Source organism: Diplotaxodon limnothrissa, linkage group LG16, assembly GCF_057381915.1.
Source record: "Diplotaxodon limnothrissa isolate DT_005_m linkage group LG16, D_limnothrissa_male_GT1.1, whole genome shotgun sequence".
Lineage (NCBI taxonomy): Eukaryota > Metazoa > Chordata > Actinopteri > Cichliformes > Cichlidae > Diplotaxodon > Diplotaxodon limnothrissa.
The window spans coordinates 30695810-30813128 of record NC_140611.1 but is presented as its reverse complement, the minus strand read 5'-3'; the positions used below and the strand labels follow the sequence as shown (position 1 = coordinate 30813128).

The window sequence follows — 117319 nt, the reverse complement described above, 5'->3', positions numbered from 1 at the left end:
TTATATTTATATGTGAATATCTCAGGTTTTCCTAGTATCACACTTGTATCCACTTTATGTATATCAGCTTTTTCTAGCCTATGCAAATAAAAAAGTGTAATTAAATAAAGCTATTAAAAGCAATAACTAAAAAAAAAGGAACACAGGGCACATGAATTGTTGTTTACTATGATGCAGAATTGGTAAAATGTAAAAATCAACTGAACAAGCATTAAGAGACAGAGAGCAGGGTTTTTGCCTTTGCGCTCACAATACATGAGCTAATCCACCCTTTTACAGACGGGCTGCTGCTTTGTCTATTTTACCTTTACATATTTTAGAGTTAAACAGCTCACCACGCAAGCCTGTGACACCTTTTCAAAAGTTCTGAAGCTACATTTTTGTCCCTCAGAGAGATTTAATCACACTTATGATGTCTCTCCCCCAGAAGGACAGATGTTGGATCTCTTCCCACTGTGCATCTTTAGGAACCACATTTAAATTAATAAAACCCAGCAGGAAAACATCTTCTGACTCTGGTCAATAAAATATGATGTGCAGCTGTTTACACTGAAACAAGTAGCCTACTGTTCAGGTTCAGTAGAAAGCAATAGCAATAATCAGCTGCAACTGGGCATCTGTCACAGACGTTTTAACAAAGTAAACTTTTGTTTGCAACTTGAAATCTTCTGCCCGGTTTGTGTAAATGTAGTTAGTAACATACTCAAAAAGTCAGACTTCACAGAAGTTTTAGATTTTTCCTCTATTAAACATTTTTTTATGTTTAAATTGGTTAGAATGTATCTAAATGTTAACCAGATGTTAATGTGAACGACTCAAGATGAATTAATTAAAAAGAAAAAAGAAAGAAAGCAAAGAAATCAAAGAATGTGAAGTTGGTGCGCCAAATGCTTCATTGTCCCCTATCAAGAAAACCGCCAGTATGTCACAAACTACACATACAGACAAATAAGGAAGACTGATATGGCTTCACATATGATTTAAATAGAGACCACATTAGAGAGGAAGCAAAACAAATAATGTGTCTCAATTCGCATGCTTCCGTTGGTATGCTTTCATGTTGTACAGTACATGGCTTTTGGTAGTGTTGCCTTTCATCCAACATTGTCAAGACGACCTGCTGAAGTTCAAAGCAAGCATCAGAATGGGGAATAATGGCGATTTAAGTTACTTTGAACATAGCATGGTTGTTGGAGCCAGATGGACTGGTTTGAGTATTTCAGAAACTGCTGATCTGCTGTGATTTTCCCACACAATCATTTCTACATACATACCTTCTGATGGCTGCTTCCACCAGGATAACATATTTGCTTGGTCTCCCCTGTCTTTCTGCTATGTAGTTAAGATGGCAACCACTGGGAGTGCAAAACGTGTACAGTACTACAGTGTCAGCGTTTTGAGTACACAATCTGGGTGCTTGTAGATCACTTCATGTTATCTTATTTAATAGTGTGAATGTACAGGGTGGGCCATTTATATGGATACACCGTAATAAAATGGAAATGTCTGGTGATATTAAAGTCCTGTTTGTGGCACATTAGTATATGTGAGGGGGCAAACTCCTCAAAATGGGTGGTGACCATGGTGGCCATTTAGAAGTTGGCCATCTTGGATACAACTTTTGTTTTTTCAATAGGAAGAGGGCCATGTGACACATCAAACTTATTGGTAATGTCACAAGAAAAACAATGGTGTGCTTGGTTTCAACATAACTTTATTCTTTCATGAGTTATTTACACGTTTCTGACCACTTATAAAATGTGTTCAATGTGCTGCCCATTGTGTTGGATTGTCAATGCAACCCTTTTCTCCCACTCTTCACACACTGATAGCAACACCGCAGGAGAAATGCCAGCACAGGCATCCAGTATCCGTAATTTCAGGTGCTGCACATCTCGTATCGTCACACCATAGACAATTGCCTTCAGATGACCCCAAAGATAAAAGTCTAAGGGGGTCAGATCGGGAGACCTTGGGGGCCATTCAACTGGCCCATGATGACCAATCCACTTTCCAGGAAACTGTTCATCTAGGAATGCTCGGACCTGGCACCCATAATGTGGTGGTCCACCATCTTGCTAGAAAAACTCAGGGAACGTGCCAGCTTCAGTGCATAAAGAGGGAAACACATCATCATGTAGCAATTTCAAATGTCCAGTGGCCTTGAGGTTACCATTGATGAAGAATGGACCCACTATCGTTGTACCCCATATACCACACCAAACCATCACTTTTGTTGTTCCAACAGTCTTGGAGGGATCCATCCAATGTGGGTTAGTGTCAGACCAATAGCGGTGGTTTTGTTTGTTAACTTCACCATTCACATAAAAGTTTGCCTCGTCACTGAACAAAATCTTGTGCGTGAACTGAGGGTCCTGTTCCAATTTTTGTTTTGCCCATTCTGCAAATTCTGTGCGCTGATCTGGGTCATCCTCATTGAGATGCTGCAGTAGCTGGAGTTTGTAAGGGTGCCATTTGTGAGTAGCTAATATCCGCCGAAGGGATGTTCGACTAATGCCACTCTCCAGTGACATGCGGCGAGTGCTACACTGTGGGCTCTTGCTACGCTGTGGGCTCTTGCTACGCTGTGGGCTCTTGCTGAATGAAGCTGGGACAGCCACTGATGTTTCTTCATTAGTGACAGTTTTCTTGTGTCCACATTTTGGCAAATCCAACACTGAACCAGTTTCACGAAACTTAGCAAGCAGTTTGCTAACTGTAGTATGGGAGATGGGTGGTCTCGTAGAGTGTCTTGCATTGAAATCTGCTGCAATGACCCGGTTACTGCATTCACCAGATATCAACACAATTTCGATCCGCTCCTCACGTGTTAATCTCTTCGATATGTCAATGGCTGTGAACAAAGAGAAACTTGTAAATAACTCATGAAAGAATAAAGTTACGTTGAAACCAAGCACACCATTGTTTTTCTTGTGACATTACCAATAAGTTTGATGTGTCACATGGCCCTCTTCCTATTGAAAAAACAAAAGTTGTATCCAAGATGGCCAACTTCTAAATGGCCACCATGGTCACCACCCATCTTGAGGAGTTTGCCCCCTCACATATACTAATGTGCCACAAACAGGACTTTAATATCACCAGCCATTCCCATTTTATTACGGTGTATCCATATAAATGGCCCACCCTGTATTTATGCTTTCAAATAAGCAAGTATGCAAACTGAGACACAGGAGATGGTTAGCTAGCGAGCTAGCAGCTTTGCTGGATGGCCAGCAACTGGTCTGCATTAAGGATGAGTACCGGTATCGGTTCTGACATAAACGGTAGTAACCAGACCGAAAAGCAGCACACATTTTGGTGCTTTATTTCTGTGCTTTTTTTTTCTTGAGACGTCATACACTTTGGATTCTAGCCAATCATTTTACCTTTCCAAGGATAGTAGGCAGGCCCAGGTACGTACGTTCTTTTAGAGCAGAGCTAAAGATTAAAAATGCCCAAGGCGAAGCAGTCAAAAGTCTGGCTGTACTTCACAGCAAAAGATGTAAACTCAGCAGCCTGCAACAAGTGCTTAAATGTGATACTGTGCAAAGGAGGTAACACCTCAAATTTGATTAAACACCTGGCGACGCATAGTGTTTTTTTAAAAGCCGAGGAATGCACTGTATTTGATAGCTTGCTGCAAGAGCTCATACCGAGCACATCTACTGCAGGTGTGGTGCCTGTTATCGGACCCGGAGTTAGCAACATACCCCAAGAACCCGAAGAGGAGAGTCTTGGCCCCTAGCCCTGCCAGTGTAGCAGAAATGATGACGGATAATGATGGCAGCAGCAGCCATTCTTCTCGGTGTGAATGGCTTAATGTTGTTCGTGTGTAATTTACATTGAGTAGGCTAACCACATTATTAAATTAAAGAATATTTTTTAATCACAGCCCGAGTGATTTTTTTATTAACCTGAGGACGACAAACTCAATTTTATCTAGTCTGGGCAAACATTAGGTTGACCGATGTTGCAAGTGTAAAACTAGTGTTAAGATTAGCATTCAGGGACCTTTGTTTGGTTTGGGGATCTTATACGAGGTACCACAATTTCATCCTAACCTCTAAACTCTAATTAAATCCGAACCTCTATGAGACAACGAGAAAATAGACACTTATAAAGTTATAGTGTGTGTGTGTGTGTGTGTGTGTGTGCATGAGTGCATGTGACCATCCATAAATGTAGTTATATGTGTTTGTACATAATAAAAGTGTGCATGGACTCTCCGTGTGACTGTGTGTGAAAGCTTACACCTGCTGGTCCTCAGGGGGGTAATAAACACTACCATGACACATGAGGAGTTACTGTGTATTGAAATCTGAAATATGTGTCACATCATAACCAAAACACAGAACAATGCCTTTATAATTCACATGTTATGGATACTACAGGGACACAAAGGAACAAGAAGCCAAATAATCACAATATAGGCGATATAAGCTGAGTTCCATTTCACAGCAAGGACCTCTCTGGCCTCTCACACGATTGGAACAAAGAGACAGAATGTATTAAATGAAAAGCACTGTACTCCAAAAAAGGCTGAAAAAATAAGGCCTACATTCATGTTGGATGACATACGTATTTTATTTTTATCAGAGGTGTCACTGACTGTGGAAAGATTAAGAAATTACTGTATAATCTGTAACTACAACAAGTGAGTTTTTCCATGACACCACTGATACCGGGAGGGCCCCCACTCTAATTTTCAACTAAACATCCCAAGGTCCAACACAGTGAAACCAGCCCCAGGCAAAAATGACTGTAGGAGAAACTATTTTCTGTTGCCCTGGTATCACCAGCACAGAGCTAATAGATAGCAGGTGAAGGATGAGAATGAGCAATGTCAACACTGCAATCGGAGCTCCCCTTTGGCATGCCTCCAGACCTGCTTAGCTCTTTAAATCAAGTGGTACTTTAGGGCTCAGCAATGCCAACATGTGCACGTGGGGAGGGACCACTGCAAGATATCCAACTCCATCATTTAGTTTTCATTTAAGCCTCCTCATGTGGAACAGATTGTCGTGTGTACGCGGAATATCTAGAGAAACTCCCTGCAAAGATACAGTGGGGCAAAAAAGTATTTAGTCAGCCACCGATTGTGCAAGTTCCCCCACCTAAAATGATGACAGAGGTCAGTAATTTGCACCAGAGGTACACTTCAACTGTGAGAGACAGAATGTGAAAAAAAAATCCATGAATCCACATGGTAGGATTTGTAAAGAATTTATTCGTAAATCAGGGTGGAAAATAAGTATTTGGTCAATAACAAAAATACAACTCAATACTTTGTAACATAACCTTTGTTGGCAATAACAGAGGTCAAACGTTTACTATAGGTCTTTACCAGGTTTGCACACACAGCAGCTGGTATTTTGGCCCATTCCTCCATGCAGATCTTCTCGAGAGCAGTGATGTTTTGGGGCTGTCGCCGAGCAACACGGACTTTCAACTCCCGCCACAGATTTTCTATGGGGTTGAGGTCTGGAGACTGGCTAGGCCACTCCAGGACTTTCAAATGCTTCTTACGGAGCCACTCCTTTGTTGCCCGGGCGGTGTGTTTTGGATCATTGTCATGTTGGAAGACCAAGCCTCGTTTCATCTTCAAAGTTCTCACTGATGGAAGGAGGTTTTGGCTCAAAATCTCACGATACATGGCCCCATTCATTCTGTCCTTAACACGGATCAGTCGTCCTGTCCCCTTGGCAGAAAAACAGCCCCATAGCATGATGTTTCCACCCCCATGCTTCACAGTAGGTATGGTGTTCTTGGGATGCAACTCAGTATTCTTCGTCCTCCAAACACGACGAGTTGAGTTTATACCAAAAAGTTCTACTTTGGTTTCATCTGACCACATGACATTCTCCCAATCCTCTGCTGTATCATCCATGTGCTCTCTGGCAAACTTCAGACGGGCCTGGACATGCACTGGCTTCAGCAGCGGAACACGTCTGGCACTGCGGGATTTGATTCCCTGCCGTTGTAGTGTGTTACTGATGGTGACCTTTGTTACTTTGGTCCCAGCTCTCTGCAGGTCATTCACCAGGTCCCCCCGTGTGGTTCTGGGATCTTTGCTCACCGTTCTCATGATCATTTTGACCCCACGGGATGAGATCTTGCGTGGAGCCCCAGATCGAGGGAGATTATCAGTGGTCTTGTATGTCTTCCATTTTCTGATGATTGCTCCCACAGTTGATTTTTTCACACCAAGCTGCTTGCCTATTGTAGATTCACTCTTCCCAGTCTGGTGCAGGTCTACAATACTTTTCCTGGTGTCCTTCGAAAGCTCTTTGGTCTTGGCCATGGCGGAGTTTGGAGTCTGACTGTTTGAGGCTGTGGACAGGTGTCTTTTATACAGATGATGAGTTCAAACAGGTGCCATTCATACAGGTAACGAGTGGGGGACAGAAAAGCTTCTTACAGAAGACGTTACAGGTCTGTGAGAGCCAGAGATTTTCCTTGTTTGAGGTGACCAAATACTTATTTTCCACCCTGATTTACGAATAAATTCTTTACAAATCCTACCATGTGAATTCATGGATTCTTTTTTCACATTCTGTCTCTCACAGTTGAAGTGTACCTCTGGTGCAAATTACTGACCTCTGTCATCATTTTAAGTGGGGGAACTTGCACAATCGGTGGCTGACTAAATACTTTTTTGCCCCACTGTACACCAAACTCAGCTCAGCAAAGATTGAAGAGTGCGGACCATACTGGATTAGCTGGATGCTGGGACGCTGCTGGAGGTTAAACAGCAGAAACAGAGCACAAGTGATTATGAGAGAATTTATGCATTAGTGAATGTTACACTGCAGGCATGCTTGAAAATGACCCATGTCTTTTCCTAATCACTTTTTCCCTATCTCAGTTGAAAACAAAGTGAAGAAAAAGTAGGAAGGAGAATCGGACTTCATTTCATTCAGCTATTTAATGACGCAGGAGCAGATGTATTTGACGTGAGTCTGTCGTGACTAAATTACAATGCTCCAAAGACTGACTACATTTGGGCTAATGCATGAAGAGTCTAGCTCCATGTTTGAAGAGTCTTTCAGATACATACAAAGGCAAGCCAGTGATAAAGTCACTGGGAGCATGGTGAATGGTAACATTAATTACCACACTGTATGTCCTAGAGTATTTAAAAATAGAATAGGAGGGAGAGCCTTCAGTTTTCAGGCCCCTCTTCTGTGGAACCAGCTTCCAGTTTGGATTCGGGAGACAGACACTATCTCTACTTTTAAGATTAGGCTTAAAACTTTCCTTTTTAGTTAGGGCTGGATCAGGTGACCCTGAATCCTCACTTAGTTATGCTGCAATAGACGTAGGCTGCCGGGGGATTCCCATGATGCATTGAGTTTTTCCTTTGCAGTCACCTTCCTCACTCACTATGTGTTAATAGACCTCTCTGCATTGAATCGTACCTGTTATTAACTTCTGTCTGTCTTCCACAGCATGTCTTTGTCCTGTTTTCCTTCTCTCACCCCAACCGGTTGCAGCAGATGGCCCCACCCCTCCCTGAGCCTGGTTCTGCCGGAGGTTTCTTACTGTCAAAAGGGAGTTTTTCCTTCCCACTGTCGCCAAAGTGCTTGCTCATAGAGGGTCATATGATTGTTGGGTTTTTCTCTGTATCTATTATTATAGGATATACGGTACAATATAAAGCGCCTTGAGGCGACTGTTGTTGTGATTTGGCGCTATATAAATAAAATTGAATTCAAGTCAATTCAATTGAAATTGAATATCTACATTTGGACAACTGGCCTGTTTATAAACAAAACACACCATGACATGAAATCTAATTATTTGCAGATATTAAATATTTCACAGTTAAGTAGCTAAGGTGCTGCTTCATGCTGCCTGAAGGCTATTTACATGTGGAAACATAGCCTGCTGCAGAGTCTGCACTTAGTAAAAAAAAAAAAACATTCCACTTCATTATCAGTGCTGGAATAAAAAAAACAATACAGCAGTTATGCTCCAACCTTCACTTAACTTTGGTGATTTTATTATAGGTTATTATCTTTTTTGTAGTATTTCTGAATCCAAGTTAAAAGCATGTATAAGGTATAAAAGACAGTCATTTTTTCATGATCTGAGAAGTGAAGGCGACGTGGAAGTGCCCAAAGCTTGTATTCTTTTTAACAGCCACCAGGGGGTGACTCCAGGCGTACAGAAGTCCAGGGTTACTTGTACAGAAGTCTATTTTGTAAACTATCCTCAGCTCACTTGCTCTGTGACCACACTCAATACTTTACTGATGAATTTACAGCCTCAGCTGCTAGTTTCAGTTCATAATGATTAAAAGATGAAGTTGATTTTCTAAATTATTATCCAGAAGATGCACATGAGCATGCACATTGTGGTGGTTTTTGTGGAGCCATTTCCCACTGTGCTGCGTTTTGCAGATTTGAATTTTGTGAAGGAGACACTCTCATGACTCATCAATTGACGCCAATGACTAGTCAACTGAAACATTTTCGGATCGACTCAGATCGCTTGAAACCCCGGTCAAGTAGGTCTTATAAAAGTACCTGGAATCAGGTCCTCCCACCTACTGGCAAACCCTAAAAACTGAGTCGAGCCAAGCCAAACCAAACCAAGTAGATACTAAAGGAAAAGGGCTAAAAGATGGTCTCCATGCTCACACTGAAGTTTCATAACAGGACTTCAATAATTCATTAGCCAATGGGTGATGTCACAGTGGCCACATCCACCCCCTACTCTGTCAGCAGCAAAAAAAAAAAAGTAGTTATGAGAAGAAAGTGTTACAAAGTAATGCTTGTGAACTTTACAAACTATTTAACATTCAGATCAGGATGTTCTAGTGCAGCGGTCCCCAACCTTTTTTGCACCACGGACCGGTTTATGCCCGACAATATTTTCATGGACCGGCCTTTAAGGTGTCGCGGATAAATACAACAAAATAAAACTAGTACCGGTACCAAAAAAAAGAAAATTTATTCATAACACATGTGAAAAGACCCAGGAAAACCGAGTAAACGATACAAACGATAACAAAATAACGCTGAAAAACAATAAAAACCCTGAAATCTATACATTTCACACCTGAGCCTCAACTCTCGCGGCCCGGTACCAAACGACTCACGGACCGGTACCGGTCCAAGGCCCGGGGGTTGGGGACCGCTGTTCTAGTGTATCCCAGATTTAAGGAGTTAATAAGGGCACCACTGAAGCACTTTCATGTAGTGTAACAGATTTCAACCAGCTCCAGCTATGGCTGCAGATACCTATGGGTCACTCCATTCAGTTTTCAGTCAACTGTAACCCTAGTGTTTGTTAAAGGACTTTCAAAAATACAAAGGATGCCAAGAAGTATCATTATGCGGCATTCAGGGAAACATTCAAAAGATCTTGGCATATGACACGAATCCAAATAGTTTAGACTTTAAAAAGCTCTCAAATTTCTTAGAGTTGAAGCTAGTGTAATCTGAAAACATGCCAAGGAGACTAGAATGAATAAGAATCACTAAGGAAAGATTTTATATAATAAAAGGCCCTCTAGCAGAGGCATAAATATTCATGCTGGCTCAAACAGATGATTTAGAGGAACAAAAAGCCTCTTCTGCAGAAGGCTCATGACTGACCTTTAACATCCAGCTTTAGCAAAAAGCAGCTTTGTAGAAAGACTGCAGTTATGACAAGGTGTTTGTTCTGAGTAATATATCACTGTAGCGTGTGATATAAGCTGGATCTTCTCCAATATGTCAAAACTGATAACTGATACTTCAGTTTGAATTTCATTTTAGGGAAAAAAGAAGGGAAGCACAGGCAGCCCAGTGTGGAGGGTTGAACAGGTGATGAACAACAAACGTGCTTGTGTGTTCTGTAAACTACTAATTAATCATTAATATTCATATAATATCCAGTATTCACTAATTAGAGGTATGTCTTGTGGATTTTTTTTTTAAATAGTAGCAGCTACACAGATTGTCTTGCAAAGTTTTTGCAAAGATGCAAGTTTGGTCTTGTTTATTTGAATTAAGGTGCAGAGATGACAATGTTTCAGTTAAGCAGCAATTTGTTTTATCCAATAACTGAAGAAAGACAAAGCAACAGACACGAACTCCTGGAATTAGTCATAAGGTGATATAAGAAACAAAACAAAACATCCATTTAATTATACTTAATTGGTAGTGTGAGCTTGTTGTTAGTCCAGTGTTTCTGGTACAGCTGGCATGATGAACATGACAGGATCGCCAGTGGCGACAAGCAGACAAAGAGAGAGACACACACGTTAAGACTAAGCAAGCTTGCATGTAGAAAGAAACGTAGAAGTGAAACTGAGACGTGAGTTTATTTTGGATGATGAGTGATTGGGGTTTTTTTCGTTTTTTTTAATATAACATCAGAAGTGATAGCAGTCAGGAGATCACCTGATCAAATTTCATGGAGCCGGGCCACACTGTGCAGGCAGGCTCATGTGTTTCCTACATCTTCCATTCATTTCTGTCCAAGACCTCCCTCATAATAAGCGGTCCATAATCACCGGGCATAAAGTCACACTGTGAGACAATAAGACTGTGCTATACGTGCTTGCTACACTACACTACACTGCTGCCTGTATTTAGCAAGGGATTATTAATTTTCTTTAAATTCCTCAAGCTTCAGACTGCTCTAAGTGCTGGGTTGGGGGGGGGTTTTTTGTTTGTTTGTTTGTTTTACTCTGGCTTAACATGATGTCAAAGAGATGGGATGACCCAAGTTTGGTGATCTCAGGCACAGAAACTCCACCCACTGCTTTGACAATGAAGGGCAGCTAGCCAGGAGAAAGTTGCCTAAAAGTGGAAGGAGGTTCCTTCAAACAGGATGAACAGGATAATAGATGGCATCAAGATCTAAAATAAATTATCATTATTTTTGAGCTGTGAATCATACAAAGTTAGAGTTCTAGAATAAAAATATGGAAAGAATAGTGAGCAGTAAAAGTCTGTTTCAAATGTTGTGTTTAACAGTGTCCACTAAGCTTATCTTAGATTTGTTCCAGATGAACACCTGATGAATTTCACTCACCAAATTAAAATACAGATTTCAATAAAAAATTGTAATCTTCAAAAATAGAAACTGGCTGCTACATTTAGCTAGAATCACAAACCTTGGTGTTCTTTTCCATCCACTATCAGGGCTTCACATCTAAATTTTCATTTCCATCTTAAAATATGGCTGCTGCACTGCCATTCCTCTCTCTGAGCACAGTTAGACCCAAGTATGTGATACACTGAACATTCCAAGATGAAACAATTTGCTTTAGTGCGTTACATGATGCATATTAAGGACTGGAATAGTTAACACTTGTTTCTCATGGAGTTTCGAATGTGGGAGAAGTGGTTTAAAGACCTGAACTACCTGAAGCAAAACCCGGCAAACAAGACTGCTGACTCAGAGCCTTTCTGATCTGGACTGGTGCAGCATCTGCAGTGATGTGGGTGCTGTACTGATCTGTGGAAGCTGTGGATTATGGTCCATCTATTGCCCTGCTGTATGTCTTTTCCTATGACCACGAGCTAGTGGCTGAAAGAATACATTTGTGTATCTAAGTAGTTGAAATCAGCTTCTCCGGATCCAGACAAGAGGCAAAAAAATTGATGGATGTGTGGATAACTGGAATGGTTAAATCTGAATGGGAGTGTGACTAGGCCAAAGTGTTTGCCGGATGCATTTTTTGACCTTATGACATCACCTGAATTACTATGGATTAGGGATCAACACAGACATTCAATCTGCAGTATTACAGCAGCATTATAAAAGAGTAGCTGAGTCCTGAAATGGACTTAGTCAGATCACATATTTGAACTTCCTTCTGAGGACATTCAACACTCATCATCGTCAGGGTGGTGATGCCCTCAATATAAGAACAGCATCACCGTCATCATCATCATCATCATTAGTGAAAACAGAAGGCCGTGTTCATGAGGACAGTTAACTTCAGCTCGGCGGAGGAAATCCAAAACAACATTTCCATCTGCCTGTGCTCGGGTTACAATGTGTCCTTGTGCTCTCTAATCCACGTGTTTGTCTGGAACATGTCCCGCCTCATAAATCAGACTGTTCAGGCACAATCATTCTACTTTGCTGAAAAAAACAGAAAGCAAAGTGAGAGAAGATGGAAGGTGAAAAGCTGAAGAAAGAAAACAGAGTTGGCAAAATGAAGGCAAAGCATGATCACAGACAAAAGTATAATACAGCTTAGTGCGATGGATTCCCCTCATTCAGCTCAATATTTTTAGAAAGACTAAATCCTCTGTCCCTTCTGAATGATATCAGGCAGGGTTACTCTGCAGTTTGATTTAGGTGGATTACTGGACTGGGAGTTGGCGGTGGGTGCTGATGGAGGGCCGTCTGTTTGGAAGTGTGTGAGAGATGGTACAGTATTCACTGATGCCATTATGACTGCAGAGTTTAGGACACTGCAGAGATCATGCTGTCTAGACTGGTAGTGCTATAATGGGATTCAGGCAGATTACTGTGATTACACTTGTAGTTGTAAAGCAGGGCAGCTTTCTGGGTAGCCAGAAGGTTCCAGTTTCATTCACTGATGAGCCAGGTTGAATTCCTCAATGGCGAAGGCACATGCTACAAGGAGGACTTCCCTTAAACAATGAAAAAGGTGTTTCTTCAGATAATCAGACTTGTTAGAAAACATTTGATGCATCTTGGCATCTGGTGCCAATGTTTACAGCCTGCTACATAAAACTGTTGTAGCCCCTATAGCTAATCTGCCCCTTCATAATAATTGTACAGTGGGAGAGTATTTTTATTACTCACCTGTATAAACTGTGTTAACACTTAAAGTTTGCATTATTAGGGCTGTAACCTCTTTGAATGGTTCATGGCTGTAGCTGCTAGCTATCTGTTAGGCTTCACCTCAGATAATTAGGACCATGTTTATGCTGTTGGAGCCTTTTGGTGGTGGTTAATTGTTCTAACAGGCCATCAGAATTCTGAGTTCCAGTTTTGCTTAATGAAATTCAAAGATTTTATTTGTATGTTACTTACCAAGTATCTTTGTCTACATGATGCTCTCATACAGTGAATGGATGCACCTTGAAAAATTCATCCAGTTTGCAATTCTAAAATTGTCTATCTTTGATATCATTTATGGTTGCTCCACTTGTGAAAAAATATCAGAATGTCTTCTAAATTGAACTTCTTTAAGCTTCAAATTGTGCTTGTTAAACTTTAATCTTTTTCCTGCATCCTCTATTAGCTGCACATGAATTTTAAGTTCCATGATTGGATCCATAACCACGCCTCCAATATGTTTGAATGTAGATGTTCATTTTTAATACTGCGGTGACCCCTCCCACTCTGTCTACCTTTAATCTTACACCACTGTTTGTTTTCCAGGCACTAGAACTTGAGTTGGAGCTGTGAGCGTCCTCTGCTCACACATCTGAGCAGGGTTCCATAAAGGCATGAAGGACTAAATCTCTGTCTCTGTCTCTCTCAGCCAGGCCTCCTGGATTCCCCTCATTTTATTTTCCATGGTTTGGTTTCCTGCCACAGTCAACGAGCAGCTTGAGGTGGCTCGTGTTTAGATGAATATTCCTACGCAACTAATATTAAGTCAATGTGTTGACATTTTGACTTGCCTCTACGTGTTCTACTGTAACACAATATTCAGTTCCAGCCGGAAAACACAGTGGAAAATATGAGCTCTGGTGAAATATGCTAAGTGTCAATCCAGTCTTCTAAAGCTGTAGGGAAAAAAGTGTCATATAGTTACTTAGGAAACATTTAACAAAGCAATGCAAAAACTTCTTCAGATTATCCACAAAACTTGCTATCAATACCCATTTCATTTGAAATTGTTTCAAAGAGCACCACAGAGGTCCAGTTCCTCAGCGACCCTGAGTCGTTGAGAGGAAGCCTAGCAAACAGCTAGACGCTATAGCTGCCTCTGCCATCATCCAGCTGTTAGCTAAACTTTAAGCTTTAGCAATATCCACAAATAAACTGAGCTGTTATGTCCATAAGCACTAGGTCACTTCTGGACACTGGAGTAATGTCACTGAATTTTCCAGCCCTGGAGGTTGCTGCTTGGATACCATAAGAGGTAAGTGAAATACCCTCTGACCCTTTAAGGCTAAAGTAAACGCAACAGCTAAAGCTAGCGTGAAGCCACTTTCTCACAAACACACACAGACACATGACACTCAGGTGAGCGACTTACAGTGACTCTTGCCAAGCAACGGTCTTAAGATTCCTAAATGAGGTCGTCCAGCTTCCCGTGGCCCTCGTGCATGCTGATTGGACAGCCTGTCGGCAACTACGGCGATGAGGTAAATAGGGTTAGGACAGTGGAAACGGTTAAGTCAGAAATTACATGAAGTTCCAGACGATGCCCCAGACAATGCTCCTGGTCTTAAAGATGTCTGCGGCCCACATGTCAAGTTGTTTGAGGATTTCAAAACTGCCCCTTCACTCTGGCTTCTTGCTTTAAGGGGAATAACTTGCTTGCTTCAAAGCAACTAATTTCTCACTATAAAAGATCTTTTGTTAAAAGAAATACCTGGTAACACACAAAATGCCACATGTAGGTAATGTGATCAGGGGCTTGTGTTTGCTTTGTGTATTCGTATCAGACACCAATACCGCGTGCTTAAGTCACTGCAGGCTGATCTCTCTGCCATCACTCAAAATAATCCCTCAAGATATTTTTTCACCTACATACTTCAAATGGAAATGTTCCCCAAACATCATTAGTTGAATGGCTGTCTGCACAGGTGTACATAAGACTCAAAGCATGGTCATTTGGGCTTTGACTCAGGAGGTTTTAAGTGCGCTCTTGAAGCAAATCCCATTTGTTACTCCATCAGATGCTAAAGGGTGTTTTTACAGTAGACCTGCAACTGTTGACAATACAAGGCCTGTTGTCTGTCATCATCACTCGCCCGTCTGAGAATGATACCAGTCACCCAATACTCTGTCACTTTTAAGCTCATCTAATGGTACTTCAAAGCACCTTTACTTAATCACCAAACCTAAAGCGAGAGCCCACAACAAAAGCAGGAAACAGTGGGGAAACTCCCCAACCTCTGACCTTTTCCCTTATGAGACTCCATATGAGGAATTAAAGCTCTCAGATGTGGCACACATGAACCCCTTATTTCTGTCCCCATCCCCCAAACCCAAGCCTGTGAGCTTTTCTTGAATTTAACTGTAACCTCCCTATATGACAAGGGCTGCAGATGGAACCAAGGAGGGGGCAGTCATGGCAACTGGATCATATCTGAGAGAGAACAAGTGGACCTCTGGAGACCACAAGGCACAGATTTCAGAGAGAAGTCAAAGGCATTAAGTCCAAGTCCAATTTCCTTGTCTGTCTGGACACTCGAGGTTCCCAGACGGTTTGGTCATATGGAAAAAACACACGGGTCTTTGATTTGAGAGGAAGCACCAAGCTAGCTACTCATAGAGGTTTACTATGTAATATATCACAAGCTGGTTATAATAAAGGGGGAAAGACATGTCAAAAAGAATAGCCTTGATCATACGTCTGCAGAGTGTTTAGGTACCGCCATTCGGACAGGTGTCTGAGAGCTCTTGCATGAAGTTCAGATTGGAAAAGTAGAAAACTAACAGCACAACTACAGTTTAATGTCAAAGGCTAGCAGTCCCTGTAACAGGAAGATTTTTCTGTAATATGCACAACTCACAAAACAAATTGAAAATATTATCATGAATGTTGTGTAAAGATACTGTTTAACATTTTCTAATATAAATATAATTGATTACAGAGGCCTTTCCAGCAGTGTGTGATGCTTCTATTGCATCAGAAGTGGCTAGTGTCACAGAGATACAGACAAGGTGTGTGTAGGTATCAGTGCTTCGAAATACTGGGCACAATAATTTTCAGTGCCTAGGTCCTGCCTAGGTTCCACTAGAAGTTGCCTAATTCAACAGACATATGGACATGAATCACCACAGTACTCTCACTTATGGTGAACCTTTGTTATAACAGATTATAACAGATTCTTCACCATTTAAGGACGCCAAGAGCAATTTGAAGTGCTTGGCATCTCCTCAGCCAACAGAATGAATTGGATGACTAAAAAAACAATCTATTTTTAAGTAGTCAAAATATGAAATATCTGGGACAAATCATAAAGATGGGCAGAAGAAGAAAAGTCACGAGGCAACCAGAGAACTGAAAGAGTTACAAAAAGGAAGTCAAAAAGCGGCCGATATGGGAGAGCGATGTAGAGATGAGGGAGAGTTTATTCCTCTCCCCTCCTCTGCTGTCCTTTTATTCTCTGATGCTCAGACCACAGATGTGTATCTGGATCTGATCTGCATCTTTTTGGACTGATCCCTCGCCGGAGTTCCTCAAACCAACCCTCTGTGTTTGGGCAAGCTTGAAAGAGCGCTGATAGTATTCAAAGTGTCATGACAAGAGAGTGACGCACACAGCCACAGAGCGTTATCTCGTCATCGGCAGCTGCAAGTGGAGTCCCAACGCATGCCCGCCGTCTCACATTTCTTCAGCAGCGATCCCAAATGCAAGACAGACCATGAAAGGCCCTTCATAGGTCAATGGCTAGGTGATTTATGAGACAGTGAAGTACTGCACAATGACAACACAGTGTGCCATGTCAGCTGAACAGATGCCTTAGAGGTCCTGAAATATTATCAGTTGCATCTCAGTCATACCCCTGAGCCATGGATACATAGAGAGATAAAATCCCCAAGTCTTGCAGAAAGCCTTAAGAAGCAACCAGCTGATAAATTCATTATGCTAATGTGCCCGTGTGGTTGGTCTAATTTCAAGCAGACTGCTCTAGTCGGAGAACAACAGGATGCAAGTTTAGACCAACCAGGACGTTTTCCTGCTTTATTGTTAGCACAACTATCACCACACAGAATGGAAAAACTCAGCGGATATCTCTGAAAAAAAGGCCTCTGGTAAAGATGTGCCTCACTCATATCAGCACCACAGATCAGTAAGAACTGCAGGGAGGTCTTTCACATACAAGGCAGATGATTGTTCCTTTTACTGCAGTTTTTCTAAGCAGTGTTTGCGCTGGTTAGATACGCACAGAAGTGATTCAGCAATATTATCATTTATTTTGTAATGTTCTATATGTTACTTCTACTTGTTTCTACTTGTATTCTTGGTCATTGTGTATTTTTTAATTCGTTTTGATTCCCTTTTTAATCATTTTTAATTTATCACATTTTAATCACTTTGAATCACTTGGACACTGTTTGTTTTTGGCTTTTTTTGTTTGGTTGGGTTTTTTTGTTATTTCATGTATTTTTAGTCACTCGATGTGATCATTTTCCATCTCTGCACTTGTTTATTGTCTCTTTGAGCTTATTTTCATCCCCTTTGGGCTGAAAGTGAAGCTGAGCGATCGTGTAAGCATTTAGAAATCCATCCATATTAACTTGGGTGCACTCAAAACTAACTTGTTCATACATGTGTAGTCTGACCGTCCCTTAAGGGGGTCAGTGCTGATACCTGTTATGAACAGATGAACAGCCACACTTGACCTCTGTGAGATCAAAGCCATCATTGGTAATAGCTCTTACCCAAACCTAACACTGAAAAAAGACAAGGATCTTTTTGGAAAAACTGTAAAAAGTCATTCAGGGATGTCAGTTACAATTATCATTATGATTAATGCAATCTATCCATCTTTTTTGGCTTATCCAATTCCAGCTGTCCTAAGTCAAGAGGCAGGGTGCATCCTGGACAGGTCACCAGTCAGATGAAGAGAGACATGCTATCCTTCACTGTCATATTCACACCTATACCCACTTTAAACCTAACATGCATGTCTTTAGACTGTGGGAGGAAGTTCAAGTGCCTGCGGAGAACCTACACAGGCACAGGGAGAACATACAAACTCCACAAAGAAAGACCCCAGGGGACACTTGGACTCAAACCCAAGATCTTCTTGTTGTGAGGCACCAATATTATTATATTTTTTTGTCCCTGGGATAGCATGTCTTAGGGGAACAATTTCTAAAGATGAAAAAATACATATTTTTTTATTTAGACAATTTTTATTTTCATTTTTTATAGCTAATTTATTATTTTTGTAATTTTAATACATTTGTCTGACACAGATTTCTCTTGTAAACTAGACATTGAGTCTCAATGGGAGTAGCTGTATAAGTAAAAGTTAAATAAATAAAAAAATATTCTGTATAACACAGGGTTAGGGTTAGATCTCACAGAGGTAAAATCAACCAGGTTATTGATGCCCATCTGAGTTAGGGTTGGGTTTAGTTTTAGCTATCTAATGAATGGGCCAATTTTTCAAAACTAGGACATTTTAAATGAAATCTAATAAAGTTTGGCATTACAGTTATGCTGATAAAAGCTTTTTAATTTACAAAGTATGGAAAAATTCTATAAAAAGGGGGAAAAGTTCAAACTACAGAGGCATGCTGGTCTGGTTGTGGATCTTGGAGAGTTGCAGCAGTGCGTCTCAAACTTTCCATGTACGCCCCACTTCAGAACCTAAAAGATGTCAACCGCCCACACCTCATTAATAACAAAAAAGGAGCAAATACCTTCCAAAAATAAAAATTGTTCATATTTCTCTCCCGATTGTCTACAGCCAAAATTTTGGCAATGACTGAGAATAAAAACACTTATGTGTGTGCATAGAGCAGCAACACAGTTCCAAGATTGGAAAAACAGAAAGTTTTCACACATTCAGAGATGGTGTATAAAAATACTTTTTTAGTAGTTTTATAATTATCTGTTAAAAACCAATAGCATGTTTTTTATGGCCTACAACCATCAAAACATAAAAATCAACTGGCAGATAATTTTCTGAATCAGTGACTGAAACAGCTATTGCAAAAACTGATCACCGATGCCTCCTTGTGTTGACCGCTCATAGTGCAGCTCACACTTGAACACAACCCTTAAGTGAGAACCTAAACCAAGCTACAGCAGTAAAATGACGTTTATTACTTCTATAAAAAACTCTGGCTCCAGCTGTAAACCCTCCTCTAATGTGTGATTTTCCTCTTTACCGTAACAGCAGTGGGACTTTTTACTGGATCATTTGGCGACATCACAGAACTCCCTCACCGATTCCTCCCATGAGAGTGACTGTTCATGTGTGATTAGTGGTCAGCGTGTATGTTGGTGCTCTTTCACAGGCTCTGCACTGCACGCTACCGTGACTCGGGTGGCCAGACCGGGTCGTGATTCACAGAATTAGCTCCACTTACAGTTACAGCTACTGTATCAGCGGCAATCTGTGGTTACCGGTCTGGACCTCAAGTGGCCAGAACTACTTTCTCATGGTGCTCAAAGGGGATGTGAAGGAAAGTCCCAGACAGAGTCATATCCGAAAGTGATTGTTCCTGTGGCAGCTCGCTTAGCATTTGAAGTCTTAAAACATAAAGATGACTTGTCTCCACCTGCTGAACTTGCATGGCCTCAAACAATGACATCTTCTTCACCACTTCTCCCAGTTGAGCCAACAAAATGCCTGGGCCGGATGTTAGAGACCGGGTCCTTTGAGGTTGACCGTGACTCACTGAAATGGGGCAACACCCTCCCTCCCCCGTCTCTCGCTCCCCTCCCACAGCTTTGAAGTGGTGGCAGATTGTGCACAAACAACATAAACCTCCCTGCGACAAACCCTGCGATTTACCACCCAAGGCAAGGAAATGGCCACTAAGACAGATCCATTCAGTTTATAGGGTTGTTTTGTAGCTTTCGTACCTCCGGACGGACTCTCCTTTGTCACAGCCACTTTGAGATCTGTGGTAATGAGGATTCCCAAAGAGGGACTGCGAGAAATGACCTCTCCAGGTGCCTCAATGTAGCTTTGGGACAGTTTTGTCACAGATAAATACACACACTCTCACTGCTGTGCTTGACACCTCCAAAATACTGCAGTTAACTGCTGCTTCTTCAGGTTCAAGGTTCACCCACATGTGAAATCCAGAGCTGATTTACTAACAGTCCCGATAAAGGCTGCAAAGAACTAGATATATTTTCACACCACAATTTTCACTTAAAATTGAGTCAGAAGTATAAACAATTGTGTACCTCTATCAGAAGTATAAGGTGTACTTTGTACTCCACAACAGTTAGTTAACTAACTAAACACTATGGAGTACACCCAAAATAACAAGGACAACATAAACGCTCTAAACTTTACTTCAGCGAAGGAACTGAGTACAGGTAGCGCGTTCCGTCGATCATGCTGTGGCACTGGAAGATTACCAGGTCCGATCCAGCTGTACCTGCGGGTGGGCAATCATTAAGCTCCTGTCTATGCATTCAGGTTTGTGCTTATTGGTTTTTTAAAACAAAAGGAAGAAACACTGACTCGCAAAACTGAAAACATCAGATTTACTTCAAATTTTACAGTGATGATGTATCTCCTGTGCTGGATGACGCACTTGTCTTTTCAGTGTGTTACAGTTCTTTGTTTCTTGTATCTTGCCATGATTCTCAGACCCACTTTTTAACTGCTCTGTTCATGTGCAGCAAGTCTTCAAGCTCAGGTTTTAGAAACCCTCAGTTTAACTACAGCCCATGGGCTCACAAAATATATCAACAATTAGGAAAAGACTATTTTCAGTCTGAATCAGTTGAGACATAGGTTTTGTTTCCAATCTGATGTCAGATTCTACTGATTTTTAACCGAAAACATTGCAACACTTTGGAGGACCACTAGAGGGAAGCACTTTCCTAATTATTCAAGGCACAGTTTCCCTACATATATTGTGACTCACTGAATGCATTACACATTGTGTGTGTGTGTGTGTGTGTGTGTGTGTGTGTGTGTGTGTGTGTGTGTGTGTGTGTGTGTGTGTGTGTGTGTGTGTGTGTGTGTGTGTGTAATACTGGCCAGCTCTTTTTGCTTCTAAAAACCCATCATCAAATGTTCCAGTAAAAGAAAGAAAACTAAACATCCACATTAAGGGCTGAATATTTAAACATAGGTCAAAAGGTCAAGGTCATGTGATACTGTGTTATATGGTTTTAAAACAGTATTATTTTAATTTAGTCCTACTAATCTAATCTAATTTCTTCTATCATAAGCAAAATGATCAGAGTAAGAAACTATTTTAAAATACATGTTAAATATGTGTTATTTTTAATTTCTTTTTCTCAGCTTATTTGCATCATTAGTGTGTTTATAATAACCTGAATCTTCCGACTGTGCACAGATGACGCTGGAGGAGGTCCAGTGACTGAAGGAGGAGCTCAGCGATGGCAGATAAGAGGACAAAGCAGCCCCTGTACTCCAGCAGAGGGCTGCCTCACTTAAAGCCAGTACCTCATGAAGTCCACCTTGTTTTATGGAGCTGGGAGGATTGAACATGTCACATGTTGCACAGATTTTAATGCCCTCTCTGTTAGTGAAGGCAATAAACTGATTTTAAATGCAACATTAAACTCTGTTCAAAGCAAACCTTTCTATTTGCTTTCATTTTCGTGAACTATGCTGAATATTCTGTACAGATGTGTCTGTTGAAAATGGGCTTCAGTGATAGCAGAAAAGAGAGGAGACCACACTTTAAATATCTGAACAATTACACTTTTTCTGTTCTTCAGATTGCATGTAACACACTTAGTTTGGATGAGACAAATAAGAGACACTTTTGTTATCCCGAAATTTGATAAATTCATTGTTAAAGGAGACAAAACCCCATGTGAAACAGGATAAAGTAGAAGAGTTAAATAAATTAAAACACAATATGACAAAACAAAAGAGCTCATTAACGTAAAATGACTCATTTTATTCTAAAATAAAAGGTGAACAACAAATAAATGCAATAAAATGATTCAGAATAATGTAATATAAAACAATATAGTCTAGCCCTATAGGGATTAGATTTTTTAGTATTTTGCCCATGAACTAAAACCAGTTTAGCTCATTGGTTCAGCTACCAGTTTTATCAACTATCAATAAGAAGAGACAACACGTATGATGTTATGTAAAGGTAAGATTTGTGCATTTGGGCTGAATTCAGCCCACAAAACAAGAAACAGACATAAAAAGTGAGTCTATTTGTTCATGTTCAGTGACACAAATTGTCCGTGGACAGATACTTTCTAACTGATGCATTTCAACAACGTATAATGTGCTGTCCAGAGAAAGCACCATGGTTCACGTAACCACGGTAGCCAAGAAAACAGACCTTTAAAAGGAGTGGCAACTGTGATGAATCTCTAAACCTAACCACATTGTTACAGCGCGTAATCCGAACCAAGTAATTTTTAAAGGCTACACCAAGCAACATATGTTTACCATTAAAAAAGTTATTCATCTTTCAAAATTAATAACATATTAAAAAAAATAATAATAAAGGATGAATGAAAATCGGTCAAATGTGTGACTCAACCCCCTACGAACTTTTGGCCATTAAAAAGTGAAAAATATTTTGGGCACATAAACACAAAATAGTTCATATGTGACTGAATAGATGAGAAGTCATGTTCAGGGAGATGAAAAAATGTATGTTCAGAGATACAAATCAATAGATTTAACTATAACTATTTGAAAACTGCTGTGAGACTGCGCTGGTTTGTTGTGTTGCAGAGATGTACTCCCTGTGTAATACCACTTGGAACCACAGGGTGGTGCAGTGAGTCATGGCAGTGTTAGTCAAGCATCCTTTAACTCAGCACTGGGACAGAATTTATGCTGCTTTAATACTGAGCTGACGGGTAACCATTAGAAACCTTCTTTCAAATAATAATTTTAAAACAATTATTATTATTCTTTAATAATGAAATTTTAACTTTGATACGACATAGATTTCTAAATATTTGTATATTTATCAGACAATGTGTTTTAGCCACAACCTTTACTGTGTATTTAAAAAACATTAACTTGACTTGTTTCACAGATCTTAGGCTTATTACTTCATTATGTAAAACAATGCAGAAAAGTTGACGTAATGATGAATAATCTTAAATATATAATGCTGCAAAACATCTCGGAGTGATTTTTTTCTAACAGTGAAATCAAAATAGCAGCATGATTGAGCAATGGATCACCGACCTGCCAAGTTATCAGTAAGAAGTATGCTATAAAGACAAACGCTGAGTTTCTATTACGCAGACACTGACCTTCAGATCAAACTGAAATCCACCAGATTGGCCAACAATTTCATTTAAAGCAACATGTGACCTATAAACACGGGCAAATAATAAGCTGCACCATCACGGGCTGCAGGGGTCATCACTAAAGAATGCATGAGCTAATACGATCAAACTATGATCTTGTGGTCAGACTTTGAATCCTTTGCATGTCTTCACCTCACCTCCTTCCTTTTATACTTGTTCCCTCTTTGATTCTCTGTCCAAAAGCTTTGGTGTTCGATCTCTGCCGTTACATTCTTCTGCTGTAATCAGGGGAAAAAAACACTCATTAAAATTCCTGCCTGTGAGAGTGTAGTAGCACAGGAGAGAGGCCTGACACTGGCATTCACCCTCTTTTGAGGACACATACAGGCACAGAGGACGCTCATGTGCACAGGCTGGTTTTCACAGTGGCCACTCAGGCATGATGCAGGCGCAAAGAGAGAATGCCACAAAAGGTGGCACCTTGAGCCCCAAAACTAGCTAGGCCTGACAGCCCTCCTGTGACTCCGTCTCTCCTGGTTCTCTTTGCTCTGGAGCTGAACATGGGATGTCCATTGTTAGTGCTTGTTTCTCCCACACATGAATGGCAGGGCAGGATCACGAAAACATGCTAAAAGGCCTCTTTTATGGACTGTGTGTGTGTGTGTGTGTGTGTGTGTGTGTGTGTGTGTGTGTGTGTGTGTGTGTGTGTGTGTGTGTGTGTGTGTGTGTGTGTGAGTGTGAGGGGGCTCTGTGATTGACAGGTCCTCAAAAAACAAGAAATCCTCGCAGGGATGAAAAGCCGATGAAGAATGAATGCATCTGTGAGTCGGTGTCTAACATCACCAGTCATTCAGCTTTGAGTCTCTGTTTACTCAACTGCTATATAGTTATAAAACTGAGTTTGTGGCTTATTGTTGGGCAGCACTGCAAGTTTCAGTCATTATGCAGCTGTACTGTTTATAAGGCTGCAGAAACCTGCAGTCAGCTCACAGTCAAGAAGTCACCACGATGAGTGATTGCATCCTGGTATTTAGTTGTTTTTTAATACACAGCAATGGCGGCTCAAAAATCTTGCAATGGCTCCCAGAAGTTAGCACCATATGCAACCCATGCCATAGAGATAGTGACACAGAAGTTTAAAATGCACTTTTAAAAAATGTTTAATGTTAATGTTTAATTAATGAAATCAAATTCACTTGTAGATTTTGGGCATGATAGTTGATGCCAGATTAGGTTAGCAAACATAATAATAACCAGGAGCATATAATTAATTGTGAATTAATTTATGTTAATATTATTTCATCTAACATTTTGGAATCAGTAAAAAAAAAGCTTCAAAATCTGACCTTGTTTTGTTGACCAAGTTAAATATTCGCTTGTAGACACACTTATCATCATGTTAGTTATCACGGGATTACTTAAACCACCATGAAAAAAACTGGCAGCTAGGTAATAAATCATTTTTAAATATTTATTCTGTTATATTAATGAAAGCAGCCGGATTTCTCACTGTAATGATCAGCTCAACTATGTCAAAACTGCAGTTAAAGGTTTGTTAACACTTGCAGTTAATGTTAGAGCTTTAATATTTTATTAATTTATATACAGAGATCTAACTACATGCACTTCACTTTGGCATTACCAACTATTGTATTGCAATGTTTTTATTCACGACTAATTCCTGAAAGAAGAGCTCTGCCTCCCTATATTCACATATTCCAAATCCCTGCACAGCACTTCCGGGAACTATCTGAAATCTATATGAACCACATGACAATCCCGCATTCTGGACCCCACTGAAGCAACTCTTCTCATTTGAGGGTCTCTGTGTGGAACCATTTTGACAGAAAACAGAATAAAAGATAGTCAACAGTGAGATAAAATCGCTTTAGATTTTCTTCGAGAAAACTAGACAACCATTCCTGAAGACCACTTACAGAAATTGCAAGAAAGCTACCTAAGAGAGTTCAGGCTGTGTTGTAAAGGCGGTCATACTAAATATTGACTTTCAGGCTCATTAGGATTGTACACACTCTGTTTTTGCCTCGTATGCTGTGTTTGCACACGTTTCAAAGTGGAAACATATACAAACATATAAGCATGCGATAAACTGCTGGACTTATTTTCCATTTTCTGAGTGAAATATGAAGAAATGAGTGACAGCTCAAGACATTTGTGCAGTGTTGTATGTGACTGTGTCATGAGTGGGGACAGCTCATTGGTAAACTGGTATTTATGTAACACTTTTCTACTCTTACTATCCACTCAGACTTCACACACGCGCTGCACTTCAAGTACTTTTTAACTGCCACTCACATTCTGATGCAAAGCATGCATCAGGAGCTTTGGGGTTCAGTATCTTGCTTGGGGACATTTCCAAATGCAGACTGGTAGAGACAGGGAACAACTCACTTGATGGTCTGCACAGACTGCAGAGAGGACATGAAAACTCAGTTATTATTATATTTTATTTGAAAGGGGAAACTGATGAGTTTATATATATAATTTCTGTTTTCTGTTTTCACACATTCACTGCAACACCCAGCTTTTTAAAAACAGGACTTTTAGTAATGTTGACAAGGCCGATGCTGATGGATCGAGTGTTCTTCAGACTTTAACCTGCAAGATACCTGGTATAAAGTCTGTGCACTGATGTGTGAATAAAGCAGCTAATAACCTGTTTCATTAAGCGCTCCATCAGGCAGCTTCACCTAAACCACACAGGCACTTACTGTAGTAAGACTATGTCCTGCCTGTGAAAAAGGACTACTGATTCTCCTGAAATTTTCCATGCTCCATGTGTGAAAGAGTCAGAATGCACAGAGCTCTGCAGCTTCTGGTAAGCCTGTGTTAAACGCAAATTCACTTAAGACCGGAAGGTGAGGAGGCGAGCTGGAGCACGGTTCTCATTTTCTTTTGCATTATGTTGATGGTCAGGTGCTGCATGGTGTGAACTTGGGGAAAGGATGCCACGTTGGCATCCTTTCCCCAAGTTCCCACTGGGAAGTTCCACTGGGAAGCACTAGGTCCTGCATTCATGTTTCTGTAAATCTAAAATTTTTAGAGACCTTGTGACACCTGCATGGGAGCCATGTTCCTCTTTTTTTAACAAATAAGATGCTGCCTTGGCATTTTGTGGCTGATAAAGTCAGTAAATCAGCTTCACCATGAGGCACTTCAGCATTAAAGTGGTGCTCACATGGAAAAACATCTGCTGGGGTATATATTCTAAGATTGAGGCCTTCAACTTTGGTTACTATGGGTATTTTTTATTTATTTATTTTATCATGAATCTGTACTTAAGCAGGATTTAGAGTTCAGTCTTTTTACTCTTCAGCTAAATTCAGATTTGATTAAAAGTAAACTTCGCGCACTTGTGCAGAGTGGACCTGGCTTCCCTCAGTTTCTGTCTCCTCTTTCCACATCGTCACTTTCCTTAAAAAAGAACATCTAATATTTTGAAAAAAGAACCACAAAATGAGCCTTTGAACTCTGCCACTGCCTGGGTTATGTGAGGTGAAATCTACTGTACATGCATCACATCATAAATGCCGTTTGTCCGCACCGTGCTGCCCCCGCTGCACCGCTCAATAAAAGGTTCCAACCAAGATGAAAAAGCCTACATGGAAGTAAACAAAGCATGAATTATGAAGATTGCCTGTTGTCTACTTTTTAAATCAACAAGCTGTGACTGGAACTACAGGCTGTGGATGTATCTGTTGCTGAATGCGCGTTTGGTTTGTTCATGATAAAAGAGCGCTTTGATAATGTGTCCACCCACTCAAAGAAATCACTGCTCCCAAAAGGGAAAATTACCAGGCGCTTATTTCTTTTCCAACATCAGCGCTTCAGCTGATGCAGATTTGCGCATTTTAAGCGTGAAGTCTAAACCCGGCTCAGATAGACACGCTTAAAGATGAAGCCTGTGAAAAACCGGGCAATAACTGAAACTTAAGCTAACTTTTCCCCCCTGCTTTCTGCAACTGCTGGATTGAGTTAGCCCGGCCCATCTGGTGCAGCAAATGGCCCAACTCACCAGGGAGCACGGGGAGTGAGAGGAGGGATGGTGAGGGGGGGAAGAGAGACAGAGAGAGAGAGAAGGAGGGGGGTCGGATTGAAAACAGATCAGCAGTCTGAAGATCTCAACAGCACCGCATGTCTCTGCAACAACTGCCGTGAGACGCACACAAACCGCGTTTGCTTCCAAACTTTTACGCGCATCAAGGAAGAAACTTAAGCATGAGGTTAGTTAGCTGAGAGCGCGCACAGCACAGCACGCACGCACAAGCGCACCTCTTCAGGAAGATGGATTGTAAGAAAAAGTTAGACACTGCGCTCTGAATCGGGAGACGAAAGAGAGAGAGCGATCGAGAGAGAGAGAGGAGTGTAATGTCGCGCAAACTTTGCGGCTTTCCAAACTTTTCTTAACTCGGTTCATGGAGTTTTGCGTCCAGCCTGGAGAGCGTCGCTCAGTGCTGGTGCCAGCTCGGTTCTAGTTTACGGGAATCTCGACTCCTGGCACAGTCCTCAACCCCCCACCCCCGGCAAAAACACGGAGCTGGAAGAGCTTCGAGGAGAAAAAGAGACGTCAGTGAAGGTAGGAGAAGTTCGTGCAGATGCTAACTGGAGTCGCTTTAATGTTGCTGGGTTTTTTTTTCCCTCTCTTGTGTTAGAAAGTGTTTCACTGCTGTTCCTCCTCCTCCTCCTCTTCTTCCTCTGTTTCGGCTGCCTTGCGTGTCAGCGGCAGATGAAGCTTTTAGGGCAGCTTCACATCTCATTTGCACTTTGAACTTATCTGACACAGGAATCCAAAAAATTTTTGCTCCTGCAACTTGATCCATATGGGAAGAGATGTGATCAGAATACCCGGCGCCAATCCTCCTGCTTCACTTTTCACAGTTTAGCACTAACGTACCCAAAGTCGACTGTATTTTTATCTTCTTTTCATTTGTTTCATTTCAAGCAAAAATAACCTTTGATATATATTTTTTTCCTGCTTCATTGTAGTTATTCTGATGTCAGCCACACGCTCCACTTTTTTAATCCTGTAATGGTACAAAGGAGAAAAAATCAAACAGTGAGCTGAGGAATGGTGGACACATCAGTGCCTTGGACTGTGGGAGATGTGTACTTATTGTTGAAAGATTCAAAGTTTACTGTTTGCTCTGCAGCCTGAGCAGTCAACAAACACTTCACGCCTTTGTGGGGCCCTTTAGCAGCTATATTTGCTGTTGGCTTTCCCTCCTATCTAACAGGCGCTGCTAATGATCTCCAAAGTCATGGGTGGACTTTTATGAGTCCCCCTTTTTTCTTACTTGCTTTGGCCTAAATGTTAGTGGGAAAGAAGCCCCGTCTTTGGTGGGAATTTTTCTAAGTCACATTTGAAAATCTGCTTTATTATTATTATTTATTTATTTGTATGTTAATGAGACACAGATTTAGGAAAATTGGGATTTTTTTGGACTTTAAGGCCAAAATGAAGCTTTTTCTAAAGAATTTTTTGATTTTTTTAAAGGTTCAGATGATGGCAGCATTTGTGATCCTTTTTTAAAAACTGAGAAGGTTCATGTGTGTTTTTTTGCTGCACATGATGACACTGGCGGTCAGGGCTGAGGTGATTTGCATGAGAAGAAAAAAGAAAAAGTTTTAGTGCGTTTGGCCATTGTGAGGAATGAAGAGTTCCAACAGTTCAGGCCTATGGAGAGTGAAAGGAGGGAAGAATGGATGAGCCTATTCAGCTCATTCAGCCTCAGTTTGGGGGCTCCGCTCTGTGCCGTTCATAGACCCTATAGTGGCCATGTCACTTTCATCTCTGCAGCCCCCGTGTGCTGCTGAAGCCCCCCATTTCACACAGGCCCTATTTTATTGATCTGCTTCTTGTTTTTTGTTTTGTTTTGTTTTGTTTTGTTTTGTTTTGTGTGTGTGTGTGTGTGTGTGTGTGTGTGTGTGTGTGTGTGTGTGTGTGATATCTCCCCCACAGCACATCTATCTAAACACGTGTGTGTGTGTGTGTGTGTGTGTGTGTGTGTGTGTGTGTGTGTGTGTCTTTTTTGGAAGTCTGCAGAAAATTTAATGAACCACATACTGGTAAAGGAGTCAATGTGTGTGTGTGTGTGTGTGTGTGTGTGTGTGTGCATAGGTGTGTGTGTTGGAAGAAGAAGAAGAGGAGGAGGGGGTACTTTTCTTTTTTCTTTTTTCTTTTTTTTAAAGCAAATACCGATGAAGTCTAGCGTACAGGGGCAGAAAGGAGGGTTTGGAGGGTGAAGTGACTCTGAGGAGGGGGAGGAGCACCCCTATACCACCACCACCCTCCTCCTCCTCCTTCTCCAACACCACAACCGCTCACTCCTGCTGAGTAAACTCAAAAGTTGAAAGACAGAGAGAGAATGCCTCTCACAGTCTGCACTGTACCAATGAAGCCATTCAGCGGCCTGTCACCTCGTGATGGCACAAAGTGCAGCCAGCGTCGGGATGCAGTAGCTGTGGGGGGGGGGGGGGGGGGGGGGGCTTCTGAGGCCTCTGTGGTTGAGCGGAAAAATGTTTGCACTGGAATTTAGCTGCTGTGGATGAAGGATAGCTGCTGCTTGCTCCCTTAAGTGCCGTGTAAACCCCTGAACTGCTGCAGGGAGCGTCAGACAACACTTTGCAGACATACTGATGAGCACTTGGCCATCAAATCTTTGAATATGTGCCTTCAATCACTTCAGTTAGTTGATTGTAATCCAGATTATAATCCAGAAAGTGTACAGAACCTCCAGAAGATGAATGCGTGGATGCTTGGCTGTTGGTGGTAGATCGGCAGAAGAAAAATAAATAATGAAAAAGCAATTTAGGCTGACAATCTGACTCCATTTAGGCTACAATTTTTAGAATAGCCATGGGAATTGGGACATGGAAAAAAAAATAGGTGTCCAATTCATCTTTATGTTTATTATGCCTTTTGTCCCCCCCGATCTGCACTGAAAAAAAAACAAGTGCAGGGAGTTCCAGGGAAAGGCTGTATTGTGAGTGTTAATAAATCAATACTTCAATACATGTCACATTTTCTAAAATGACAATATTTCAAAAATGTTGTTTTTCGCTGTTACAGCATATGATATGTAATAACAGTATGCTGATCAAACAGGCACTAGACACCTCTTTTGGAAAGTTATGTGGATTAGAAAACTCAATTCCAAGGCTGTGGAGGCACCAATAAAAAGAGTCAAGAGGAATCTGGCGATATTAGCTAATCGACACAAAACAATTACTTGATTTTATTTTATTTTTAAAAGCAGATGAAAATACAAAAGTGAGCTAAATGATTATATTAAAGGATTATGAAAAATAGTTGAGAACGACACCCATATATTCAGAGTGTGTGTGTGTTTTTGCTCCTGTTTTCACTGAGCTGGCCTCAGACTGTCATTTCAGTCTGTAACTGCATCTTTGGGCCTTTTTCATCTTCTTCTTCTTCTTTCCTCTCTCTCCTCCTCCTCCCTTCATTTTCTTTTGAAAAACTTAAACATTACTGGCAGAGGAGCAGAAGCATGTGCACGCCTGAGCGTCGTGGACATGGTAGTGAGAGAGTCTGTGTGCGAGAGTGGGAGTCGATCTTGATGAGTCGGTCGTGAAAGGCCTGTTAACTCCTGCCTGCCTGTTGCTTTATTACCGTTCGAGTTTGTAGCGAGCCAAAATGAGCCTCGGGCTACCGGGAAATGTCCTCCAGGCTCCTGACAGGCAGTCCGTCACCAGCTGCAGCTCTTTTCCCTGACTGATGAACTAAATGTAAATAGAAAACCGTGAGTCATGTTGTCCCTGCTCAGCTTTGCAAAGTTGTTTTTCAGACATTAATTTTGGACCGAGTCAGGGTGAGATAGTTTCAGTTCAAGTTCAAATTTTTAAATTGAACTTTAGGCCCAAGAACCTAAAATTTAAGAGCTGAAGCTAAAACCTAATCTGCTGCAGACAACATCCTTCCTTCTAAAACTTTTATTTCTTGTTGATCTCATTGACCAAAGGGTGTTTTAAACCATCTTGGCTTGAGCTGAACTAAACAGTGATTAGATTTAAGCTTTTAGGGAGAGGTGAAAGCACACTACTGTAGGTGCGCTAAGGTGCACAAAAAAGATTGAATCTTTAAAGAGAAAATTGATTTGATTGATTGATTTTCATTATGATTGGAAGACAAATCTAAGTGAAATTTTAATATTTGAATAATCGACCAGTCTGAGCGTAAAGCAGGAAATACTCAGCTTCAGATGCATTCACACTCCATGTGCTTTAGGTGAGTGATCTGCCTGAACAGAGCGTGGAGGAGGCAGCACGCATGATGCTCTGTAAGGTTCTGGAGAAGCTCGGTTTGAAACCAGCTTTTAGTTATCCTGCTAAAATCTTCTCTGAGCACGCCTTAAAACCTGAAGCGACCGTCTCTGTGAGAGTCCCATAACTGACAACTTAAGATTACTTTCTGTTTTAATTTGTTTTCACTTCAGGCTGTGGTGTCTCAGGATTTTTGTCCATTCTGAGTCTTTAATGGTTTTTTTTTATGCCATTTCTACTTATATATTTTCTTTGAGTTCTTCTGCTTATCATATCGACGTGGCTGTTATGGTTTTATTTCTCCCTCTTTTTCACGCTGTGTGGTGTGCTTTTTAAAAAAAGGGTTTTGACTTGAAATTTGAGGGGTCAAAAAGATCAGGAAACTCACAATTCTGTCTTCACGTCTGTCACGGCCATTGTGCTTTTTTAAAAATATAGAAAACGTGATATCATCAGTTTCATTATCAGTTTCTCTTTCTCTTTTAAAAGACAAAAAAACATAATTGTTAAATATTCACATTATTGAGGGGATGATAAGTGCGATCACACACCCCTTACAGAGCAAGATGTGTGTTTGTGTGTTAGTATAGGTTTGTATGCAGGGATTAAATATATAACGACTGATTTTCACCATCACAAAAAAATGCTGTAAAATAATTAATTTGGTTTGTTTTAATTCAATTTGCTGAACCCGAAGTTAATGATTATGATTTAGAAAATAAAACATAATGAAATGTGTAGCTCAAAGCTGACATGTGGACCAAGTGAGAAATATCTGATATTGTATTAATGAAATCTGTTAGACACTCTGATTTGGTGATGATGAGACTCACTGTGAGACCCGCAGCACACAGACAGACGGGGTGGGGAGGTGTGCTGAGGACTAAAATGTGCAGGGATGAATTGATGAGACTTTAATGGGCGTTTAGAGCGGCAGTAAAAGGCGGCGTGCAACCGCCATCTTTCACAGTCAGCCTGCACTTCAGACGGAGGGGAAAGTGTGCGAGCGAAAGAGAGAGATGGCCGCTTACATTCATGTGTAGAGCCCTTCACTCAATCCCGTCTCCTTTGCTTCTGGCATGGCGGGCGGCGCAGGACAATCCCCGCTTGTTTTAACACTTGTTGTTTCTCTCCCCTCGAGGCGTCCCGTTCAATTCTGACTCAAGTGCGTGAGGTTAAAGAGGCTCACATCATATCCGGGCTGGGCTTCGTCCTCTTTACACTAGAGCGGGTACGAGTGGCCACTCGAATCCCGGCACAGAAACAGAGGTCACGCCACATTCAAAAGGAGCACACATGGCCTGTGAGAACACATGTGAAAATGCAGGATAATGTAGTTTTAACAAGCCGTTTTAAGGGCTGTGCAGTAAAATAACTGACAAGCTCATTACAGGCCGATTGACCTCGTCAGTCACTGCAGCCTTTCTCCTTCATCTTCAACACGATTGCGGCGGAAATAAGTTGTTTCAGGGAAACTGAGCCAAACTGAGGGTCTAACGATCGCCTTCCTCTGTCATGTAATTCTACCTCAGCCAGCTCGAGACTCTCCAAAGAGGGAGGAAAACTTAAACACATCCACTCTTGTATACACTGTACTTGGTGTGATGCACGATGTGTCATCAGCAGCAGCGGTGGACAAACACACAGCCCGGTCAAACTCTTCACAGACGCTTCTCCACTGACTCATCTCAAGCCTGGTTTCCCAAAAGTGTTTCAGGTCTAACATCATCATTGTCTATCAGCTTACAAAGGAACAATGGTGGTCACAGAGCGGGGGTCTTGCGGGGAAACCCTACCCAGGTCACCACAGGTCAGTTCATTTGCAGGAAGGGAGGGAGGGGGGGTGGGGTGGTGAAACTTATTCTATTATCTCACCGCAAGATAAACTCTGTGGACAAAGGAAAGTGACAGGTTGGATGTTTTTTTTAAGCCGAACACTGAATATTTTTAATTTAGTCCTGTGACTAAGTGATGAAGTGTTTGTCTCTGGCTTGGACCGTTAGAAAAATGGTAGATTACCAGACATTATTAGCCTGTATCAGCTACAAGCAGTAACCTCAAGAGCTGAAAAATAAAACCAACATGGAAACAGCAACAGGTGCAGTTCCTTTAACATCCACTTGAGGCTCCAGCAGTCTGTTAGTGCCCATAGACGTCCATGTGATGTCCAACTTCACATGAGAGCAACAAATTATTTTCCGTCTCTATAGCTAATTTTCCCCTTCGCAACAGCTTTAATTGTGTGATATTTTTAACTCACCTGTTTAAATTGTTTTGCATATTTTGCATCATTAGGGGGCGTGGTCTCTTTGACTGACAGATGGCTGTAGTTGATAGCTGTCTGCTAGGCTTCACCTCGTCCCTGACCTGGACCTCTGGATTGTGTTTATGCTGCCTGAGCCTTTTGACGCATTTTTAATGAAATTATCGGACCAATAATATGGCTGCTGTGCGGTTATTTGTACTAACTGATATCAAAGAAGTCCAAGCTCCAGTGAAATTCTAGAATTTTATTAAACTGTGTCTGTATGCTCCCATACAGTCTACAGAGGCAGACTGCAAAGCATTTCAGCGATGATCAGGTGAAAACTTACCACTTCATTCAGATATGGTCACTTCCTGTTGTAGCTAGCATTTATAGATGTAAACAGAAAGTTGGCACCTAAACTGCACTGCACTCTTCTGCACATGTAGCCCTTACAGAGAATCAGCTTCAGATATTGTCCACAGTTGCTTTTTATTAAATGTAGCACACAGCACAGAGAAATAGTCGACCTTTGACCTGTTCACACTTTAGGAAATAGTTTTTTTTACACGGGCACAATCAAATGTTGTCAAGGTGTTTAATATCCAGACTAAAATTGGACATTTGCATTCTCATATTGTGCGTATTGTAAATAAAAAAAGGTTAAAGATTCAACTTCACATCTTTAGACTAAGTCGAACTGTCTTCCCAAAATATTTGAGTCTGTAGAAAGTGATGATGGTGTCCTGTTTATTGTGAACAAATGGAAACCACATGGGAAGGCAGAGTAATGTTTCCAAGCTCATGCATGCTTTCTTCAGTCCATGTTGCCCCCCTGACTGGCTGTGGAATCAGCTGTTAGTGCCATTGATGAGGAGGATTTCTGATTTCCCTTCACTGTATCATTGTCACTTCCTCATTAAACACCCAGCAGGCTTTTTTCTGTGTGGTGGAGAGCTGTGAGATAGACTGACACAGGCTAACAGACAATGCAGTATTGTCTGTGTTGTTTGCCGTTGGCCCTAATCTGATGCAGAGGCAGAGATCGGGGTTTGCGCAGAGGCCACTCGCAGCAAAATGCAGCCATCGTGCTCAAAGAGAGAGAGGAGGGGGATCTGTTTGTGCTCCTAACTCTGGGGTTTGTGTTGGGAAGGGGAGAGGGCAGGGAGTTTGTAAGTTGTGATTTACACCAGGCCCTCCCATAGCTACAAAGTCAACGCAGCCTTAAGGGCAGGGCAGCTGGGCTCCTTTTCTTACATTTCCATATGATGGGAAATATTAGATTCCACATCATGCTGACTCAGTGCCAGGCCACAGTCTCCTCTCAGATAGAAGCCGGAGACAAGAGTCGGAGCTCAGAGTTGAGCTAGGATATAGAGACATGTGGTTGTCTTCAGCAAGTTCCTCCAAACCTTTCCCCTCCTCCCTCATGGCGTTTCTGTTGCTGCCATCCTCTCCTCTCTCTCTGTGGCTTGGGTCCAAAAAGAGGTCTGCTTGTGTTTTGTAATCAGCTCATTAGAGAGAAAGTAGGATGAAAACCTCGCCGTGTTAACTCAGAAACTATTGATAGAATTGTATCATGTCTCTATAAGGGTCTAATGGATTTGAAACCACATTCGACTTCATATATTAGAACAAAATGGGAGAAGGAAGGAGGGATAAAAATATTAGAGGAAGAATGGACGGCAATATGGAGATATCAGTGGATGTGTACCAGCTCACAAAAGTGGAGGGAATTTGGCTGGAAGTGCCTAATTAGATACTTTATAACACCTTCTCAGAAGTCTCATTATGATGATAACCCCCCTGCTTGTTGGAGGAACTGTGGAAATCAAAGTGCAAATCATTACCATATTTTCTGGGACTGCTCAATCTTGAGGGATTATTGGAGAGAAATACATAATGCCTTACAGGATATCTTTAAACGTGAAATACCTCTCGAGAGTAAGACTATGTTCTTTGGATATATACCTCAGGAATGGCCTAAATATGATAAACATTTAATAAATATTTTATTGGTGGCCTGTAAAAAGAATATCACCAGAAAATGGTTATCCCCAGAGAGCCCAAACATAAGTACATGGATGGAAATCACAATGGAAATTTATAACATGGAAAAGATAACAGCTTCTGTTAACCACAAGCTGGAGAAATTTACATCATATTGGGAAAACTGGGTTAAATATATCACGCCTCATAGGCCAGATTTTACTATTACAAACCAATAATTATGATGTATGTATATATATTTATAGGATCACCCCATACCAACATATCCGTGTTTTTTTTTTTTTGTTTTTTTTGTTTTTTGTTTTGTTTTTTGTTTTGTTTTTTTTTGTTTTTTTTCTCTTTTCTTAGGTTTGTTAGTTTTGTTTTTTGTTTTTTGATTTTCGGATTATGTGATGGTTTCAATTACTTCTATCGTTGTAAGTATTCTTCCCTTATGACTTGGATGTAAATTAAAATACTATTTCAGTATTTAAGGCAGATAACCTAAGTATGAAGAATGCTTACATGATGTACATACTGTGAATGCCTGCTTTTGAAACCTTAATAAAAATATGAATTAAAAAAAAAAAAAGAAAACCTCGCCGTGTTATCTTCAGGGCCCATTTTTGTTCTAATTTGTTTCACATGCAAAACTTCTGTAATGTCAGGCTGCTCTGAGCGTGAACTCGGTAATGCCAAAACATGGTCGCAGGGCAGCAGTGGATTCCAGGGTGAAAAAATTCAGGTGAAGACGGCAGAAAAAGGTTGTTTAACAGCAAAGCGCATGTTACCTTTCATATGGGCCTGACATAAGAAGGTCACGCTCTAGGTTAAAGAATGCAGCTTCATTAAAGTGGTTTTTCTAACACTAAATCTAATCCTTGCATTTAGAGGACAGTGCCATTTGGCTCACCTTGAGCTACACATTTAGTACTTTTAGAGTTTGTAGCAGCCACATAAAAGCACACGGGAAAAGGGACGGTCTACCATTTCTACACATAAGGATCAATCGAGAACCACAGCTCAGCTTCTCAGCTTCTTGGAAAGTTTTGAGGCTCTTTCTGGAGCAGAAGAGATGTCTGAGTAACTAACTGAAAGTCTGCAATACAAACTGGGAGTGTGGAAATTAGCAGCTAATGGTGTAATTATTAGTTTTAGTGAAAAATTTAAAATAAAAAATTAAAATGCACTTTAGGTCCTGATAACTGTTACTGGTCAACTAGGATCTCATCTGAAGATGCGCTTTGACAGCTGCTTTGGATGCCTGCATAAACACACATGCACAGCAAACTTCAATGGGAGTCCCTCTGCTGTGACTAAAGCTTTGACTGTGAATTGGCAGCAGCTGGCATGAGTGGCCGATGCAGACACATGCAGACTGTCAGCTATCAGACACTTCTACTAAACTCACCACAACGACGTGGAAGCTGCACCACAGTGAAACCTGAGTGTAGCAAATGCCAACATTGGCTCGTTGGAGCGTCCGAACACAGACGTGCAGAGTGGCAGTTTAGCTGATGTCGTGGTCGAGGTCAGTGACAGCTGGAGTGGTCGAGAGTGAGTGCTAACAGCACGTTTAGGATGAATGGCCCCCGGCCAAATGCTTCAGAGAGGGAGGCACGACTCAGCAGTGTGCATGGTGGCACCAGTGACAGCTGGGACTTAAAACACACATTACATGGATACAGACTCAGCTCAGCTTCATTCAGCTGAGATATGCAAGCAATGAGAACTTTCTAACTCGTCAGCTTATCAGTTAATGGTTTGATTAATGATTTGCATGCTTGTTGTAGACCAGCGTGGTGGGGCCACACTGGCTAAAATAACTTGAAAATGTTAAAAAAAAAAAAACTTGCTGTGAAGTTTGGCGCGGGCATAGTTGTTCCGTGAATTGTGATAAATTCGGCAGTCCTGTGACATTTCTTCTTGCAAAAAAGTGAATACTTGCAAAAATAAAAGCATTCCCACTTTGCAGCTAAGGTGTAAGGTTACACAGCAGAAGAATGCGTGGCAAATATTTTTTTTGTCCCTTTTTCATGTAATCATTCAATAGAGATCAAAACAATTCAATTCAGTTTTTTAATATAGCGCCAAATCACAACAGCAGTCACCTCAAGGTGTTTTACATACTATATATTTTATAAAATAATATGGTGAAAACCCCAGCGATCAAAGGCTGACTTTGAGAATGCATTTGGTGACAGTGGGAAAGAAAAACTCTCTTTTAACAGGAAGAAAATGTAAGAATGTGAGTGACACCTAAATTTGCGCCAAACTCTTTTTTTTTTTTTTGTGCCTTTGACAGTGTTAGGACCATTACAAAAAAAAATAATAATAATAATCACATTCATATATCTTCCCCTCCAGCTGGTGACCGTGTACTATATAGGCCACGAGCTCCACATCTGTTTTCTGTTGGTTGAGAGAGACAAAGAGATCAACCACAGGATATTGCCTTTACTAGAAGGAAAGGTCAGGTTCAGGGGTGGAGCAAGAACTCATCCACAGGGCTTTTTTCTCTCTGCTGTTTTAGATGCCTTTTATATTACATCAGTTGTTAGCTTCTCATTACTCTGTATGATCTGCAATCCACTGGATACTTGGTCTTTGGTGAGGGATTTGGTTCCCCCAGTGTGTTGTGCACATTGTAAACATTTGGAATGGATAGTAGATTCATACAAACATGGAATGCAATGGAGAAAATAGTTCAGTAATCCCCGATTTACATGCCTGTGATTGAAAACAGGGCTCACACATATGAGCCATAGTGGTTTTAATTGATATAAGAAATTATTTGCAGGCTTCCTTTGATTCACTGCACGTTAAATTGCTCTTAAAGCAAAGATCTTAAAGTAGCTCAGCCAAGTTAAGTGCTTAACCCTTAAAACAACCTTCACCCTGGCAATGAGAAAGCATATTGTGGCAATCGTCTCCTTTCTGCTTGGCTGACCTGAAGCTATACATGTGAGGCAGCCTGTGGTAATTTCGACCTCTGAATCAAACTAATGGATAACGTGCTACTGTCAGGCCTCTCACGTCTCAACTGCTTTCATGATCCTTCAGACCTGAGCTTCAAATCCTCAAAGGGAGACATTTCTCCGCACAGAAGTGATTCACCCATGGAGAATGTGTCCTGTCCTAGTCTAAACTTGTCTTTTCCCAAAGGTCTTTGTAGTCGCCGTCCATTTTGGCATATCATCTGTCAACAAAAACATTCCTAGTCTGATACAGACTGTTTTGCACTGATGGGGTACAGATTTTGCCACAACAACATCAACCACATTAAGTAGTTTTATGGTGTTATGAAAGGAGTTGAGGGTTTGTTTAAAGGTGCCAAGGTCACATCTTCCGTTTTACAAGACATCTGCATTTTGCATGATGTCAAATATTTGTAATATTGTATCCTAAGAGTTTTTTTTTTCATTTGTAACAGATTTGTAGCTACATAGGGGAAGAATAAAGAAAAAAACAACTCTGACATGTTTTCATATTTTTAATTTTATATGGTGGACTACAGTTGAGCCACGTTACCATTCAGTGGTCATCCCAAAGTTCAGTCTTATCCTGTTTACCTTTGATCTTCGGTCTCCACCAACTCTTAAGGGAAATGTTGGATTTTTAGTTCTTAAATGATGAACTGTTGTTGGGTTTTTAGAGATTTATCACTGAAAACAGCATGCTGCCATGGCTGCAAACCCAGCCAAAACTATAAATTCAAGTGAAATAAACTCTTGGGAGAAAGAGGGCCAACGCAGTTGAGTGACCCGTTTTATTGGTATTGGTTATTATGACTATAAAGGTATAATACCTGGTCAAAAAACTCTAAGTTTTCCACATAATCTCAAGATTTAGTACCTAACAAGCATATCTACGGTGGGTCATTACCCCATGACTTTACTTTCACATGACCATGACCTATGTTCTTTACTCTGGCACCGAAAACAACATGCAGAAATCAAAAAGTTAAAACAATTAAGTAATGGACATTTGCCTGAATACAGTCTCAAATGTGGTGAACCAAAGGTGAAAGTTTTAGAGTGTGGTTTAAAAAGTACTGCCATTTTACTGTTAGGTAGTGTTGCAGCCAAGACCAAAAATGAGCTGAATAGTCTCAGGAAGGAAGCATTTGGTAAGTGAAAAATGCTCTCATGGAGAGAACATCTGGGAAGTTAAATTAAAGGTTACTTATGAAACTGTCACAGAGTCAAGGAGAAAGTCCAGCCAAGGTGGTTAGAGCTGGCCATGAGAGGGGGAAACCATATGTTTTTATGTCCACATTTTGCCGTGAGCTCTCTGAATACGCAGGGGATGCAACAAAAGCACAGTAAAAAAAAAAAGAAACTTGCGGTGAACCTGTCACCAGCACTTCCCCTCCGTGCACCGTACACCTGTCTACCTGTAAATTAGATCTGACAGCTGAAGAATTCCTACGTAACCTAAAAATAACATGAAACTTATTCTGTTCCTACGGAGAGTAAATAAGTAAAAATATAAATTATACAATTATCAAGGCATCAGTTAGATGGTTTAGTGGTCATTGTGTGTCACTGCATTTTAAAAGATTGTGAGTTCGATCCAAGCTAGCCAGCCTTATTGAAGCATGCTAGCATACGGTGTGTGTGGTGATCAGATTCCAACAAACCAAATGTGGGTGGGACAATGTGAAACACCCTAATATGGTAAGAGGTTATATGTAATGTAATTAACAAACTATGCAGAATATAGATTGGTCAAAAAGGTAATAACTAAAAAACAAATGGATTCTTTTTTTCCCCCCAGATTGACTATTAAGTAAATACAGTAAGCATACGTGAAAGATTCTTATAAAATAGCCTTCCTTCACCCATGTTTTCCCATTTTGTGTCTCAGTAGTTGTTCAGCCGTTATTTGAGCTGCTGTTCTGTCTGGTAACCATCTTTAGGTTTCAATAGGAATGCATCCGTACATCTGCAGGTCTCTTTTTGAGCGGCATGTTTCTTGTTAGAGCCAAGTATTCTGACTTCTATAAAGTAGAGCAAATACAAATGTGGGACACCGTCCCTGTAACAAGAAATAAAAGTGTTATCCACCGCTGGTCACGCTATAGAGCTGACTTTTAGTTAAGCAAACTTAATGGTTTAGCAGTTTTTTCAGCTTATGTGAATTATCCCTGTCATAGGACAACTTTAATCTAATAGGCTTAGTCACCTAAATGTAACCAAATCTGAACCAAAAAGATGGCAGATCAGGAGGTACTCATAAGGGTTAAAGATGTTAAAGGTGACAAATAAGAAAATATGAAGAGTAGTATACAATCCAAAGTCTACAATACCTCAAAAAAAAGATCAAAAGTCTTTCATCTTAATCATGGCTCCAAAACAAAATGTGTGATGAAGATCCAAAAATATGTAAAACAAAACCATATTTTGGCTCATTTTAGTTGTTTTGTTAACCTGCATGAGTGTCACCGTCAGAAACCCGAGCAGAGAGGTCTGCAGGTGGCATAGGGGCTGGAGACCTCAGTTATCCGTCTGTCCCTTGTTTGCCAAGTGAGCAGAGTGTGGGACAGCAGTTGGTGTGAGAAACTGACTGTGTGTGTGTGCGCGCTGCCAGGAAAGAGAGCCTACCAGCATACGGATCGCATTCACTGAAAGATAGGAAGGAAGAAAGTAAGAAGAGCAAAGCCTGGAAATCTTCAGAATGAGAGGGCCTCTTTTGATGTGTGTTTGCATTCCTTTCAGTGTTGGTGAAAGGGGAGCTGTTGAACGGTAGTGGAGGAGAGGAACACTTGAAACTGAACGAGGCGCTAAGAAAAACACACACCGGGTCTCATAACAAAAGTCCTGCACGTCTGAGACGAAGGGGGCAGAAGGTAAATTAACAGAGAGCGGAAGAGGAGTTCAGACAAAAGCAGGCGAGACCAGGGGAAAATCAATCCTGACGTGAAGAGCAAATTCATTAAGCAGGCGATTTTTCTCACTACTGCTTTCATCGTTGCTCCCACAACAAATGATTTTGCTCAGAAATAAATGGAATGATATGGCTCTCCTATGATCTTAGGTCACTGGCAGCTCATCTAGGGCTTGGTTTGGTTTTAGCCACATGCTGAATAGCCTTTTTTTTAAAAATATATAAAGTAGAAGATGATACATTTCAAATGAGGTGTTAGACATTTTGGGGTTAGTTTTTTTGTGTTAAAGTTTTCCATTTGATCTTCCAAACAGGCAAAACGTCAATGAAAATGGGGGGACATCAACTGAACACTAATCCTAGGTGACCTGATGGATCTTAAGAGGTTAAGCCTCGAAGCAGAAAACATATCAGTGACAACTCCCCATTACCTCAGTCTTTTTCCGGTGCCTTGTGCGGTTACTGGCACGCCTGGACCGTCCATCGTAGCAAAGTCCTGGGGAAGGAAAATCAAGATGTGCAATCTCTCCTATAAACTACTCCTTTTCTATGAATCATCAAATACAATAATTTATTATAAATCTAGAATATGTTCAGCAGACTGCATGTGACAGGAAAGGAAGGATTTGGGTAATTAAATAAATATAAGATGTTTCTTTGTGTCTGTGCTCACTTCTAAATAGCAGTTTTGAATGTTTGCAAGATAATTCACTAAAGTGGGGAAAATCATCCAGTTTTTTGTGGCAGGAAGGAGCAAGAACAAAGATGAAAGTGAAGCTTAAGGTTTCGGATATGGTTAGTCTGGCCTTAACCACAGGCAAAGAAAAGCAGCTTTGCATTCAGATGAACAAAATAAATCATTTAGAACTGCAATCTGCGTAAGTCTTGTTTTGGGATTTTGTTGTTAGACTGACATTGCTGTGGTGTTTTTAGCTCTGCACTTCCAGGAAATCATTCGATCATCAGAATTTTGAGGCCGTCTGTAGAGCATCGCCTCCAGTGACCGTCCTGTAAGAGACCAGATAAATTTAAAAGCCTGGGTTCTGCTCAGGTGTAACATAAAAAAAGAAGACTCAATCAGATGCCTGCTCTGCCCTCTGAAGTCTCTGAGCCTGTGGTCACATGACACCAGAGGGTGGATGGGGGGGGGGGGACGCTGCTCGTCCTGCGACAGGCTGCCCAGCCAACCAGAAGATGAGTAAAGAAGTGCACCCTTGTTGTTTGTTCGCCTTTGGCCCCTGCCATCTGTCCGCTTAGTTCCTGACACCTGTACCAGCCCGTCAGAACTGGGCTCCCCTGTCATTGGGGGCAACAGGGTCTTGCCTGTAGGGAGAGATTGGTTAAGGGGGGTGGAGGGTGTAATGTAACAGCTCCAAGGTATTAAGGAAGGATGAGTGAGGGTGAAGTTGGGGCCACTTTTTCAAAAATGTGCTCAAATTTTCCAGTTATTGACAGTTTTTGCACCTGTTTTTTTATTTATTCGTTTCTTGCTAAACGACCTTTAAAGGTGTTTGCACCCCCAAACCCCTCTTAATCTAAGTATTGGCTCGAGGTTCAGAGGCAACTGGAAACCAAATAGTTGGCTTGCTGTAAAAGCATGGAAACGGCCATTAATGCGATGCCAGATGTTCATCAGGCGGCAATGTTAAGGGGAGGATTCTCAGTCAGGCTGCTTGAAAGGCGAACACGGTTGCTCCGAGCTCTGGTCTGTTCATGGGCACATCTTATCCGAGCCAACAGGGATCACCACCAAAAACTAGTCGGCTTTTTGGCCAACTCTAAATACGATAAAGGCCCATGAAAGAGCAAATTAGATTCTATCACTAAGGTGATGTCAGAGTGACGGACTTCTCAGAGACGAGATGGCTCGCTGGCGAGCTCAGCGACATTTTTGGCAGCAGAAAAAAAGAAACAGATGTAGCCTAAACCTGTTAGTCGCCCACCTCTAATCGGCTTACATTGGCTCACTGACAGGCGACTGGCACCTCCGAAGGGTAACAGACATGGCTGCTAGTACGCACACCTCACAATAAAGCATGACATGTTGGAAATCCACATGAAACCGAAAACAACGCTTCACACGTTTGCCTGGTAGGAACCAGATCACTGAGCAATTAGGTTTCCATTTGAATGACAGTATCATTCTCCACATTCCTAATTGTGTATTTACCTGGTGTCACACCATCCCGTGTTTTAATATGTTACAACATAGGCTCCACTAATGTAATTTATTATCATCAGGCTGCTCTGAAAGCTCCCTGAAAAGCCTTCAGTCGATCCAAAATACACAATGAGACAACTAACTGGGACTAGAAAGAGAGATCCGTGTTCTTCTATATTAACGTCTCTTTTTTGGCGCAATTTAAAATCCAGAATTGAATTTTAAAATACTTCTCCTCTTGATTAGGCCCCATCTTATCTTGAAGACCTCACAGTATCATATAATCCCAACAGAGCACTGGCTTAGTTGTGGTTCCTTGAGATTCTAAAAGTAGAATGGGAGTTAGAGACTTCAGCTATCAGGCCTCTCTTCTGTTGAACCAGCTCCCAGTTTGGATTCAGGAGACAGACACCCTCTCTGCTTTTAAGATTAGACTTCAAACTTTAAGATATAAGCTTTCTAAAAAAGCTTATAGTTTGGGATGGATCAGGTGACCCTCCCTAACACAAAGTGAGCCGGGTGTTGTTGTGGATAGGTGCTGTATAACTGAATTATTTTGTGGTTTCTTTGCAGCCAAAAATCACATTTGTTTCTCGTATATAAGCAACAATTAATATCCTCTGGATGTTGTTTGTGTTCTTTGGGCACATATTAGGTCATAAACACATTTGGTTTATAAGATCTGAGGTTGTTTTAATCAGCTAGCTGCAAACAGGTGTGAGGAGAGGACAGAAACCTGCAGACCCAACACCCCCCTGTGATTACATGCAGTTGTTCATTCTCTTGTCTTTCCAGCATTGTGACAAACGTTTTCTCACCAGTGTCTGAAAGCATGTGGAAGAGCAACGACCACAAGCTAGCCAGAATGACTTTTCCCTTCTAGGCCAGCCCGGTGGTGGGGGGCTGGTGGGGGAGGTGGATGGAGAGACTGGGTCTTATTTGCTCTCAGCAGAGGATGATCTTGTAGGTCCCACCAAGTCAAACAAGTGGCAGGTTGCCAAGTCATCGAGCCTTTCACACAGACATGAGGAGGTATTGACACAGTGCGTGAGGCTAAAACCTCAGCGCTGAGGGCCACTCACATTTACAATTGGAACAGAAGGGGCTCCATGAACTCATTACATCAAACTGAGAAACCTGAGGGTGTGTGTGTGTGTGTTCAAGGCTTTTCGGTTACACTGGCCCAATAAACACATATGCACACCTATGGAGATATGCTACAAACACACTATAGCAAGACAGTTTTTGTTAGTTCAGTATGAAAAAAAATTCACCTCTCTTGCTTCCTGTGCCGTCTGTTATGTCAGCAGTAATTGCTGAGAGTAATTTACTTATTTAATGTTTGGCTTCCTGAAAGCCCAACTGTGCAATTCTACAATCTCCAGATTTTAATGTTGGGTCTTTTTCCAACTTAAATTCTATTTTGTAGCTTAAAGATTGTTGAAATTTGTTTGGCTTGTGAATGGAAACATTTGTGCTCTGTTAAACTTAGCTCTGTTTTTGTTAGTCTAGTGGTTCTCAAACTGTGGGGTGGGACCCTCTGTTGGGGTATTTGACCCACTGTAAGGGGTCAGTTTTTTGTTCTTTGCTTTTATTTTTTTGTTACTATTCATGTTAATAATTGAAGATAAATGTGGACTGTAAAGTGGGAATTAGTCTGAGTTTCTGAAGAGGGGCATGCAAGAAAAAGTTTGAGAACTGGTGTGCTAGATGTGAGAATGATGAGTATCTTTTTCGCTCGTTAGAAGAAAAGGACAATGTTTAAATATTTTTCAATGCAAGAAAAAAAATGTTTTGAGTTGATTTCCCAGAATGACAGAACACTAATACATTACTACAATACATTAATACAACTGTCTGACTTTTCTGTATTATTATTATTATTATTATTATTATTACGCTGTTTTTGCTTCTGCAGGACTTTGAGTTCAGCACAGTACTTCCTTCACCACATGATGTTTTCCTTGATCAGTTTTTTGACCTTATGTTCTTATGTGTGTCTTGCCTCTGCAGCTTGTGACAGAAATTGAAGAGCAGCATGGAAACTTCAGCTCCAACAGCAACTGACAAGAAGGAGTGTAAGAGTTCTGGTCTGGATGGAAGCAGCTTCTCAGAACTCCCGAAGAAACCCTCGCCCACCACTCTGACCAGAGGTACATCCGTATCCGTTTGCTCTTTCCTCATTGTAAGGTGGAAGTACAGCAGAAGAGATGACAGATTAGAGCTTTGACATAATACTTGTCAAAGTAATTTGTTAAAAAAAAAAAAAAAATCAGCTTCTCTTTGGCGCCTTCAAACACCAGAATCTGGACCTTTGTCTTTAGGTTTCTGCACTCTGCACTGCAGTGAACTGCTGCTCACTAAGTAGTTGGGTGGCACATGAAAATGCTCAAAGATGGGGGCTGCATGTTTCAGAGATGTCAGAGAATGAGTGATGAAAAAATGTTATAATGAGGTCGAAAGACCTTGTTCTCACCTCCCGAGTGTAAATTTCATGAATTACTAAAAAAGGCTGGCACAGCAGTGGACGACATGGTGTATCAGAGGCCGTGGATAAAGAGGAGGGAGGAGGGAAGCACCTTTGAAATGCTAACAAGATGTCGTATGACATTGTGGCGTTAGCGCTATTTCTGCTTAATGATGGGCTTGGTGGCCTGCCACGAGAGGAGCCATGAGCATTAATTGTTTAGGGATACGTGGTGAGAAACTAGGGCGTTTCAGTGCGTCCTCTCTGGCACCTCCACAAAGGGTCCAAAAGTTTTTCAAACCAGCGATAAGAAAATATTGCACTTGCCATAACATGAATTATTCAGTCGTTTACACAGTTGTGACCATTGTGTGTCACGGAGGCTGTGGGGGTTGAATTTTCATAACCTTGCCCCATTGAAAAGCAGCAGGCTGCAACCATCAGGGGTTATTTGTGCTTGTGAGGTAACAGTGAGGGTGCTGGGTATCCAAGACTTCGTCTCATAATTAAAAGATGAGAGCTCATGTTTTCATTAGTGAGTGTGTGATGAAAACTCATCATAACGAGGTTGGAGGACCTTGTTGGGGCCTCTGAGGTACAAGTGTTATAAATTACTAACGCCGGCTGGTGGACACTGAACCCCCTCAGAAAGATGCTCTGGCATCAAGTGAGAGGCCACTGCAGCGAATTCAAGTTGTTTTACTGTTTAATGAAGTGCCTGATGCCCTGGCATCACAAAGCTCACTTTGTCACACAGGGGAACCTTTAAAGTAGGACATTAGTATGTCATTAGATAGTTTTAAGGCTTTTGCTTTCAATTTGGATTATGCCTCCTTTTCGTTTCTTATATTAGTATGCAGATTCAAACAAAAAATATAGGACGATTGTGAATACATCAAGTAGTTTTGTACTGGTAAACTTTTAGGGCCTTGTTTGTTCTGCTTAGTCGTATTTGAAATGGAATTTTTAAGTACTCAAACTACATTTAAAAGTACCCGCGTCCTACTCCTAACCCTAACCCCAGATGGATTTCCGTTGACCAAGTGGGTGTAAGGTTTAGGTTTAGGTTCAGATCCACTCTTCTTAAAGAATTTCTTCCTCTTAGGAAGACCAAAATGGAAATGCTTTTTAAAGAAAAATTACCGATGTGGTCTCATTACAGGACATAAAATGCTGCCAGTCTTCCACAATACCATGATAGCACATGGTGTGTTTTAGAGTGAGTAGCTTCACTCACTGCCTGTGACGCTATTGGATGCACAAGGATAATAGTTCAATTTTAAAAGAGCTATAGGTTTCTTGTTGTGATAAGTCGCAGGTTTATCAGCCTTCAGACTGTTTAGGAGCCTTGTTTCACTTTAAAACCAATTATCAGAATTGGTTACCTTGGGAGAGTTTAAGTCTGACTTAAAGGAACGAGAGAATAACTCTTTTACTCAGTGTGATTGTTTTAATGTACTTTTAATTTGATCTGTTATTGTATATTTTACACATGTTGGTATGGGATATTGTATTTGTTTTAAATGTTATATACTTATGTGGTATGCGTATTTTGACTTTTGTTGCCATGATGCCAGGTCTCTCTTGAAAATGAGATTTTTAATCTCAATGAGATTTTTTACCTGGATAAAGGACTAATAAAAAAAAAAAAAACAGTATCCCTGCAAGTTGAAAAAGGATGACTACTCTGAGCTTTAACGGTGACACCAAATGGTCCCCTGTATAGTCCATATGCAGTGAGGTTATTTTTGAAAATATAACTCCACAATGGAATAGTGTAACTCAAGGAGAAACAACCCGTGAACATCTTGTTCTCCATAATCCCTTCTGTCAGCTGGTCACGAATCTCATCACTTTGCTTGTGTTTCATGGAGACTTGCATTGCCTTGTTGAACTTGTCTGTGTCTCTGAGTGTGGAAACATAATGGAAGTTTGTGTCTGGTTTCTAATAGAGTGTGTTAGGATCCAAGGGGAAAGAAGAAGTAGGATGAGGATAAAGGGAAAGGGGAATGCTGGCACAAACGCCCAGATCAGATTGAGTCCATCTGATAAGAATCAGACTTGTTTCTCAGGGTCTTGTTAATGGTTTTAAATGGGCACCCACATTCTGTGTGACAGCCTGCATCTGTCTCGGTGCAGGGCGTGCTTCCACAGGCTCGCCTCCCGCAACCTGATTCCCAGGCCCAGGGATTTACGAGTGCTTCAGCATGTCAGAATAACATGTGTTCAGATTAGGTGCCCACTTCCAGGACTGTAAAACATCTCACAATTTCAAAGGGAAACCTGTGATTGATACAACCCCCTCCCCACTTTGCACCAAAGTGTACATGCGCTCAGATGTGCTACTCTCCTCTGACCTCGACTGACGAAGAGTGACGGTTTCAAACACAGACCTGCCAGAGTTCTTTTACGACTCCCGTTATATTCAGAAAAAGTTTGCCAGAGAGAATTTTTCCATCATCGCTCATTTTTGTGTTGACTGTACGAGGCCAGTGGAGCAGACAAGCTGGGTAATGCTGATTATTTCTGCCTAACCACAGTGTTGTCTTCATCTTTCTTAGAATTTGCCAGAGGCTTGTGAAGCCTTTGCAAAGATCGATGATCCTCAGCATATAAAACGTAATGTCCACAGATAGTTATTCTCAGCACTGATGTATCTAAGGAGAGTGCCAATAGAAGAAAAATGACCTCACTTTCGAGAGCCCTTACTGCAAAAGCATTAAATCACTTCTTCCAGTCTTTCCTCATGAAAATAGATCAGAAATAAGTCTTACTACTCTAACTCGAAATATCTCTGAAACAGAAATCCAAAAAACGTCTGTTTCTGTTCCTACGGGTATTTGAATGTAACTCCTTTTATTAGGGTAACTATGAGTAACTTTCTGAAGGCTAAAAATGGATCATATATTACAATAAGCAGAAAACAAATTGCATCTGCAACTTTTCTTCTAGATTTAAAATGCTGGAATCATCTGATTACTAAGTTTGAGTCCATTTTATTGGACTAAGAAAATTTTATTCTGAATCAGGTACCTGTCAGCAGGTGAATCTCTTGCTTTTTAGCCCTATGCTGAACACAGTTTCAGAAACTAGAAGGTACAAAGATCTTTAATGTCAAGATCTAAGATCTTGACATTAAAGTCCAAAATTGTCACCAAAGGTTCAAGACTGGTTTCTGGTCTCCACAAGGGTACAGCTGTAGTACCATAGAGGTTACCACCCATGAGATAAGCTGTTTTACACGTAAAGGTACCGAAAGCGTAGCATAGATGGATGAAGACATGGTGTGTAGTATAATTGGTCTTTCTGGGAGTGGAGGGTGGATTTGCGATAAGGAACTGGGTGTTAATTATGGTTATCATTGGGTAAGTCTCAGAACTTGAGTCTGAGGGTCTCTGCTGAGGTCTCTGCCTTATGCACGGGGCCTTTCTCTGGATGGTGCTCTGGAGTGGGTCACGGCCCTCCCTGGCAGAGAAAAATGTCCCAGAGAAAAATAGACCTCCCCCCATCCCTCCCCGTCCACAGGGCTACTCCAAAGGGACAGCCACTAATCTTCCTGAGAAAGAGATTTCTGCTTTTCTTTCTGTGCTCCTAAATGAGGCTCTTACACTGTTGTGGTTCCACCGAACAGTTCAGAGGTAGAGGAGGGGGTGGGGGCACTCACTGGCCAGAGTTATGCAGGGATGACTCCATTCATGTTATACCCCTGTGCCCCCCTTGGGGTTCAACTCCTTGGCCCTCCACCTTGGTTGAAAGAATCACAGAATTCATCTTGTGATGCCTGAAGAACTCAACTAAAAAAAGAAAAATGCAGTTCCTCACAATTCTTCCTGAATTATTCTTTGAAGGAGGCAAGTTAAGTTGGCAGTAAAAATTCAACCTTATGTTATGTGTCCTGTTTAAAGAGGTGCTGTAGATTGAATTACATGGCTACACACAAAAAAAAAACCCACCTCCCCTGGGTCTGAAAGCCACCAAACATGTCACGGGTTTCATTTTTAACAGTATATATCCCCACTGAGGAGAGGGAATCGACTCTTATCAGTTGTCATTTACAGTAACATTTTGTAACATATCAATAATGCCTTCCCTGATACTTGAGAAGACTTGCAAGCAACAAGCTTACAGGAAGGCCTATTGACCAAGTCCCAGTGTTTATTTTCCTGTCAGGGTCTATAGCAGCACACTATCAGGAACTCACTGCTGTCCTCCAAGGATGACTTCAAGAGATGCCGATATTGTTTCTGTCCCGGAAAGACTTTCAATTTACAGCTTTTATTTCCAGATTTATAGCTTTGTTGTCTGCAGGATCGGCTCATACCTGTTTAGATTTCATACCTGATAGCTCCAGTATGTGTTTCAACCAAGTGACTACAGACAGAAACAAGTTAAATTCAAGACTTCTGATGCTACTTTACCAAAAGTGCAATGGAAATAGATGAAATTTAAAAAATGTACATTTTTCAAGTAAACAGACTGATGTCAGTTCAACATCAAAACAAGTGATCTGATTGTCTGGAGAGGTCAAAAACACTAGCACTGTGTGCTTTACGTGAAATGACATAAAGCATTTAAACTGAATTTAACATCACTTAGAATCTTTCAAGGCACATTAGAAAGTGTGTATTAAAGAAATATTAGGTTAAGAACCTGTCTTAAGTCTGCGCAAGCTCAAGCTGGAAACATTGAATTTGTCTTTTTACACATGGACATGGACATGAACAGCATCTTCAGAAAGAAGCAAGTCAAAATCTATTTTTGCCAATTTCCAGTTCAAGTCATTGATAATATGATATGATCTCATGGTAAACACATTAGAGCGTTACCTAGGCAATGAAGATGTTGGAATGGCCAGAAGCTCCTAGGTGTAAGCTTCAAAGCAATGTGTGACAAGTGGATTGCAACATTTTGAGCCATGAATTCATCCCCTAAGTTGAGACTGTTAGCAGAGCTTTACACTATGTTGTTTCTAAAAAAAAAAATTTGCAGAGGTCATAAAATGACTTCTGTGAAGTGATCTAAACATAGCAGCCACACTGAAAAGGGTCCAGAGGTCGGTGTGAAGATGATCTTGAGCTGGTGATCAGCCAAATTTAAATTTGGTTTATCTTTTGATTTTTAGCAACTTTTTTCAGTAGCTTCTTTGATCGCATCTCATATTCACATCTTCCCACCAGCTAGCATTCTTACAATACTTGAACGGTTGACTGGCTTTCTGGGCGCTTAAGTTAATTCATGTGGCTCTTATGAACAGTTAAGTAATCCTGATGTCTATGTCTGCCTCTCTGTCTTATCTAGTGTTTCACTTTAGGCCTCTGGCTGGCTAAGACAGAATTCAAAGATTAGATATGCTAAGTGAAAGCAGAAGGAGGACATCTTGTTTTGTTTTTTGGCCTTGCTGATTGCTGTGCTGTAGCCAAAAACACTCATTTCTGATCCCTGAGCTTTTGCTGAAGCCTTTATCATTAGTTATTGTAGGCAGTTCTCATCACAAAGTGGCTGGCCTACAAAATAAGTACAAGAGGAGGCAATAAGAAGCAATGGTGTGGCTGTCCTCCAGAGACTGGGATCAATTGGCTACAAGGGTTTCCAGTCTAATTTATGGTATATAATCAAACATTTGGGTATTTTATGTAAAACTGAATTATGAATACATTCCCAGTATTCTTTTTTATGTTTATAGCAAAGAAACCCCAACTTGAGTCCAACCAAGGAGTTCAGAGGAATTCCTAACGAGCTCCAAGCACCACAGAGACATTTCTTTCTACTTTTGAAAAAGAATATCACAAGACAAATGTTTATTTTACAGATTGCTTAGAAGACAGCCGGAGAGAAAAATATTAAACAGCCCAATGTTAACACTGTATTTTCTGAATCTATTGTATGCCAACTCAATGGAGGGCTAACAGCCTTTGGCAGCTCTCTAATGTGGTTAGGAAACATAAATCAGGCTCAAATGAGAGGACAATTCTGATACTGGTTGTTTCTTTGGAGCTCCGCCTCTGCTTCAAAGCCTCCAGAATTAAAAAAGCAATGTGGTATGCTTTGGGCAATGTCTGTGGATATAAATCTCTCTGTACCAGAGGTGTCTACACGCACAAGAACCAAAGACAACATGCTACATTCCTCGCAGTTTACAAGTAGAGAGAGAGGAGGTGGAGGCAATATATGGATGCTTTAGGGGATTAGCCAACACCCCGTCAACCAGCTTTCTCTCCCTATCCTTCAAGTCCCTTCCTTGCACTTCCCTTTTTCTTTTTGTGCTTCATCCTCTCTTAAGCAGAAAGCCCTTTCCCAGCATGCAGAGTGTAATCCATGCCCCCACCTCTCAGACACTTCCTGCCTGTTTTGTTTGTGGACTCATGGAAATCTGCCCAAGAAGGTGCCTATAACTCTTCTCTAAGGTGTCGGCTCAAGCAACTGCTTTTTTTTTTTTTTTGCCATGGGAAGATGCTCCATGTTATCAAAGAACTTGTTGAAAGTCAGCGACTGCGCTTTTCGACCTCTCCGCCCCAGCGTAATCCTCAGTATCCTTCAGACTAGAGTTCCCAGTCTGCCAGCCTCGGCTACTTTCATCCGCTAATGTAGCCCTAACACTCACAGTTCAAGTGAAGCCAAATAAACGTCCGAGGAGTTTAGACGTGGTAAAACAAAAATGTGTGCTAGCTGTAAACACAGGCGGGAGGTGCTTATATAAACAGGCCCAGTTCATATGGCTGAGTTGTTCTCGGGGCGGACAGTTTGTGGTCAGGCTCTTCCGGTTCTTATCCCCTAACCTCCCCCTTGACTGCAGGCACAGCTGTGGTCCGCCCTCGTAGAAACACTGCTGGAGGAAAAGGATTAAGGGGGAAGAAAGCCCACTGACCCATGATGAGACAAGCATGTCTGTGGTTAAGAGAATATAGGACCTCAGAACGTCTGCATCCACATAACAGCTCTCTGGGGATAATGTTCTCAAATGTTTCACACAAGACCCCCTCGACTCCGGCCGCCCAACAGATAAGGTATGTGCCAGCCACAGTAAGCCGCTGGACAAAAGGTGTCTTTAAAATTAATGCCTGGTGTAATTGTGTTGTAGCTGAAAGCAAGAGGAGGAAATTGATTTTTGCCATCAGTGAAATTCCTCCTGGGGGACACACTGGTTCTTTTAATTACAGCTATAAGGTTTCAACACCTCAGTCTCTTGCCTCTGGTAGCGTTTAGCAATTAGCCTAATCACCCACAGCTCTGGGGAACAGTCACACTTGTTCATACACATCACCTGCCAGCCTTTGGTTCAAACTTTTAAATAAAACGGTCATGGATGGAAACAATCTCAGACCATCCTGCCCTGTCAGCAGCAGCTGGGTTTGCAGCGGAGGCGGAGGAATTCCATAAACATTTATGAAAAAATAAACTTTTACAATATTTTTCGTAGTCACATCCCCAGGAGGGAGAAATCTTCCTCCAGACGGAGCGTCCAGCCATGAGTCCGGCCGCCCCCAGTGGCCTCGTTTGGGCAACCAGCAAAATAAGTAGATATCTGAGTCAAGAGTGGATACAATTTTCATAAAATATTTATTTTCACTGATGAATATTCACTGTGTGTGGGATTCAAAGTTCAGAATAAAAACAAGTTTCTAAAGCTATATACCATATAAACAATTTCTTACTTCTGGGCCTGGAAGTAGTAGTCCCATTTTATTTTATTTTATTTTTACCATAGTGCTTTTAACTGTTAACGCTTTGTAAGCTTCTATTACTTTACCAGCAGGAAAAACTTGTGCACTAAACCTTAAACACTCAAGAGAATTATTGGCAGAATTAGTTTTTAATTGATGAAGTTTTCAACTCTAGTGAGAAGTGGATGGGGATTGTCTTTACACTGTATATTACTACCAAACAGACAGCTGTTGAGGTACACATGCACATTTTTGGGGAGGTGTCTGTGAGGCCACAGCATAGATTTAACACAGTGTTATAAATTTAATGACTTTCATATTTTTCTAATTACATAAAAAACAGAGTATCTTGTAATTACATTACATCCAAAGGATACAAGTAATGCCCAAGTCATGAAACCAGCCCATTAGCTTTCAAGTGGAAGTTGTGCCTTACAGCTGAAACCAACATGTCTCAAAAGGCACAACTTTTTCTCTCAAGCCAAAGGATCTCCATTTTTGGTTTGAGCCACTCTCCTCACAGCTTGTTGTTTGGCAAATAGTTGTTGAGAGTTTTCATCCAGTCGGCATCTTACGTACAAACTACAGGGGACTGGTGCAGTGCTGTATTCCTCTTTGCAAACAGTTTCATCTAGTAACAGCAAGAAATGTCCAGCATTCACCAACCAGTCGAGGAGTAAATCTTTTTCCATATTTTTCCATCCAAGCTAGGATACACTTAAAAATCTATCCCCAGTTCCTCACTACCTTCTGTTTTTAAGCTAAGCTAAGCTAAGTTAAGCAAAACAAGTCTCAACTTGAGCCATGAGCTCCATCTTTTCATCCCACACAGGGGAAAAAAGCAAAAGTTTCCCAATTGCCCACCTACTTCTGTAAGATCACTCCACTGATATATCACCATATATCAAATGGAATCATATATAGCCACCTGCTATCATAACATTTGAGTTGTCTTGTCATATGAAACAAAAAAGGCAATAAGCTGAATCTCATACAATTTTTTCATATATAGAATAGAAGATAAATTCCAGTTGGGGACTGGTTTTCCTGTACAGTTCTTTATGTCGCCTTCTTTACTCCAGGATTTAAAAAAAAAAACACAACAACAACAACAAAAAAAACAAAAAACGCTATAATTTGGAAATATATTCTACCAGCCATAAGTATCCATTTGCTACATCCTCTTATTCTTTGTGAGAAAATTCTTCAGGACTTTGTTTCTATTAGTTGCACTGCTCTGTAATCACAGCTAAGCCTGTCATGAGGCCCCTGGATGGTTGTCATGGCCCTTCGAAAAGAAAAAAAGCAAACAAAATGCTGCCATATGGAAAACTAATTTGTAATGTCATTCATCATCCAGCTGCAAGAAAAATGCAGGAATAAAGTCAGTCGTTCTAACAGCTGGGTAGCAACACATGATTGAGTGGTATTCCTGGCTAAAAGCATCCACCCTGTTTCTAGAAACAGGATGTCTGAGATCTGAATCGTAAATTCTCCTCATTTTGACTCATCCTAACACGACACATGTCCCTGCTTTTGGTCTGTTAACCTATCACTTTACGCTTGAATTGCCTTAGTGTTCATATGTATAGCAAACAGATCTTAGCTAAGCTGCCATTGTATTGTTTATTGGGTTTCTGAATACACTACACACCAGCGAGGCAGCTGTGCAGATTAGGAATGCAACCTGAGACTCACAAGATATTAAATCTCATTTGGCAAACTCAGAGAACCTAAAGAAATGACCACTATTAAGTTGCACATGAACTTAAAATTGATGGAAAAAGTAGAAAAGTATCTTCCCAAGGCAACACAAGCAGCAAGGACTAAGCAGTACATAGATATTTTAAAATACACTCATATATTTTCAAAAGTGGTTAGAAATTATCCTTCATAATGTTTCTCCTTTCAGTGTTTTGTCAGTAAAGTCGTGCTGGTGGTTTCATTTAATGTTTTGCATTTTATGTGAAGAGCGTGGAGGGGGACACAGTGCTAATACATCACTGAATAACACGCGGCTCATAATACCTTAATGTTAAAATTTAGATTTGTCAATGAAATTTGTTCATTTGGGGGAAATAACGCCCTCTTTGTAAAGCCTTTAGACTTTGCTGACAAAAAAAAAAGTAGCTTTTCTACTTTGTGAGCATTGGTGTTTACTGGGTCCATTTGGGTCTGAACTGAAACACTTAAGACACAAAACTAACCATCATTCATGTTCTGTGAGGCAGAATTGCCACTTTTGTGAGTGGAGTCTGGTGGAGTGTAATGGCAGAGGTGCTAGTTGGAGAAAGTAAAGTGAACAGTTCCCCAGTATCTTCAAGCTAAGCTAAGCTAAACAAGTCTCGACTTGAGCCATGAGCTCAATCTGTGTATCCTGCACAGGGCAAGAAAGCAAATATGCTTCTCAGTGTGTCCACCGAGATATCTCCTCTCATATATAGCCAGCTGTTATCATAAAAGCTAACATGTCTTGTTACATAAAGTGCAATGAAGTGTAAATATAATGGCTTCACTTCCTGTCTGACATCAGGTAAAAACTGTGATATATGTCTAGAGTCTCTGTCCAAGCAGTCCATGGCTTTAGTTTGTGTTTCTGCTTTTTATTACACGTAACATACTGAAAGAAACTCGATCCTCAACCGAGTGAAATTAATCACTGCTGTGACTTCTCACTTGTTGCTTTAGTAGAAAGTACAGGGATAAATGCATCATGTAAATCATCCTAAAAATATTAAGATAGAATTTCTTTCTATACCGTCCAGCCCTATAAGCTGCTTGGGATGCTTTGGTACATGTACAACACATGAATGGTGTTCAAATTCAGCTTTTACATTCTTAGAAAATACCAAGCATATTCCCAGACTTACCTCTGCCAAGTAAAGATAATGTTTTCTTATGCAAAGCTATAATTACACTTGTACAGTGAAGTTTCCCACTTTTTTCCCCCCTACATCTAATCAATAGTCTGCAAATGAGCGTTTATTTAGCTGAAGGCTGTGTGTGTTAGGCATTTGTGTTAGTATAGTATGTAAGCTTGTTGTGTTTTGCTTGCCAGGTGATTTCCCCTGATGGTGTCAGCTAAGCCTGAGAATTCCTGGTTTGGGCTTCAAAGGATACTGGGGTCATCCCCTGACAGCAACAAATACAGACATGTTCAGGGCAGACACAGATCTGAAAAATATCCCGTCTGTCTGTTTGACCGCTTTCATCGCACTTTGCACGGGCCTGAAGATTTGTATAAACTATTTCACAAAGAAACTGCAATGCTTCAACTGAAAACCAGTCACGAGTCCAGTGCTGCCTCACAAACACAGACTCAGATATTTGCCAAGACCATTTGTTTACACTGGATAATTTTATTCTTTCCTCCTGCTTTAACTTTAGAAATTCATTACTCTTTGAAATCAAACAAACAAGAGAGAGAGGGCTTTTTTTGAAGAGGTCATTCAGTAAATATAGCACATCCACTCTAAACCGGTCTAAACTTTAGCAACACTGCAGAATTACAAAGTAGCACTTTTTGTTTCCATGATCCAGACATCCAGACTTTTATTGTCAAAATCAGAAAATTCATACAGTCAAAGAATTGGGCTTGGTATGTGATGCTTAACTGTTAGCAAAAGAGAAAAACAAAGACATTTAAGAAAGTATAAAGAAGTGTAAACATGAATGGAAAACATTATGTAAAATGTAAAAATGGTATATAAGGTAGTGTTTGGAAGTGGTCATAGTGGTAAGTATTTAGTATATGTTCTGGGGTTTTTGCAGGAATTATAAGAAAGAATTTAATATTCCTGCAGAACAACAGCACATATACTGGCTGCTCAGCTCTGCAACATGTGCTGCACACAGTACTGACACGATTAAACAGAGGAGTTGGAACTGCACTGCTGGGCAAGCTGTGTAATTATAAAATTAAATTGCCTCAGTCATCTTTTCCTTTGTATTATGTTCTGTAAAAGACAAGTTTCCATAACTGGACAGTTATCAGTCGTTGATATCCCACATCATTTTTATGTTCTAGTATTAACTCATCTTTGGTAGCTTCTTTGTTCTTGGGTACAAGCTGTCTTGCTGAAAGGCAAGTGTGTGTGATATTGTTGTGCAGACTGAGGCACTTTCTTTCCAGGTGCACAGCAGAAAATACGCACTGCTTTTTGAATGCATACATGATTTAAACTGTTAATTTTGGAATCATGACTATCTTCCTGTCTTTATTAGAAGTGAAAAAGAAGTTTTGGAGAAGATCTAGTTAACCTCAGATAGTTTAAACTGTGTCTATGCTCTTTGCATGAGTGCTGTGCACATTCTTTAAGTGTTAGCTTTGGCGAAACAGGTTTGAGATGCTTAAGCGATAAAGGTACTGTAAATCCTCTTTATTCAACAGAGTTGTAGTCTTAGGGAGAATCTGGCCCATCTGAAATTCCCACGGAACAAAGAAGGAGGGAAGGGGGGAAGGGGTGAGGGGGGCGACTGAGGGGAAGAGAGAAAGAGAGAGGGAGAGGGTACTCAGCTGAAGAGGGGGTATTGTTTACATATCAAGACACTTCCTCTAACGCCGAGGAAAAGCTGTAATTTGCCTTGCAAGGTTTTACACTTTAATTTCTCCATTGTGCAGGGGGATAACCCCTTATTATAGAGAAGGAAGTAGCCGTAAGCCTCGGACAGAGGCTGAGGGCTCACAGAGAGCCTCAGTGAGTTTTTGACCCCCTCTTCTTCCCTTGCTCTCAATCTGGATTTTTTACTTTTTCATTTCTGTGGCCATTTTGGCTGTTCATTAGCACTCAACGTCGTCTGGGCACTTTCCAATTAACGCTCCGCTCCAGGTAATATTTCCTTCCTGTGAGGCCAGGCGAGCTACATTGGTGCAGACTCATAGGCGTCGTGGCCCAAAGAATGGAGGGGGGGATGGTTCAGGTTGCCAAAACCATGGGGTCCCTTACCATTTACAGACTGGAAATCACTTAATAAAATCATCCCAACTTTTGGAAAATTGAATGCAAAAGCCATTACATGACAAGCAAGCCAATTAACATCCAGACTGGGTGCTTGAACCTTAAGCTGTAATGACAGACGTGAGCAAATATTGACCTAACCTATAAATGTTCCAAGAAGGGTAAAATATATGGATACTGCAGAGCTATCCATCAACACGTCATTAAGTTGTGTATTTAGTCTAAAAAAATCTGCACATGGTTTATGTTTTCATATATTTTCAGTGCTGTTTAAGTTGAAGTGACAAGTGTCCAAACATTTTATGGAAGCTGATTAATCTCAACACATTTTCACACAAGTTCCAAAGTCCCTGAAAGACAGCAGGGATCACAGTACCTCAACAGACTGGAGCTGAAATAATTAGAACATGACTTAATCAATTGTGTACATCAGTTGAAGTTGGAGTTTCAGGATGGGTTGATTTTAAACTATTAGTTGTGAAGGCTAGCTAGCTGAAAAGTGCACTTATAGGCTAGCTCATCCCCTTCTTTAGCGTTTTAATTTATGTTTATTTCAACACGACTTCAAAAGATATCATAAACTCGTCAGAAAAGAAATCACTGACATTATGAAGAAATCAGATTTCAGGCTTTTTCCATCCCTCTCATATAAACTGAGGTTTTGATCGCTGAAACCAAATGAAGCTCCCTCCATGACTAAAACCCGCAGCTGATGCAGACCCTAGTTTTTCCAGTACATCATTCATATTCATGTTTGGGAAAAGGGTTTCAATAATTAACACTGGCTTTCTTTTGATTAACATCAGCTAACATTTTCCTACTGTTAAGATATATACGACTTTCTAGATGTCAAACATAGCACCAAGCTGGCATACTTAGCTAGCCTCCTCACTAGCAAAATCAATTATGAATCCACATTGTTATTTTAGTCCTGACATGTAGTTTAGTCTAGTGTTTGTGATCTGGTTGTTACTGCTACTGATTAGTGGATGAGATTTTTAAGCTACTAGCTAGTGCTGCTAATCAGGCCATGTTAAACCCATTTGTAAAAGCTTTTCTTAGTATATTTCAAGGTAAATTATGACTTTGTTAGGATACGCTGACTAGCTCATTCACCAGCAGCGAAGCTGTTTGTGCAGGTGTGCATTAATGTACCAGGCTGTTGCTGATTCTGTTCAATGGGTCTTGTGGAAAATTGTGTGTGTGTGTGTGTGTGTGTGTGTGTGTGTGTGTTGTCCTGACTGGTTAAAGTTTAGCTTTGGCAGTTTGTCACAGTAATCGAGACGGTGTAATTGCCCCTGAACTTCTCCACGGGGCAGATGGAGAAAAAAACAATAATACACAGCTTTTATTTTGGGTGACTCTCACGCTCATATAAGGACAGGATATCAGAGCAGCTCACCATACTAACCTGAATATTTATGAATTCTTTTCTGTAATTTTAAAAAATTTGTGAGAGAGTATGGAGCACATTAGCTCAACTCTTCACACTAGAAATTTCATACCTATTACATACAGTGGTTTTTGTTGGCCTCGCTGGGTGTTTTTGTAGTCTCATGTTCACCAAAAATGCTCTGAAAAATATTTTCCTTCAAAAAGTTACAGATAAAAGTAACAACTCAAACCACGCTGAACATCCTCAATGACATGTCAAACACTGACATTTAAGATATTCTTGATGTTCAAAATCTTATTAATATCAAAACTTCTAAACACATGCAGGCTTTATTTCTTTAAGCACCACTAAACTCTGTTTTTTATGAAGACCAACATCTGCATGCACATTAACCTTCATCCTTCTCGTCCACTGTCTAACTAACTTTCTCTCTTTCACTCGGCTGCCACATAGTGACTAGCACTATTAGCCTGTCATAACACGGCACATATAACCGGAGGTGATCCGAGGTCTCACTGAACCAAGTGTCCCTGGGGGCCTAGAGCTGTAGCAGTTGAACCCGATCACTACCTCGTGGTCTGGGGTGATGGGTACCACATGTAAGCAGAGGCAACCGCTAGCCCTAATAGTAGCTGACAAGTGGCGGTCTGATGGGGGGGGGGAGATCGCTATAGAAACATAACCCTGTTTCAGTAAGACCTGCGGTGGCGGGCTTGCTTAAAATAAAGTCTTTGTATGGTAGAAAAACTGAGCTTATGGATTGCTTGGTCTCCCCAGGTTTGGCAGACAGTGTAAATAAAATGTGTTCCACGACCTGTTGGGTCAGTCAAAATCAAAGTTTATTTGTTCCACTAGTTATCAAAACTATGAGCCCAGTCTCACTGCCAAAGTAGCACATATAGGTGCTTGCTGAGGCTCTATCATATTTTAATTGGTACTCTTTAGCATCCTTAGACTAGATAGAATAAATATAGTGAACGTATATTCTAACCTCTTAAAGTCCACCAAGTCGTCAGGTGCATTCAGGTTATTAGCAGGGTTTGAGTTCAGATAACATACCCAGAGACTTGTGCTTTTTTTTGCAGGACATTACCTTGAAGCACAGTCTGGCTTTCTTACCAGGCTGTGTTGTGTACTGAAAAGTTATCTTCATGCTAACTCTAGTAAATGTTCCTCCTTGTCTGCTGTGTGACTCACAACACCGCACAAGAAGAAGAGCTATCACCAATTCATGGGGGAATATACAAAATTCACAGCTCTGCTGGAGTGTCAAATGGTACTAATGCTAGATGGACAGAAATAGGACAGTGGTGTTTTTCGTGACACGGTACGTCTCAGGAATGAATGCATGCCTCAGCGCCACTGGTGTGCGGGCTCACACTGAAAAAAGCAGAATGGATTTTAGATATAATGAATACTGTATGCCCCGCAAAGCTGTGAGTGTTTGCTGTAAGACTAACCCTTTAGCTACCAGTCTGGGAGAAGATGACAGAGAAAAACCTAACTAGCTACCTGAGACATACATACAAGTCTAGAAACATTAATGGGTTTAGAGAGAACATGGACAGGAGACAGATTTTTGCTACTTGTACCACTGAGAAGAGTTGTACGGTCAAGATATGCCCCCAAAATTCTCTGTTACACAAATCCAGCAACACAGCTGGCATTTGGCCCATATGAGGTGGATGTATGGCTGAGTTGAAACAGTGAGTCTCTGACTTAGCAGTAAAAACCAAATGTGGTCCAAAAAACTGCAAATATAGGCAACATTTGGGCCAAACACAATCCGGGGTGTGAACTAGTAGGCACTGGAAAGAAAAACACTGGATATTAGTGGAGCTGCCAAATTCACCATCGTCTTTATGGTTTTTTGCCGCAGTCATGATTCATTCCCCAGCACCCAAACCTCAGCATATGGCGTCACTTCTCACAGTGTTTGTTGTGAACTTTAATGTGGAGCCTATAAAAGTAGATTAAGAATAATACAGTGGCAGCATGTGGCACCCTTTTCTCAACAGAAAGAGCATGGGTTGGTTGTTGAACATCACAACTGTGCCACATGTGGATCATTACGAGAGCCAGGCAGGGATTGTTAAAACTTCAATGTGCTTTTATATTAGTGCTTTGAAGCAGAGCAAAGGAAAAATACTTTCTAATCAAGGGCCCGGAAGAACAAATGCCACAGTGATCAAACTGTAGAAAGACCCATCTCCAGCTCAAGACGCCAGTCATGTTTACTGAAGGAAAACCCAAACTAAATAGTAAAAGATTGATAAAATAGGTCCATCTGTATTTACTATTTGTTTTGTTCAGTAACTCGTTCTGGAAAATTCTTTAAGAAGGCATCAAATAACACTTTCTCATTACGATAAATGGAATTCATATCTGGAAACAGACGGTAAATACAATTTAGCAGGCCCTCCCTTTTTGGATCGAGTCAAGATAAGCATACAAGAGTTTGCCCTGCATTATTTCTGGAGTTTGGCATGAGTCCACACTGTAATTGTTTCACTATGTCGCTAGTCAGTTGCACAATCACTAAGACATTAGGGCGTCTTATTTTAGCCCTCCAAAACATCAAGGTCTGATGAAATGCCACTGTTATCACCACGTTGTGCTCTCAGTAAAAACATTTGACTGCCAGACTCTTAAATTTGTTCTCCAAATGTTTCATTTTCTATGTTGATGGAAGCTCTCCAGCACTGATTCAGTCTACATGTGGGCTCAATGACAGAGTGCGCATACAGTCCAGTCAAGTATGGCTAACCCAATGTTTGTATGCAAAAACATTTGGTTTGCAATTTAACAATGCAGTAGAGATTTTAAATTACAGTATAAAAATGACAGAGTTTTACGATATGATGACACAACTTCAAACATCTGTGTCACAAATAATGATGTCAGGCTTCAACATGGTACACCCAGAATGAAGTATTCCTTCTCAAGAAAAAACACAACAAAAAGTGTCAAAAATTCATGAAGCGGAGGCCAAGTTGTCCTGACTTTGAATCACCAATAGTAATAGGGTGTCTACCATTAAAAGACTGACGATCTTAGTAAGTGTAAAAGTATCACCTAGGAAAACTATTAACTATTAATAAAGCAAAAAGATGGAGCATGGTTTGCAGCCTCCAAGTGAATACACAGTTGGAGATATGATCAGGTCTGCAGTAGCACTGATGATAAAACTAGCAATGTGCACCCAGCTTAGTGGCATAGGATAGCTTGTTAGCTTGAAAAAATACATGAATGGAGACTTCTGCATTTTGTTGTATGGCACTCAACATTCAGCGCAAAATGCCAGGTTTCCACGGCACGACATGCCCAAATCATACTGCTGAGAATCCCTGGAAATTTGTGTGTACAGCTGTTAACTTGGACACTCCACTTCATGGCATTATTAACTTTATAAGTTACCAGCTCGTTGATGAACAAGTAAAGTTTGGGTATTTTTCTCAGGAGCTTGTGGTGGAGACAGTCTTAGAGCTTAAACAAGATCTAAAAATGTTGTATTTTAAATATGTCAGTATTGTGAAGTGCTTGTTTATGAGGTTCATTCCACCAAATTAGCAACGTTAAAAAATGCACACACAGAAAATGAAAATTAGCCAAAAGACATCATATTCTTCCAAATGCCCATCCTCAAACTCTTATATGGGCAAGAGTCCTAAAAGAATACATAAAAGTGTACTTTATAGCCGTCCTGATCGCATGCTCTGTGCACAAATTCTGATGAGTATGACATCGGGGATTAATGTCATAATGAAGTCATTATGCTAACACTGGATGACGAGTTCTTACCACAACCATGAGCTGAAAGAAATGACAAATATGTTATAGACATGGGATCCTTTAAGAGAAAAAATAGATCAAAACAGAATTTTAAATTAAATGCAGCTCTTTAATTTGGTCCTTTATCCTCAGAATGTAAGGTCTGTCACTCTGAGATGAATTTCCGATACGAGACAAATTTCTGCAATCACTGCTCTGCTGCCTGGATCTCTTGTAGTTTCAAGTTACACACATCAGGGCTTTAGAAAGTTCAGAACACACATGCTTTTTCTTCATTGTCAACTAGCTGATTGTATGGCTGTCGTCACCAGTTCTCCACCAAAGCAGCCTTGAAGTTTCCACTCACTGTGAAAATGCTTATTTTATTTTGACATTTGCATGTTTTGACATATTCACTGAAACACTGTAAGGCTACATATGTCGAGTGTAGAGTCAATGAAACCACAATGGAGTCCAGATGCTGGGTGAAGAATGCCAATAGGAATCTGGTGGATCAATTTAGAAGTCAATTCCTTTTTCCTAGATGGTGCAAACTAGATATCCTCCTTTAAATCCACTTTCCCTTTAAGCCACTTGTGTTCTGAAAGTAATCTGAAGGCTTGAACAGCAAATCAGTGGTATTCTTAGCCTGAGATGACCATATTAAGAAGTTCCTCTCTTGATGACATCATATAGAGTCAAAAATAGGACATTTTATGACATTTTATATATACAGATCTATATAGTATTTTATGATACAGTCTGTGTCATATTAAAGTTCTGTCAAGTTATAAGTTCAGGTGGTGCAAAAGTGTTTCAGACCCATGCGTGATGTTTGTCCAGCCTGCCTTGAATCAATATTTCTCTTTGCCACCATGGCGTTGTGTTTAAAGGAGGTGAGCTGAAGACACGTGTACAGCCCGCTTTGACCCCCTGACATGTTTACTATGCTGTTAAGATTGCTTTGAGGAGTGTGTGAGCAGAATTTAGCGATGGAGTCACAGTTGGCTGTGCTCCAAAAATAGCGCGCAAAGGCCTCGGTGTGCAGTCCTATTGGCAGTTGCAGCTGGGCTTCGGGTGTGGCCGTTGCTTTTCTTATGACGTATTTTTTGTAGAAATACAAATTAACAGGATTATCCCCTATTTTCATATTTGAGTTCTGGGAAAATCTGTTGCAAAGTAAGTCCTCATTCAGCAGCTGGTACTGAAGTGGGTTTGAGCAAGGCATCAGCTGAAGGCTGGTCGCTCGGGTCAGGCGGCTCAGTGGAGGTCTGTGGTTAAACTGGGCAGATTCTCAGTGTTAATATAAACAAGGAAGTGTGAAAAACATTTTTTACACATGCAAAAAAATCTTTAAACGGCACAAAATAAGTGGTCAATTTATCTTCCTGTTTGTTACATTTCATCATTTATTATCATTATCATTATCATTATTATTATTGTTCCATCAAAATAATTTAGACTGAAATAGAATTGATACTTCCCATTCCAAAGGAAAACTCCTAGTATGTAAAAGTTACAAAACTCTAGAGCCACTTCCTCATGATTGAGAGCCCTTCCTGTCTGTATCCATAAAGGTGTTTGTCAGATAAAGGAGATTCCCCTGCAGGCTCACCCTGCCGTGACTCAACTCTCAGAGTGTCACACAAGGGAAGTATCGTGTTAGCTAATTTTATCACACAATGCACGCTGCTGTCATTGCAGCTCCGGTGACAAATGACGCCTTATCTTGAGGGCTGTTGTTTGTTGTTGCTGAGTAATGTCCTAGCCACTCGCTCCCGTCTCTGGAGCTTTCATCTGCTCGCCTGTCAATTGTCACAAACCGCAGTCACGTGCGCGCACACACACAAACAGCGACACAATCGAAAATGCTCAAGTAGCGCTCTGCAGAAACAACGCAAACTTTCTTTGATATGTACACAAACTCAAGTGTCATTTCCCCCATGGGAGGGTTGCTTTCTATGTTCGCTTTTTCCTCTCTGATTTAAGCTTTCCACCGCTCGGCTTCATGCCCTTCACATTTGCCCGTGTATAATCTACTGAAGACAGACTTGTAGTGTAACACGCATCAACCTCCTCCTCTTTCCTTTGTAAATGGTTCGACCCCGTTGGCAGCGAGGCCCTGATGAAAGGGACATGTGTTACTCATAGGGATTCTTGTTTATTTGGCTTCCATACTTGCATTAAGGCCAAGTAAACTGGCCTTTAGGCTGAAGAACAACTGGAGAGACGTCAAGCACTGTTACGCTGTTTGATCACTTTCACTATGGGGAGGAGATCTGAACCACTGATTGATACAGTATCTAACACTGATAGCATAATGCCTCTTGTGCACTTCTAAAATCCAAAAGTGTTTGCACATGGAGAATGGTTTGCACAAAGAAATGCTTAAGGAAACAAAACACACACACACACATCAGATCTCTAACAGTGCCTGAGGAATGAGGAGGCACCTGCAGGCCCCTTGTCATACAAAGGCAGGTAACCAGTGGCTCATTCTGGGGATGGGGTTGGGTTTTGTTGTAGCCACATGTTACCTGGGCAAATATTCAGAAAGTAGAAGATGTCTAATATTTTAGCATTTCAATTTTCCTTGTAACAGCTTTTTAATTTAGAGGTTCCCAATAGGCATAAACCCCTAACCCTAGCAGGGTTCACTGCTGACCTGATGATTGTTCATTTGATTCTGAGTGTTTATGCTTCGCTGATAAGCCTATCCGGTTACACTTTTTGAGAAATACAATGAATAATCTGCTAAACCATGTCTGCTACATTTTTATGTAAGACTGAAACAAGAGCCGCATCACAAAAAGAGGATGAGAAGGGCAGCATTATCAGACTGTGGATCACCTGCGAGCCGATCCGTTTAGTTGGAGGCCCTCTGACCTCCTTCACAGCTGTTTCTTGTTAGTGCTTTAAAACCAATTCACAGAGTTTCCACGCTGAATCCTGCCCCGAAGAAAGAGGCCAGACAAGAGAGGGGTTTGTGAGATCCGGCTTGTCTGTGTGTATATAAACAGCGCAGTCTTAATGTTTTATCTTATCAGGATAGCTGACCTGAGAGTGCAGGGGCTAGCACTTAAGATGCTCATCCCTGTGTTATGAACCACCAGCAGTCAGCTGTTGCTTTTGAGCTCTTCAAAATCTTTTTGTTTAAACCCTTTAGCATCCACCAGCAACTCATCTAAGGTTAGGTACTGAGGGTTTAAGTTAACATCCTGCCTCTTTGGAACATCTGTGAGACTTCATTTGAAGGAAAACGCCTTACGGCTTCATGAAATTTGTCTATTTAAACATGTGACTAAAACAAAACTTAACCCTAACAAATAAGTACAGTACAGTGAATTCTTTATACTGTGTAGCTTTCTAATGCAAACATGCATTTAAGCAAAGTGGAAGGATGTTGGCTGTGTCCTGCAGTCGAGGCTGAAATGGCCCACCTGCTTTTAGAATAGAATAGAATAGAATAGAATTCAACTTTATTGTCATTGCACATGCACAGGTACAGGGCAACGAAATGCAGTTTGCATCCATCCAGAAGTGCTTTAGTGATATAGATATATTACAATATATATTAGCAATAATATAGATATGTGAGTATATTACAGAAATGGGTCTATTATGGTATGTTATAATGTACAAGGTATGAAGTATGTTGTGAATATTCTATAACTATAAGTATGTACAGGCTGTAGTGAGTACAAGCTATGTACAGGATATGAACAGGATATAAATATGAAAAACTATACAGAATATGAAATAAATAACTTTACAGAAATCTGAGATATACAGCTATACAGAAATGGGAACTATGCAAGTTGTAAACAGTTGTAGGATTAAAAATTATCGAATGTACAGAATGATTATTTACACAGAGCTATACAGTAGTGCAGTTAAGATAAGTGAGATATAATTCCTACAGAGGCTATATAAAGTGCTAGTGGTTGTGAGTGGTGGTTCAGTCCATGTTATTATTGTGTTTGAGGGTACAGTTTTAGAGTTGTTGTAAACTTTGCTGCTATTAATGTCTCAATGAAACTAATGGACATCAGTCGTTTATTTAATATAACTTCCACGCTGATGGATATAAACATTTTCAGCAGTGTAAATTATTCTAAACATAAATTATTTTTCCTCTGAAACAATTTACCTCTGGCCTTTCTAAGCCTATGTCTTCAGTAAGGGGAAGTGTGTATCCTTCTGGAAGACCAAAGACAGGCAATCTGATGGAGACCAGGTCCGTCCAAGAGATACTCCCCAGCCTCCTCCCGGGACCTGGGGAGCAGCTTACCCATGGGGGACACCTCACCTCGGGGTGAACCCCAGCTGGGACAGCTTTAGATTGATGTCCGCTGCCTCCTTCTCCCACACATTGTATGCCATTTTGGGCACTTCCTCTGTCTTTCCCCTTCTTTCCTTTAAAGAAAAAAGCCCAGTTTGTAATTCAGGGGGGTCGGATGGCTGCTTTTGGGTAAAGGATGCTGTCATAGAACCGCTGAGGACGCTCTTTGTGTGAACTGGCAGCCTCTTCATCAGCTGTGTATGAGAGGTTAAAGGGCTCATGGGAGACAGACAAAGCTTTCCTGCCAGCTCTTGCCATTTGAGGTTACTTGGCTTGATTGGTGCTTGCTAACACTGTTTGGACCGGACAGAGGTCGTGCATAAACCCAGTTTTTGATAAGTAGGAAAAGCAGAAAATGTGGTCGCGACACCTCATTATGTCAAGTATCACTCCATTGGATGTTAAACACATTTACAGGGGGCCTTCCGGTTTTTCCTTACATCCTCCTGACCTACAGAACGGTGACAAACCCAGTGTGTTAATTACCTGATCTGCCTCACACCTGTGCTCTAAAGTGACCAGGCAATAAATCAGAAGTCTGTACAGGAAGCTGATTATCCCGACACCCCATCAGTCTTCAGAGAGAGGCCTGCTGTAGGCTACCTGAATGTTAGCACAGGATACACCAAATCCTGCTAAATCTCACGATTCAGGCTTAGTGGTGCATATCATATTTGTGTTTTTAGTCCATTATAAGTCTCAGTGGGTGGAGAGCCAAAAATGTAGCCAGTGTTCTTTAGAAAAAGAGCTAAAAATGGAAATTTGGAAAAAATCTGGAGGTAAAACTGACAAAATTGCTCCTGTTTCCCCTCAGCACCTCTTTTACACCAAAGAGAGATATTAGCTCAGTAGCTAATGGCAACCCAGGTGAGGTAAGGTCTTGGTAGAGCTCAGTCTTTAGAACAATTAGGGGAGGCGGTGCAGCACCTTGTAGCCCAGGTGATGGATCATACTGGTGGTGGGTTCGTGGGGTTAAAGCTAAGACTGAGGAGTGATTGGCCGAAGCAGACGTGCTGAACTGACAGAGACTAATCACAGCAGAGAGGAGCCAGCTGGGCCTGAGAGGGATCTGTAAACACGCCGGGACAGGATCGGAGGCAGCAGAGGTCTGGGCGAGTAGATTCAGCATATGTGGGGGTGGGGGTGTCATGGCAATGAGACATAAACACAGGATCAGCAACAGACTTGTTAAGATTTTAATCACTCACTGACATGCACACAGTACATCATAAAAAAAATAATATCAATAGATGTCAGCCTATTTACAGAAATTTTAATATAAACAATTATCCAACTGTCTATTGTTTATCTTGGTTTGGGTCATGGGGGCAACAGTATCAACACCGTACCTACACATCTCTCTCCTCAGACCCTTCCTCCAGTTCTTCTTCTGGTGGGATGGACACTGAGGTATTACCAAGGCAGCTGAGAGACATAATCGCCCAGTATGCTTCAGGCCTCCTCCCAGTACCATTGAAATTCCTGGGAGCCATCTAGGAATCATCCTGCTCAGATGCTGCACCACCTCAGTTGGCTCCGTTTGTAGCAGCTCTTCGCTGAGCCTCACCAGCTTTTTCTTGTATCACTATCCTGATCAGCAAAGTTTAGGACCCAGCTCAACCGTTTTTGTCAAGTCTACCTAAGGATCCTTCAGCTTCAACTTTAGAGATTTCTGATAGATGCGCATGATTCATATGTAGAGCAGTTCTGGTCAGTACTGCAGTTCCCCTGATTCGGTTCAGTTTCAGTTCAACAAACAGGAACCTATTATAAAAGCCTTGCTATATTTTTAGGACTTGGAGACCCAAACAGAGCTGAAAGCTGATAATGTAATTTGACCAACCTATTATTACATCCCTCCTCTTTTTTTTCTAACCAGCTTTAGGGATTACAAACAAACCATACGATTAGCAGAATTTTTAAATGCTGCATATTATCTGATCCCAAGAATCAAAACTGACTAAATTGTCCAACCAAAAAAACTTTAGTCTACAGTACAGAAGTATTAGGATCCAGCAACAAATCTAACCTGTACTGGACATTATTTCGTTTGAAATATCCAATATCCTGATGTTCCATAACATAGTTACACTGATGATTCAAAACCTCTGGAAAACAATTGTGTCAGTGCTTCCAGGCTGCGAGCGTTTTGGTGTGTACACCATAACATCTACAGACTTAGCAGGAGTTCACAGGGACTAATGAATTTCCGCTCAAACCATCTTGTGTCATTACGGAGACCACTGGCCTAATCCACTTACCTTCTGCCCAGAATCCCCCTATCAGTAAAAAAGGTATCATTTTACCTTCCCTGAGGGTAGTTAAAAGTAAAGAGCCACCCTGTTAAGACTTCCTTTTAAACATGGCAGTGGTTTTCGTGCTCTCCTGTAAGCCTCTAATCCTTCTGTCGCCATCACTCGCCCATGTACTGCCCTAGAGGAAGCGAAGTCTTGCAAATTAAACCTGCAGGTTTCATGTTGTGTGTGTACTGCAGGATTCCCGGATTAGGCTAAACACACACTTTTTTATTAACCTTGAGCATAGCACTTGCTGCAGTGTGTGTGTTTGAAAAGGGCAGTTCTGTTGAAGCTCCGAGCGGCACGTTTGTCTCAGTCACTTTCTGGACGTCTGCTTACGGAGACCGAACTGCAGAACAAATCAGTGTCTGTGTGTGTAATTGTGAATGTGAGTGTGTATGCAAGCACATGAGCGTTTGTGTATAGCCGTTGGCACGGTGCTGTGTAGTTAGGACTCGGGCCAACTTTTTCTAGTGGAATTTCCTGTCTGAATCGCGCACCCCCACCGCTCCTACTCCTCTGCTTTCTCCCCCCCATCTTTCTCCCCGCCTCTTTCTATCAAAGCACAACAGAAGCCTTTTTCCTGAAAATTATTCCTGGCCTGCTCTGGCCTTTCAGGGTATTATTATTATTATTATTATCATTGAGTACTTCCTCAAAGATATGAACCCACTCCGCTCTCCACTTCAGCGTAGTCCTGATCTGGGACTTCATAATGCAAAAGTGCTTTTCCTTCTTCCTCCCCTGAGTCATGAGACTCGAAGTAGCCTTTGTTGATATCGAACACCTGCCATTGTCTTTAGTGAGAGATCAAACCGAGGATTCAAGATGCAAACTAAAAAGAAGGGATGGATGTGGGGCTCTTCCTGCTGCTTGGCAGGATGTTTAGCATGTCTGGAGCCTTCTTATGGGGGTCATGGGGGAGCAAAGATTTGTTCAGTTTTAAAACAAACATGTTACCAGAGTTCAGAGCAGATGTGAAGACTGAAAACGACTCCAGGTCAAAAGTCCCTGTGGCCGGGTTTGATTCATGAGATAAGACAGCCGGGTCTCACGGCATGAAAATGGATGTTTGTTCACGATAGTTTGTAACTTTAGTATTTTAATAGGAAGTTTGTTTAGTGTTTGTTTGTGAGGGGTTCAGTGGGACATGTAAATCCTGGCAAACAACTCTAAACTGGCAACGATTGCATTTTAACACATATGATCTTTTTGAAACTCAATCATACAATTCTATTAATAAATCATGTGGTCACTCGTGTTACTGTTATATCCTTAACAGTGGAAAACTGTTAAACGGTGAATAAGTAGATATGAGACCGATCTGATAAAAGATCATATTCAGGTGAGTAAAAATAAAAAGGGGAACACAACTTAATATTCCAAATGTCCTAACTATTTTCCAGTCTCCAGTGGGACTGTGTTGCATAAGACTGTGCCAAAACAAAAGTCCCTCAGTGCTCTGTGCACGACACGCTTATTGCATATTGAGAATGATAATGAATGCTATAATAAAAATAGTTGACTCACAATCCTACGGCTATTCCATGGTATGTGCTTTTATATATAATGTTAGATGCTGAGTTCTAAACTGTTTGCAATGACACAGCAGAAGCAAAACACTTGTGATGTCAGAGATCCACTAAATGTGTGTTTGTGCAAACACTCAGAAACCACAATGCAGTTAAAATACACAAAGGCTTCTATCTGAATAAATAAATGTGAATAAATCACATTTTAAGCAGTAAATCCATGGTACAATCTTGCTGTGTAAGCAAATCTAAAGTTGTCACTGTGATTATTTTATCCTCCATGTCTCTGGCACACTGATTGCTTTTGGGACACTGTGCTAATGCCATCCACACAGTTTTGGCTATATGAAGCCCAGGGTGGAGTAACCCCACATGCCAGCACGCCCAAAGGGGACAGACGGACGGTAAATCAAGAAGCTGAGGCGTGTGAATCGTCCCAGCCGTGTACCTGTCGGTAGTTGTCCCTGCAGCCCAGCAAACAATGCAGCTGTCTGGGTGATGGAAGGTCCTGCTCAGCCCTTATAACCCCCACATCCAGCAGCACCATCCTGGGAGGGGGTGGGGAGAGGCTTCATGCAGCCTCTGGAGCTTCTGCTTGGTGCTGGTTCTTTTAGTGTTTGTGCATGTATTTTCTCTAATGTCCTGGGCATTAGTCCTTACAGAAGAAACACCAAGACTTCTTCCTGTAGAATGTGATACATTATCCAAAAAGACTTAATCACTGTACATTAGCTTTGCAGAACCGCACAAAATATAATAAGTAAAGAAAAAGTAAGCTTCATCATCCTCTTCACCAGAGATGTGCCAGGAAGCACAAGCAGGGGGCACCCCTCACACAAATCACCAACTTCTGGCTCCACTTGTGAAACAAAGCTCAAACTTCTTTTCCCCAGCTCTACGTTTCTCTCTCTTACTGGGTGCCTGTTTTGGCTTGTTCACCAGAAGCTGACTTGGATTTGTCTGACCGTCTTGCTCAAAAATAAATAAATAAATAAAATGAAGGCGGGTCAGTGGCTGAGAACCAGCAACTTAGGTCTCAATAGAAACAACAAGCCCTTGGCCTTTACAGTTCAAGGAGGAGAAGAGGCACCAGACAGAGTTTTACAACTCAATTTGTCTTCTAGATCAGGTCTCACTGTTCTGGGCACATTCAGTGATTAATAAAACCTACAGGGGTTTTTTTCACTGCTCTCTGAACTAATAATTTTTATTATTTGCTAATTTTTTACAAATGAAAATCTTGTAGCACAGTATAGAACATGTGTATATGTGTGGCTGCTTTATTTTGACTACATTATTACAATGGCATAGACATCAGGACATTAAAATGTCAGTTGGAACCAGAGGGTAAAGTCTCGTTAGCTTTACTGACTGCCACCATGTTGGTTTCTGGGAGCCAGACTAACTATATTTGGATGACAGATGAGATGAGTTCTGTGTTATCATCTGCTAGCTAGCCTGGATATTAAGCCATATCCATAGACCGTATGGGAGAGATACATATACATGCTAATTGGTGCAAAGTAAGAGCCTAATAAAATCCAAGAATTTAATTCACCAAAAATTGAGCATTTTTTTAAAACAATTTCTGAGCCGTAAAATTTGAGATATGGGTGTGCTGCACTGCAGTTAAAAATCTATTTAAATTGTTTTGTACAATTCTTCTCTTAATTTCATGTTTTCAACAGCGTCACTAGGGCAACGCCTCAGTAAAACCGGGCCTGTCTAAAGTCTGTTTTCAAAGGGTAAAATAATCGCTGAGCGTTAATGCGTGGTCTTAAAAAAATTCCACTCCTGTCAAATGTTATACAGTTCAGAGCTGCCTTCAGGGAACCAATCCAAATTAACCAAGAACAAGATGGTGCAACATCACAATGATTGCCTCAGTCACACTAACAAAAGGCTCTATTAGGGTTAATGTCTGTCTTTGTAACTGCCGTCACCTAAAAACAACATCCAGTATTTAGCCATAGCCTGCAGGCACAGAGTCCTGTTACACACCTTGTTTTCACAGTGATGGCTAAAGTGAATTAGCACACCTGAGGCACATCTCATAGAGAAAGGTGTTGTTAACAATGCAAACACTGAATGAAATGATATTATATTTATACACTATACACACAACTGTTGCTCTTTTTCTTAAAAATACAAAAAAACAAAACCCATAAATACTAATTATTCCCAGCTGCTGTCACGGCAAGTTTAAAAAAACCATTTTTCACTAACAGGTGAAACTGCAGAACTAAAAATAAAAAGTTTAGTAAGTTTAAGAAGTGAAACAAAGTGAGGAAGACGTTCTTGCACTGGTTAAATTTGGGCTGAACATGTGTGAATATTGCTTTGCATCCCATTGGTGCTACACCAGTTTCCTCCTGACACTTGATGCCAGTGTTTTTCTTAGGCTGAGATAATGATCTGCTTTGACCTTTAACCCTTCTGGTCTTGGGCTTACTTGTCCTTGTGAGGACAGAACTCTGCTGCACAGCTCTTTGTCTTTTTCCTCTTATAGTGAACAAACAACTGGATTTGCCAGTCAGATTCACAAAAAGTCCCGCTGAGATACGGCATATTTTTCTCCATCAAAGATCTGAGATGTAAACATTTTAAAGTGGAGAGAATTAGCCAGCCTTTATGTGTGATTAGACCTCTCCTCCTCCTTAAATCATGACGGTAAAGTTTCCTATGATCTGCTGCTCTAATGACAGTAATTAATGAAAAACAGCTGTTCTAATGAGACTTCCCTTGAGCCATCAGAGCATTTATGGCAGGAAATGGCAGATTCGTGCATTTTTGGTCTGACACATAAAGCAGCATTCATTGTTGTGTAAAACTTGCTTTGGTCTTATTGGGCGGAGAGGGAGCAGTTAATGAAGGTTCTTCAGGCACATATGGGTCGGTTTTAATTACTCCTGCATTATGGGAACTGTAAAATGGAGCGGCCACTAATCAGTAACTGTATTCCAGTTTTTCGGCGAGCGTTAAGAAATGCTGTTCTCTAACATTTTTCTGTCTTTTGTGTTTGCAGGGGCGCACCACCTTTTCCCCACTTTTCACACACCTATCCCGATTGACATGCGGCACCACGAGGGGCGGTACCATTATGAGCCACACCCACTCCATTCAATGCACGGGTAGGTATCTATTGATGTCCTCTGAAACACTTTATTTCCAGCCAACTATGGGGGTTGGGAGAAATTTAATGTTTAATTCAATGTCTAATAGCCAACACATTCTGTGTGGCATTAGTAGCGGAGTCTTAGTAAGTGAATATCAGCTAAACAGGTAAAATGGGGTAAAGTCATAACATTTTTCTGGCTCTTAATGGTTCACAGTTACAGCTTATGTCCCTGGGCTTGTCATAAAGTTTGGGAATCATGCTGTGTAACAAACCCAAATTAAAAGGACTTGTATTCTATTTATATTCTTTTAAAAAAAGAGAAAAATACAAGACATACATACTATTAAGGAGGGCTGAAAATAAGCAGAGAACAAAAAGAAACAAACACAAACGCTTGCTCATAACAAGGCTCGTTATCTTAGATCACATGAATCATCAAGCCGTAATAACTCTTTACACAGTGCAACTACATTAGCTCAGTAAGTCATCACCTGTGGATGGAGTTCAACATGGAAAACTCACATTCAGAGTTTTCCATGTTGTAAAAGGCTACCAGTCTAAACAAACGACTAGTGTGATTTAGTTGGAGGACTTGGTGATATGTAAAGTTGTCTCAGTGTGACATGTCAGTTGGTTTATCTCACCACCACTCCATCCAGCAGTCTAGCTGTGGCAGTAAAAAATATACCGTAGGTATCTTGGTGTTATGTATGCGTAACACGTGGGACGTCACGAGCAATTTGAAAGTAAAGCCAGCTGCCACTGCAGACACGGTCAAGAGAATCACCCCATCAAAGAATCTAATCCAGTCTACTAGATGGCTTTTAAAATTGTGAATGTGTCATTCTGTATCTGCCCTCGTGGACCATGGTTTAGGACTTAGCTCTACCAAGAAAGTGGTCCAAACATTGAAAGAAAGTGTTTCTGCAACACAGCAACATCTTTGTTGTATCCTTTAAATGAAAATAAGAGCACTGACTGATTGAATGGTTTGTTATAACAGGGTGGAAGTTTTTTTCCCCTCACTTTTACCACATGTATTCTAACCTGACCTAAAAACAAAGATTCATTTATTTTGTGACTTATGAGTGTAGCGTACCATAAAACTCTGGCCTGCTTAACATTACCACGCCTTCATCCTTATCTAAAATATTCGAACCCTAGAAGGGAACCCAGGAATAAGATCAATAGAGGTTTTGTGGGAATTGTGCTGTTACATTTAAATTCAGCCAGATCAGGTGATACACAGTGCAGGCAGAGCTATTCATCACTAGCAAAGCGAGAGAAAGGAGGGGGGCAAGAGTGTGGCTCTGCACCCGGTTTGTTGTGATTAATGTGATGTGACTCTGTCAGATTGCTCCCACTAATTCATCAAGGCCTTGATCTAGCTGTCTTTGCCCGGCCCGCACCAAATTCACCTAATTACCGCGTGTCGTACTGGAGAAATGGAGCAGGCCGTCGGCGCAGGGCACCTGGTGGTGGAACTTCGTCGGTCACGATGGTTCCCGAGTGTCAGCGTTGCGCATCCTTTTTGATGGATCCTTCATTACTGTTTGCATATAACATAATGAGGTCTGAAGGCCTTTCTATAAAAGCTGCCATCCTGCAGTACTTCTTCCATCCTGTGATTCTGTAGGTATCGCAGGGCTGAACACATTACACTGCCTGCTCCTTGCTGCAGTCACTTAGGATATTTGTGCAAGCTGGTATTGTGATCTACATTGGCTACATTGGAATCACACAAGTGATCCTTTGCTCGAATCTCCGGAGAACAAAAGACTGTTATAAAACAGTGTCTAGGCCAAGTATGTATCAACTTTCTATTAATTATGCAGGCTTTCAATGTCATGTGCATTTTTCAGCAAATTTCTAAAGGCTTGGTCCAAAAATTTAAAAGTAGCAACCGTCACACTGTGGTCTCCGTGCCATATCCGAGCTGGCTCTGAAACACATTAGGAAGAGCTTCTGGTGGGCGGACAGTAGAACTTGGACTTTGATACAGTACTTGTGTGCTGTTTGCTGCATATGTGCATCTTCTGTGCAAACCCACAAGCCAGGAGAGCCAGCCACCGTGCCAGTACGTTTGACCGAGTAATTAGCATCTGAAATCCAGCCTTCCGTTCCCAGAACCTCAATGACAACGCCGTGGATGAGAAAAACAGATCCCCCGCTCATTCCACAGCCTGTATTTATGCTTTTTGGGAAGCAGTTGGGGGCAAATTGCAGCACTGAAAAGTTGAAATATGCCCAAGGTTTTTGTGTGGCAGAGCTGTGGCCTACACCGCCCCTGTACACAAACAGATGTGGTGCTGCTCACCAGGCAATCAGCCTGCTGACGGCCCGCAGCCCCACAGCTCGGAATGTGTTGATTAAATACAGTTTATGCATGAGCCATTTGGGCTGCTGTTGTTTTGTTTTTTTTGCCCTTCATTGTTTTGGTTTGGGTAACATGGGGCGAGGCGGGGTAGGGTGGACTTTGGATTTTCGACTCCGTCTATTAGTTTTCGGTGGTTTTGACAGACATGTTGGTATCTTGTGTTGTTTCTTGTTGGCTCCAGGACCTACTCATTGTCACGGCTCATGTTTGAATTCGGAGGCTCCCCTGAGTTGCAGCCAGGAATGTGCGGCTGAAAAGACAAGAGAGCCATCAATCAAAAGAGCGGGATGCTGCGAATCAATAGGCTGAAATTTGCACGGTTTATCGCATGGTTTCAGTGTAATTTTCTTACACTCAGAAAAGACTAAATGGTATGTGACAGTAGCGGAGCCGAATAATGGATAATTACCCACTGTAAAATCCCATCTCGTTTTAGTTTATTATCCAATCGTCTGACATAGTTCCACAAGGCCTCTCCTTTGTGTGCACAGTGCATGCTTCTCAGGGAGTGCAGTATCACATCAGCTCCAAATCCTCAGCATCCTGATCAGGGCCCCAAAAACATCCAAGGCAGGATCTCACCACATCCCCTGTGGGGCAGCATGGTGATTTATCTTGATCGCCTTGGCTGCCCAGAAGTACAGAAGGGAGTGTGGTGCATCATAATTCATCCCACCCTGAGCCAGTAGGGAAAATGCCAGAGAGGCAAACACTAACTTGTTGGGCAGCTAAAAGGGCAGGGAGTCAGAAGGGGAGCTGACTCTATGTGACCTCCCCGGGAACACAGAAAGCATCCTTTGGTAAAGAAAACTGATCATTTTCAGAATCTTTATTTGCTCAGACAGTCCAGATGGAGACATTCATTCTTGTTCGAGATTTATCAGATTGGTTGAATGGCTCTTTTTGAGTTCTGGGTCCTCTTAATTAAACAGGGTTTCCCTCAAATCCTTTAACAGTCAGAACAAGTATATTTCTGTTCAGTTTAATCTTTTCACTTTTTACCTCCGCACACTTGACCAATCAGCGCCTTAATAAAAACTATAAATTTTTCACATTTGTGTTTAAAGGCTGAAATTGAAGGGAGACCAAAGCAAAAAGAGCATGTTTGCTTAACTTATTGTTTCTGTATGATATTGGACTGGAACTGTTCTGGCCCGTAAAAACGATCCACTTTTCTTTACTTCATAACTAATCGTAGTGAAATCTGCCACCACCAGCGCTGTAATGTACATGCTCTGTGGTATGCACTTACTCATATGCTCAACAAGCCGTACCTTGTCCAAATCACTTTTTCTCACAGCAGCGTTTTAACAATGGAACAACAGAGAGCATGTAATCACACAGTACAGAACACAGAGACAAATAGCAATTACCTGCTTGAAAGCATGTCATCTACCGGCTCACACTGGCTTCCTATCCCTCTGTCTCTTTTTCTCCTCAAGTATCATCATCACCAGGACAAATGACAAGACATCTATATTAGGTCTGTTTTCCATTTCTTAGTCTATTTCCACTGGGTAGCCACCCATAGTGTTCAGGTATGATGGAAATCTCTTTAAGTGGCAGCTCCTGATTAAGACGCAGGGCTCCTCCAGAGCTCAGAGCTCCTCGGAGAGCTTGCTATTAAGCCTCTGTGATTGGAGCCTCGGGAAAACACACAGACTTCAAGTAACATCTTGTCAGAAAAAGGGTGGACTGACAAGGCTTCAATAATGGTACCTGCCAAGCAAGACTATTATTTGCAACCACCTGACAGGCAGGGGCAGTAAATTTCACCTTATTATCATGGCCTCATACACACTCTTTGGCTGTTTGAGTGATTTACTGCAGTTCGAGTATTGTGTGTCAGCACGCGGGTTTGCTGTCAGCCAAGAAACAAATAACTTTGCTGATGGATAAAGGTTTAAAGTAAAATGTGGGAAAATAGGTGAGAATAAAGAGTTTGGCATTTTTATTATAACCGGAATTAAATACATTTATTTTCAAATCAAGTTTGAACTGGATAAGTGGAAGAGGATGGGTTGAAGTTCACACTTGAAACTTTGATTTTGCATTCAGTGAACAACAGTGAAAACACACTGTGGTTACAATTAAAGGCAGCTCATTTGACCTTATGTCTATAAACATAAAGACACACCTACAAATGACTGTGCAGCATCAGTGGCTGAGATATTTAGTACTAAAAAGCTTTGTGCTTTAACTTTATTCGTGTTCTGATCATGTTTGCATTCTTTGGTTGCAGGTAAGTAGGTAAAACAAGTGCTTGAAACCATCAGTTATCATCTTTATGTAGTTTTTAATTTAATGCATTTGTATCCATAAACAAAAACTGTCAGATATCTGCAGATTTTGGCTTGGATATCTGCCCTCTATTGCAGATAGAATATAAACTATTATATTTTAAGATTTAATGAGACCTAAATGAAATTGACTATGTTTCATTATGGACTCAGCTTCGATCCAGGATGGAGGTACAGATGCAACATGCTCAGCAGAGTCCTGTGTTGCATTGAGGCAGGTATTTTTACTGTTCTGTCCATTCAGGACACATTGGATTGCCTTTTTATTTAGCTAAAGGCTGGGATTCCCAGTTACTATGATGGACTTTGAGTCCGCTCTGAGACAGCACCAGTGCCAGCTTACCCAGGTAGTCCTTCAGTGAAGCACCCAGGCACTAATCTGAGGAGGCAGTGCCAGCCTCTCTGTATGCTGTTTACAGGCAGATCGGGCAAAGCGTGTTTTTGTGTATGGAGCGTCTGTTTCTTCTCACTTCTCCCCTCCCGTCCAGAACAGAGGGCTCTTTATGGTTGTTTGTAGGGGACGGCAGAAAGTTGGCCCTCATACAAGGCCGGCAGTCTGCAGGCGCTTACTGGAAATGGAGCGAGGGCCTGGGCAGGGCTGGGCCCGGGTGCAGGTTGGCGGCTGCACAGATACACTGAAAGAAAGACTGAGCAGGGAAATTCTGAAGGGAGGATGGGGTGAGGGGGACGTCTCAGCCTTACCAGGTCCCTGGCCCACCTTTCATAGCCACAGAAAGGAGTTTCAAACAGGAGCAGTCACATTCATTTCATCAAATCCTGCCTGATTTTTGATTTTTTCCTCATTAACTTTGATTTATGCCATAAACTTTTGATAAATTAGGTTATACCTCTATAAAAGATTAACCATTCCTAACACACACACACACGATGTGTACCCAGCCTGCAGTCAATGCTGAAGTGTCAGAGTTTGCTTGCCGTCACTCGTAAAGAGAGCATTTCTGTTATTTTTATTACTTCGAATTGTTCTAGTGAGTGCTGCTGACAGATGCATTTAACTGAAAACGAGAAGATTATGTGAACGAGAGAGCTAACTCGAGGCATTTAGCGTGTAATGTTTGACAGATTTGAACAAGGCCAGCATAAAATCACTTCAATCACACACTTGAACATGTAAAGTAAGGCCTAATATGGGAACAAAATGACCAAATGGGAACATTTCAACATTCAGTTTGAACCTCTTAACATCCAACAGGTCATTGGCAACTCATCTGGGGTTAGTGTTCAGTTACACACCACTCCTTTTTATACACTTGCTTAATCGGACCACCCAAATGGAAAATCTTATATAACATTGTATAGTTTATAGCCAACAAAATTTGCTTATTTAGTATGTGGCTAAAACAACAGCAACAAAAAAGCCCAACTCTAACCACAGATAGGTTGCTGAAGACCTGCGGGATGTTAGAAGGTTAAAAGCAGCCTTATGGTGGCCAAAACTTTAATCATTTCTTGCTCCGACTCATTGTGCAAGGCCCTCCTCAAACTCGCTGACAGTTTTAGTGAGTCATTAGTCTGGTCATTTCTAAGAAAGGGAGGACCCCGCTGTCTTCAGGGCTGTCTTACAGTTATTACCCACAGCTTCCTCCCAGTGCCTGTTTCTGTCCTGACTGTAGTATGAATGACTGATGACCTATGGCTGCGATGCTCCCACGTGATCACAGAGAATGAAACTTTTCCAATGCCTTCTTCGGCGTTCACGAAAACAAGTGGATACAGGGTCTCACTTTGATTTCTGCAACATACTGATGGACAATTTACTAGCTAGTAACATAACCACCCTCTTTTATTTAGCATTTTAGTAATCATTGCTTAGGCTTAAGTGTGTTTCTGAGGGCTGGATCTGTGCCAGGTTTTCGTACTACACACTCAGGGGAAAAACAAGCCACTTGTCATGCCTAAAGCAAACTTGGCCGACATAAATACTAGTGCCCCTTCAAAGGGCTGTGTCGTACTGCCAGCGGCTATCAGACAGTTTTATCTAGCTCAGGATTACAACACCTACTTGTCTGTGTTCTTGCTAGCACAGCTGCCAATTACCTGCCACAGGTAACAAATTTACTGTATAGGCCAATTTGACCGGCAGGCTGACGGAGAACTTCAGACAAACTTCGAGCCGAATGTGGAATGTGGCTACAGGGAACCACTTAAGGTTTTAAGCATCTGCTTGTGTCCTCTTATCACACTCCTTGTAATACTTGATTTGAGACACCCAGCAGTTTTGCCCACCCGAACAGATACAACACACTTCATCGTAGCGTTGCAGTTGAAGTCCTGGTCTCAACTTGTCTGTAGCTTTAGGGCTTAATGGGAGAAGGTGAACAAATGGAGATTATTATGTATTAGCTGTGTGACTGGGGAAGGGAAAGGGTGTAAATGGATTTGGACTGAAGACACAAAAGTTAAGGCATGTCTATGAACATACCACTGGAGATCATTCAGGAGATAACAACAATGCTAATATTCAAATGAACGCACTCTATTTTCTCTCCCTTGATCTCTCGCAGTCTGTCTTGCGCCTTCCCTTAATCCACTCTGCCTCTAAATCTTTCTACCGCTATTTATATTTGTCCAATTTTTACTTCCTTTCCACAGGCCTCCTGGACTGACGGGCAGTCCAGTCATCTCAGATATTTCGCTGATTCGCCTGTCTCCTCACGCGGCAGCCGGGACCGGCGAGTCACCATTCAGCCCTCCACATCCGTATGTCAGCCCTCACATGGAGCACTACCTACGCTCAGTACACAGCAGTCCCACCCTCTCTATGATCTCAGCGGCCCGAGGACTGAGCCCTGCTGACGGTAAGATTTTCCCCCCTCAGTGGATCTGATGCACCACCACAAAAATGTCAGTGAGCAGTGGAGCTTAAGCTTGTTGGTATATTTGAATAGAACTTGTGCTTTAAAGTTTATCAGAGTACATTTTTCTCAGCATTACCTTGTGAAGCTGTGTGTCAGGATGCAAATGTGTAATTCTGTAGACTAAGAAGTTAAATGGGATTCCGACAAAGTCTGTGTGATACTTTTTATAACTTGAAGAATATGTGCGAGTAATCAGCCTGCAGACTCAAAGTGGTGTGCTCGTCCCGTGCCCTCCATCACAATCTAACCAGAGTTCTTATAATAGTCAGATTTTTGCTGCTGTGTTTGTAAGAAAGGACACGTTGGACATTGTTTAGAGTTTGTGTCTGAAAATGGCTCAGGTTTCACTGATTGTCCTTCTTGCATTCTGGTACAATTCAGAATTAAGTTTATGGTCCATTTAGAATAAACTTGCATGAGGTGTTTGCTCACCAAGTCAAAAATCTAAAGCACTTATAGTTGTTTCAAGCCATAAAAATCATCATCTTGTAGTTTTCTGCACAATTAGACAGTATGTGTGGTAGGAGAGGGAAAGGATGAGAGCACGTGTGCATCCAAGTGTGTGTGAACACGAAAGGAGGCACGTACACACTTTCTCAAATTAAGATTTGTAACAATAAATATCACCACAATAATAACTTCATTATCCCATGGATGAACTGCACCTCCACTATCTTGCACTGCATCTTGTTGACTTTGTTTTGATCTGCAGCCTTAGCGAGCTACAAGGGGAGCAGCGTCAGCCACCTTGTGCAGGTTCTGGTTAAAGTGGACCTCCAACTTTTAGAGTCTCCAGAGCAGAAAAAGGACTACTCGTACAAGAGATTTGTTTGAAAGTCTCCAGTCACTCTTCTATGTAAATTCAGCGTCTAAGAATGCAAGCTATAATTCTGGCAACTTAAATCAGAAGCTTATAACAATTTCTTTGCACCTTTATTACATTTATATCTAAAATCTGCTCAAGTAAAATAAGATGAGACTACCTTCTGTTGGATTACAGTCACCACCATGCATCTGCAAGATTTAAACACTCAGTCTTCTTTGCTGTACGTAATGACCACAGACTGAAGAGTAAACTGGAAACTCGGCTTTAAGGAGGTGAGACAAGAGTTGAGCGGGTTTAGAATTTATGTATCCTGTGAACTATAAACCAAGTGTTTCTGCTCGGCTGCAGTTTACACAGCTGATTATTTCACCAGCAGTGATAATTAGTCTTACACCTTATACACTCCCCTACATAAGTCCTGACCCACACCTTTCATCAAGCATGCTCTGGTGTTTCTGCATGTGTGCGCATGCTGGTAATTTGTGGTTGTATCAGGCACATGCTTTGCGGTGCCCGCTCGTTTGTATGTGTGTTTGGAAAGGGGGGGACCGTGGAAAATTAGCACAGACACAAACGCTCCGTGCGCCTGAACTATTGAGTTCACACAGTGACAGAGCCATCCTCCACAACCGATCGGAGAGGAGAGGAGCCCAAGGCCTGCAACGAGCTCCAATAAATCACAGAGCACACGCTGCTGGCAAAGCAAAGCCTCCCCACCTTTCAGGAGAAGCAATGCGGAAGAGATGCTGTCACTGATAAACAGGCGGGGAAGTATGGCACCAAATGGAGGGCACTCTGCAGCTCAGCAGAACATAAATAAAGCCTTTGGAAGCATGGAGCTCAGTGGAGCATGTGTAAACTCCAGATACAGTTACCTAGGTGTAATGCATGTGTTAAAGACTGTTTGTAAAACTGCTTTTGGTGTGATACAAAGTCTGTGCTCATAATGCCAAACGCAAATGTAATTAGTAGCTGGTAGTTGCACTGATATGTATCTCTGACATTTCTACAGTATGTGTGGAGAGGTAAAAGGAAGGACGTCCTAACGTCTGACTGCATGTAAAATAGCCTCAGCCGTGTTAGCAGCATTCCTCTAGTATTGGTTGGTCTCCAGAGAATAAAGTAAACTGCCTGTAGACATCCATGGATGTTTGCTCAGCACTGAACTGGAAGACTTTTGCTTTTCACCAGAATATTTCTGAATGTCTGTTGGATATATAGATGGGAAACATGGCAGCTATGTGACAATGACTCGCTGAGCTTTGGAGCGGTTTCCAAAATGACTTTCTACCTTTGACACCTTCTTGAAGTCTGGTTTATTGTAGGGTTTTTACTTGACAATATTGGATTGAACTGGTTATGTGCAGGAAATGTATGATGCCTTTAAAAGTTACCAGAATAAATGATTAATTTGTTTATTTCAGCTGATAATAGTTTGAGTGGTAGCTTTAGTTTTTTTCTGTAGTATTATTATAATTTTCTGTATTATTTGTCAAAAGAAATATATGCGTTTGCAATTTATTCATATAGCACTTTCAGAAAGCTTTCTTAGCACTTTCAACAACAACACAAACAGGTGACTCACACTCATGTAGACACTCAAAATCCTCTCACGCTGATCTGTTGACAAAGACTAAAACAGCAGAATTACAGTTCTTTGTTTTCTACTTTTTCACTTAACTGAAGCTGGAGAAAGCCTGGGTGTGCACGGGTAGAAGGTGAGTTTGGAAAACATTTCAACTTTTGACCAGTGTAACTTTCTGTCTGCTTTCTCTGGGGCTGTGGAGCGTAGCCGCTACCCCTCATCCCTCTGTGTTCATATGTGAGGTCACACACATACACCCAGACACAAAATGCTTCTGTGCGGCGGTGGTAACGTGATCTGGCAGCCGTGGAGAAACCAGGAGTATGCTTGCAGCAGCACAAACATGCTGCCTGTGTGCTGTTACCACAGCTATGGCCTAATAGTTTCTGATGGACCCACAGTTTTGCTTTATGCGTCTGTGCGTGCAGAGGGTACAACCCCAGCTTCCCCCGTGTTTCCATTAGGGTGCATATTAATCCATTTTCAGCCCACACCCCTGTCTCCTCCAAATACCCACACCCACTGGAGGAATAGGGAAAAAGTAAAAGCAATCTGTCCCTCACTCTTATAGTTTATGACATTTTTAAACATTGCTTTACTGGATGCAGGTGTTAACACTTTTTACGTCAATATTACTTTTGTTCATGCAGCGTTTAAGGCTTCCTCAGCATTGCACGGGTCCGTGAGCACCTGCACTCTGTGTATGACTTCAGCCTGTCAGACACAAGAGGTGCAGGAATGTGGTCCCCCCCCCCCTTCCCCCATTTGCCCTGCTCCCCTTCTTCTTCTGCTTCCCTTTAGTCCCCAGAGATTCTTCCCCAAACCCTTCAAGCCTCAAAGACATCAGACTTGTTTCATCAAAAAAAAAAAAAAAAAAAAAAAAGCAAGCCTCACGAACATGCAGGAACGAATCTTGAGTCTGTGAAGCAGGGCACTCGATTCCTTCGCTGTTCTCCTGTTTGTTTTTGTCATTCTGTCGAGGGATATGTCAAACACTGTCTGTGAACATATCACTTCATTACAGGAAATCCATTTTGCTCAGCCCTTCTGACTTGTCAGAATTACTTTAGCATCACTTCACAGGTTTACAACGACCTCTGCACTGGGGGATGAGCGGGAATTCTAACAATTTCTCTTACTGATTGCGAGTATTTGCTTTGATCTTTATTTCCAGAAAGAGAAGCTGATCTATTCTCCATTTGTCTCTGTTCTCTGCCGCAGTAACCCACGAACACTTGAAGGACCGCGCCCTATTCAGTCTCCCGCCACCGCCTCCGGGAGCGAACCCTGCAGAGTACTACCTGATGGCCAGCGCCAGCCAGAGAAGCCCCTACGGTGACCTGCTGATGCAAAGTGGTGCGGCGGCGGCAGCTGCAGCGGCCGCAGCTCACCTTCCCGATTACATCAGCCCTGTGGATGGTGAGGAGAGAAATGCTGAGTGTACTGACACATTTACTGTACCCATCAATGTATGCATTAATAGTTTAGCTGAGAAAGAATACTTTGAGTTTAAGACAGGGTCATTTTAAGGAAGCTAAATGGTATGTTCAAAAAAATACAATATTTTATTTCAAGTTTCCATAGTGGAAAAAAGTCTAAAAAGGAAAAATGGGGTAAAAAAGAAACCAAACTGTGTAAACCAGTAGACTCAACAGAGACAGGAAGCCACATGAGGAAATAACCTTCAAAATAAAACAGGAAGAAAACTGAAAAGAAAAGACACTGACACATGATCAGAGCCTATTGTCATATATGTACCACTTTAAGGTCATTGTCTAGCATCCAGGGCTGTCATAAATGGACATGATGAGGAAATGAAAGGATGCATGCAAGAATAGGTATACCTGTAACTCAGGAGATGTTGGAGAAGCTTATTATAGATGGTACTAGACTTTTAACAAATTTTACATAAAGGTGTATTTTATATCAACCCAGGGTTTCTTCTAATTATAACTAGAGATGGCACGATACCACTTTTTTATGTCCGATACCAATATCATAAATTTGGATATCTGCCGATACCGATATGAAGCCGATATAGTGTTTTTTAATCAATAAAACAGTTTTTTTAAATATCTTGCTGCATTTTGTATAAGTTCATACTCAAGTTTAAAACAACAACTACACTAAAACTATTCTGTTATACCTGTATGCAAAAAAAAATATTTCATAGTTCAGCAATACTGATCAATCTAATAAACTTAAACCTACACCATCCTCCCTATTCTGGTATTTTAAAGAGTACTTAGCGTAAATATTAAGCAACCTAACTAATAGGGTTCCAACTCCCAGCAACAACAAAAATAAATAAATAAAAAATAGGGAACCACCCCTCACGCTCCACCTCATGATGCTTAATCGACGTAATCAACCTTAATTTGATGCAGTGTGGAAAAAAAATGCACAGAAATCAATTATTTTTCAAGAAATATTAAATAGATTCAACATCTTTCTTCAACAAAATTGCAGACTGCACAGATGGTACCTTCCCAAAGGAAAAAGTACTATAGCTTACTAGGGTATATATATATTAGACTTAATAGTCACTATATACAGTAATGGACTTCTATTCATTTTGCATCAAATTAAAACTTTGGGTGTCAGATAATTATTTATTAAAAGCTAGACATTTTAAATGAGAATAAGAAAGAAAAGTGTGTTTTTGTGCCCCCTTTTCCCTGTTCATGCCCTATCGGCCCCCCTGGCTAAACTTTGCTAAATCCGCCCCTGCACAGTTACCAGCGTCAGCTACGTAGAAAAAGATCCTGGTGTAGAAAGTAATATTAAATACATTCTAACAACAGCTGATCAAGCTTAAACGTGCTGCTGTTGTTTATACACTGGTTTCCTCTTTCTGGTGCAAAGTGGGCCAAAAACAAACAAGAGAGACGGAGTCGCGACAGAAAAGCCGATCAGCTGATCATTAAGCAGTTTCATGATTGAAGTAGCAGCAAGAAGAGGCAGTCGCTCCATATATCGCTTGTTAAGCTTAACGCAGGAATGCTTTACAAACATTCAGAGATGGACTTACACACTTGCTTTACTTCTCTCGGGGATAACTTTGTCGGAGATGAAATGCCGGGTTGCTAGCGAAGCTCCACATCCTCAACCAGACCACCGACAGGTCCCGCATGCCACAGCCGCTCCATCACGTGATGCATACTGCTCCGACGTGCTAACGTTCTGAGGCGAGTTACGGCGTGTTGCAAGTTTTGTGAGGTGCTTTCGTCCAGTAATTTAGGTCAGTATCGGACGGATACCGATACGTAATATCGGATCGGTCCATCTCTAATTGTAACTAAGTCATTTTAGTGCCTAAACTGCTTAATTTAGTGTGTTGACCTAATCAGACATCAATGAAAAAAGGCAAAGACATGTTCAGGACTGGACTTTTGGAGCTCTGTGTGAGCCTCACATTGAAAAGTGACACCATGGGGGTAGCATGGAGAGAAGAAAAAAACCATGATTCCCACTGTGAGGTCAAATTTCAACAGCAATTCGTCAAATTATTGTCCAGATTTTATCTAACAGAATGTTTGGGTTCACTGGGAGATTCTGACATGAAAATCAGTCACTGGAGAAGATAGATCATTCTGTTTGGTTCAGCTGAAAATCAGCCTGCAGACTTTTATTTCATAATTAGGCATTTTTGAAAACCTCAAACCAAATCAAAACCAGAACCTGTGGAAGCTCTCGGCGCTTCCAGCATGATATGTCAAAATATTATCAACCATCTTGATACGGAAACCCAAGCTTGTCTTTTATCACCACTTTAACACTAAGAGGCAAATTTAACAGCCACGTTGTCCTTTGTTCTCAGCACCAGACATGTTGATACGGTCCTCTTGTTCTTCCTCTTGAGGCTTTTTCATGGCAGTGCTTTCAACATCAAAGCTAGTGGTTTTTAGACTTACACGTATGGGGGCCGAGGCTAGTTGAGGGTGTGTAAACACTGAAAGCCCAGAGGCCAGGATCTCATAAAACCACATTACCTTAAAGTCTCTAATTCTGATTGTGTTTCAGGTGTGTTTGTGATGTCGTTATGAGTAACAGCCGACAAAAAAGAAAAACGTCCGGGGTAGCCAATAAAGAGGCAGCATGGAGGTATACCTTCATCTCTGCTCTGTATCAGGCAGGGCTCAATCCTGCATATACTGCTATGTAATAGCAGGGAGGTTATTGCTGACACACACACTCACACTCAGTGGCAGGCAGAAATTTAACCGCCAGGCTAATGCTCACAAACTCGTACACGTGTTTGCACACAAACTCACAGAGGCCAGCCTGTTCTTTGATGCCAGCCAGAACCTCGGCCCTCTATCAAAGTGACAGTCAGGCACCAGAACAGACGTTTGACTTCAGCAAGGAAATGCTTCCAAGAAACCTTCAGCCCTCATGAATGAGAAAGAGAAAGCTCACAGAGAGGAAAGTCGGCCTTTTCGATGCCTGATAATCAAACACCCTGCTTGCCACTGACCCCCTTCAGGAGCCCTCATTCTTCCTTTCATTCCATCCAACCACCCACCCAGAAAAAAAGAAAAAAAACCTGCTGCACTGTCACGCTTCCAGAAGACACTAAAGCTGCCATCCTCACACACAGGTAGGAAAACTCAGCAGAGAGGAGAAAATCAGGTACAGGATGGCTTGAACATTAATCTTTTAAATTACCTCAATCACTTAGTCAAACAGAGCTGAGCTGAGCTGCAGGCTGAGGCGGGGTTTCAGAAACTGTAGACCACCGCCTTCTCCCGCCCTCCTCCTTCCTCTTCCTTCTCCCACCACCTCAGTGACCGCCGCTGTGCTGCCATGCCCACACTTGTTTGGGTGGTTGTTTACTTGTGTAGCCACAACCCCCACCCCAACACCCCCACCGCCTGCTTCACTGCAACGTCCACACTAGCTACCAGCTTTTATTTAGTGTTCTACCATCCTCGGAGTGATGTGGTCAGGTTTGGGTCACTCTGCCAGTCTCGAGGCACAGGGACCACATTGACCGAGGCGGCCAACTAATGGTCATTGCGGGCAGCCTCAGCCTGAATCAATAGCCTTATTTACTGCTAGAACATGGGAGAAGGAGGAGGAGGAGGACGTGGCAAATATGTGCTTCACCCCTGCCGTTAGTTTTGGAAGGCAGCACAGATAAAATCCATATTAAAAATCAATTTATGCACTAATATTCAGCAGACCCACCGCAAGAACTGGGAGCACTCAGTGACCCTATAGTATGGCTCGTCCAGCCCATGTTTTCCCTCTGGATGAGTGAACAGCAAGGCTCAGAGTAGAGCCCCAAACACTGGGTGCTGCTGTGAGAAGGGTGCTGCTGGAAAAGTTGTGAGCACACGGGATTTCTGGCAGGTCTGCAGGTCTTGCTGGTCCACTTAAGAATTTTTAGGATTTGCTGTCGGGTATACCTCAGACGAGAAACTTAAACACACCAATTTCTCCCCGATGAGGATGACAGCATTTGAAAGACACTGCTGTGGCGCTGACTGAAGTGGCACAGACTGTTAAAAACACAAACCTAACCAGCAAAATGATTGCTTTTTTTCCACTGTTAAGACTTTCCCTTCCCTCAGGACTGCCATATGACAGGGTGATGGACAGGTCTCCTAAGCAAACAGTGTTAGCAGTGGCCGTGAAGGCCTCGCTGCAACGCTTAACTGCTTCTGTAAGTTAGTATCTGTGTTTGCGGTATGTTTTTCACGCATCAATCACTGTCGTTATCTGGTGAGAAATCGACTGGGCTGAAATAACAAAAGTACATTCAAGTCCAAAGACACATTCATGAAAAATGTGCATGTTTGGCAGCTTGTTTAATTTAGCATTGTTTCCTAGAGTTTCTTTAATTAAAATAGCTCGGCTGGTTTAGAGTTAAAGAAAAGTTCCTTCAGTTGCTTCTTCAAGTGACAGCTAATCCCACGACTAACCTACTTTCAGTAGATTTTTACACCAGCTCATAAGCCAAAAAGGAAAAAAATGAATAAATCAGAAAACATTTTTGTTGTTACGCTGACCTACACCTGCCAACCTAAAGATGTGTGCAGCTAATTGTCACATCCCATCAGCAGTATGACCTATGTGAGTCAACATAACTGGAAAACTCAGGTACTCAGGTAATCATGGTGCTTCTCTCTTTCTCGTTCTTTCTTGTTATATTCAGTGTAATATTTGTAAGGAAGCTATTTTATTGCATAATAGTAATATACAGTTTTATCAGCTTCCACAAGAACTATTTTCCTTCTCCCGTCTCTTTGTGCTCCACTCTGTGTGTGTGTGGAGGTCCACTTGCAGTGAGGCTGAGACCTGGGAAAGAAGAAACTAATATGAATATGAAGTAATGTGTAACAGTAGGGAAGTAAAGGAGACCAGGGGGACATTAAAATAAAAATAGTAGTACATTTAGCATTTTTTAATCTGTACAGATCTGTACAGATGCATCTAGTTGTGTTTGAGGCCTAAGCTTGAATGAGGTTTAAGTGATACTGGGTATATGAATATTATTTTAAATGCCCTTTGCGTATTTTAAGGGTTTGATAATGGTAAAAAAAAAAAACAATAATAATAATAATAACAACAACTTAGATCTGTATAACACCTTTCAATAAACCTAAAGACAGTTACAAATAAATATACCAAAAATAAATACTAATAAATAGGGCAGGACAATATGGACAAAAATATTTATCATGATATATATTTGCAAATTTGCGATAACAATAGAACTGATTACATAATTGATGCGAGACAAAATACTTTACAACTCCACAACTTTATCAGTGCAAAAAAACCCATCAATTTATTTTCACTTAAACAAGCAGCTGTTGCTGAATTCTCTCGCAGCTGCTCTGTTCCCATGTTCTACTGTGTGACTGATAGCCTTGAGTTTAAAATCCGCTTCATACGCATGTCTCTTAACAGGTGTCATTTTGGGCTCCTTATACACACACAATACGGTAATATTATGTTGAAGCGCAGTACGTATTACTCTGCGAGGCTCCTGACTACGGTAGCTGTAATGCTCCGACAATCCATCAAGCGGTGCGGATTCATAGATTACCAAAGTCAAACTAGACACTTTTTTGCAGATTTTCGAGCACCGTGTACCACATAAAATCGGTTCGAGGTCAGTAAGCGCAACCAGAATTCATACATAAGGCACACTGGATTATAAGGTGTGCTGTCAATTTTTGAGAAAATTAAAGGCTTTTAAGAGCGCCTTAGCGTCCGAAAAATACAGTAATAACGACGGCCCGCTTGCATGTTCTACAAAAAACTGTGCTTTGGTGCCTATCTGACGGACAAAAACCAAACCAGTTTCACGTCACTGAAGTTGCACCATTTTTACCAACCAATTCTGGTTCATCTGTTTCATTCAACGATCTGCTTATGCCCTTCTCATTCGCCGCCATGTCCGTATGAAAACAAAGGCACTGCGCATGCACATTTTACCCATATTCTATCGCGATATTTGATTTTCTTATCATTGCCTAACATTGTACCGGTATTACTGTGAATGGTATAATATGGCCCAGCCCTACTAATAAATAAATAAATATACAAAATAATAAATATATTAAAATTACAAAAGATAAACTAGGGCCCATAAAACCAGTTGCCCGAGCTGGTCTTAGCCTCTTAATCCCAGTAGAATTAAGACTAAGGAAAGTAAAGTTAGTTAGTGAATAGACTTTAAAGTGTTATTAGCATTGGTACACCGCCACTGCTATGGATGCAAATAAAGTCACATTATGGTATCACATTGGGAGGCTTTCAGAAGGCTGTTTGTATATGAATGCACAGGTATGTGAGGGGTGGGTGGGCAGAGAAATATCAGAGTAGTTTGCTGGAAAACCTTGAAGCTCCCATGACAAAAGCAGCAGCCAAAGTAAATGTCTGCCATCCTGAGGAAAAAGATTTCAGTGTTGATGTAGCGGGGTGGGGGGTGGGGGCCATAGATTTGTGTACCGATGTGGTGGTGAGGGGAGAAGGAGTTGATGGGGTGGGGGAGAGGGGGGGGGGGGGTTCCCCTCAGACTGCTTACACAAACACTTAACTATATGTTAGTTCATGAGCACATGGGTTGGAAGTGTGTGCATAAACACGATGGCAAACACAACGCTGGCTTTGGGCTGGACACCGGGGGCTCGTAGAGGATACAGTGCGAACCCTCTCGCTAATAAAATTCACAGTGTTCGTATTAGTGCGATTTAACAGGAAAAATAAACAGTCCCCGTCTCAGGCTTGACTGGGGGGTGGATGGAGATGAGGAGGCCGACTGGCAAAACCTTAGCTTTGGTGTAATGGTGGTGTGGGTGGTGTGGTTATATCTCTATTCAAGGTCAAGGTGGGTAAGCTCAAGATTATCTGCTCATTTAAAAGCGCTTGTCAAAGCACAGAAACATTATTAGAAACTCTTATTTGGAAAAACTAGCATGCTTTGGTTCGCAGATTTGTGTTACTTTTGTATCTAGATGTTACTGTTTATACACATTAAATATTGAAAAGTTAAGCCACTCTGCACTGAATGCATTTTATTTTACCAATAACCATTAAAATCCAAGTTTTTACATTGATCTATTTCCCCTAGAAACATAAATATTTACTTGATATTTTCCCCTTGTGTATGTGAATAGATCTTTGCTCTACTTCCATATTCATATGATGGTGCTCACTGTCCAAAGCTGAATATCTGCAGAATACTATGCAAACTAAAATCCCTTAAGAATTGTTTAGAGAACATAAATGTTAGTTCTTAATGAAAACCTTTGATCCACAAAGTTAGTTGCAGTAAAACACAGTGAAGTATGCATGTTCTTGGCTTAGCTTTGCTGTCCTGTACTCAAAACAGATGCTAACCCTTTTTTTCGAAAGCAGAGACAGTTTGTTCACACGTTCAAGGATGTTAGAAGGTTTGCATTTCTTACTACGTGTTTGAGGATTTATTGGCACTGAGCTGAATTTCTTGGCAGTCTTTGTGGGTCCAACTCAGCTGCAATCCTCACCACTCCTCGTTCTGCTGTTGGCTAACTCTGCATTAGCTTAACTGTCTCCATGAACTTATCAAGAGGCCAGTGGATTCTCAGAGAACTGTTTTCACTCACATATTGGCCATGAATACAAATATTTTTCAAACACTGCTGTTTTGTTATCAGTGTTACACAAGGAAAAGCTGCAGACCTATTCTTTGCAGGGCTGCAAAGTGACCCTCCATTGGCTCCGGCTGCAGCGACACCGAGTGCTAGCAACTTCTGGAGATCAGCACAACCCTCCAATTAGAGCATTTTCATTTTCCACAAAACTATTTCGGCAGAAGCAAATGCTTAAAATAATCACGCACACTCCTCACTCGGGTTCTTTTTTAATATTCCTTTTCTTTACTGTATCAGTGTGTGCCTGTAATTATGCCTCTATATAAATCCAGATCCCACAATTACAACCAGCCCGGGATTCAGGCCCACAAAGCACCGATGCACATGCAGACACTCGCATATATGTACGCACAAACACACTCACACACGTTACCACACACTGCTGCGTCGCCACGGCCTGCGCAACATCTGTTTTCTCACTCCCTGCCGGAACCTGTTCACCCTTTCAGTCATAACCACCACCTATAAAACGCTCCTTTACCAAGTGGTGAGAGTTTCAGAGTGAATGAAAGTTGTTCCAGGTAAAATTAGGAAAGATTACTGGGCTAAACAAGAGCTTGCTGACCAAACATTGTTGAAAATTTGTTGCTGGAGGCACTGAGAATTCTTTTGAGCTGAATTAGATGTACAGATTGAAGGCGGCAGTTTAAAGATGGGGGTAGAGGGCGGCACTGTGGGCGCCGTGCCCAGAAGGGTGAGGCTGGCGCCAGCCTACCAGGGCACCAGGCTGTGAGGCCTGTTTCCTGCTTTATAAAGGGGAATATTAATACCTGTATCTCCCATTAAATCTGTTGGCAAGGGTGCAAGTTCACCTTTAAAAAAAAAAAGTCCCCATTCATGATCCCAGTTTTGCTTCAATCCTCCTGCCTCCCTCCTTTACTCCACTCCCACCCCTCTGTGTGGCTGGGAGATGATGACATATTTATTTATTAACCCTACGGAGTCGCATTCCTGAGCAGCGTTTGTTGTTTTTGCCAACTCTTTGATACATGTCTATATCATCTCCACCAGCCTTTTTTCTCCTTTTCCAGGCCCCCAACTTCTGTTGTCTGCCATCTGAAGCTCCTGGGAGCCTTTTAACTGAGTGCATATGCCTCTGCTTTACGACTTGCCACCTCCAAACATAATAGCTTTGGAAGTAAGCCCCTTCTTTATGGCTGCAGGTCTGGTGCGGTGATTATGGCGGTGCCTGGATTAATTTCGCTAGAGGGGTTGTGAGTTGTACCAGCAAAGAGTCGCGATTGGCAACATATTGGCAGCAGCGTAGCTGACATGCAGGAAATGTGTGTGTGTGTTAGGTCACTATGCACGTGCTTAGGTGAGCCGTGATGGGGCTATTATGAGTATCCTGCCTCTCACACCTCTGATGATGCCTGTTGTAAGTTGTAATTGAACGCACTCAACTCAGCTCTGTCCCCTCACACTGGGACCAGCACCTGTTGGTCCCCACCAGTGATTTGTCTCCGTCTTATGTGGGAGTGAGAGTTGCATGCCTTTAAAAGAAATAAATACACATCAGTATGTGTGGAAAAACAAATTGCCTTCTTTAAGTTCATGGGAAAGTAGTGAACCCCGTCATTTTCTTGTGCTCTTTTTGAAAAGAATGAGAAAACAGTACAAGAAGCAGGTCTAACAGGAGGCCATTAACTCTACCTTTGTGAGTCAGCCTTGTTTTTTTTTAAATGGGATTCTGAAATCAATTTGTTCAAATTGCCTCTATTTAACTTCCCCAAGTACAGCGGCTGAAAGAGATTCCTATCAAAGTAATTACGGAGAATGATTAGGCCCAGATTCATTATGCATAAGAGGATGCAAATGTTAAATAGGGGAGCTGTGTGTGAGAGAGATGCAGGAGATAGGGTTTAGCTTAGCATGGCTGTGACCTCCACTAGAATGCCCGCGGCTCAGCATTTCCTCGAACATGGTCCAGGATAACTGCTGGTTTCTATTGAGGCCATGCATAGTTTTTACACAAGGAATTTGCACATTAAAGGCATTCAACGTGAAATCCAAAAAAACATATTGGGACAATATGTGTGGAGTGTTAGATACTGTTAGCTAGCTTGGGTGTATTCAGTGCTCTGGCTTTGCAGCATTTATTTTTGCTGCAAAGCCAGAAATTTTAACATTGGCGTGTATGTGGATCCGGTCACTTTAGGAACCAGTATATATTAGGGGAATGGCGGTTTTGTCATTTCCTCACAGTCTGCATTTTGCTGTCCATTTTTCAAGCAGTTAATTTATTGGTGGCAAAAAACTCAAATATCAAAAGGCAAAATTGGTGACATTTCTGCATTTGTGTCTCTTGTTGTCTGTCCCCAGTATCCCGTTTTTCCAGCCCAAGGTTGACACCCCGGCTCAGCAGAAAAAGGGCGCTGTCCATCTCGCCACTGTCAGATGCTAGCATTGACCTGCAGACCATGATTCGTACCTCACCCAACTCCCTGGTGGCCTACATCAACAATTCACGCTCCAGTTCAGCCGCTAGCAGCTCCTATGGGCACCTTTCAGTCGGCGGAATCAGGTATAATTGCGGTTCATACAAGAATACTGTATGAACATTGACAGGCATATTTATAGTTTCCAGCAACTGTAGTCTGCAGGCGTCTGTTGATTCAGATCTACCACAGTTATTAATTAGTCACACTTTTAAAAATCACCATTTTTCTTGAAATATCCATTATAATCAAGTTCCTTTTTTGGGTGGCTAGTAAATGTATATATTTTCTATTCACAGCTATTAAAAACAAATGGAGCGAATTTATTGTATTCATACTGTTACAACAAACCAGTAGACATGCAGGGTGGCTTCAAGTTAAGCAAGATTGCTTTGAAGAAAAGATGACACATTCTTCTCCAAAAACTATTAAAAATACATCAGTGAGCATTTTACAACTATCACTTAAAGTGTAAGGTTGCACTGGAAGTAAAGGTGCAGTGTAAGTGGGGGCTTGTCCGGGATTTGGACTGAAACCACACAAAAAAACAATTCTGTAGTCGTTGACTTGGTCTTTATGAGGCATTTTAGATTCAGAGTAAAATCGACTTTCCTGCAGTGCCAGGTTACACTACATGGTCCTTGCTTCAAAGGAGAATGCTAGCTTATCTATTTTCACTTGGTAGTGAGGGACAATGCGACCATGATTCCAGTTGCTTTAATGTTAGTAGACAAAAGTCTCCAGCCATGTTAGCCTTAAAATATCTTTTTTCCTCTCACCCCCTCACTCAGCCCGACATTCAGCTTCCCCCATCACATCAACCCCGTTGCCTACCAGCAGCTGTTGTCCCAGCAAAGGAGTCTCAACGCCTTTGGCCACACGCCTCCTCTCATTCAACAGTCGCCATCTTCGTTCTCTGCTCGTCAACACCCCCTCACTGCATCACCTATGTCCTCCCACAATAGCACCAACTCCGAAGCAAACCAGGTAACATTCATGTCTTTATATTTTAAAGTTATACCTCAGATTGCATTATACGGATATGTAAGCTTGGGATGAATACAGATTTTCTCTGATTACCAAATTTTCACTTTTTATGTCATGATTCTAATGTTTTGTGATCACTAGGTCACATAAACATTAATAGAATAAACAAAGTTTAAGTCTTGTGGTTCTCCAACAAGCAAAACCTTTATAACATTCACCGGACACTATCCCCTAGACAGTTGCCAGTCTTCCCAGGGAAGGGAACTTCACCCTGAGCTCAGAATGTGCAATGCTCTGCAGCTACACCTCAGATTCTGCAGGCCTCAGTTGTTATGCTAATGTTCATGACAGTACAATTAGAAAAAGACTGAACAAATATGACTTGTTTGGAATTTCTGGGCTGTACTTAGTTTTTACGCTGTTACTAATGCCACAGTCTCATTTTTCACATGTTGTTGTTCATCTAATGTTTTGTCTTTAAATAAATTTAAGACCTAATAAGGAGCAAATGATTATTTTTATTTTGTCCTGATACATAAAACATTGCAAAGAGTTTAAGTGTCTCTTGAACTTGACCGTAGATAAAGGTAAGAGAAATTGTAAAATAATACTTTGAAAAGAATTCTTCAAATGTAATAGCATACACATTTTAATTACAGATGAAAATAAAATGTAAAAAACAAACAAACATGGCAACCATAACAAGTAAAATAAACCAAACACAAGTTGATATCTCTGCAACACGATACGCAGACATCTTGGACAAAATGTCCAAACTGCTGTTTCTCCACATTCTTTTGATATTTTTAGATAATTTTAGAAGCTATAAAACTCCAACAAATAGTCGTAAAAAGAAGATAGTGAACCGAGACATAGATTTGAGGTGCTGGAACAAAGCCTAATTGCATGAGTTATCATGAAGTATTTTTACAAATGATGTCTCAGGTCAGAAAAATGTTTGAGGCTCCTTCCCAGTTCCATCTGTCTTACTTCCCACTGTCTCCTCTGCTCCACTTTATCAGCCCACTGTCAACACCGCAGCCCCTCGTAATGTAAACTTCCCACTTGGTGAATCACTCCATCTCACACTACACGCCACTGCCTCCAGCTCTGTTTCAGCACTGTGTCTGCTGAATCCAAGTGTGCTGGAGTGTACTGTATATTTGCACCTTTCTGCACACACTCACACACACAGCTTTATTTCTGTAGTGATCAGAACCATATTTCCCTCTTGGTTTCCAGCCAACTGAATGAATCATCGAGGCCCCTAGAACTGCACTGTAGTGTTCTGGGTGGGATTAGAAGATCCCCCTCTCCATTGTTGGACTTCCTCCAACGAACCTCAATAAACACACACACACTCATATCCATCCTTTCTTTTCTTCTCCATTAGAGCTTTAACAGGCCTTCGTAGTCTTTGTCTTTTCAGAATCAGTCGGCAGATCAAAGCCCTCTCGTCGCCCCCACATACACTCACATACTCCTCTAGCCCCGACCCTGCCTCCTCCCCCAATCTGTAGCGAGGGTAATAACTCCTCTTCTTTCATATTTCCTTGCGGCTTTGGCGATCATAAAGCAGTCTAAACTGTTTAGTCTCGGTGGCGGGTCCTAGTCTGACTTATGAACCGTGGTGCCTGGTGCAACCAGGACTTGTCACATCTCTTTGCAGCGGCATAGCGTAACTTTGTGACTCCCCTCTGCTCCCTGTGGTGTGGAAAGCAGTAGAGTCTGGTGCTCAGTCGTTGGTTTAATTAAAAGGTGAGGGAGTGGGAAGATTAATAGTTCACAAATGAATGAATGGTTAGGGATGGTTTGTATTACGAGTAATGGAATGGTTGGCTGATAAATTATGAATGAGATATTTCCAGTGTCAAGGGATGGCTGAATATTTAAAGAGACAAACTCAAAATTTTAAAATCAAAACCTGTAAAAATAAGGATTTGGGATTTGTGTTTTTTGTTTTGTTTTGTATTTTGTATTTTAAGCACCAAAAAGTAATCTCCATTATATTCAAGGGAAGGCAAACATCAAAACACCAAAAGCTTGATGTAAACTGGGCATTAGGATTGACAAGCAAAACTAGTGGCCCAAGGATAAACGTGTAAATAAATAAATATATATATATATTTCTAGGTGTACTGTCCCTTTAAGAACGATAATTCTAACTAATTTTCCTTCAATAAAAAGAAATGTAGGTAATGACAACCAGTTAAAAACACATTCCTCTGTTCCTTCATGTCTTTCAGAACGCCAGTGGAGATCCAGCAGTCAGCAGCACTGTCAACCCACTGACCACGAAGAGGTCAAAGGTGAAGACCGAAGCAGAGGGTCCACTGCCCATTTCACCATCGTCTCAGGTGAGAAAATAATAAGCTCCTTAAAGTGGGAGAGTGGTGCACCTTAAAGTTAGGTTGCTAATTAGTCTCTAATTGATTATAAGTAATGGATACAAATGCAGCTTTAATATGTGACAAGAGGTGTGTTTTTTTACAACTCTTCCTCTGTAATAAAGAGGTTGATAAGATAAGAGAAATGCAAAATAGTGCGGAATGCTTCTTAATGACTTGTGAAAGGTTAAGTCTTGTTTTTTGTTTTGTTTTTTTAACTCATTTAAATTGGATGCACGTATTTGATATCTGAAGTATCATACACTTTGTCTCCAGGACCACGGTGGGGGGATCCTGGACCTGAGTGAAGATCTGGATAAAGATGAGTGTAAACAGGAGCCAGAGGCCATCTATGAAACCAACTGCCACTGGGATGGCTGCTCCAAAGAGTACGATACCCAGGACCAACTCGTTCATGTGAGTTTTTGAGTACTCAGTTGGATTTTTTTGTTTGTTTGTTTTTTAATGACAGCCAGCCAGCAGACAGAGGACATAAATCCAGCGATTCCCACAGGATTAGATTATATTGCAGTGGTGAACGGGGACGTGCAAGCTTTCTTAATTAGATTAATAAGTAATATAGACTTCAGGAACCGGCCCTGCAGCCTCAGTCAGTTTAAACCAGTTGCACCTGCTGCAGGTTCTGGACTGCTCATCCAGAAACAGATTTTAAAAGCAGAACAGGAACTCCAAAGATGGATTTAGAGTCTGTCCCAATACGAGACATCACAGACCACAACAAGAACGACCTTGTTAGCATGTCTTAATGCATCCTCAATCATCAAGGAAAGGAAATTCTAAAAAGCTGATTCTGTTCTCACACTGAAAACACTGTCTAGATGGACAGAATCAACTTTTGGGGACCTTGTTAGCAGTAACCAACTTTTTCAAAATAAGAGCATTGTCTATGAATTTAAAATATATTCTAAAATGGTTGAGAGTTGCAAAAAAAATACTCAGTTAACGTTGGGAAACACCAAAACTGCTAAATTAGAAATTCCTTTAAAGAAATACATACTACCCTCCTTAATCCCTGGTGGTTGTTAGGGTTCTATGTTGTGTTGCTCATTATGTTGTCAGTATCTGCTGTTTTGTTTGCAATGACAGTGGATAGACTACTGTTGTTGTGTAAAAACTCAAAAGTTCAGATTCCTCTTCTGCTCCTAATTAAATCCATGCTGATTGGGTCCACTCAGAAAGCTGAGTAGTGACCGGTCTCTTTCTGTTGGGTCGACACGCGTAATGTTAATGAGCCTGCTGGCTCTTGCCAAATTCAAGCCCAAGCCCTGCAGCTGTGCCCACCCCTCCACAAGCCCAGAGACCCCTAACCCCTAACCTCTTACTCCCAGCAACACCCCCAACCCCCGAAGCCCAAAGGGCCGGTCATAAATCCATCGTCATGCCAGCAACTTTGGGGTTATGCACCCTTGCTTTTTCCAGGCCAACTTCTCTTCTCTACACTTTCTGACTGGCAGTGAGTCACCTCCGAGTAGCAGTAGGAGAGTCATATGTCAGGTCCATAGACCTACAGACCAATGGGAGGAGGTGGACAGGTCGCTATAAGCTGCTACACGCAGGACCAGAGTTACCTTTAACAACTTTGCAAACTCTGTGGACCAGTAGAGGACTGTGCTGATAAACAGTGCCAACAGTGCGTTTATGTTCCTGTTTTCTATAAAGTATAAATTACATGGGTGTGACCTCTAACACCACCTCTCTGAGCACATCTGGGGTTTCACATGAGGTTCAAACATCATCAGCGAAAAGAGACCAAAACAAACACACATACACACCACACACACACACCTGTGGGTTTCTTGTGGTTTCTGTTTGACCAGAGTAATCCTGTTTCAAGAACCTCCAAATTATGGATTCACAGTAGTGTGTAACCTGAAAATAGAGACCTCTGCGTGGGCCACACACTTTTTTCCATTCCTCCTCCTCTTCCTCCTTCCTCCCAGAATAGCCCTCAGTAGAATTGCTAACCACAGACCTTTTCTGCTGGTGAAGAAGTGGCCACATAAGTGGAGCATTGTAGGCTTGGATGTCCTCAGGAAATGAGGTGGTTCCTCTGGGTGTGTGGATATTTGAATGCGGTGGACGGGACAAGTGTTTTGAAATGTGTCTGTTCAGAGAAATCATGTTTGACTGCAGCAGAAGTCATGTGACTAAATATGCTGTAGCTGAGGACATTTTGCCTTGAAGTGCTCTAGGCTGTATGTACGTTGGACTCCAGCATGCCATTCTTTTTTCTCTTCACGCCTTTGATAATTGAGTACTGTCTAATTTCTCTGAAGACTTTCTGCATATTTAAAGTGCAAGTTAAAAAGTCACATAGAAACTGTTTCGATTGACCTCATGATCCATCGAAATGAAGGAAATGAAGGAATGCAGTCGGAAATCCTCTTCTTGATCACTTTTTCAAGGATCCGCTGTAGTTCCTTTTCCAAGAGAAATGTGAACACAAACACAGCCTGAAAACACACACACACACACACACACACACACACACACACACACAGCCTTTGTAGCTTTTGTCTACTATTGACAAAGGCATAATAACTGTCAGCTATAATGGATTGCAGAGTGATGTCAGTGAGTCAAGCATGCATGGACACATGAGGCGGGAGCCTATTCTGGTGGGAAAAAGACAAGAATTTGCTGACTCTTCTTTAGCATTTTGTTACGTTATTTTCATCTTTAGGGAAAAGTATCATAGAACTGTGACAATTTACTGGAATCAATCTGTATGTACAGCATATCAACAATGACCACATCCACGGTGAGAAGAAAGAGTTTGTGTGTCGCTGGGAGGAGTGTTCACGGGAGCAAAAGCCCTTCAAGGCACAGTACATGCTGGTGGTCCATATGAGGCGACACACGGGGGAGAAGCCCCATAAGTGCACGGTAAGCGCCTCGTATTCTTGGTAATTTGCTGACTGGTATCACAAGCCATCATCTCCCATAATGCAGCCAGCACCATTTTCCAGCTCGGATTGCAATGCAAGCTATTTGGCATAGTTGGTGACATCCAGAGAAATACAGACATACAGAGAAAACCTAACGATCCACTATAAGCAGCAAAAGGCAACAGGGGGGAAGAAGAATTCCTTTCATAACATATATGGCATAGGTTATAAAACCCACCTGTTAAGCAATGATGTATTAACTTTGTTTCCAAAACCATAAACCTAGGTGTGATCTGCAAAAATGCTTTTTAACAATGTGTGTGTGCATAACAATGAGAAGGCAGACACAAAATCTCCTCTCAGATTCACTAAAGTTCCTGCAGAGCCACAGCAGACATGATACAACTAGTTATACACACTGACTTTAATTCTCACAGTTGGTTCATTGATCTGTGTAAAAACACTGGAGAGGCCCTTTAACCTTCTTGTTAACATGTTAACCAACTAGTTGAAGTTGGAATTTATTCCGCCGCTTTAGCAGTCAAAGAATGTCAGCCCTTTAGTGCGTCAGTTTCGCCTGTGGAAAAAACTCCCTTACAAAAAAACTTGATATGATTTTCTTTGTGCGTACCACCACTATATTTCCCGTGTTTGATAAATCATGGGCTTTCATTGAAGCCTTCATTTGCTGTGTGAAGATCAAATTGAGGGGCCTGTTTGCTTGGCTTCAAAGCTCACTCTGGGCCTCTCATGAATGTATTAAAACAGATGACTTGTGAAGGATAAAGTTAAGAAAGCTGATTGACAGTGTGGGTGTGTAATTAAAATTTGCAGACAAGCAGGGGGCCATGGGTCCTTATTAAGACCAAGCTGTATATTCTGCACACAAATCCCACATGCATCTTCTCCTAACTCCCCTTTAGTCTTTTCTTTTTAAGGATGAGTCTTCGGACTTTTTCATCCCCTTTCTGGGCTGCTCTAATTTGATTCTCTTTTAATTTCAGAGCCAATTACACTCACAATGACTGCTCAGAAGGAATACCAAATTATAGCTTGTACAGTATAAGTGAATACAAAGGCTAAACACAGACTTCTCTTTGTCTCAACAAAGTGCACCAGACAAAGAGCTCTACCACACCTCACACTTAGTTTGGATTTTTTGTGTAATAGCCCTTTTTTTACCAAAAGTGTAGCAGAGCTTTGCTTTTGTGTGGCACACCACAGTAGGTGGGCAAGAGTCCAAGAGTAAATGACATTTAAAAACTGGAACAAAAAGAGCTTTTTCGTGTTGTTTTTGTTGTTGTGTTCCGGCTCTTTTCTCTGGCCAGCTGCAGACAAAACAACAGCACTCAAGCATCAATCTCATTGTCCGTCTGTCCCATTGTCTGTCTCTCTGCAGTTTGAGGGCTGTTCTAAAGCTTACTCCCGCCTGGAGAATCTCAAGACCCATCTCAGGTCCCACACTGGGGAGAAACCCTATGTATGTGAGCACGAAGGCTGCAACAAGGCTTTCTCAAATGCCTCAGACCGAGCGAAGCACCAGAACCGCACACACTCCAATGAGGTAAGTTCACACATGGGTCTCATCTGAGCAGCCGGAAAGGTCAGCTAAGATTTAGATTTGCCACAGTAAAAATCATGTTGAATCCATCTTGGCAGAAACCATATGTGTGTAAAATCCCGGGCTGTACCAAGCGCTACACGGACCCAAGCTCTCTCAGGAAGCACGTCAAGACGGTCCATGGACCCGAAGCTCACGTGACCAAGAAACAACGAAGTGACGCTCCCCCAAGGCTACAGCCACCCAAAGGCAATGGGGAGAACGAGGCAAACTCCAAGCACAGCGCAAGAGCCGTAGATGGCAAGGTGGAGGCCAACAGCACCTCTAGGGGAGGGGAAGACTGCCTACAAGTCAAGTCTATTAAGACAGAGAACTCTATGGTGAGTCCTGTTTATCGGTTACACGAGACAGTGGCTCTGGGTGAGCTTTAAAACAGGGGAACAACAGTTATCTTACATTTTTACTAACATTGTTAGTGAGAGGTTCCCTGCTGGACCTGCATGCGTCCTTTCAAACTCACTCTCTGTTTGTTGTCTGAACCTGCTTCTCTCTTTCCTTTGAAACCCTGCTAATGGACAGACTTCACTGAGGTGAGCACGCAGCCTGTTTCAATGTCTTTTTTTTTTTTCAAATTCCTGTATGGTGGAAATGTATGGTGCATGATAATCCATGTTCATATATTTTCTTGCTCCTTTGCATGTAAGACAGTCTTACGCTGCCATTACACTGGATTTTTATATCTATGAGCTCAATATTCAACCAACGATAAAAGTCATTGTCACATTAATACTGAAAGGCAGGGACTTGTGTAGCATGTGTTCTGCTCACAGAACTTTTCTATTATCCACTTGTTTTCTTAAATAAATAAACCTCCTTTATAATTCACAAGAGTATGAAGCTATAGGGCTACTTTAGTTATTACAAAACACCATCACAATCAGAATTTTTTAACTGTGGTAATTATTTAATATTGAAGAATATCTAATAGGATTTTTTTTTAGCTTGGCACAAGGCTGTGTTTTAGTTTTCTTTCATTTATATTCATTTTTAAATTTCACTTTTTAATCATTTTATTTTCTTTTTCATTTACTCAAACAGCAAAGTGAATATTTCTATGATCTACTAACCTCTTGGATTTTGATTCATGACACTTTCGTCTGTCCTCCTCCAGACGTATCAGTCCAGTCCTGGTGGCCACTCGTCATGTAGCAGCGAGCCATCGCCTCTCAGCAGCGCCAACAACAACGACAGTGGGGTAGAGATGGCCGTGCACAGCGGGGGCAGCTTCGGGGACCTCAGCGCACAGGACGAGTGCCCCATGGTTGACTCCACTGTTCCCACTGGGGGCCAGCAGGCTGGGATGGGGCTTCAGTTGAGGAAAGCCACGGGTCACGGTGGTGCAGTCACCATCAAGCTGGAAAACATCAAGAAGGAAAGGCTGAAGACGGTGAGGGACCCCTGCCCCTGGGTTAACTCTGCGCCACAGCCGCTGCAGGGCCAACGCATTAGCATGAAGCTGCCTCCCATACCTGCAGTTGGTAAGGACTACATGTTGAAGAAACACCTCATATTGGGCTGTACTGTCATAGACTGTGAAGTTGGAGATGGAGATGGAATGAACCATTTATACCCATCTTGAAGCCTAAGCTTTAGTTATATGTGCTGCTTAGTTTTTTCTTAAATGAGTGATCATATTTCAATTAAAGGTTGGAGCAGTAAGCTAATGCTAGCACTAATAAGGAACATCCAAAACTTGTCTGTCATACAGAAACCTGCTAATAAATGCTCAGTACATTCCAGTAAAATCCCAGAATTTTACTACCCAAACTGGAGCACAGACTTCTTGGACAGTCTGTCAGTACAGTTAACTACACAACAGCCGTATTATTTGTTCCAAAAGTGATGGTGAGTTTAATCAGGTGAGGTTAAGCCTTGCAGACAGCTAGGAGCTACAGCTCCCTGAACATGTAACAAAGCGGACAGTGCTCTAGCTTTCAGTCCCTGTACAGTTGTTATGAAGGTGGACACTAGCTATAAAGACCAAAAACAGTGATGCTGAGAAATGCTTCCTCTGTAATTATAAACTCATGTGCATATATAATGTTATAATATAATAATATTTATTCTAATCTTTTTATCTGCCAGGGTCCCTGCTGGAGAACTCCAACATGAGTAACTTAAGTGGTTCGTACCCTGGCCAACGCATGGATGACCTGTTGTCATGTGAAGTGACGCTATTGAACCAGCTGAACGAGCGCCGTGACAGCACCACCAGCACCATCAGCTCTGCTTACACCCTAAGCCGGCGCTCCTCTGGTATATCCCCGTGCTATTCCAGCCGTCGCTCCAGTGGGACATCCCAGTTTGGCGCTAATCGCCACAACAATATCAGTTCAGCTGACTCCTATGACCCAATCTCTACTGACCTGTCTCGTCGATCCAGTGAGGCCAGCCACTGCGGAGGTGGCGGTGTCAGCGGAGGAGGTGGAGCAGGCCTTCCAAGCCTTCTCAGTCTTACACCAGCACAACATTATCGGCTAAAGGCAAAGTATGCTGCTGCCATTGGTGGAGCACCACCTACTCCTCTTCCCAACATGGAACGAATGAGCCTAAGGACTCGCATGGCACTCTACAGCGACTCCCAAGAAGGCTCATCGCATCCCTTCCATCAGCCACCCTCTGGAACTGTACCAAGACGGTGCAGTGATATTGGATATGGCACGCAGAGCATGATGCCCCACGAAGTACCCACCAATCTGCCACGCCGTGCAAGTGATCCAGTGCGTCGTACGACACTGGACCCTCTCTCCCTTCCAAGGGTCCAGCGCTACAACAGCATGAGCAGCATGAACCCCATGAATGCTCCACCAGCTGCAGAACGTCACCAGACACTGGCTACACAGGGCTATACTCGCTCTGATGGAAGCCTGCAACGCTACCCATTTGCCCCCAGACCACCAAGCATTTCTGAGAATGTAGCCATGGAGAACATGGCGGTAGATGGAATGATGGTTGGGGGTGAGCAGGGTGGAGAGGATGATATGGTGCTTCCAGACGATGTGGTACAGTACCTCAGGTCACAGAATTCTGGCCCCTCTACTCACAACTTGGGACAAACCGACTATAATTCCCACGGTCAGACTCAGGGCTACCAGACAGGCGTGGCTCCACCAGCATCATTTTTTGCGCAGAGGAGGATGGCCATGGTGGATACCATGATGGCTCAGTCCAATCAGGATGTGCAGTCCTGCCAGATGGGTCCGGGAGGTGCTCAGCAGCCTTTTGCAGCACCATCAGAAAACATGAACAAGAATAACATGCCAGTGCAGTGGAATGAGGTGAGTTCAGGAACAGTGGACACCACAGCCAAGCTTCCCAAACAGCAGCAGCATCCTCTCAGGGGGAATCTAGCTGTTGTACAGCAGAGGCAGAACTTTGGGTCCTTCCAGACACAAGGTCAGGGCTTGAGCAACAACCAGCAAGTTGTGCCTATGAGTCAGAATATATCTATGCAGGGGTATGCAAACCACAGCAACCAGAGGCTGATGAACATCTCTCTACAGCAGCATCCACAACAGAGACAATGCAACAGCGTGAACTTTAGTAACCAAATGAGTCCTCAGCAAGGGTTTGGCCAAGAAGCAATCCCAAGTTCTATATCTGGAAGCACTAGCATGAGACCTACGCGCAACAGTATGGCAGATCAAGAGGTCCAAAGTTACAGATCAAGGACACAGACTGATGTCTATTCTTATGTCAGCCAAGTGGATCCTCAGCAAAATTACGTTATCTCCCAACAGCAGCACAATGTCCAAAATGGAGGCAGAGGAATGTTACAACCCAGGCCTCCCACAGAGCCCAGGTCTACTGCCAGACCACACGGAGGGTCTAGCATGACACAACCGAGCCGATTGCTCAAGTCATCGGATGTTTGCCCCGGTCAAGGTAATGATACCTCTGAGGCAAGCCCAAAGAGGCCCAGTGGGTCAGTAGCCCATGACAGCAACTCAGAAAATCCAAACTCCGCTGTGTTCTACACAGGTCAGATTCACGTGTTTGAGCCACCTTCTGTCAGCTTTGATGCTCCCATGTCCCCATGTGCCAGTCAGGCTCCTTCCAGCAACAACACTTCTGCAGCCAACATGGCTTCACCAGGCGTCAACCAGGTCTCCAGCAGCACAGTGGATTCTTCCACCAGTGGATCTGGGGCCACAGAGCACGCCCAGATCGACTTTGATACCATGCTTGATGACGGAGACCACTCAAGCCTAATGTCGGGCACCCTGAGTCCAGGCCTTCTGCAGAGCCTCTCTCAGAGTTCCTCACGTCTCACCACCCCCCGCAACTCTGTCACCCTCGCTTCTGTACCGGCAGGGATTGGCAACATGGCCATCGGTGACATGAACTCTATGCTCACAGCCCTGGCTGAGGAAAGCAAGTTCCTCAACATGATTAGCTGAGAGCAATCAAACACCTCATCATCCATCCATTCTTACCATGAATATCAGGAATATAAAGACTATACAAGAAAGCACTGATTGTACAATGCAAAACTGCTCATTACATAAACTTTTTCTACACTGTTCATAGTAATATGCTTATCCTGTAATATTTGTTTCAGATTATATGTTACATTAAAAGGTTAATAGTAAATATAGATACGGTTAAGGATCATTTTCTATCATTTGTTAAAAAGCCATACTTTTTAGCTACAAGTCTATGATAGCCCAGGGTATATAAACAGATCAAGAACAATTGCCATTCAGTATTTGCCAGCGTAATAGGCCTTTAAAAAGTGGTGCACTGATAGCAGTTCACATAGTGCCTTGATGAGGTCATCAAGTGTGAGAATCTGAATATGACACAAAAACCGAATTATCAGGAAATGGACACAATATGTGGATAGACTGTTATGTTTGTAGATGATACTGTATGGTACCTGGTCTAAGATATGTTACACACTTGCTGTTTAAGCTAGAGCTGTCAAACAGTTTATAAATGATAAATTCATTTTGTATTGACTTAACTAAACGATAATAGGCAGTTGCAAAAACTGATTATGGAAGCGTGGAGCAGTTTCTTCAGCCCATGTTATGGTTCTTTACTACAACTAACTGGCAAACCTCACACAGGGTGATCTGATTAAGTAGCTCTACCTTCTACATTTTCAACACATCTGCAAGTTGCTTTTAACCCACCCCAGTCCCAGCTCCTTGCTTTTAATACTTTGTCTGACTTCATCAGTGTCATGCTCAGTGCCTCTTCCTGTTGCTGACATCCATGAATGCGCATAGATGGGAGGGCATGTTGAGCTACCATAGCACCAAATAGGCGGGGCAGAGTCTAGCCTGCAGTACTACTTTGACACAGTGACCAAATAAATTTTTAAAAAAGCCTGAGGCCAAATTATACACCAGGGATGGTCATGATTTTCAATAGTCATTCAATTATTTTTTCTTCTATCATTTTCTTTTCTTTTTTTTAATCAGTTGGTTATGCTAAACTATATTTTCCTTTGGCTTTACCAGAATCTGGGTGGATATATAACACACTAATACTCCCAGAGGTCATAGTAATGTAGCCACAGTAGAAACTGTTTGCTGACAACCATTAAACAACGGAAACAGGTTAAATAAGTTATGAAAAATAACTGGATAACAGAAGCATGTGTAGTACAGCAAGGTTAGACGCTGCTGTACAAACAGGAGAAACATGCCAAGCCAAAGACAACCACAGAAATCCCAAAATTTAAACAAAATAAAAAATAAAAATGAGGTTCGGTGCAGATGTTGTCAGGTAAAGCTAGCATGTTACTACATGTGCGTGCACTCATTCGAGTATTTGAGTCTGGGAGTCGAATAAGTTCCAGTAAATATCAGCGTATCTCTGCTCCCTAATAAATGCCAGTATTGGAAAAAAAATAAACTGCCGTTGTAGTTCATATATGCACTTAACCATCCTGCAGCAGAGGAAATAAAAGCTGTGTTTGCTGGAGCATGTCGTTATGTAATAAATGTTTACCATCTGAAATGTTTTGAAATGTGTTACCAACATGTGTGTGTGTCATAAAATTTCACTGAATGCAGTTTACAAAGTGAACATATTTGACAGCCCTAGTTTAAACACATGGTTGTTAGGCATTGTGATCCACAGAACTGAAGTGCTTTCTGGTCATAATCTGAGATTGTGAGGATGTGAAATGTGATTTCCTTCTTTGCCCTCTGGATCAGAGACGTTCATTCTCCATGGTCCCATCTCACAAGGGTAAATGATTGAAAAGGACAAGGATATGCATCAGTGTTAGTCCATCAGGGCACATGAACCCCTGCGCATCTGATGAGGAGCACTCTCTGAAAGAATATACAAGTACCTCTGTGTGTTCTCAGTAGAGATCCAACTCTAATTAACACATTCATACCCCCGTCAGTGCACCCTGTCTCTCCCCTGGGTTCTCAATGAACTGCAGAGTCCAGGAAAGGACTCAGACTTTGATAATGAAATCCTGTTTTCGGACAGGATGGGCAAACTAGGTCTGCAAATTCCTCTGTTTTATTATGTTTGCTGAAATTGCTGAAAGTAGCCTTTTAAATGTTTGTGTGTATGCTACCATCCACTTTTACTATGCTTGGTATGTGTGTGTGTGTGCGTGCGTGTGCATGTGTATATAGCTTTTGTACATTTCAAATAAACTATCTCCTCTTTTTCTGTCTAAATCTGCTTGCTGTGTCTTCTTTGATCTGTGTTCCCTGGAGACAGACCATGAAAGTGAGGCTACACTGCATTCGAAATCTCATTTAATGTGTATTTTCTCAGACTGTTCTTGAGAAAAACTGAAACCAAACACTATCACATATTCATCCATACAAGTTACTGAAAACAGATATATCTTAAATTGGGGGGGGGTAAATAAGTCACCTGTATAACTCATACCAAGATTGAATTATTAGGGGTTGCGGCTTATTTCAAAAACAGGAAGACACTAATAAAGGAAAGAGGAGTGAAGCTTGCTAGCAATTTCAACTCATCTCCTGAAACATGAATAAGTACTGGACCTGAATCTGCCTACAAATCACCCCCAGTGCCATACTTACCCTCAGTGCAAAAAGTAACACACATTAGACTCTAATGTGTCTATTTTCTGCGTCTAATACAGCAACGTCTGGCTCTAGAAACCAAAGTGGCAGCTATAAAGATGAATTCGATGCTTCAAACACATGCCGATGGGTGACCTCACCATGGCTGCATCTATCTTTTATATACAGACTATATGAGAGCATTTTAATAAATGCCTCACATGGTTATTGGGTTTAAGCTATTTTCATAAATACGTCATTTGATGTTTGACATCTGTAAATACTAATTAAGAAGAGAAATGGACCTGTAGCTTTACTTTTTAACACACTTCACATAGTCTGTTGAATTTGTGCTAAAAATGATTCATCATCAGTGATTTAATTGTTGGTTTTAAAGGATATCAGTTTTTTGCAGGTGGTGTTTTCATCACCAACCTGGAAGTCCAGCATATAATCCAGCAAGGATTTTAACGGGCAGGATCAAATTTGGTGTGCTCTCTTTTTTATTCTACCTTCAGTAAAATAAACAAATTCAATAAATTTTACTAAATACAATGTTAAATTATTGTCCATGATGTTACGCAAAATGCCAAACAGACCAGATTGATTTTTTTTTTTAAGCAGTCATGATGGTTTTTCACTAAAGGGCCCAAATCAAGACACAGGATCAAGCGAGCAACAGGAACAATCAGTGACTTTAACCCAAAACTTACTTCATGATACAAAACGGAAGCAGTTGAACAACCACAAGGAGGTTGAAGAATTAAGAATACAGAGTGACCGAGAAACAATCAGAGAACTGATTGGGCGCAGGTAAAACTAATGAAGACGGGGCACACAATCACAAAGAAAGAAAAACACAGGCAAAGAAAAGAGGAAAAAATGCCCAAAGAAAGTCACTACCAAAAAACAGGAAGCAAATTTAAACAGTCTAACTCTGAAGTTAACTTCTCCTCAGATGGTCACAATCCAGGACCTGGGACGTAGTTGCTTTTAATTCTTACTGGAAACAAAACAGCATTTAAACCATGTTGATAACTATCTCCATCATGTAATTCCTTTAACCTGACTGGTTTTCAGGGTTACTTACAGTCTACTTCACTATTTGCACACGTCAACTATTTTCTCAGTTGCAAACCAGCAACTAGGTTTTCATTCAGTTTCTTTGCTTTCAGAAATCTTCGTCGGTTAAATGCACCAAACCCACAACCCATAGAGTCCAACTTTACAGCAAAACTAAACATGTTTATATGAGAAACCAAAGAATGGAGGAGAATATTCTTTAATTCACCTGTTTAAAGTTTGTTAATTAGGGGCACGGCCACTTTGACTGTTTTTTTATTAATCCTTTTTATTTATTTTATTTTGTAGTATTATTTTCAGCCTGTAATTGTATTAATTTTTCATCAATTTGTCATCCTGTGTTTGTTTTACTTACTGTGCAGTGTTTTTATGTCTTATATGTTTAAATGCTATATAAATAAACTGATTTGAATCGACTGAGCAGTAATCAGCAGGTATCTCTGTCTAATAAAGCCAGCTGGTAAGTTAGCACTCCATTCTCTCATCCAAAATGGTCACTTTTAGAAATAAAGAAACAACTTGGTCGAGCCAAAACTTTGTGAATGTGGAGTCCAAGATCGATGGGTAACATCACAGTGGCTATATGTACTTAAAGGTATATATTTTACATAGTTTATGCTTGCAACTCAGTTTTCCAATTATTCAACATCACACAAATGCACAACGACACAGACAAACAGGAGATACAGATGCAGCATAAAGGGAAAAACACTAAGAACATGAGAATGAAGCAGCCCAAGGACAGTCTACATCTACAGTTGTATTAAACTCAAGGTTTCTGCGTACTCCATCCATAAATTTTCTCTGGGCTTTGTTAAGAACTTTCACCAAGTAAAGAAAATGCTTGTGCAAATGTTCCTGCTTTCAGTCTTCGAAATTATTCTTCTTATGTTTCAGTTTAGATTTCACACTCTGTGTCAGGTTAAAAAAACTCCTGAGGTTCTTCAGCATAAATATAACATCACAGTTAATGTGGTGTCAAATTAAACCAATTTTCCTTCACACTTGTTTCCTTTGCCTTTAAGTAAGGTGTCTTTAGACTGCTGTGTGATAGCTTCAGTGCATATGCTTCAATAATAAAGGAGCAGCATTTGTTTTGCTTTGAAGCCCTGTCTTTCCTCTGCATACATCACTGTCTGTGTGCCCCTCTGCTAATGAAAAGATAATGGATTATTTTAGTAGTTGCACTTTTACACACAATCCTCCAGCCTTCCTTAGAACAAAAGAAAGAGGGGGGGAAAATCCCATCTGAAAAGTCAGGTGAAAAAGGATACTCCATACAGCAAAATGCATACAGCGCAGTTTCTAAAGTTAGATGGTACACTGGCCAAAATTAACAGTGGCAGGCCGGCCCTGAAGAAACAGGTCTGAGGGGCAACATAAAGCAGGAAAGAGGAGGCGGGAGAAAAGGTGGCACAAGAAAAGGAACATCAGAGAAGAAGAGGGGGCTCTTGCAGAGAAGAAAGCAAAGCCAGTGAGAGGTGTAGAGCAGAAAAGAGATGCCACATGAGGGGCCGGGGGTAGAAGAAAAGATGCAGAAAAGAGAGCAAAGAAATCACTTTTAATCTGACAGTGAATTCAGCTGGGGACTGCTTCGAAGTGGAGCCCACTGATTGCTTTTGCCACTGGAATTCCTTATTCTCTTAGAGAGAGGATGGGAGAAAAATAGCCCCGGGGTAAGGAGCCTCAGCAGAGAGGAGAACAAGAGGTTAGTGAGGCAGAAACGGATGATCAGACAAAGCACACAGCTGGGGAGAAATGGTGTGTTCTGAAGCACACGACTTCACATCATAAACAGGCTCCAGGACACACACATACGCACACATACTGCCTGTTTCATTCACACAAAATTTGCGTTTTACAGTAAAGACTCAGTTTCCCTCTCGTACAAACTTGTTGGACGGGCTGTAAATAATAATGCTCCAAAAGGCAGCGAGCGTAGCATCAAGTATCAATCAACGTTATCGTTTCACCAGCTGTTCATATAAAATTATTAGCCAGTGATGCTTTAAAGTGCACCTGTTGTGCTTTCTGCTGTTCCATTGCAGGATGTTCGCATGAAACCTGCAGTAATCCACGTGAGCCAAAAGCTCAGCTCTTAAATCTCATCTTTTTTAATACTTAGTTTTTTTCTACGTAATATCTCAAACAAATATGTCCCATCCACCTGCTGGTCAAACCTCTTGTTTGTGAGGGGCAGCTAATCAGTAGAAAATTGGTTTAAAGAGGGGGAAACTAAAGCTGTTTATTTCAGACAGTTGATGAACTGAAGGGCTGCAGCAAGACCCAGAATGAGAGAAAGAAGGATTATTTATGACTCTATAAATGAGCAGAAAGTGTTCTTTTGAGGAAATAAGTAGCTTTCTGGGAAGTTACACTCCCAAACACAATGATTTTTAATAAAAAAAATAATTTAATTTGATGAAAAGACTGAGGGGGGTTTGGTTGTTGCTGCCAGGTTTGTCAACAAGTTCTTAGAGGAAAAAGAGGGACTGAAAGCAAAGAGTTGCTAAACATTATTTTTGTTTGGCTCAGCTGTTCTGAGGGTGGACAACATCTCTTTGCTCTAAGATACAACTGCTTATGAGGTCGAATGCAATTAGGAATCAGCTGTTGGTCGGTAGTATTCACACCCTGCACCGTGGCCGCTACCAGACAAAACAACTTCCATCACAGGGGCAGAGGGTCAAGTGGATGAAAGACGGATCCCCTCAGTTGACCCACATGGAACAAATGGAACTATAAAGCCTTAAAATAACTTCTCAGAGCTGCAAACATAAAAAGCAGTAAATTATAGGGACTGTATGGGCCAAACAATGCCCTGTAAAGGTTAATGACAAATAAGTGAAATATAATATATCCTTAAAGAAATGAAGAGGAATTGTTTTTAAAGGACTTGACAGTTTTATAAAAGCTTGTCCTTCTCTTTTAGCAACACAACTGTTGAGGCTTGAGGGAACCAGATCAGCCTGTGACTGCATACCTCCATGAAGGCAGAAAATTCCCTCCACTCCATGCATGAATTGAGTCCATGGATCCAGAAGGATATCTGGACCAGGATTACTTTGCAGGGATTTTCCTGCATAAAAAACTCCCACTCAAAAAAAACCCCAGAAAAAAACAACACATTAGGCACCCCCAAAAAGGTTTTAGACTCAAAAGAAAATCACCAGGACTGTAATAACTCTGCAATGTAATACACACACACATCAGATACTGTGGATGCCATTTCTTTACATGCAGCTTATCTTTAGGTAATTTTATTATTCATGAATCATTTTACAATTTATACAACTGGTTTTAAAAAATTACCTTTAGGTAAAACAGATTCGTTGCTTTAACTATATGTGGCGCAATCCTCCATCAGTGCATCATCACCTGTAGATGCCCATTTAGAACTAGAAAAAAAACCCTTTATTTATGGAGGAAGATCAAGATAGTGTGCCATGATTTTTATTATTTGAGATTTGACATAAAATGTCTATTTTTGCCCCTGGGGGGTAAAAAAAACAATGGGGCCAAACTCAGAATAATGTGGGAATGTTGGATCATCCCCAACTTTGAGCCAAATATCCCAACAACTAGGGACTGACATGAAAACCTTCAGATATTCCTGGATGCTGACCCCCTGATTTTTCCATCAGTGGTTTTAATGTTGGTTTTTAATGTCTTATCACCAACGGTGATGAGACGGCTTACAGGGAGGAGGTCAGCGCCCTGACCCACTGGTGTCAAGACAACCATCTCACCCTCAACGTCGCAAAGACAAAGGAGTTGATAGTGGACTTCCGGAGGTGCAGAGAAGTACACACCCCCATCACCATCAACAGCGCTGCTGTGGAGAGAGTGAGCAGCTTCCGGTTCCTTGGAGTACATCTGGCTGAGGATCTTACGTGGTCAGTACACACAAACAAAACAGTGAAGAAGGCGCAGCAGCGCCTCTTCTTTCTCAGGAGACTGAAAAGATTCGGCATGAGCCCCCGCATCCTCAGGACCTTCTATCACTGTGCCATTGAGAGCATCCTCACTGGATGCATCACCACCTGGTATGGCAACAGCACCGCCTACAACTGCAAAGCTCTCCAGCGAGTAGTGCGGTGCTCTGAACGGATAATTGGAGGTGAGCTTCCCTCCCTCCAAGACATCTACAGGAAGCGCTGCCTGAGGAAAGCGGGGAGGATCATCAAGGACTCCAGTCACCCCAGCCATAAACTGTTCAGACTGCTTCCATCAGGAAGGAGGTTCTGCAGCATCCGGTCCCGTACCAGCAGACTGAGAGACAGCTTTTTCCATCAGGCCATCAGACTGCTGAACACGTCATAGACACCTCAGCTTCACTACTGGAACTTCAACATTATGCACTCCACACTGTATATAAATGCCATTTGTTTTGCACATATTCAACTCTGTATATTTTATATATTATATTATTATTATTATTATTCTTTTTTTTTTTTTTTTTTTTTTTTACTATTTAATTTGTAAAAATGTGTATACACACACACACACACACACACACACACACACACACACACACACACACACACACACACACACG

At 41.5% G+C, this 117319-nt stretch overlaps 1 protein-coding gene across 1 annotated transcript; it reads left to right on the top strand.

Annotated features, from left to right (window-relative positions):
• The first annotated feature begins 45703 nt into the window (after positions 1-45703).
• On the top strand, positions 45704-109080 carry gli2a (GLI family zinc finger 2a). Its single transcript, XM_085373740.1, has 13 exons — positions 45704-45818; positions 75115-75220; positions 82498-82703; positions 86396-86593; positions 96646-96847; positions 97553-97748; positions 99995-100105; positions 100412-100552; positions 102893-103042; positions 104444-104608; positions 104704-104985; positions 105777-106143; positions 106751-109080. The coding sequence occupies exons 1-13, from the start codon at positions 45704-45706 to the stop codon at positions 109063-109065; spliced, it is 4554 nt and encodes a 1517-aa protein (XP_085229866.1). The 3' UTR covers positions 109066-109080.
• Positions 109081-117319: the final 8239 nt, after the last annotated feature.

Bases quoted from the DNA above. Each gene is read 5' to 3' on its own strand.
- gli2a (XM_085373740.1), top strand. From the start codon at position 45,704: ATGGAAACTTCAGCTCCAACAGCAACTGACAAGAAGGAGTGTAAGAGT. The intron at 45,819-75,114 runs GTACATCCGTAT...TTGTGTTTGCAG, and splicing joins GCCCACCACTCTGACCAGAG to GGGCGCACCACCTTTTCCCC. The intron at 100,553-102,892 runs GTGAGTTTTTGA...CTGTATGTACAG, and splicing joins CCCAGGACCAACTCGTTCAT to CATATCAACAATGACCACAT.